This window comes from Haliotis cracherodii, unplaced genomic scaffold, assembly GCF_022045235.1.
Source record: "Haliotis cracherodii isolate W230 unplaced genomic scaffold, xgHalCrac1.p SCAF_4, whole genome shotgun sequence".
Taxonomy (NCBI): domain Eukaryota; kingdom Metazoa; phylum Mollusca; class Gastropoda; order Lepetellida; family Haliotidae; genus Haliotis; species Haliotis cracherodii.
The window spans coordinates 28,904,118-29,048,296 of NW_027266297.1; the positions used below are offsets into that span (position 1 = coordinate 28,904,118).

Consider the following 144,179-nt stretch of genomic DNA (forward strand, 5'->3'; position numbering starts at 1 on the left):
TATGTTCACAATTTAAGCAAGGTCAGCGTACCTGATGCAGTTATAAAAGAACGTCCAATCACATGAACACTTCCGTTAAATGTAATTAAAATTAAGTATTAGTGGAATACTAGTAGACATAAAATAGTCTCTCTTTCTTTATCCCTTTTTGTGTGCATTACACTTACCTTCTAAGAGTTGGTTTCGTCAGCATATATGCCACTTCCTTTATGTCTTTTGAAGGGTGGTTGGGCCTGTGATGTTTAACTCACGACGGGTGGTGCCGGTACAAGCCAAGTAACGGTCCCATTCAGCTGATACCAGGTTTCTCTGTTGTTGTTACTGGTACACAATATGTTTGAATTTCCAATGCACTGATCACGAGTTTAGGAATCATATATACTTGTAGGTTAGTGTTTTCATATTATACGGACCTTAATTGTCAAGGACAAAGATGTATGTTTTACTGGAGGTATATTCATAAATCCGTATATATAATAAATGTAATAGATGCTGTCTATAGTATAAAACTATCCTACCAAAATGAATTTTATCTTGAAAGAGGTGTGCCTATCATGTAGTCAATTTGTTAATTAGACATTGTAGCCAACAACAAAGTTAAGAATAAAGAATTCATTCTCACCCTGGTTATAATTAACCGGGTTACACTTATGACAGCCCCTTTTTACTGTGTACAGCGCTTTTTTTATTCAATGTGTATTCTTCGGGTAATATAAAATAATTTTTAGTGGTTTAAAATCACAAAAACTATGAGAGTTACCCCCCTTAGATGTATAAACGTGCGGGAAACGAATCTCGGTGAGATCTTATTATTTACACGTATGGGATAAATAGAACAAATATTGCTTGTTTAAAAGTTCAAGGTTACAAATGCAGACCCTGTTTCATCGTGCTGAGATAGTTGACGTATTCAGTCATGGACCATAGTCATTTTACATCGACAAAATCTCCATGTCCATTTGATTTCGTTCGGAATTCGTCACTGCACTTCGCGTAACTGCGACTAGTTAAGTCTATATTTTACAGCGAATACCAGTCTACCATAATACATCTTAATGTTCTTTAAGGTGTTTTTTGTCCCACTGATTTTGTTTTTACTTTCTGGACCTCCTTCATTAATTTTGATGGTGTTGGCGTACCGTGTCGTGGATAGACAAGGTTCTCGTCGAATGCAGCAGCCAACAGACTCTCCGCTGACAAATCTACGGAGGAGTTTCAGCCTTTGACGAGAACCTCGTCTATGTAGTGGATAGAACGTCTGCCCGCAGAGCAGAAGGTCGGTGGTTCGATCCCCAGGCAGCGTCATATATAAAGACGTTAGCAGATGGTACATGTTAAATTGATGATTACACAAAATGCCAGTCGTCAGTAAGTGAGTAAAACAAGAACTGATCTACTCAGAGTCAGTTTGGTTTGTGTAAGTAGGATATCTATTCTAAACTGTGGCATTATATCTCCATGGGCTAGCATTATAAAACCGCATTAGTCCGGACAAGTGGCCTACCAGCATGCAGCCGTCACTATATAAGAGCAATATCTGGAACGAGATGATAAACACCACTTCAATTTTCCTGACTTCATCTCAATGAGTGTGGATTTATCAAGTTCTGGAAAACTACGGGTCACTCAACAACTGTCAAAATGTCAAGATTTAAGGGGTCCCGAGGTTCAAAAACCTCAAGGATCCTACAGCACCCCCCTTCATTTCAAACGAAGGGTCCGGAGTGTTGAGAAATGTTAGTCTTCTTTACATTTCTTATTCGATTGCTCTGTATTCCAGATGTCATCCAGTAGTATATTCAGCAGTGTTCCAGTCATTGATGTGCACCAGGAAAACTTCCAGGAAGTATGGCCGTCACTGGTTCTCGCCATCAAGTCCGCAACATTTATTGGGATGGACTTGGTATGTTTTTCGTGCAGGTTAAAACACGACAATAGGTTTGAATATCAATACAAGACGATACACATATGCATCAGTCGGACATAATATAACACCAAACTACTAAACAGTATCTTCTGACTTTGTTTACAAATGTCCTCAAAACTACAGGCCTTTGAACTTATTTCGAAGAGTAATTTGTGTTGGATCTTGATCATAAAATTTTTAAAAATGTTTGAAATAAATTTTAAACTCAACAAGACAACTGGGCAGGTGATCCATAAATGTTGCTTGCCCATCTTCAAAGTTACTTGCGCGCATTCATCGTGGAAAATTAGACATATTGCACCGTGTTTCAGTTGAAATAATGCAAAACAATCACTTTAGAAACTTTACCAGGAGTTATGATAAAACTGAATAAGTAAATAGTCTCAAACTTATCTGCCAGACAGTCGGGCAGGTGGAAGAAAATTTCATGCAGCCCTACAGAAAAGTTACAAGTCACAGGCAGGCTGGCAGGCAGTTATTTTTTGCACACTGCCCTTTGAGAGAATATGGCTCCTTAAAATGAGATGAGTGTTCAAGTAGCATGTGTTGTATTCAAAACAAAGTGTATCCTTACCATGCATACTATGTGTACTAATGAGAATGATGACAACATGGTCAGAGTAATCTGTAATCAGACCCATGAAGATCCGGGGTAGAATAGGTCTTCAGCATCCAATGCTTGCCGTAAAAGGCGACTATATTTGTTGTAAGAGGCGACTAACAGGATCGGTGGTCAGGCTTGCTGATTTCGTTGATGCATTTCAATCTTATATCTATTGTGTGGATCGATGCTCATGATGTCTCACTGGATTGTCTGGTCCAGACTTGATTATTTACAGACCGCCGTCATATAGCTGGAATATTGCTCAGTGCAGCGTCAAACAACAAACAAACAAACAGAACTTTGGAATCATGGTAGTAGCAGCTTTACAACGTTAAGGTAATGACCTACATCTAGACCTAACCATGTGTACACCTCCTAGGTCTAGTGGAAAGAGTGTCTACTCTGAGAGCGGCAGGTCGGTGGTTCGATCCCCAGACGCCTCATACCAAAAGTCCTGAAAAGAAGGTACTTGTTACCCTGCCTGTTTTTTGGCATTAAGGGGATGAAACAAGTCTGTATAATGTGTCTGATATCTATATTAAACTGCAGCATGGTATCTCAGTGGGCTACCACTATAAAACCTGCAGAAGTCCAGACAACTATGAGCAGCCACACACACTCAGCATGTTCCCAAACATCTTGAACACAACCTTAAACCCCATTTCACCTCACCACAGGGCACGGGTGTCCCAGTCGTCTAAGGGGCTGTGATCCGCTGTGCAGAGTTGCATCCCTCGGGCAGAAACCTATGGTTGTGGGTTTGAATCCCTGTTCGTCCCGATTATGTTTCTAGGTTTGTCAGCACTATACCCGTGCTAGTGGGTTTCACCTAAGTGATAAACGTCTGAGACCTGCATCACTTCAGCCTTTCCTACCACATTAAGCTGACACATCGTGATATATTTGGAATACTGTTAAAAGCGGCGCTTAACCCAACTCACTCACTCACCTCACCACAACTTCATAATTATGTGTGTAAGCAAGTTTCCAAGAATTGTGACATCATGCAGTTTTATTTTGTTATTCACACAGTAGTTACATATACAACTCAAAATCAAATGTTATTGTATGTAAGAAACAGTAGAAGTCTGCTTGGCTTTATTTGGATAGACAAGCCTCATAAGTTATGATTGCTTGTCACGTATTGTTTCTGGAATTGTCACTAGTTCCAAGATTGTTGAATATGTCCAGTGAAAACCCATCTGTATTCTGATATTGTGAAAAATAATTTCAGGTAGTTTTAGGTCGGTGTAGTTTCCTGTATTGTAACATGAAATTAAAGATGTTGGCTAGTTTGTTTCCATGGTTACTTCAGTTAAACTTTTCAATTTTAGGAGCTGAGTGGTCTAGGAAACAGAAAAGCATTGAATTGCAGGTAACTGTCTTGTGCTGAGCTAACAAGTACTACTGGTTCAGTTGATGTTGATATTGTTATGATGTCAGCCTGTAACTGCTTGCTTTCTTAATCATGTTAACAGACCAGTGGGGACTCTAGATTAGAACAGGACCCTATCAATTCATGCTGTTTGTCAGAGGCAACTGAGCGGATCAGGTGGACTCAGTGACTTAGTTGATTGCATGTCATTGTGCCCCGATGTTCATTTCTCATAGTATCAATCACTTGATTGTGTGCTCCAGACTCAATTCTTTACAGGCTGCTGTCATGTAGCTGAAATATTGCTCAGTGTGGCATGACAGAAAACAAGACGTCTCCCGTGGTGGAATATTGCCTTGGCAAAAGCTACTGTAAACGGCTTTATTTCTGCACCGTTAAAATATTGCGAATACCACACCAAAGACAATACTGCGACGAGATATTTTTGCGTTTTGCGAGTTGCCGTGTTCAGATGACCTCTCGATTACCAAACAATAGACAGCTTCTCTCCGAAGCTAGTTAATCTGAGTTGGCCGGAAAGTTGACCAGAAGGGATTGCGACCAATTATCAAATACGATAATTGACTAAACTCAGTGTCATGACTGTGAGTTTGAATGCAAACAAAATTGTGGACAAAATTGCAAAGGACACTGACGCAATCAAGCGAGGTTGGAAGAAGGCAGGATTACTGTGAGGTAACAGTGACCACTTATTGGTCTGTTTACACTGTCATTTGTGATGTATTGTGTGACCATTCTGCATTCATTTGTGTTTTTAACTTATTGAGTAACTAGTGGTTCTGGTTGATGATTTCAACATTTGATGACGTGTTGCAGTGAATAAAGTATGTATGTATTATTTATACTTATTTTTGCGTTTTTAATTTTTGCGATTGAGTCTCGTTCTCAAAACTCGCAATAATTAAACGGTCGCAAAAAATTCCCTGTTTACAGTATTTATATACATGTATAAAACAATCTTTATCCTTACTCGAACATATAAAAGTCAGAACGAATGCTTGTATAGTGAGAAAGAAATGTGAACATTAGCTATACTTGTAGTGCAACCATTGAGTTTTACTGTTAATGTCATTACAGTATATCATGTGACTAACCATGAGTCTGGGTTGTCATGTGGGTACCCGGGTCCTACCCATCCCAGCCCTAGTAGTTAGTTGTGGGGCTCAACATACATGTTCTGGGTTTATCTTTAGGATATTATATTTTGACCTGGCAATTTTACCACACTGAAAAGCTACAAAAGCTCAGACATCTTTTAACCAATGAAATTTTGTGAATGTGTAAAACTAGCAGTAGGACACAACATTTATGTTCCATTTGTTTGCGATTTGATCTTTAATTTTTTCGAACACATACGGTAATGGCTCTCTAAACGTTATCTCTTCTGAAATTGTCTGACTGAGGAAGCGGGACTTTATCATGTATGTTTCTCCGTATATATGATGACTCCATAATTTTTTCATGTTATTAGATGTCAGTGTTAGTGATTTGTCCTCAGTATTTATGCAGAAAATATATGCGCTTGCTCTATAAAAGTTTTTGTGCCTCTAAAATAGCAGTATTCATTACAGCACTTTCCATACTTCTTGAGGCAGAAAAGTCAATGTCATAAATGGCATTAATGAATTTCTGGTTGTTTTCTTTGAATTTTGATTATGTAACTTTTGAATGTCTGGTCCATGATGTTCATTTGTTTTCAAATGATATTTTTTTAATGTGAAGTTTACACGATATACGGCTTTTCCATAGGACGAGAGGTCGGTCACATGACCACGAAATTGTCGTTCATACACATACGTTTTTCTCGAGACCATTTTCTTGAAACAAAGTAAACACTGACAGACTACTTCCGCATTTCTGGGGAAACTCCTGGCAATTCCCTAGCACAAATAAGTACAGAAGTGTTCTTTCTGAACATTTGGACCCTTTAATCTTGAACAATGTTGAACTCAGCGTTTCAGTATACATTGAGAAATGTCAGAGTGTTTGACTGCATGATCGTTCACGAATATTCTCTGTACAACCCATCCTAATGAGCTAAACAAAGAAATGCACTTCCAAACTATCGTAGTATTGACTCGATCCTCAAGACTGACAGTAACAGCCTACAGCATTCTGTGCATTTGTGTCTTTTTGACACATCTTTAATCACCTTTCAATGATCGGCCAGTTGACCAATGACTAAGACTTCCGAAATCTCACCCGTCACGTTTATCGTGTTGGACATTTTGACGTCTTGTACTTGATGTAAAAATATTACGATGCGCCACTGTGGCGGACTTACTGTGGAAGTTCTTAACAGACCTTTTTCATCTAATGAGGATCTAATGAGGATATTATTTGAGTACATCTGTTTACAGAAACTACACAAGTTGTCCCTGTTGAGCATACTTGGCTCATGTCACCTCTCGTTTTGAGTAACTATTTTATTCCGCGATACAGCTGGTTCTTGTATGGAAGTCAGTGTAAACCTGAAGACAAACATACTAAATATCATTGTGTATAGATCAAGGTCTTCATCCTTTGAGGTAAAAATAGTGATATAAAAATTATAAGAATTGACTTTCACTTTGTGTGAGTTGATTGGAGTATGAACCTTCATAGAATGATCAAACATTGTTTGGCCCTTACTCTATGAAGGTTCATACTCCAATGAACTCACACACAGTGAAAGTCAATTCTCAATTGACATTTTGCACATTCAGCTTTCTTCTTTTTCATCAACAAAGGTTTTTTTTACTGATTTTTCAATGATTTACTGTCGCCACACCTGTGAGCAGCTTACCTTGTGTATAGCTTGCGTATAAATAAAATAAAAACAAGTAAAAATAGTGTTATAAAAATTATAAGAATTTTCAATTGACATTTTGCACATTCAGCTTTCTTCTTTTTCATCAACAAAGTGAGCAGCTTACCTTCGTATAGCTTGTTCCTTCTTCTAAGAGGGTCCAAATCCTGTGACACTGGTATGCTTAACTTAATCCTTGAAACAACAAAACTGTCACAATGTTTTTCTTGCCAGGGCAATGGATGACCGATACAGAGCAATGGCAGATGTTGCAAGGTCAAGGTCAGTTCTCTCACTTGGTCTCTCCTGCTTCAAGTGCACCGACATCCGGACAGCAGAGGTCAAGGTCAAGGACACAGAACCCACCTCTCCATCTAAGGCCAAGAATGACTGGAAGTACTTGGTGCAGACATTCAACATTCTTGTCCTGTGTGAGGAGGACTTTATAGTGGAGCCCATCACACTGAAGTTCCTGGTGGACCATGGATTTGACTTCAACAAACAATATTCTAAAGGGATTTCATATTACAGAGGAAACGATAAGGTAATAAGTGTTCGATCGTGTTAGTTATAATTTTCATTTTGGAGCCAAGCCTTGTTCAGCCTTATGTTATCCCTTGACAGGCTCATACAAAATGGTGTTAAAAGATGGTACTTGCTACACTGCCTGGTGCTTGGCATTGCGGGGACAAGACAATCACTGGTCGGCTAGGAGTTAGTGTACCGTGTCAGAGTAGGGTATCCATGTTAAACTGCTGCATGGTATCTCAGTTGGTTTGCACTATAGAGTTGGCATTAGTCCAGACAAGTACAAGCAGCCACACAGCCATGTAAGCGCAATAATCTTGGAACGTGACATTGAACCCCATTTCACCTCCGCTCCCCTCAACTTCACATTTTTGGACAATATTGCCATATAGTTTGTCTATCAATAGAAAATACACATTTGGGTGAAAATCATGATACTGTTGATTTTTTACTTATCCTGCATATCAAACATAAAAACATATAAACCGCAGGCACAACACAAAGACAATAAACATTAACTCAAAAGAGCAAACACGTTAGGGTTTGAATCAGTTAATGCTACAGCAAAAAAACAGGTCTTCACTCAGCAAGTGACAAAAGTAATGTGAGGATCCATGACGTCACTTCCTTTGGTCACGTGGGAGCTGCGTGTTGGGCTGGCCTCTTGGGTTGGAACAACTTCTTCAAGCAAAGACCTCTCACACAGCTCTTTTCTCTGTCAAGAACAAGCAAGTAATATGCATTAAGGATTAACGCAGGATAAGTATACAAATATAAAAAATATCTAGGATTTTACTAGGTTTGATAAGTAACGATGGCTATTTTGGGATGGATGTTATATCACTGTACTGTTACACATAGGGTTGGGGAAACAGCAGCCTGTCAATGTGATTATTGTTTAGGGATCATCAGCGTCAGACCTTTGGTCATGGGTTTCACCCAAATGGTAAAGTTCCAAGATCTGCATCACTTCGGGCTTTCCTACCCATCAAGCTGACACACCACGATAAAACTGAAATACTAGTACCTTTCAAACCAAACTCACCAACTCACCTGTGCGACCTACTCTTGCTGTCAACCACAGTCCGAACTCTGTTACATATAGGTGGCTGTGATACTGTGATAATACTAACTGTGGCATTAAACAGCATTCAATCACTGTGCCAATAATTTATGAAGTAATTACAAAAATGAATGAAAGGAATTTTACATTTTTGTTCCATCATATGAAAAGACAAAAATGGAAACAAGAAGGATGTACTATTTGCATAGATAGCTTCCTATTTCTTATGACCGCCTCTGTGGTCTAGTGGTAGAGCATCCGCCCAGAGAGCGGAAGGTCCGGGGTTCGATCCCCGACCGCGTCATACCAAAAGACGTTAAAAGATGGTACTTGTTGTTACCCTGTCTGGCGCTCAGCATTAAGGGGCTAAAACAAGGACTTGTCAGCTCAGAGTCAGTATACTGTGTCTGAGTGGGGTATTCATGTTAAACTGCGGCATGGTATCTCAGTGAGCTAGCACTATAAATTGGCATCAGTCCGCACTAGTACAAGCAGCCACACACACACGTGCATGCACGTCGCTATATAAGTGCAATAATCTTTGCTGCGATGTTAAACCCCATTTCACCTCACCTCCTATTTCTTATGTTTGACATGCTTATAGAAAGTTCTTGGTGCAAAATGAAGAAATGAGACCACCTTGATATTTTTGGAAAAAATAAGTTTAAGCTTGTCACTGTATAACATAAAAATATTTCAGGTTCCATTGGCTTAAGCAGGAAACAAAACTGTAATTGCCATCATTGAGTTTGTCAGCTTTACCGTCCTTAAACTGTAGTCATTCAGGAGTTACCTCCCATACATCGTCTTGTCGTAACCTAAACACAAAGATTCAGCTTCGTGATATTTTGATCTGTTTCAGCCAACGGACCATGACTCAAAGTCTCTCCGACAGCTCATCAACATCCTGATACTGAACAAGGCTCCAGTCGTCTTCCACAATGCTCTGGTGGACTTGGTGTTCCTGTACCAGAGCTTCTATGCCTCACTGCCTTCATCAGTGGCGGCATTCGTCACAGACCTGACTGAAGTGTTTGAGGGAGGAGTGTTCGACACCAAGTACATCACAGAATACATGGAGAGACTGCCAGCATCCTACCTTGAGTATGCCTTCAGACGATGGTAAGAGACAAGTTTGTCTTAATGCCTCTTGTAGCCATGGCTCGATTACATTATAATGTGTGACAGAATGCATGGAGAGACTGCCAGCGTTGTACCTTGAGTATGCCTTCAGACGATGGTAAGAGACAAGTTTGTCTTAATGCCTCTTGTAGCCGTTGCTCGATTACATTATGAAGTGTGACAGAATGCATGGAGAGACTGTCAGCATTGTACCTAGAGTATGCCTTCAGACGATGGTAAGAGACAAGTTTGTCTTAATGCCTCTTGTAACCGTTGCTCGATTACATTATGAAGTGTGACATAATGCATGGAGAGACTGCCAGCGTCATACCTGGAGTATGCCTTAAGACGATGGTAAGACAGAAGATTGTCTTAATGCCTCTTGTAGCCGTTGCTCGATTACATTATAATGTGTGACAGAATGCATGGAGAGACTGCCAGCGTCATACTTGGAGTGTGCCTTCAGACCATGCCTCTTGTAGCCATTACTCGATTAGAACATTATGCCCACATATAGATTTCAGGTCAGCATTGGTCCCCAGCAACCTATATGCTTGTTGAAAGAGTCCACTCAGTGGATCCGGTGGTCATGCTGGGTGTACATGGTGTAAGTCATAGTACCATGAAGTCTTAGTTTCTCATAATGTCAATCACTTGATTATCTAGTCCAGGCTTGATTATTGGTGCCATCCTCCCTCAAAGGAAACGAGTGTATCATGGGATAGACAATTGTTATGGTCGACTCAAGGAGCAGTTTGGCCAGGTACTGAAAACCCGATTTAACTTCTTGAATAATAATGGAAACTTGTTACGTTAAATTAAGTGATCTCGTGGAATCAGTGCTTACACTTGCTAGATGACATGATGTGGACATGTCTACAGTTAGAATGATTTCATTTTCCTGACTAATGTCCGCAAAGTGGGATGTCTGTGGGTGATACCTTTTCAGTGAAGAGGTAGGCAGGTAGAAAAAATTGCAGTACATCCAACCTTGTCCTTTGTTTGCTTATGCTATCTGCAAACTGGGGTATCCAGAAAATGGAGAGTCACAGAGTATTTACAGGTGTCTTTCATTCGAATATTGCTGAATTTGGCAATAAACAGCCAAACAAAAACATCATCAGGCTCTTTTCGGAACTAAAAGGTCATATAGCATTTATTTACTCAATGAGTGAGTGAGTTGGGTTTAATGCCGCTTTTTACAGTATTCCAGTTACATCGCGTCAAGTCAGCTAAATGTGGGAGGAAGTTTACCACTTCGGAGAAACCCACGAGCACGGGTATGGTGCTGACAAACTATTTACTCAATGAACATGATGACACATGTATAGCTTCCATCAATCAGAGTCACTGTTGAGAGCTCACATATCTTAATGAGACTTTGCATGGATAAGCAGATGATAATGTGGACTCGATACATAAAGGTATATAAGGAAACAAATTTATGGACGTCCACTTCTTTACACAACGTAAGGGTGGGCCGCTACTCTATTAGTCTTGTTCACCAGGTAACACACATACAACATCAAACTATGTTCTTCTGGAAATATACTCAACAACAAAAGTTCCTGTGACACCAATATTTTAGCATATCTTTCAAACAAGTAAAGTTTGGTTTTCAATATTGTAGTACAAATATGGAATCAAGTCACAAAAACGCAACTGCTACAGAAAAGCATGCATTCCATGCATTTCACTACCCAAGAATGGGTATAAAAACATGTGCGTAAACAGGATTCTATATGCATTTTTTAGCATCGTGCCGACAACAACCATTCAGAAAAACAACAAAATTATGCAATTATTCAATATTACGAAATGCCACGCCTGTCCGAAAATCAGCGTCTGCGAGCCATTGGTATGCTTGAAGCAGGATCAAGTCAACGTGATGTTGCAAGACCATTTGGTGTTTATGGCAATGTCCACAGTGTGCAGACAGCGTCTACGCTGGACAGCCATGCAGTGGGGACAAGTTCTATTCACTGACGAGTCTCGTTTTCACCTCAGCCATAGCGAGGGACGGATTCGAGTGTGAACATGACGTCAATCTTTGTGTCATGGAAGAAGATCGTTTCGGGGCAACAGCGTTATGGTATGGGGTGTGATTACAGTAATACAGAGGACCCGTTTGATAGTGATAGAGGGAAATCTCAATGGACAGCGCTACCGAGACGACCCTGTTGTTCTACCGTTTTTGTGTCGTCATGGCCCAGGCATTACCTTTCAACATGACAAGGCCCGGCCTCAAATTGCTCGACTTGTTCAGGATTCTCTACATCAAAACAACGTGAATGTCATCCCCTGGCCGGCTTGCTCCCCTGATCTCTCACCAATCGAGCACATGTGGGATGAGATGGATTGGCGCCTTCAACGTCAACCACATGTTCCAAAGACACTCCAGGAACTTCGAAACATGCTCCAGCAGATATGGACAGATATATCACAGGACTTTGTGCGATGCCTGGTCCATTCCATGAGGCGAAGATATGTTGCTTGCATCGCAACCAGAGGTGGACACACTCGCCATTGATTTGTAAATTGACATTTTGGCATGTTCATGTTTTTTTTTTTATGAAATCACACACTTTCTGAAGTCAGTATGGCAAATGAAACCATTTGAACACTTACAGGAGTCTTTTATTGTTTCAGATTTGGTAAAAAAAATAAGTTTGCATTAAATCTTTTTCAGTGTCACAGGAACTTTTGTTGTTCAGTATATTTATCACAAAATTAAGGTAAAAGGCTGACAGACAATTGAAGGATGGTTTTAGACATATGTTTTTACAATACTATTGCAAGAGTTCAAATGCCATGGAGTCACCCCTACCGGCTAATGTGACAGCTGGAATCTGTAAGTGTCATAACATTTATGACTGTGGCAACCAATCAGTTTGAGATACATAAGACTGTAGGTGTTATAACATGTATGACTGTGGTAGGTGTAATAAAGTGTATGACAAATTTATTGTGCTGAAAAGTTTACACTATTTCGTATCTATTTCGCACACACGTCATGTCAAAATGAGAATTTGACACTTACAAACGGTATTTCGGACAGGAACAGGACATATGTTTCTCATACTTCACTTTCATGTAAACACAAACGTTAACAATTGAATATATAATGCACTAAATGTGAACTTTTAAACAGGTATTATTTATTTATAGCTGAAATGGACAGAATGATCACAAATATGCCTGCATGTCATCAGAAATCTGGGGGCCACTATAACTTGACAGCAATCCGCTTTTCCTTTACAACAGGCTGCTATCTTTTCTATTGTTTGTATATGTATATTATGTTCTATGACGTTGCTATTTGTAATTCAGTGACCTCCATTGTGAGCCTTTTTTCTCTTTAGTTTTTATTAATTAGGTCACGAATATGGTTTCCTTTAATATTAATGTCTTTGCACATCACAAATGATGATGTTAAAACACAAAACAGTGTCGAATAACCCATTTCTGTACCAGAATGTTCAGGTGAAATATGTGAGGTGGGTGTTGGAAAATCCAAAATGGCTGTTACTGACGGTATATGGTCTCATATAAGGTCAGTAACAACCATCTTGGGTTTTTGCTGACAGTATACGGGCTCATTTTTTGGTTAGTAGTTCTGCTCTCTGATTGGTCAGTCTCACTTTGAGGCGTAACAATAACATGTATGACTGTGGTAGGTGTAATAACATGTAGAATTGTGGAAAGTGTAATAATATATATGACTGTGGTAGTTGTAATAACATGTACGACTGATAGGTGTAATAACATGTAGAATTGTGGAAAGTGTAATAACATGTATGACTGTGGTAGTTGTAATAACATGTACGACTGATAGGTGTAATAACATGTAGAATTGTGGAAAGTGTAATAACATGTATGACTGTGGTAGTTGTAATAACATGTACGACTGATAGGTGTAATAACATGTAGAATTGTGGAAAGTGTAATAACATGTATGCCTGTGGTAGTTGTTATAACATGTATGACTGATAGGTGTAATAACATGTAGAATTGTGGAAAGTGTAATAACATGTATGCCTGTGGTAGTTGTTATAACATGTATGACTGATAGGTGTAATAACATGTAGAATTGTGGAAAGTGTAATAACATATATGCCTGTGGTAGTTGTTATAACATGTATGACTGATAGGTGTAATAACATGTAGAATTGTGGAAAGTGTAATAACATGTATGCCTGTGGTAGTTGTTATAACATGTATGACTGATAGGTGTAATAACATGTAGAATTGTGGAAAGTGTAATAACATGTATGCCTGTGGTAGTTGTTATAACATGTATGACTGATAGGTGTAATAACATGTAGAATTGTGGAAAGTGTAATAACATATATGCCTGTGGTACATTTCAGCCAGAGGAAGAACAGCTTCTCACTGCCTCATGAGAAGGATGTAGTGAGCCTTGAGTTCCTTGACTACCCCACCTCCTACACATACGTCCGCTACAGCCGCTGTGAGCTGCCACACACGATGGTGGAGCGGGGAGATGACGCTGACAGCGACTACCTTCAGCGGACACTCTGTCATCAGTATGCTGTGAGTCTGTCAGATTCTCAACTTTAGTGGCTTCAAACTAAGACCTCTATTCAAGCTGTCATATTTGTCTGTGTGATGTATGCTTATGAATTTAAGCTCCTTTGATATGAATATGAATTATGGTAATAAGCATGATAAGACATTCATACTGGTACGTGGGATGCTTTGTTGGTTGTGTGACTTGTAGTTTAGGGTGGAGAAATAGAACCAACTTCTTATCAGGAAATGAAAATGAAACTTGCATACAAATGATTTCCTCATTTAGCAAACCTGAGAAATCCTGAGTTTATGCCACAGAATATTGTTCACTGTCTGTTCTTTCAGCTGAACAAACCCCATGAAGATCAGGGTTAAAATAAGTTTGCAGCATCCCATGCTTGCCTCAAAGGCAACTATGCATGTCGTAAGAGTTAACTAACAGGATTGAGTGGTCAGACTCACTGACTTGGTTGATGCATTTCATTGCATTCCAATAGTGTAGATTGATGCCCATGATGTTGATCACTGGATTGTCTGGTCCAGACTCAATTATTTACAGACTGCTATCATATAGCTGGAATATTGTAGCAACAAGCAAACAACAAAATTCAGCTCGCCAGGTCGGGAGAGCCAAAGGATCTAATCACGTGTCATCCGTCGTCTGTCTCTTGTGTTTCTGTTTGAACTTTTCAAATGACTGAAAGTATATTGAACATGGATAGAAAGAAAAAGAAAAAGAAAATTAAGTCAATATAATCAAATGGGAAAATATTGAGTGTGTACGGTATATACTGAACCAAATTAAATACTTCACAATCCTAAAATTTTAACATTTTGACCAGTTATCTGTAGGCCCTTCTTGTGTATTTAAACAGTAATGGCCACGTATTGTCTTCAGGTAACAACCGTTTTTGTTCAGGTGAATCGATCAAAATCATGTGCACAGCACTATAGTGGCAAAAGTGGTTTTTCACGTGCAACTGGTCACGTGGCCATAATACCGCACGTGTTTTCAGCCATACTTGTTAGCAGTCATTAACAAAAAAAGAAAAACACAAGAAAACAAAAGTCTTTACGGCCATTTGTCATGCCACGCCTTTCAAATGTGCAACGTGAACGTGCCATCGGCATGTTGCAGACGGGAACGTCTGTAGCTGAAGTCGCAAGGGTGATGGGTTGTAGTCGACGGACTGTTTATGATTTACAGACGCGTCTACAGCAAATGGGTACCACCACTGATTGCCCTCGGCCAGGTTGACCACGTGTGACGTCACATGCAGAGGATCGTCAGATTGTCTTACGTCACCTCCGTAACCAATTTTTGACGGCTACATTCAACCAGAAATGAACTGTTTAGGGGTAGACTGAGTGCGCAAACTGTTCGAAACCGTCTGAGAACTGCTCACCTTCAAGCACGACGGCCATACTGTGGGCCGATTCTGACTCAATTACACAGACGTCAACGTCAATTGTGGGCACAGCGACCCTTACGATGGACTCAGAGGAATTGGAATCAAGTCGTCTTCAGTGATGAATCCCGATTTAATCTTCCATTTGCTGATGGTAGGGCGAGGGTGTGGAGGCACCGTCATGAATATTACGCCCAGTGTTGTGTACAGGAAGTGTCATGGTGTGGGGTGCTTTCTGTGGCAATGCACGTTCTAGGCTTCTTGTCATCCGTGGCAACCTCAACGCTGCTGCTTACCGCGACCAGGTACTGGCACCAGAGCTTCTGCCTTTTATGGCAGCACATGGACCCGGTTTGATCTTCCAACACGACAATGCCAGACCCTACACAGCAATTTTGACAATGAATTTCCTTCAGAATGCGGGAGTCAACGTCATGGACTAGGCCTTCAAGGCCTCCCAACCTCAATCCCATCGAACACATCTGGGATGCTCTTGGCAGAAGTCTGCACACTCTCCAGAACCAACCACAGAATTTGCAAGATCTTGGCACCATTTTGCAGCAACAATGGCGTCAGCTTCCCAATCATGTGTTCACAAGCATCACAAGGTCCATGCGGAGGCGTTATGTGGCAGTTGTCAACGCACATGGTGGCCATACATGCTACTGAACTTGTGTGCCATCAGATTCTCGTGCTTGGGACTTATGATTTAAACTGTTGATGTTATTACCGAATACCGTCGGTGGTTTGAACAAATTATGGTTACCATCGTTAATTAAAATCCTTCTTTGGACATTAATGATTAAAAATGACCTTCTCTGATACATTTGTCCGTTGTATATCATATATGGGATTACTTTTATAAATGTGAAGTTTTTAATTTGACTCAGTATATCTGGTATCGGTAAATTGAGGTTCATTCTTTCCAAGATACGTATCACAATATAATGTTTTAATGCTCAGTATATCGGGTGATTTCAAATAACAAGTTTTATCATGTGTTTAATGTGATACACTTGCCAAATACCCTTAGCATGCATGCATATTTATTGACTAAGTTAACATTATGTTGTACCAGCATCTTGTTTTGTTCCGTTTATGAACTTCAGTTCATACACTTGTGCTTCAAATTGCTTCTGAATTCAAAATTTAGAATTATACAGTATATCGTGATGCATATCACAATACAGCCTTGTATTCTAAAACATTGTGATACACTTTAAACCTTCAATATCCATCCCAAGAAAATATTCTTCAGAATCTTATTCTGAGAAACAAGGTCTAGAAATCTGTAACATTGATATGGTTTGTATCAACAAAATGAGACCCGGATTCATTCTATCTTGGTAATATCAAAAGCGGCAATGAAAATAGTAACATGTATAATTTGATGACTGGTCTTTTGATTAACGCGTTGTTTCAAGTAGAACCTGTCTGTTTTCAGTCTTTCGGATGGTGCTCGCGCGGCAGTAGCTGCCCAAAGTCACATGACATAGATCACATCATTGACCTGGACAGTATAAAACCAGCAAGAAAGAGTCGGAAGAGAAAGCGTCGACGTAATAACCAACTGAACTCATCCAGCAATGAGGAAGAAAAAACAGAGGAGACAGATGAAAGCACTGAAGACTCTTGTTCAAAGGATGAAGAAATGGAGTCTGATTCATCTGTGACCAAAAAAATGAGAGTCATTTCCCCTGTTTCTGAATCCTATGAAACCCAAAACAAGGTAAAGTCACTTCCAGCTAAAACCGGTTCGGAGTCAGAGTCGGGTTTGAACAATCTGTCAAACAAGAGTGACCTTGGCATTGCTAGAAAGGAAGGTCATCGTGCTGGGTATGATGCCTTCATGACTGGGTACATCATGGCATATTATTTCACCAAATATGGGAAATTACCTGCGGAAAAGAGGCGGAATGTGAAGCTGACTGACTTGAACGTAGAGGAGTTTAAGAATAAAGTTTATTTGTGTGGTAAAGACATTCCTTTGGTGATAACAAAAAGTTCTTTCACAAAATCTTCCAAGGACCATCGTGAAAAATTGCAGAAAATTAAAAGTTGATGATATTCATGAACATTGGTTACAGTATTGACACGATATTGCTGACATTGTGCGCACTAACCTTTCAACAAGAAAAAAAGGCAGTTGGAATATTTTTAAATGGAGACAACTCAGGGACCCGGCACCATGGTGCAGTCTTTATTAGAGCCTATGGTTGGTACAGCAATACAATGAGGATTTTGGGTGGGAATAAGCCCAAGGTGCCATGCTGGTATCAAGAGTTATCTAAAATGAAGATCTTTGAGTACAAATGTGTGACCTGGTGTGCTATTGGTTGCTGAAAACATGGACAACATAGACTGATAACTCAAGATATTGATGGCTCGTTTATATGTTTACTAATCAGCACGATCTGCAGTCAACAGTCATGTGTTGACCCAAAAGGTTTGTCGCATAAACAGTGGTCTGAATTAATGTGATTTTAGTAGTTGCATCCCTTGTTGTCATGCTATATATACTTAATTTCAGAAGAAACATGATCTTAAGATCAGTTTTAAGAAGGATTCTTTTTATAGTGTTGTTTTGATTGGAAATGAAAGTAAATTTTAAAACTAACCCTATCGCAGACTATGCATTTCTCCTACTTCTTTTTAGTGGATTTGCCTACAATACCAGAACCCTGAAGTTGATCTGTTGGTGACCAGATGCAACAATCTACTAGCAAGAATCTTCCCCGCCCATCCCGGACCCCAGGGATGGGATTACGATGCAGAGCCTTAAGCTACTTAAAGGCCTCTGAATACTTATGGCATCCATGCAAACACTTATTCCTCCCAGTATCAGCAACTGCAGGCTCTGATGTGTCCCGTACTACGGCCTCCTAGTTGCGTTCAGTGATCTCATCTTATGAGTGTCACCTCTGGTTGCCTCCAACCCACATGAGACACGAGCGGTTACATCGACTTTAGTGCTACATAACAAATGCTAGTTCCTTCTTCCATTGGGTTCCCGGACAAGTTCCAAGAGGGAGGGTAGGCATATTCATCTGTTTAGACTTTGGTCTATGTGTCATAATTATCCTGGAATTATTGGCTATGATAGAAACAATTATAGATCGTGTAGCACACACTGCCAGTATCAGATGTCAAGGTCTTCAACAATGTGAGTTTAGATTATATCTGAATCTTCAAAGTGATAAGGCATGAAATATCGACTGTTGCGGTCGATCACAGGATTTGCAAAGCATGTGTACCGCCAATGTGGCATCAGCAGATATTTTCCAAGTCTTCTCATGTTTATAATAAAGGTGTTCACGTGATTTCATGCACTCTGCAGTGTAGGACCCGTTTTATCGCAATAAACCGGTAGATCTTGATTATCGATCAGATTGTCTTTACTGGGCGGGGCGGTCAGGTAGCCGAGTGGTTAAAGCATTTGCTCATCACGCCAAAGACAAGGGTTTGATTCCCGATATGGGTACAATGTATGAAGCCAATTTCTGGTGTCCCCGCCATGATATTGCTGGAATATTGCTAAAAGCGTCATAAAACCATACTCACTCACTCACTCTTGAATGGGCGCCTCCATTTTATTTGAAGCAAACCCAAGTGATATGAGAGGTGGAATCTGATTGGTCAATAGGAGAGACATAGAGGGCCATAACTCGTAATAGCCACTGGAGGCGCTATGATCGACCTCAGAAAAAAAAATGTATTTCGGCAAATGTGGAAACTTGACTTTCATAGTCGTCCATGCCTCTGGAAGATGAGGTTGCTAGGGACAACTTCAGACCTGGAATCCTTTTGGATGTATTTCTTTGTGGCCAATGCAATAATAAAGGAATCAACACAGTTTCACAAGAAGACATATTCAAAATTTAAAAATGATAGACATCAAAACATAAGAAAAATCGATAATGGACCACTCATATCAGTGAAGGAACCCTTTTACCTTAACCATTAAAGTGTGCTATTTTATGAGAGAAAGACCAACAAAGTAGATAAGTCTTGGGTGCCCAATGTTGAATTTAGTCATCCAAGAGAAGATTAAGTTTGTATGATTAAATTGAACATGTTAAAGTCTAAAAAAAATTTAACACTTGCCTTATTATATTTACTGTTCATATTTAGTATATCATTTCCATAAAGTTCCATTTATTTGTTTTAACTTGTTTCAACAGCAGTTTGTGACTTTTGCATTGTTGATGAGCATTTCAACCTATTTTATGTTGGACATTTCCTGTAGATGTTTTAGCAACTACCACCATAACAATGATAAACGAGACTTTAAATGAGTGTTGAACTATGTTTTGAAACCAGAAGGTGAATCATTGAATAAAAGTATCCATCGCATGAAAAGTGTATGTTTTGTACAATTGATCTTTTGAAAGATATGAATCAAAAAGTTATGAATGTGTGTTCTGGTAGGCTCTGTTCGATCTGGTTTCGAGTGGTGGTGGTGTTTGGTCTGTTTTTGAGTAGGGGTTGTTTGGTCTGGTTTGAGGGGTGGTGGTGTTTGGTCTGTTTTTGAGTCGGGGTTGTTTGGTCTGATTTGAGGGGTGAGCTTTGAAAGGAAAATTTGCGTATCCTGCACCCAACATACTTTTAATAAGATTTCTGAACAGTAACAGAGATACATTGACATATACAAGCAGACCCTCTCAAATTCATTGATGCATCTACTGATGATGTTGCAGCCTCACATCGTCAAAATCTCACTTCTCACATCGTCAAAATCTCACTTCTCACATCGTCAAAATCTCATTTCTCACATCGTCCAAATTGGTGCAATTTTTTTATCAAATATTTCAAAGGGATCTGTGGCAGTAACATCGTGTTTCAGCATTTATTTTGGAACGAAAGCTTTGAGGAAACTGTAGTCCATGACTTTGTCCAAATCATTTTAGGAGTTATCATTAATACCAGATAACTATATGCCTTAACAACTTTAAGTTACCTTCCATGGATGATCACTTCTCATAATTTGATAAATATCCCGCGTTCATGAAAACCATTATCTGTATTTTTCAATCCTTGATTTCAATTTCCCACTGAAAACAGTATTGGTGCAAACATCCTTTGTAGTCTTATTGTAGAATCTGCTAGAAGTATCAGGTCATTTGCAAATAATTGAGCAATGATGGCATACATTTCCTCTGATACAGATATACCATCAACAATCGTTTGTGTAAAATGTGTTAACAGCTCTTTGATGAACATTGAAAAGAGAATTGGTCTTAACGTACTGCTTTTGCGTACATCCACTTTTTCAAAGAATTACTCTGTATATTTAAATCTATTTTGAAGTATAACCGCTTCTTTAATTTGAAGGACCTCATATGTAATTTGTATTATCGTGAAGAATGTGTTGTGTATACCATGAATATGAAAAGAATAAATGTTCAACAATGTTACTCTGTCCACCTTATCGAACGCTTTTATTAAATAAAAAAAGGTACAGAAAAAATTCCCTTGGTTTCCTCTCTTGTATGGTTTTGTGCAAGAGCTTGTAAACTAGAAACACTATCAATGTTTGAGTGATCTATTCTGAAGTACCTGGATGTTATATATGTATACGACGTATATCATGACGTTGATCTGAGCTCATGCAACAAACAACCCTATATATGCATTCGTGCTCTCAACCATGACCCTAAATTAGCAATGCAAGTTTTTTCCTATTCGTGACTTGAATGTAGCATCTAATTTACATAAATTACAGACCGTCGTCATCTAAGTGAAATAATGCTGAGTGCGGCGTTAAACAACACACATACACACACACTCTCTCTCTCTCGCTCTCTCTCTCTCTCTCACACACAAACACACATACAGATATGTGCTTATATATATATATTGTTGGTCTGAGCTTACGCAACAAAGAATATTCTATATGCATGCGTGTTCGCAACCATGACCCCGATTTAACAATACAAGGTCTCCTTGAGGTTTTTATTATTCGTGACTTGAATGAAGCAACCTAATTACCATCAGACCGTGCTTGTTATGCTGTATGTAGTAGGAAATCAACCAGATATGCCTCTACTCTTTGGCCATCTTTTCTAGTAAGTGAAATATTTTCAGAAATGTAAATGTATTCTCTTATGTTAAACCATTAGCCAGATTGGATTTCTGTCACCGAGCGCAGCTGAGGGACCGCTACGGGACCGTCCATCCTTTTTTATTTTTGAGGCGAGGGTCTGGGATTTTGTATCCGGACCAATGTTTTTATCAGCTACAGCTACAAAAACAGATATTTATTAAAATTTAAAACTTTGAGCCTGAAAGAACACTATTTTCATAAATGACCACGAAGGCTACGATATATCCCATTTCTTCTTACCTCTATACTCTGGAAACTACAAATCAACATGCACTGGACACAGACATGTGTAACACGACACGCGTCTTCGTTCTGGTAGAAGGTTTATTTACAGGAAGTACAAATGGTCCTGTCTCTCAATGGGGACCGTTTCTCTGTGTGCTGCTAGTGGTGTATGCCTGTTGGTCTCTCCTAGTTCTCTCCCTTTCACTAGAACCTTCATATATTATATTGACATCTCATCGAGTGAGTGATTTGGGTTTAACGCCGCTTTTAACAGTATTCCAGTTATATCACGGCGTGTCAGCTTAATGTGTGAGGAAATCCCGAAGTGATGCAGGTGCTAGACGTTTATCACTTTGGTGAAACCCGAGAGCACGGGTATGGTGCTGACAAACCTAGAAACATAATCAGGGCGAACCGGGACACATCTAATAGAGGAATATTCATAATCACTAAGATGGTATGTTCATATATAACTGTATAACTGTTAGATCATATAGAAACGCCATATACCCGTGAAAATCATGGGCGTCTTCAGCAACCCATGCTTGCCGTAAATGGCGAGTGTGCTTGTCGTAAAAGGTCGACTAACGGGATCAGGTGGTCAGGTTCGCTGGCTTGATTGATGTATGTTATCGTATCCCAATTGCGTGGATCGATGCTCATGATGTCAGTCACTGGATTGTCTGGTCCAGGCTCGATTATTTACAGACCGCCGTCACATAGCTAGAATATTGCTGAGTGCGGCGTTAAACAACAAACAAAACAAAAACAAAAAGTAACGCAACAACTCCTTACTTGGACCTCCCGGTAACTGTACTGTATGAGGTAAGTGTGGACTAATGTCAATGAGTAATTTCCGCAAATTAGATGGGGTGATAGTACTAGGTGTCAAACTTTCGAGGGCGAGGATGTTTAACTGTAACTATAGGTAGACCCGTGAAGATCCGGGGTAGAACAGGTCTTCAGCAACCCATGCTTCCGTAAAAGGCGACTATGCTTGTCGTAAAAGGCGACGAACGGGATCGGGTGAGGAGACTCGCTGACTTGTCATCGATCCCAATTGCTACGATCGATGCTCATGGTGTAAATCACTGGATTGTTTGGTCAAGACTCGATTATTTACCGACCGCCGTCATATAGCTGGAATATTTCTGAGTGCAGCGTTAAACAACAAACAAACTGTAGATGATGCAGAGAGAACATTATTTTCTGGATAATTTCACGAATTTCACGACAAATAACGAACATCCTAGATACACTAACACATAATGCTCTCATTTTAACATCTTGTCCTCTAAGATTATCGTTCTGTTAAAGAACTTTACATCAACGTTATGTAAGTCAGTGTCTAAATTAAGTCTATCTTATCGAGATTTCAACTCGGGAGATGTTCAATAAAAAAACTTCTACAGCGAGAGATAAAGCTTTCCGATTCTTAAATAATATTTCAACATGTTTGTGTATATCTTTCACATCTTCTTCCGATACTGTGCCAAACAGAAACTCAGTGACGTCCAGATCTCTTTGATCTATCCTTATTTGAACCTGAATGACTTGACGCATTTCCTTTAGTTTTATTTGTGTCTTGTCCAGTGAAAGATATCACTATTTGGTTCTTTGAATGGTACAAAGAAATTTTTCTTTGTGGGATTGCAATAGCGAGTTCGTGCAATACGTGTAACCCTTGCAACGTCGCTTATGTCTTTGCTTAGTCCGACAAGAAGTCATTCGTAAGGTTCAAGGTCTTTGACAAAAGTCAAGCGCTCACGGAACGAAATTATCGAATTGTCCTTAACTTTCTTAAAAACTAAATGTTCACGAATTAGCAACGGATTAGTAATGGTCAACCCAAGGAGAAAACTTATCGTCGTTGTCATGATTCTGCAAAGAATACATATGACGCATTTGTACTTGGTTCATACAATAGTTCATGGTTTATGCCTGAAATAGGCCGATGATTGGCTCTAATAACCGCCTTGTTTTGCGTTGTGTTTACGCTGTTTTTGTGTTTTAGTGTCTAATTTCTGATTGTCAATAACATTGATCTGCGTTTTTCTGTGTCTATGTCTTTAGGTCTCTCACTATATTCCTCATAGCTACAGCATCACTATCTACCCGTCAGTTGCTAGCTCAGTTGTCTTATCCGGACAAACCCACTTAGGTTGGTAGGAGATTCCAGTCCATTAACTTAACCACAAGTAACTACAGGTTGGGACAAACCAATCGAGTTTAAGGCATCAATTCGCAATGTATTTTCACCGTTGTCGCATTCGTCTTCCTTACCTGCGTTGAAACAATGTTCACGTTTAGATATGTCACTTGGTAAACTCATATATTCACTGCACCCTACAAGACATACCCTACATTGAGACATTTAATTCCTATTCCCTTTTTTAGTGCGACTCGTTTTTTGATCCACGAATTGGTTTCACATTCCGGCATATATCCTTAAGCATAATATTTTCTTCTTTCCCTTGAACATCCTGCCAAACTGAGATATATATCAAGAATCCATTTCGTACACATTTCAGGATCCCCTTCCAAAGGTTTAACCATGGACTTATATATGGGTCCGTGGTTAAACAGGCTGTGTTAAACTTTGTGCAGTATTGTCAGGGACAGGTGACCTATTTGTGTTGGTAACGGAGAGAAAAGCAAGAGTCACTTATGGGCCAACCATTTGACCATTAATACCGTTAGCACCCCCTAACACCCACCCACCCAACAGACACACCGGGGAACACCCACACCCACACCCACACCCACACCCACACCCACCCACACCTACCCCTCATATAAACATCACCAGAAAATCAAATGGTTGATCCTTTACCCCGTATTTGACGTCGTTTACTCTCCATGAATCCGGGTCTTAAGGGGACAAAAAGGCCCACAAGTGTAACCCGTTTCTTTCTTCAGGTAGAGGATTTGTTTACAGTAAGTACAAATGGCTGTCACCCGTGGCCCTTTTCACTGTTTGCTGCTGGATATGTTTGTCTGTTGGTCTCCTTACGTTCTGTCTGTGTCTCTGCCAACCACCTCAGTATTTAAGGAGTAGCAGGGCGGTGACCTTTGGACCTGGCGGCCCAGAGTTTACCTCGTGAGTGACACAAGCCATCCATCTCTTGGCACTTTATAGCATCTGCCCGGGTAGTAACCACTACTACACTATATGGCTCCTGGACAGTCAGACGTGATGGATTGTATGATGGTCTTACACGAATGGTCACGTAATTCAATGCTGTCCTGTAAATGAATAGCCTGCCCAAAACGTCCATCAACACGTATACCCCTTATTATAAACGCCTGCCTGTCTGCCGATATTAATCGTCATGGTCCACATGCCCTCTCGAACAAACAAGATAATAAATATGACTTTACACCATATAGTCATCACAGTGTGACTCTTGGCTGGACAGCTATGTTAAATAGTTGACATGTCTTACATTCAAATTAGACATGTTTCCAACACGTTTGTCAGAAAGGTCAGATGTGTCACGGGATAAACCAGCGTTGTTTATGTATGGTGTTAATATCTACATACTTCCATCGCTATATAAATTTTGACCAATGCTTGTTCCGTGCAGAAAATATCAACTTACAAGCGTTCTCCTAGAGTTATCTTAGGGAAGTATTTTACAGTAAGTGCAAACCAGACAAGATGGTAATACATTCAGTTGGGATGTCTTCACGATTCAACAGCTTTGATGTTATATGCCCAGACCGAAACCGCTCTTCATTGGGCTGAAAGGATGTGCAAATGAGATATGGTTGAATAACTGGCACTTGTCGTTCTTATATAGTGGGGTCGTTTTCTCGAACAACGAATATCATTAGATGTTTATTGTCATCCTCGTGTGTAAATGCAGTTCCAGTTACACGTCGCCGCAGCAAAGAGAAGCAAGGCATCGACACTCTTCCCGGGGTCGTGGGCTTCGTTCATCTTTTCGTCGTTCAAGGAAGGTTGTGCCGCTTACTTCCGGGAAACCGCAAGCGATGGGCGACCATAATAGGTAGGGAATTATGCGTTTCATAGCGAATCATAGCGACCATGGACAATTTTTTTAAATGCATGTTTGGCTGCATACTTAATCCGTCACATAGAATATGTCTTCAGCAACCCATGCTTCTCGTTAAAGGCGACTGTGTTTGTCGTAAGAGGCTAAGGCTCACGGACTTGGTTGAAGCATGTCATCGTATCCCAATTGCGTGGATCGAAGCTAATGATATCAATCACTGGATTGTCGGGTCCAGACCCGATTATTTACAGACCGCCGTCATATAGCTGGAATATTGCTGAGTGCGGCTTAAAACAACAAACCAACCAACCAACCGTCACATAATGTGTAATATCTGCAACTGCAAAGCAATGCCACTTAAAGCATCGTTTATAAATATGGATGCAGTGAAACCTCCTAAATCCATATACTGAACCCTTCTGTTTGCAATTATCGGGATTAATATATATTCAGTTTCACAAAACATCGGCAATATATAGAGATGACCTAAACAAATAACCGCTTAGATGGGTTCGATCGCGTGATATAAAAAGACGTTAAAAGTCAGTACTTGTTATCCTGCCGGGTGCTCGTTATTCACGAGATAAAACAAGGATGAATGAATGAATGAATGAATGAATGAATGAATGAACATACATACGTATTGCTATATAAGTGCAATAATCATGAATGCGACGTTAAACCCTATTTCGCCACCACCGTTTTCATGGCTAGGTTTTTCTGACCAATTAAACGAACATATTTAGTTACTAGGCTGTAAAACAACGTCAGCGTCATTATATTGGTGACAGTGATATGCAAACAAAAACTACATTAAGTTCATAACGGCACATACACAACATACATTAATAATAATGCATGAATGGGACAAATGTATTGTTTGGTATTAAGAGACAGAGTAGCCACGGAGAGTTGTCAACTTGAAAGAAGACATTCCACATGAGTCCATCTATCATGAACTTATGTAAACAATGTTTCTAAACCACATTTACTTTCTTGAAAATAGGATATTAATGTAAAAGTGATACACTTTCAATGCCGTGGAATATTTGCACAAATATGGAAGACATGGCTAAGAACCAACAATGAAAATGAATCATGAAAAAAATCAACAAATCAAGAAGTTTTTAAATACGAAAAATATTGCGAGTTGTAATTGATGGTTGTCGGCGTGAGTCACGGGTTTACTCTGATTAAGATCCTTGGTTTGTAACCAAGATACGCCGGTGGTGTTGAGCTGCTTCTCGCTGTGTTTCTGTCTGACATTGTCTCGTAGGTACTCGTGTTATTTGCTCCTTTATCTATAGAATCCTGGAAGTGACAGTGTGAAGCCCATTGCTGTTGTTCCCCGCCGCGATATTGATGGAATATTGCTAAATGCATTGTCGTGTTGTCGCATGGTTGCGTTGTCGCCCTTTCAAAAACAAGGAAACGGTGTCCAAATACACCAAAGCGCTACAATGGGACAACGCGACATTTTGTCATTTGTCGCACTGTCGCAATATCGCATTGTCGCACTTTTAATTATGCTATTTTTATATTTTACCAAAGGGCGACATTGCGACATTTTTCAAATATGTCGCGTTGCCGCATTTTCGCTCCATCAAAAAGGTGTAAAAAGACGTAAAATGCGCGACAACGCGTTGCATTTAACGTACGTGACATGCGTAAAGAACATACGTTTCACGTGGAGGACAGGGACGAAGGCTCCGCTTTTCGCTGTATAGAGTTGCGTCCCTTAGGCGTGCCAGGTAACTTTGATCGTGGGTTCGAATCCCGGTTTGCCCTGATTATGTTTGTCAGCACCATACCAGTGCTCGTGTGTTTCACTTAAGTGGAAAACGCATAAAACCTGCATCACTTCGGTCCTCACTCACTCACTCACTCAAAATACCCACCCAATCACTAACTCAAAGACAACCGACTTACTCACTCAAAAACAACCCACTCACTCACTCACTCACTCACTCAAAGTCCAGTCACTCACTCATCCACTCGTGCGGTCGGGTAGTGGTTAAAGCGCTCCCTCGTCACGCCGAAGACCCGGGGTCGATTCCCGACATGATCACAATGTGTGAAGACCATTTCTAGTGATATTGCTGGAAAATTGCTTAAAGCGGCGTAAAACCATACACACTCACTCACTCATCCACTCACGAGTTTCCCATACACTTCAGCGTGAATGGTGTGACACAGCTGAGAATCACCAACTACGACAAGTATCTCAGCAGGCCGGCCTTGAGAAGAAAACCATCGGCTCTCCGGGAACTCCAGAGTAAGTCTCATCCCAAACTAGAACTGTCCCAAAGTGATCATCCAAAAACACAATTTCTCTTCATAACTGATAATTGAGTTTGCGCATACTTGTGGGTTTGTTTTTTTACGTTTCATGATTATTTGTAAAAGCATTGGTATAATGTGTGTGCAATCATGGTATTTTACATATCATGGATAATATTATCGATGCCATAAACCGATCTTATAAACTTTGTAAATATATGAATGATGGCAGGCAGCTCGCGTGAACTACGTCTAAGCTCCATACATTCATGCAATGCAAGATTGCTCTATAAAATACTGTCCAACGTGAAAATACTTCCCATGTTTTTTGTAGACAAACATGACTGAAAATCATTTGCCACAACCTGATAAATGGGGCGGTTCATTTAAACAATTGTATTTATTGTATTAGATGTATTTATACTCAGTTTCAAAAGCATCTTGATCGAAATATGGATTATTTTTTATAGAATAGCTTGGTTTGAAAAAAACATCTCAACCCTCGTGTGTATCCGTTTCGTAAATATCATATTATTAGAAATAACAAATATTATACCTTACAATTATATGGTACATTTATGACACGGAATGACATTCGGCTAACGACCATCTCTGGATGTGACAGGGTATGTGGGGTCTGGCCTGGTGTTGATGGCTGGAGGGATGCCGAACGGTGAACTATTCCCCATTGTGGAGGCGGATCTCGTCCTAAGGTGAGTTGCTGTTGTACTTGGGGACGCGCGGTGGGGTAGCCCAGTGGTTAACACGTTAGCTCGTCACGGGTTCGATTCCCCACATGGGTACAATGTGTGATCCCATTTCTGGTGTCTCCCGTCGCGATATTGGTGGAATATTGCTAAAAGCGGCGTAAAACTATCTTCACTCACTACTATTGTACTCAAGGTGCAACATCCTTTTTCATTTAGAATTATAGCTTCCACTGATGTGTCGTCATACATTTCAGCGAAGAGATATCCTTAGGCTATTACACAGTATGGTTCCTGGCTGCCCTTGCGTGGTGAAAACTTTTTAATGTTTAAATGCATAATCTTTACGCCATCTGTTCCGATCCATCTTCATTTAGCCGGTAGCTAGCATTCCTCGTTTCAGATAACTGTCATATTTTGGCATTTCGAATCAATCGCTATTCAGATGAAATATCAAATTAATAGACCCGTGAAGATCCGGGGTAGAATAGGTCTTCAGTTACCCATGCTTGCCGTAAAAAGCGACTATTCTATGATATTGTGGTCAGACTCGCTTACTTGGTTGATGCATGTCATTGTATCCCAATTGCGTGGATAGATGCTCATGCTATCAATCAATTGGATTGTCTGGTCCAGAATCGATTATTTCCAGACCGTCGTCATATAGCTGGAATGCGGCGTTAAACAACAAACAAACAAAATCAAATTAATAACCGAATCAGATAAACAATAGTATACAAACATATTCAGGTGTCGTTTCTTGTGTTTGAGTACATACATTTACAGGAGTCATGCCTCTATTTATTTTCTTAAAAGTCATTTTTATTCATGTCCTATGTGTTTCAATATAGAGATGGTCGGCGGTTAACAATAGGACCCCAAGAGATGAAGGCCGCTCTTCAGTATGGTGTCACCAAAGGGTGAGTAATGTAACTGCACACGAGTCTTATACTAAATCCTAACTCTTTTACTGTGTACCTAGCTTCAATACTTGCGATGGGAGGGGGCACGGCAACATACAATATGCAGGGTTGCATCCCTTAGATACCCGGATCCGATGATCGAGTCCCAGAATCGCCCTTGGTTTCACCAGATCTAACGTCCTCGACCTGCATCACTTCAGCCTTTCCCCCACATTAACTTGATAGGCCGTGATATGGAATACTGTTCAAAGCGTCGTTAAACCAACCCCCCTCATTCTTATATCTCTCTCTACAAGCCGAGTTTCACGCAACTGACATGATACCATATAAACTATACCGTATATTAACAATTAAATTAACTATATTTATTGCATTTCCTATTGCTATGCCGACACGTTGTGATTAAACTCCACACCTACGTCTAGGCCTGACTTCAGTTTAGGACTGTGAGACACTAGCCCGCCACGCTGTTTTATTACTGAAATACTGTTCATAGAGGAATAAAAACATACATTCCTATAATGTAGTTTCTATAAAGGTTTATGTACTTTCTGATATTATATTCGCGACATTTGTATTTAGCATGACAGATATCATCGACTGGTTGAGGGTGTTACAACGCCAAGTTCACCACCCCCCGACCCTCCCCCGTGACAGCACACCACCGTCAGCTTCCAGTGACATGGACCTCATCATGTGCAATGGCTGCCAGGAAGCCATTAGTAAGGTGAAACACACGCGCAGAAACATACACAGGCGCACATCAAGATAATATCCGTGTTTACAAAAACATATTTTATCTACGGTGTAAAGAGTAATGGCGTTATTTATTAGTCCAAGGATGCCTCAAGTCTCAGATCCCAGATTCGCCCTTCTTATGTTTCGAGGTTTGTTTCGCACCGTGTGCATGGCAGTCGGCTTTATGATATAACAGAAATACCGTTCAAATCGACGTTTAGCAAAGCTTAACCACTCACTCATTAGTCCAAACCTACTGAAAAACGTATTAAGGGTTTTAGAAGTCCATTTTAAATACCATTTGTTTTCATCCATTTTTTTTAAAATGCCTGTCTTCATAACGTCTCATATGTTTCAGACATTGGAAGCGGTTCTGAATGAAGGGGACTCAATCTTGCTGGAGGAAGCAACCTACCCAAATGTGATGAGCGTGGTGAGGCGCCAGTGTTGTAATTGATGTTATCATTTAGTGCCATCTTCGTGAGTATGAGTGTATTTAATGCACAAACCCTTACAGGCTCGGATATCTTGTATTTATCGGATCAATAAATAAAAACTGCAGGAAACATTCCAACGTACATAAATGATGCAGTTGACAAATCAGGTTTGAGTCAATGAGAACAGATGGAAAAGGTTGAACGCTATAAGCAAGCTTTAGGCTGAGGACTTGGCGCATTATAAATATACACAGATTTAAATAATACGTGCAGCAAAGAGGGTTTGGGTGATCCTGGCACAGCCAAGCTGGTAGGCTCATCATCAGCTCAGAGTCCTTGTCCCCTCTACACGCAGCCCAGACAGGGAATGGAGACTTCTCCCAGGAAGCGCTGCCTAGTCAAACCCACCCAGATCTTTTCGGAGAATGTGAAGATTCCCCAACATTGCAGCCTTCTGCATTGATCAGATTGTCAGAGGAGTTGTATTCCTGGCAGCAAATCCGGGTACTCTCCTAGTATCAGACAAGATATTGGGAGGTTGGATATTAGGTACCGAGAACAACGGGGAGTCGAACAACTATTACTTGGGATGCAAGCGTGACATTTCAAAAGTGACTGTTCCTGAGCAGCAAACAGAAAGCCATCTGTTTCACTTTCAGGCCAGCCGACTTCATCCGAGCAAAGGACTCTGCAGGGTTGCTGATTTTCTCAACATAATTAACAAAAACGCAGTGATCGTTCAGATAGCTTATTCTTGAATGAATCTGGGCCGATTTGATATGACACTTCGCTCGGTTGTCACTCATTTCTGTACCGTCTACCAGTACATAACCGTCAACAAAATCAACATTAACACTGAGATTATGCCCCACACCCTTGCCTTGTTTACGAAAACTGTGGAATGCCTTGTTGTCATCAAGAGTCTTGACATGCTTAACAAGCGGATCATCAGACAAATAAATGTGTGCAAAAGTACACAATGCAATTCTATCATGAAGAGCCCCCGCGTTAATCAAACCACACACTCCCATGAGGGTGTGAGTACCCAGAAGTGGTTCCATCAACAACACCAAAAGAATACGAAAAGATGGGTCCAGCATAAGTATTTGTGGCTTTGACTCTGAATAAGTATTTTCAGCTCTGAACTCATTATTTCTTAAGTGTATATGTAAACACCGGATATTCTTCCTTGATATTGTCATTCTGGAGTTTGTCCCTTGCCTGCATCCCTAAGTACGTGTAGACCTGACCTTCCACGAGATGTCATTATTATCATTATTCCAAGTTAGCCCATTTATGATATGATCATTTTTACTTTTGTCATAAGGGACGCCCACTCGGCGCAAAAGCAGTGTCGGTACCATGTGATTCATCTGGCATGATACCATCAGAACTTCAGAAAATACTCGCGACCTGGGACACCGACAAATGCGGTCCGAGGCCAAAGATATTGTACTGTGTTCCTACAGGCGGTAACCCAACCGGCGTCAATTGGTCTCTAGGCCGAAAGAAGGCAGTGTATAGTATTGCTCGCAAGTACGACTTCTTGATTCTGGAGGACGACCCTTACTACTATATCCAATACAGCAGAGTGAGTCATTCCTCGTGTCATGACTCGAGTCAGAATTATATTGTATATATTTGATTGTGTCCTGATTCAAATGTAATCGCTCCGATTCAACCGGAAGCGCTCGTTAAATCTTCAACATCATCATCATCAAATGTAATATTTCCGTATTTTCACTTGATTTTCCCCGGTTTCATATTTGATTGTGTCAATATTGTGATTCGATATTACCTAGATTCAGATTTTTATTTTATTGTGTTTGTTGGTTCAGATTATTCCCATTCAGTTTTGTGTTGGTTCAGTTAGGTTTCGATATTAATAACCCTTTATGATGTAATTGTTTATCCCTGTGGCAAACCCTTCTGTAGTACATTAATTAACAAGCATAGGTATTGCATAAGTTATGTGAGTGATTTAGTTGTGTTTTTAACGCCGCTTTTAACATTATTTCTGTTATATCACGGCGTGTCAGCTTAATGTGGGAGGAAAGCCCGAAGTGATGCAGGTCTCAGACGTTTACTACTTCTGTGAAACCCACGAGCACTGGTATGGTGCTGACAAACCTAGAAACATAATTGGGGCGAACCGGGATTCCAACCCACAATCTTATGTTTCTGGCGTGTCCAAAGGACGCAACTCTACACAGCAAATTGCGGCGCCTTAGACGACTGGACCACCCGTACCCCCTTGTGTAAATTCAACCGTAGGATACTGTTGGGTGTTATTGAACAGGTCAAATAAATTCTCGTAAAACCCAACTATGGCAACATCTGATTTGGTACTGATGATGTGGAATTCTCACTCTGTGATTATGCATTATGGGGCAGCAGGTATCAGCAGTCTGGGTGAACTAAATATTTGGGAGTTTATATTCGGTTGAGCTTTTCAACGCTTCTTTGAGCAGTACTTCAATACAATACTTCTTAATAATATCCCGGCGTGTCGGCTTAATGTGGCAGAAGCCGAAAATAGTGCAGGTCTCGGACGTGTCAGTGGTTAAACCCTCGAGCAAAGGTATGGCGCTGACAAACCAAGGATCATAATCGAGACACAATTATAAATTTATCATATCTAAGGGAGGCAACTCTGTGCAGGGATTTGCGACGCGTTTGATGACTAGACAGCCTTTATCCCTATTCAGATGAGCTCTCATGTGGGCTACGTGATGATGTAGAATATATTTAACAGGTATGAGCGTTCGTTTCAGCCACTGACGCCCAGTTTTCTATCCCTAGACGAAGATGGCCGAGTAATCAGATGCGATTCCTTTTCTAAACTCATAGCTGCAGGGTAAGTCTTGACACGACACTGAACAGTGCTGGTACGCTTCTGTTATCTTGTGGATTGAGCTTCTGTCCTAACAGGAAGGTCGGTAGTTCGATTACCTAGCCACGACCTACCGAAAGCCATTAAACGATGATGCTTGTTACCCAAAGGTGGTTTCCATTTTGACGTAAATATATATTAACGTCAACGTCAGTCTCGTTTATCTGCTGTAAAAGATTCCATTGGGCGTAAAAGGCAAAATAGTGTTGACAGTAGGTGTTTGCGAAAAGGGTAAATATTCCCTGCCCTAAGATAGTAACCCACAATTATACATTGTGTGCAATCAGATTATAAGCATTCCGGTCCATATGTGTTCGTAAATATATTTTCAGCATTGTGAAAAACATTTAACCAAACAAAACCTTTGTTTGTAGTTTGGAAAACAAAAGCAAAATAAATTAGGTTTATAAAGATTTAGACCACCAGCGCAAGTCTTTATTTATGCCGAATCAGAATCCATATGTCGTAAAAGACAAATTAATGATGAAATGATATGAATGGATCATTTCAAATAAGTTCAGTATATGATGCCTGTGACATTTCTACATTGCCTATGGTGTTTCTATCAGGGCGCGACTTGGCTTCATCAGTGGTCCAAAGTACCTCCTTCAGAAACTTATCCTCCACCTGGACTCTTCCGTGGCCTGCACCAACAACCTGTCACAGGTATGTAACCTCAAACGTGCACCCACATCATGTCACGGGTTTGTTATCTTAAACCTGCACCGACATCATGTCACAGGTATGTAACCTCAAACGTGCACCAACATCCTGTCAGGTATGTTATCTCAAACCTGCACCGACATCATGTCACAGGTATGTAACCTCAAACCTGCACCGACATCATGTCACAGGTATGTAACCTCAAACCTGCACCGACATCATGTCACAGGTATGTTATCTCAAACCTGCACCAACATCATGTCACAGGTATGTTATCTCAAACCTGCACCGACATCATGTCACAGGTATGTAACCTCAAACGTGCACCAACATCCTGTCACAGGTATGTAACCTGAAACCTCCACCGACATCATGTCACAGGTATGTAACCTCAAACGTGCACCAACATCATGTCACAGGTATGTAACCTCAAACCTGCACCGACATCCTGTCACAGGTATGTAAACTCAACCTTCACCGACATCATGTCACAGGTATGTAACCTCAAACATGCACCAACATCCTGCCACAGGTATGTAACCTCAAACGTGCACCAACATCATGTCACAGGTATGTAACCTGAAACCTCCACTGACATCCTGTCACAGGTATGTAACCTCAAACCTGCACCGACATCATGTCACAGGTATGTAACCTCAAACCTGCACCGACATCATGTCACAGGTATGTTATCTCAAACCTGCACCAACATCATGTCACAGGTATGTTATCTCAAACCTGCACCGACATCATGTCACAGGTATGTAACCTCAAACGTGCACCAACATCCTGTCACAGGTATGTAACCTGAAACCTCCACCGACATCATGTCACAGGTATGTAACCTCAAACGTGCACCAACATCATGTCACAGGTATGTAACCTCAAACCTGCACCGACATCCTGTCACAGGTATGTAAACTCAACCTTCACCGACATCATGTCACAGGTATGTAACCTCAAACATGCACCAACATCCTGCCACAGGTATGTAACCTCAAACGTGCACCAACATCATGTCACAGGTATGTAACCTGAAACCTCCACTGACATCCTGTCACAGGTATGTAACCTCAAACCTGCACCGACATCATGTCACAGGTATGTAACCTCAAACCTGCACCGACATCATGTCACAGGTATGTAACCTCAAACCTGCACCAACATCCTGTCACAGGTATGTAAACTCAACCTTCACCGACATCATGTCACAGGTATGTAACCTCAAACATGCACCAACATCCTGCCACAGGTATGTAACCTCAAACGTGCACCAACATCATGTCACAGGTATGTAACCTGAAACCTCCACCGACATCCTGTCACAGGTATGTAACCTCAAACCTGCCCCAACATCCTGTCACAGGTATGTAACCTCAAACGTGCACCAACATCCTGTCACAGGTATGTAACCTCAAACCTGCACCGACATCATGTCACAGGTATGTAACTTCAAACCTCCACCGACATCATGTCACAGGTATGTAACCTCAAACGTGCACCAACATCATGTCACAGGTATGTAACCTCAAACGTGCACCAACATCCTGTCACAGGTATGTAACCTCAAACCTGCACCGACATCATGTCACAGGTATGTAACCTCAAACTTACACCGACATCATGTCACAGGTATGTTATCTCAAACCTGCACCGACATCATGTCACAGGTATGTTAACTCAAACCTGCACCGACATCATGTCACAGGTATGTAACCTCAAACCTGCACCGACATCATGTCACAGGTATGTAACCTCAAACCTCCACCGACATTATGTCACAGGTATGTAACCTCAAACGTGCACCAACATCCTGTCACAGGTATGTTATCTCAAACCTGCACCGACATCCTGTCACAGGATTGTAACCTCAAACCTGCACCAACATCCTGTCACAGGTATGTTATCTCAAACCTGCACCGACATCATGTCACAGGTGTGTTATCTCAAACCTGCACCGACATCATGTCACAGGTATGTTATCTCAAACCTGCACCGACATCATGCCACAGGTGTGTTATCTCAAACCTGCACCGACATTATGTCACAGGTATGTAACCTCAAACGTGCACCAACATCCTGTCACAGGTATGTAACCTTAAACCTGCACCGACATCCTGTCACAGGTATGTTATCTCAAACCTGCACCGACATCATGTCACAGGTGTGTTATCTCAAACCTGCACCGACATCATGTCACAGGTATGTAATCTCAAACCTGCACCGACATCATGTCACAGGTATGTAACCTCAAACCGTATGACGCTCTTTAGGATGTTCGCAGAATGAGCTCAAAGCTTGTGAAATGTGTCTCCCAAAGGTTGGAAGTACTGAAACATTACTTGACATAAAGGGAAAAGTGACCATTGGAGAGTTGAAGTCATCCCTCATGGCATATAGTTTTGTGGATAGTGTTAAAGCACGGAATGGAAGGAAAACTCCGTGAGTAATCTGTTCGTGTTACTGATTCAGATATTCATGTTGTAGACAGTCATCAGGAAGATCCTGGTGGACATGGGACATGACGGCTTCCTGCGACACGGGGAGAAACTCGCGGCCTTCTACAAGGAAAGGGCTGACAAGATTGTCGCCATTGCTCAGAAACACCTCAAAGGTGAGTCCTTATGATACAACGAGACTTCTCCATTCTTGTAATTATGGGTGAATCGCCTGTAACAATAAGGAAGAATATAAGGCAATATTTCCTATTTGAAAGCCAAACACACTCTAACTTTGATTTGTCGAGTTCACGGATTATTCATCATATTCGGTTGTATCGAATCTCGGATAATTCGAATAATTTATGAAGGTCCCTTAAAGTTCGACACATCAGTGTTTGATATAATGTATATATGCACACAACTGAACATTACATTAAATACTATTCGGTACTTCTGATTATATCCATCTGAATCGTAACGTTAAAAAACTTAGAGTGAGTGAGTAAGTGAGAATGGTTTTACGCCGCTTTTAGCAATATTCCAGCAATATCACGGCGGAGGACACCAGAAATGGGCTTCACACATTGTACCCATGTCGGGAATCGAACCCGGGTCTTCGGCGTGGCGTGCGAACGCCTCAACCACTAGGCTAAACGACCGCCCCTAAATAACTTAGAAGAAATACAGAAGAAATATCAAAACATGCGATCGTAATTGCTTTCTAATTTAATAATTATCCCTTCATAAAATCTTGCGACTAGGTCTGGCAGAGTGGTCTCCCCCTGCTGGCGGGATGTTCATATGGATGAAGCTCCTTGGGGTGAAGAGTTCCCAGCCCGTTGTCCAGCGAGTCATCGAGAAAGGGGCAGTGTTAATGGCTGGATATCACTTCCTTCCCGAACCGAGGGAAACTCCCTACATCCGTGTGTCTTTCTCGTACGCATCAGAAGATGACATGAACAAGGTATCTCGACATTATTTTCTTTTCATAGGAAGGCGGGGGCACGGGTGGCCCGGTCGTCTAAGGCGTCGCGATTCGTTGTGCAGAGTTGCGTCCCTTGGGCACGCCAGAAACCTATGATTGTGGGTTCGAATCCTGGTTCGCCCCGATTATGATTCTAGGTTTGTCGGCACCATACCCGTGCTCATGGGTTTCACCGAAGTGGTAAACGTCTGAGACCTACATCACTTCGGGCTTTCCTCCCACATTAAGCTGACACGCCGCGATATAACTGGAATAATGTTAAAAGCGGCGTTAAAAACACAACTCACTCACTCAATCATAGGAAGGTGATTAGTCATTCATTGTTATGTCTCGCGTATTATTGAAGGGTGTACATATATTACTGGGGGAACTGGTTTTCAAACCACCATCAGATAGGACTAGGCAGATAATTCAAGCGTTATAGGGATTGTAGTATACACATTACATTCCTGGGCGTGCCATACTGATCCATCCTGATTATGTTTCTCCATATATAAGCACCGTGCCTGTGCTGAACGTTTAAGACTTGCACCACTTCCGACATCAAGCTGACATTCCGCGATACATCGTGTAACTGGAATACTGCGTTACTGCAGAGTCCGACTATGATCCCTGTGCTTTGATTGTGGGTGTAACCAAAGAGGTTAAGATGGGCGCTCCCATTGTATTCTCTTACACATTGATATAACTTTTATGCTGCTCAATGACACCTGCCTGATCAAGACATCTTCTACCTTATAGGCATTCACCTGGCTGGCTGAGGCACTGACTGAATTCCACGAAGCTAAAAGAAACAACTAAAAGAAACTTGACAAAGACAATAAACATCATGAAATAAATACCACGTTCACATGATCGTTCATTATTTACAATATTGTCCTCTCATCAAACGAGGGGCACGGGTGGTACAGTCGCAATTCGCTGGAGTTGCGTCGCTTAGGGGTGGCAGGATCCTAAAATGGTGGATTTGAATCCTAGAACCGCCTTGATTATGATCCTTGATCTGTCAGCGCTATACCTCGTTAGTATAAATATGACATGCCATGATATACTGTGGAGTTCAGCACGTTCTCCATTGCACGGGTAGTAACAAAACTCGATTGCATACACAACTGTTCGAAACAGCAGATGGCCAGAAGAAATAATTTAGGTACTATTTTCTCATAAGGTTGCATGGTCTGGTTTGTCTCGTCTAGACTCGATTATTTACACGCGTCCGTTATACAGGTAGAATATTGCTGAGCGCGGCTTTAAACAGCATGATACATGTGAAATGTTGAACATTCCAGTTTAGTATAATAGCATCTGTGGGAAAATATCACCGTCTGTACAATCACCGCTGTTTTCACACAAGGCCGTCGACGGAATGACGGGAACTCTTTGATGACGAAATTTGACTTCCACACATCATCCTCCACACGTCACACAGGACAAACAATGAGTTCTAACAAAAGGACCAAGCTACATATTCAAGAAGCTGCACTTAAACAATGTGATTAGATTATAAACAAAACTAAAAAGGGAATTTGTCCATAACTATAACATCTTATGGACATGTGTTCTTCGTGATAATGAACATGTGTTCTTCATGTTTATGGGAATGTGTTCTTATTGCTTATGGGCATGTGTTCTTCGTGCGTATTGACATGTGTTCTTCATGCTTATGGGCATGTGTTCTTATTGCTTATGGGCATGTGTTCTTCGTGCGTATTGACATGTGTTCTTATTGCATATGGGCATGTGTTCTTCATACTTATGGGCATGTCCTCTTCATGCTTATGGGCATGTGTTCTACGTGCGTATTGACATGTGTTCTTCATGCTTATGGGAATGTGTTCTTCGTGCGTATTGACATGTGTTCTTATTGCATATGGGCATGTGTTCTTCATACTTATGGGCATGTGTTCTACGTGCGTATTGACATGTGTTCTTCATGCTTATGGGCATGTGTTCATCGTGCGTATTGACATGTGTTCTTCATGCTTATGGGAATGTGTTCTGCATGCTTATAGGCACGTGTTCTTCGTGCGTATTGACATGTGTTCTTATTGCATATTGGCATGTGTTCTTCATACTTATGGGCATGTGTTCTACGTGCGTATTGACATGTGTTCTTCATGCTTATGGGCATGTGTTCATCGTGCGTATTGACATGTGTTCTTCATGCTTATGGGCATGTGTTCTTCGTGCGTATTGACATGTGTTCTTCATGCTTATGGGAATGTGTTCTTCGTGCGTATTGACATGTGTTCTTATTGCATATGGGCATGTGTTCTTCATACTTATGGGCATGTGTTCTACGTGCGTATTGACATGTGTTCTTCATGCTTATGGGAATGTGTTCTTCGTGCGTATTGACATGTGTTCTTATTGCATATGGGCATGTGTTCTTCATGCTTATGGGCATGTGTTCTTCGTGCGTATTGACATGTGTTCTTCATGCTTATGGGCATGTGTTCTTCGTGCGTATTGACATGTGTTCTTCATGCTTATGGGCATGTGTTCTTCGTGCGTATTGACATGTGTTCTTCATGCTTATGGGCATGTGTTCATCGTGCGTATTGACATGTGTTCTTCATGCTTATGGGCATGTGTTCTTCGTGCGTATTGACATGTGTTCTTCATGCTTATGGGAATGTGTTCTTCGTGCGTATTGACATGTGTTCTTATTGCATATGGGCATGTGTTCTTCATACTTATGGGCATGTGTTCTACGTGCGTATTGACATGTGTTCTTCATGCTTATGGGCATGTGTTCATCGTGCGTATTGACATGTGTTCTTCATGCTTATGGGAATGTGTTCTGCATGCTTATAGGCACGTGTTCTTCGTGCGTATTGACATGTGTTCTTATTGCATATTGGCATGTGTTCTTCATACTTATGGGCATGTGTTCTACGTGCGTATTGACATGTGTTCTTCATGCTTATGGGCATGTGTTCATCGTGCGTATTGACATGTGTTCTTCATGCTTATGGGCATGTGTTCTTCGTGCGTATTGACATGTGTTCTTCATGCTTATGGGAATGTGTTCTTCGTGCGTATTGACATGTGTTCTTATTGCATATGGGCATGTGTTCTTCATACTTATGGGCATGTGTTCTACGTGCGTATTGACATGTGTTCTTCATGCTTATGGGAATGTGTTCTTCGTGCGTATTGACATGTGTTCTTATTGCATATGGGCATGTGTTCTTCATACTTATGGGCATGTGTTCTACGTGCGTATTGACATGTGTTCTTCATGCTTATGGGCATGTGTTCTTCGTGCGTATTGACATGTGTTCTTATTGCATATGGGCATGTGTTCTTCATACTTATGGGCATGTGTTCTACGTGCGTATTGACATGTGTTCTTCATGCTTATGGGAATGTGTTCTGCATGCTTATAGGCACGTGTTCTTCGTGCGTATTGACATGTGTTCTTATTGCATATGGGCATGTGTTCTTCATACTTATGGGCATGTGTTCTACGTGCGTATTGACATGTGTTCTTCATGCTTATGGGCATGTGTTCTACGTGCGTATTGACATGTGTTCTTCATGCTTATGGGCATGTGTTCTACGTGCGTATTGACATGTGTTCTTCATGCTTATGGGCATGTGTTCATCGTGCGTACTGACATGTGTTCTTATTTCATATGGGCATGTGTTCTTCATACTTATGGGTATGTCCTCTTCATGCTTATGGGCATGTGTTCTGAATGCTTATAGGCATGTGTTCTTCGTGCGTATTGACATGTGTTCTTATTGCGTATGAACATGTTTTCTTCATGCTTATGGTCATGTGTTCTTCGTGCTTATGGGCATGTGTTCTGTAAGTTTATGGGGATGTGTTCCGCATGCTTATGGAGATGATGTTCATCATACTTATGGGCATGTGTTCGTCATGCTTATGGGCATGTGTTCTTATTGCTTATTGGCATGTGTTCTTCACGCTTAGAGGCATGTGTTCTTCATGGTTATGGGCATGTGTTCTTATTGCTTATTGGCATGTGTTCTTCACGCTTAGAGGCATGTGTTCTTCATGGTTATGGGCATGTGTTCGTCATGCTTATGGGCATGTGTTCTTCATGCTTATAGGCAGAGAGAGAGAGAGAGAGAGAGAGAGAGAGAGAGAGAGAGAGAGAAGGAGAAGGATATAGAAGGATATGTTTTGTCCACAGAAATATTGATACGTATCCTCGTTAACAGACACATGGATGCGTGTCCTTGACGTTTACGAACAACTTTATACGTGTCAGAAACCATTAGATACTTGTCTTTTCACTTACACAAATGATGCCACCCATGTAGATAGGTTTCGTGTTTGTTCACGGATATGAGGTTACGTACTTTTTTATCACAGACAGTTGGACAAGTGTTCTTTACGTTTAAAGACAGGTATATTCGTGTCCTTGAACGAACGTCAAACGGACACTACTATGGAGAATACGAAGAGGAATTCCCACGAGGCATTGACGTTTTTTAATAATGAAACAAATATATCCATATATTAACCTCAGGCATAGTTCTTATCCCGTACCTCAAATTCATAGGGGAACGTCTGATACGTCAGGTATGCGTTCTCCATGACGGATATAGGACATACATACGATGACGTTAACGCTGGAAACGCACTCACGTGCTTTTTGCACTTAACTTTCCAAATACGTGACTGAGGTATATTTTAGCAAAGATATTTGATACCAAAAATAAGTTTGTCACGTACAACTACCTACACAATGAGTGACTGTTCTCCATAGACATGCGTTTCTTCGGCCTGATTTCACCGTTTGTGTCGACATTATGCCCTGTCAGACATATTAGAATATTCAATCCATGTCGGTAGTTTTGCTTTACATTGCACATTACCAAGTCGTTCTGGACGAACACGACTGAGCCATAATATGGCTTTGTCATTCATCAGGAACTTTAAGTGCATGAATATCTTAGCGTGTCATTATAATACTACAATTGACATGAAAAACTTCAATGGTATTCGCCCAAGCTGCACCCCGAGGAACACAAAGAACAGAATGATAAATGTACGTGGCATGAATATATAAAATATTTTCACAAATATCAATGCCTTGATTTGTTCTTTGACTCTCACCTGTAAATGTTAATAGCCTCAATGAACACCCATACAGTGAAAGTCAATGACAGTGAATATCCCTTGTTCGCCTCGAATTATGTGTACATAATTTTATTTTGTACAGCCATACACTATCGAACTGTATCGAAAAAGGGTATTTCCTCAAAACAAGACATTACATGAGCGTATATATATATATACTCAAACTGCTCTGATCTCAAACTGAGGGGAAACGCGTGGCCCAGTCGTATGAGGTGCCGCAATTCGCTGTGCAGAGTTGCGTCCCTTGGGCACGCCAGCAACCTATGATTGTGGGTTCGAATCCCGGTTCACCCTGATTATGTTTCTAGGTTTGTCAGCACCATACCCGTGCTCGTGGGTTTCACCGAAGTGGTAAACGTCCGAGACCTACATCACTTCGGGGTTTCCTCCCACATTAAGCTGACACGCCGTGATATAACTGGAATAATGTTAAAAGCGGCTTTAAACCCAACTCACGCACTCGTTTCGTAAACCAACCCAAAAATAGTGTAATTCACCTGGATATGTAGTAGATATGTAATCGACGGTTTGAAATGTCTCCAAGGACAGGCACTAAACCACATTTGCTAGCACTATAAATCGGCATCCGTCTGGACTAGTACAAGCAGCCACACACACTTGGTGCTTGGTTTCGACTTTTTATTATACATATGTTGATATAAAAAGAATTTCCGAAAAGTGTATCGTGTTTCTATCAACTGGCCGCGTCATACCAAAAACGTTAAAAAATGGTACTTCTTGTTATCCTGCCTGGCGCTCTATATAAGGAGATAACACATGAAGTGCTCGGAGACAGTATAATGTGCCCAAGTAGGGTATTCTTGTTAACCTGCATCATGGTATCTCAATGGGCTAGCACTATAAAACCGAAAGAAGTCTTGATTAGTTCAAGCAGATGTACATACACACACACACACACGCACACACACACACACACACACACACACACACGCACGCACGCACGCACGCACGCACGCACGCACGCACGCGCGCGTTGCTATTTAAGTTCAATAATCTTGAACGCGACGTTAAACCCCATTTCACTGCACCTTCAGTCAGGTGAGCTCAAAGATAAGACCTTATGACATGACATGATATATTTAGAGAAGATGTTTTTGTTAGTAAAATATCATGTAAACATGATTGCTGTTGGACAACAGGGTAATTATGAACATGTGTGACCATTAAGTATTATTTTTAAATTCGCACGCACCACCAAAGTCAAACAATATTGCACCTGTACATGCCTACCTGCCATGCCTACCAGCCCGGATGACCTTAAATACCTTTCATGTGATCCCATGACTGCATATAAATAGAAACAAAACCATTGCTCAGAAAGCCTGCAAGGTCTGAGAGACGCAGGTTAAGTCTCCTGGGGGGAAATGGGCGAAGACGCTGTTTCCGGGTAAGTCTTCTCCTGTCCTCCACCATTACTGACATATCTCAGAAAAATAGGAAATGTTACCAACACCGTGACGTCGACAACTTCCTGTCTGTCTTAAGGTGGCAGGGGCCACGGGCGGCTCGCTCGCCTAAGGTGTCGCAATTCGACACGTTTTTATGGCCCAACAAGTGATATTGCACGTGCATGTCATGTTGGTGTGTTTCGGCGCCAGGCTGTTACGTGATTGTGTTTTTGGCGATTTTTCCATCTTTCCACCAAATTTCTGCCGTACTTCATTCAATCCCAATCCATGCAGAAATGACCCAAAAACGTCAACTTTGAAAATACTCATGTTACCCCAATCGTCCTTCAAGATCGTTGGCGATCATAACATCTACTATCATACTTCAATACCGGTTGTAATGTGTACCCAATTCCTTCATAAGTATCACACAACTATTACTAGTAACTAATATCTCTTACAATGTTAGAAATATGAAGTTACTTCCAAGTATCCTCTACTTATTTTAAGAGCATACAATATAATAAGGCAAGTTAGCAATAGTTCAGGGAGATGTCTGGATTGTTGCCAAGGTGTGTCAGTTTTGACGACGTAAGAGAACTCTCCAACGGACCTCATGCGCGCAACGAATCGTTTAGAAATGGTACATTCCTCTCCACGTACACGGACTAATATCTTTGTGACCTTGTGTCCCTGCATGTCAAATATTGTAAAACACCAGCCGATCCCATATAGTGTAAGACGTGGGACCGAGACAAGGCGCATGCTCCTGTGAAAGCTGAACTTTGAATACTGACAAGATGTCTAGGTAAGTTCATCACTTTTATTAATGATAATCTATGGTGAGTACATGGGTGATTTGGGGAATATTTCGATCGCCCTGTACAACATGTAATTCGTTTTATAGGATATTGTTTGAAGTGGCGATGGTCTTAATCGAGTGTGGACCAGAAAAACCAGTGACTGAAAGTATGAGCAACAGTCGAAGTCATTCTCGTTCGATGACGCACAAAATTACCCAAGCCATTCAATTCACGGAGCCTGCCCACACGATCCACATTTTAGGCGGGTTTTTATTGCAAGCCAAAGTAGCTGTGGTCCTGACCCAGAATCCCCGCAAGAGTCTTCCTAACAACACCTCCACCTAACACCCAACCCCCTATACATGTAAAAATTTTGGATGAAAAATATTTTACGGTTATCGAGTTATGCTTCGGAAACGAAATACGAACGGATAAACGGACACATCAATCGCCAGGGGAGGGGGGGGGGGGAACATAGAAATATGAAGCAAAATTGTAGAGCTGTATAGTGTTTGCATCCACTCTGTTTTTGTTATATACAGTAAACTACGTTTATAACGTACACGCTTGTAACGAACTGACGGATATAACCGGATATGTCCCCGCCATTTGCTGTATATGTGCTATATGCTATTTACATATAACGAATTACGGTTATAACAAACTAAAATTACTGGTTCCTTTGAATTCGTTGTAACCGTAGTTTACTGTACCTTTATTTTGTCAGTGCAAACCATCGTATAAACAACTATGAGAAATACTTCAACAAATCAGCAAGACGAAGAAAACCAACGATTCTCCGAGGATTCCAGAGTAAGTCATAAATCGCATGTCCCTTAACGTTCGTGCCCCCTCGTGTCATTCTGGATATGCCCTTCTCGTGACCATTTAAATGACTAGATTCAGTACATAGTGAAAACGGAACAGTAAACTTGTTGAGCGTCTTGCGACACTGCTAAATCAGCTTACATGACATTGTGTAGATACCTAGAGTTGACATTTTAGTAACTGATTTTGTAGACTAGTTTTGGTTCTTTTGGCCATGCCTTGCTGGTCGAAGCGTGATGACGACCGCATCCGTGGCCTTGTGGATAGAGTGTTGCTCTGAGAGCTGAAGGTCGTGGGTTCGATCTCCGGTCGCGCCATACTAAAAGACTTAAACATATGGTACTTGCTGTTACCCTGCCTGGCGCTCGGCATTAAGGGACTAAGTGCCGTGGTGGCCATGGCTAGGCTCCCTTGTAAATCTGACAAATAATTGAAGGCAATGAGTGTTCAACAAAATTGAAATTTCAGTGAATGTTAGTGAATGGTCAATTAATATGTTGTGTATGTGTGCGTGTTAAGCAATAACATTCGTTAACTGAAACGTCTTTATGCATTGTAACTGTTATACCAAATCTGGCTTAACTTTGATAGAATACCTTGGAACTGACATGCTTTACATGGCCGGAGGTCATCCTAACCCGGAGACATTCCCGATCATTACTGCACAGCTACGACTAAGGTTGGTACGAGTTACATATTCGTTAGACGTCCTGCGAAATCGAAGAATTAACAATATGGCCCATGCGTTAAAACAGATCATGCGTTTAAACACACTTGAGAAAATATGTTTTGATTATTGGCTTTGTTGTGACGTTCGACTTTTACTTTTCAGTCACTGATCTGAATAGATGAAACTTCATATGTTCTACCACTAGATTTGTATGGTACACTTCCATGCATCTACCCAAGGCAAGTGAGTTAACTGACCATACAAGTCCAGTTTCCACCCTTGCTGAACTAGACTGGAATTTAGGCGTTATATTTTTGCTGGATATATGAGTCTATGCCAATCAAAATCGCGTAACGAAATCGGCATCCAGTTCGTAAATTGCCATGCAGATTTCTGTCGCTTGCAGGTTTTGCAAAGCGTGTGTACCGACATTTTGGCGTCAACATATATTTTACAAATCTTTTCATGTTTTTAACAAAGGTCGGCGGCGCCGCCATTTTGTTTGAAGTAAATGTAAGTGACATGAGAGGTGGAATCTGATACGTTATAGAAGGGACATAACTCGAAATAGCCACCGATGGCGCTACGATCAAGCCCAGAAATTCCAGTCTGGTTAGGCAAGGGTGGTAACTGGACTTATACGGTCAGTTAACCGCCCTTGCCTCGGGAAGATGACTTCCAAGCCTTAAACTGGCATTATCCTTGACAAAAACCAATCACTCACTCAATTTAGTTTAGATTTCCAATGAATCCGACATTTGGTAAGTGGGCTTTCTGACACAAGGATCCAAGTTTCATGATAATCGTTCATATGATTTTGATATCATAAATGAATGAGTTTGTTACGAACATTAAAAAATATCAAGGGTCTCTAAATATGGCCTTTATTTTGTGCCATATTCCAGGAAATCGAACGTGGTATTTGATGAGACGGGTGAACGCCCTTTCCGTCGAGTTCCCAAAGCGCTCCTAATCTTTCAAAGTCAATTTATCAATCAAGTTTATTTCGTAATTCAGGCCACATGGCCCATGGTTCAGTTGTAAGATAAATTATATTTTAGGTCACTTGTCCAGAGAGTTACATCTTTGTCGATCTCGTTTTAAATAATTCACATAAATATAAATCAAGCATAGTACATTAATATCAAAGGAGTTAGATAAATTCGCAAACGTAATTCTACCTTAATACTATTTCTGTAATGAAGTAAAAAAAGTATTTCTCAAGTGAATATTTTCTTACATACAGAAAGACATGGTATTTATGTTCTACTAAATGAAGGTCACAGTGTTTACATACAAATTCTGTATGAGGTTTATTTAATGATCTTCTTACGAATAATCTTGACGTAAACGTTGTGAAAAGATTTACACATTGCTCTATTCGTTTGTCGCCAGGAAGAGTTATATATAATTTTGGTTGCAGAAGAGATTTTATATTAGCATAATGCTCTAGAAAAGACTCCAAACTGTGGTACCATGTTTGGATATAACTATCTCTCATGTGTCTTCTTAATGCAGACAAAAACATACGTTCTTATCATCAAATACTTTTAGCATAACATTACTTTGAAAGGGGTATCGACTTGCATTCATTCGCCAAAGCTTTAGCCAGTACATAATTACCCTTATTTGCGTATTTATAAACATGCAATGAGGTCCAGTGTCACCAAAAATAGCTTTGTTTGCTGTAAATTTACCCACAACAAGCAAACGTTTAACATAGTATGCCTGTATCTTTTCAATTGTGTCATGATATTTAATACCCCATATTTCCGAACCATACACTTTATATTTTACAAGAAGTCGAGAAATCTATAAATCTGTATTACTGCCCAAATGAATGTAAAATAATTCCTACTGTGGTAGCAGCACACAGTCAACATGCCTATCCCTCCCTTACTCGTGCAATCGATGTTTTATTATACTCTTATGTGGTTTTCATAACCCTTGAATGTGTCCTTATGAACCTGTTTCTGAACTATTTGTCAATATCTGCGCTGCCTTCTAGAGATGGTCGGACAATAGACATAGATGAGGATGAGATGAAAGTGGCACTCCAGTACGGGGACAGCAGGGGGTAAGTTGTATTGCGTTAATAGTCACACATGTTCAATGCATGATTCTCCTCTTCCCGCTTATATTTAGGAGATACACATACTGTGTATTTAATTGTACCTGTTACCTGTAGAGTTAACACCGCTTCTTTTTAGCACGAGTAATCCACAGGTAACCCGCCTCTACATTTAAAAACACAGAATGTTTATCTCCATTCTTCCATGACTGAACAAAGCGCGAACTCTTTGGCGTTTGAAAATATATTGCGTGAAGCGGCATTGGTTGAGTCCAGTGTTTTGAGTGGGTTGTCGACCTGAATTACGGGATCACCGACAATGGCTTTTAAACAAAATTTGGCGTATGACAGGCATGGAAAACATGTAGCACAGCAACGTCGTCAGCTAACATGAGGTTGGCACCCCTAAAGAAAACTAAGCAAGCCTTGCAAAGGTTTCGTTCTACACCGCACGCCACTATTATGACGTCTTATCTCTCTTTGTGACGCAAAAGATATGACGTCATAGTCGTAAGAAGACACGCGCTCACTGTTTCCTCGTAAGTTGAAATACATTCTCTTTATAGATTGCTATCGGGTTTTTTCGGCACAATGTGTATTGCCACACATCTTTTGAATATTATTTTAACCGCAACTTTGCATTTAGTTACCTATTATTGTACATATAAGCAGTATTCTATGAAATACATCCAGAAAGTTCCTCTGCTATCTTAGCTCATGTTTGGCATATGCTTCGACGACATCCACTCTGATTTTTAAGTTGTGACCTCAACTGGTAGGAGGCTGGTCCATATTTGAAAACTGACGAATGTTGTCAACAATAGAGAAGTCATCTGTGATTATATGACCAACATGTTGTTAGCTATATGGTGAGTCCTGGTAGCTACAAGTAGTGAAATTGATATCACGAACTGCCAAGTCCGCGTTCTGCAACACGTTCCTGTACTTGAAATACGTGGGGGATATTCTGTTCGTTAGAAAAATGAAGCTTTTGGTGATTCCTGGAATTTGAAACTGTCGGGGTCATTTTTGGAAATTGACGTTTGTCTGAGAAGCTAACTTAAATTTAAGGCATACATAACCTTGTTTTCAAAATTTCATATTCAAAAGCATATCTTTCACAAAAACAGTGAGTGAGTAAAAGACTTGAATCGGTAAGTTTTCAGACACCTTTTTGGGACGACTGCATTTTTTCTTTTTCATTTCCCACAGGTTCTAAACACTTTCCACGCAAAACCTTTCTTCTGAAGTTTCAACAGATGTATAGTAAATCCTCTCTGTAGTGAAAAAGCAAACATCTTGTTCATTAACAAAACACCTGCGGTAATTTATCGAAGTTTCATGGGTTTGTTTTTTTTACCTCTCCGTGTTAGCTTCCTTAAGCTCACAACATCGATACTGCAATCTCTGCACTCATATGACGTAAATACCAATGTCGTGGGTTTATATTAAGAGCATATAAGCTGTGAAACTATTCGGTTCAACTTTTCAAAGGTTACCCTATACAATCTGAGCATGCTCATGAATATGAGGAACACTCAAAACGATTTGTTTGTCCTTATAGTAATTGAACCTTGGCTGGCTATCTCTCACCGGTATTGGCAAATTGGTTACGCTTAACGTAGCATACATTATATTTATTTGACTTGTAGGTCACTGAAGATGCGTGAATGGCTGACGGAGTTGCAGCGACGCCTCCATGATCCACCTACCCTCCCTCCTCTTGGCGTCTCCCTATCGGCAAACAGCGACATGATCACAATCTTAACCAACGGTTGTACGGAGGCTTTAAGCAAGGTTGGCTAATCACCGAATTCTTTCTGCACATTTCCAACTTAAGGGGTGGCACATATGTTTCTTTTCCTACTCATAGCCTGCTACGAATCCAAACTTACATTGTTTAACTGAGAATGATCTGTGTCAAATTAACCAAGAGGACCAGATGTATTTCTGTTATTCTACCAGTATAACTGTTACCATAATTATAGATCCAGGATATACGCTAGAATGTATTATAGTAGTTCTACGTATACTATCTACTTCTGTTACACAGGTCATCGGTTTGGTGTTGGAGGAAGGGGACTCGCTGCTGGTCGAGGAATCAACTTATCCCTCGGTTTTGAATGTGGTATGTTGTGGACACCTTCGGTTAATAATATATTCTCGATAGTTGCAATAAAGAATCATAATAGGAAATCACATGGATTTTGAAGGAGCAGGTTCGAGTTTTAGATTGTGTCCAATCTTTGTCCTTGGTCAGGCAGCACCTAACCCGTAACGGGTGAACATCCTTAATGTCCATGACGTGCGTAATTGATGACTCTTCTCTCACACTATACTCAGACACGATAATATAAGTAATGTTATCCCAAGCTGGAATAGACCCGACTACTTCTCAATGAGCATTTGCTGCCCAATAATGCTACATGTTAGTCTAATTCTTTTGATCATGTGAGGAGCGGTGGGGTAGCCTTGTGGTTAAACCGGGCTCGATTCCCAACATGAGTGCAATGCGTGAAGACCATTTCTGGCATCCCCCGCCGTGCTGGAATATTACTTATAATAATATAATGTCGTGAAACATCATTACCTCCATCATGTGAGCGTGACTGCGTTGTGTAGCTGTGTAATACTCACCTCGCTAAATACAATGTTTATTCCTAACACAGGATATTTACCATCCCCAAACACACTCGCGTGATAACCTCTATGTATTGACCCGTATTTAAACCGTTTACAATTGAGACGCTGTTTTAACAACAACAATGTGGTGAGTTTTTTTATTTTGTTCCTACTTGGATCCAAACAAGAGGAGTCAGATCGGATTGTCAGTATGTGAATGAAAGCGCCCAAACCCTTTCCATTGCCTAAAGCAATCCCTTCTAATGGAGCCTTTACACAGGATGGCGACCTACATGTATGTGCCACCCGTGTGAGACCATAAAATTTGCCAGGTCGTCGTTGGAGGCTCACAGGAGGCAGAGTGGTTGCCTAGGTCTTTCCAAGGTAATACACGGGAGGTTCAGTCATCTCCATGGACGCAATGGTGGCCGTGAATTTTTGAACATGTTGAAAGTAGTCAAATTTCTCAGTTCTCATACTTTGTCTCTCGTCTGGGATTCGAACCCACACTTGCCAGAGTGAGGCACCTAATCGCCAGCACAAAAAGTCAGCGATCTAACCCATTCAGCTACCGAGACTTCCACAAAAGTCCGACAAACTGGTAGTCTCAAGTCAGGTACTTGAAACACCCCTCTGACAAGTGTAAATTGGCACGGATCCCATGACCGAAAGCTATGAATTCACAATGCTATTTAGAAAGTGGTCAAATTTAACACATGTTATATTTGGGATAATACTTTGTAGTAATGTACAGATTCTCGTACTTTTCTGGGTTGTGTCAAAACGGTCGCACAAAGGTCGCCGAGGCGGTCGGTTGCTTAAAGGTGGCTCAAAGGAGGCAGATGAGAGGCACAAGCATTGTCATTGTTGCAGAATGAAGGCACAGTGATCGCCAAATGGACGCCAGGTAATTAATGCGTTCTGCAGCAAATTTTCCCACAATCTGGGCGATGCTTCTGCCTCCCTTGTGCCTCCTTTGGGCGACCAACAGCGTGCACTGAACGATGACAGTGGCGACCGCCATGCCTCAATTCGGCGACCACGGAGATCCTTGAGACACCATGGCAATGCTTCAACCTCTTTTCTGCCTCCTTTGAAAAAAACCTTCATTGTGATTGCAGACGCTGAACAACTCGAGAAGTTACTGGTGAACAACTGCTGGAGCAGTTACATAGAAACACGATTTTCTGGGTTAAGGCGGCCATTGAGTGTCCTGGCCAGTTTTTGATCGCTCAAAGGTGGCACAAAGGTCGCAGCCCTGTGTAAAGGGGGAGTCGATTATCCGATTCCGACTGTATCATGAGCATGTGTTGATGAATCATAATCAAACAATCAGGATGCCAGGTGTTCGCGAAAAGTAAACTTGCAAATCAGACAAAATCATTCCACATGGTTGGAGGACGTTGAATTTTACTTGTGTTTAATCTCCTTTATTTACTTTGATACATGTACATTACAGGGTTTTGAATGACGAAATTTTCTTCACACCTCTTTCTTGATATTCAGATTGAACCAATGGGTTGCAAACCGGTGACTATCAAGAACGACGCAGATGGATTGATACCTTCAGATCTTAGTAACATCCTGAGTTCCTGGAACGAGGCTGTATCCGGACGACGGCCAAAACTCCTATACTGTGTTCCGATTGGTGGAAATCCGACAGGTGCCAACCTCACTTATGAGAGAAAGAAGGAGGTTTATGCTTTGGCGAGAAAATACGACCTGTTAATCATCGAAGACGACCCCTACTATTTGCTACAATTTACAAGGGTAAATAAATGATGGTATGCAGAAAATTGAAGAGGGTCGATTTGGTAGTTCTAGCCCAAAGAGGCACGGGTGGCCCAATCGTCTAAGGAGCCGCAGTTCGCTGTGTGAGTTGCGTCGATCGGGTATGCCCGAAACCAATTATTCGCGGGTTCGAATCCGAATTCGAAGTGGTAAACGTCTGAGACCTGCATCACTTAGCGCTTTCCTCCCACACTAAGATGACAAACCATGATATAGCTGAAATACTGTTCAAAGCGGCGTTAAACCCAACTCGCTTACTCACTCACTCTTGTGCATGGTATGACCAAGGTTAGACCAGGATCATCCTGAACATTCGTATTCAATGATTCAGTGCGTACATTAGAGTCAGATGATCATTGTTTCATTAGAAACACACTTTTGATAACTGGAATCAAACATATTTCAGCCCCTCATACCCAGTTTGCTGTCATTGGACGTAGACGGACGTGTCTTCAGATGTGATACCTTCTCTAAATTGATGTCTGCTGGGTGAGATGTGTTTCTTACCCTTTCAGTTCGACCTTACGAGCAACCGTTCAACCTATATTTAATGTTAATTATTATTGTTGTTGGGTTTCCAGAGTAGAAAAGGTTCTAAGTTCCCATTGTTTTCTTCAAGACCAGACAAAACTCAAAATATGAGGACCTTCCTGTGGATCAGCATATATACCCCTTATTTTAATCTTCTGCAAAATTCCTTTTCTGATAATCGTTCATTCATTCACATCTTTAACTTCAGTCTCTCATAATCCCATAAGGAATGGCGTATGTATTCTAATCCAACAGGAGTGATTTTAAAGTAAGAATGGTGTACAGCAGGTTGAGACTTAAATAAAATATCTGTCTGTCTGACTATCGGGTAGATGCTTCTGTGCACACGGTTGCGTACATGTATATGTTACCGCACCCAATGCCATGAAGCTTTGTGCAAACGCTTGCTCCATGAACGACTTGTTTGTGATAGAAGCATTCGTAAATACAGATAGCTGTCAGTGTAACTTTGGTGCTGCTGACTGTGAGGAAACGTTATTCACTTATAAGTAACCTTATAACATAATAGGCCAAATAAACATACGTGAGTGTCAGGTAACCTAGACTAAATAGGTATGTGTTGGCAGGGTTCTTATTTTATATAAAAAGAGATGGCCTGTTTAGACTTCATGTGTGTTGCAGTGCGTTCTCGGTTGGACAGGTCACATATTTACAGCAACGATACTAAATATTTGCAGCTATGATAACAACTTTTCGGTCCAGGCTGAATGATTAAAAGCTACATAACCCTTTCATTAACAATCTGTCTGTCGGGTTACCTGAAACACACGTTATTAGAGATGGACTTTGGTCAATTTTGCAGTCCAAAAGTACTGATCCACTGTCTCGGATTGTATGATCTTGTTCAAATTCGCAGTAGACAGTGTTTCCGTTCCACAAAACGTGCCAATTACACTCTCAAGATGACCACCTGTGATTATTTCAACAATCTCTGTTCACGTGTTTAGTGCAAGGTTTGGATATTTGAGCGGCCCAAAACAGTTCCTGGAAAAGTGCATTGAATGGAAGGATGCAGAGATTGGCTCCTCTAACATCCTGGCAGAGGTATATATTACATTATGTTCCCATGTTTAGACTAGAAGACATTATTCTACTTTGAATAACGACTGTTATAGTGATGAACGATACGTTACGTACTATACACGTTTTATGTAGATAATAATTATTTTTATTACGTCTCGTCTGAATAATACACCAAATAATTGCCATTTTCTTGTACATATTAGGCAATCCTTATAAGTATTGTTTCTTTTCTCTGTCAGACCATGATTTGGAAAGTCTTGCAGAACATGGGCCATGACGGTTATATGGAACATGGGTGGCGTGTTGCCAACTTCTATCACCAGAGGTCGCAACGGGCTCTAAGGACAGCTGACAAACATCTTAAGGGTAAATATATTTGATCGCAGCGGAACTTTATAACTTCAACCCGCAGAGTGAAGAGCATGAATACATAATGTACATATACTCCACACAAAAGGGTTATCAACAATATTGGTGTACTGGTTTATGTGACAATGTATTGATCGCTTACATTTTATTTGGTGAACATTTTCGGATACATTATCATATTAATTATCATTATCACTGTCTCCATCTGCATCTTCTTTTGCCAGGTTTGGCGGAGTGGTCTGATCCTGTGGCTGGGATGTTTCTGTGGATGAAGCTACTGGGTGTAGAAGACTCCAGACCCATCTGTCAGAAGCTGATCCAGAAAGGGGCTGTGGTGGTCCAGGGACACATCTTCTGTCCTGCCTCGGTTAACTCCCCTTACATCAGAGTATCCTACTCATACTCATCCGAGGCCGATTTAGATCAGGTAGAGTAGTAGCATAAATAACACAAGGGAAGCGAATTTGAATCTTCATATTGATACATGTTGAAACATGTTTGAGAATAACATCAAGTCATTTGAAGAGTACAGAAAATAGTATCCTAATATTCCCGAAATAAGAAAAACTCTAACATAATTTAACAAGTTATGAAGGTTAAAAACAAGCTTACAGTTATCGGTTCATTGGGTGTTGACAATAATCACGTTTTCTTATATTCAGTGAGTGAGTGAGTATGGTTTTACGCCGCTTCAGCAATATTCCAGCAACATCACGGCGGGGGACACCAGAAATGGGCTTCACACATTGTACCCTTGTCGGGAATCGAACCCGGGTCTTCGGCCTGACGAGCGAACGCTTTAACCACGAGGCTCCCCGACCGCCCCTCTTATATTCAAATGATTTGCATTTCCAGGGCTTTTCCTGGCTGGCAGAGATACTTAGGGAAAGACGGGAACAGTAAAGAACATGATCCAATGGCTCCGTGACCTTGCAAAGATTATATTTTGAAGGAGAATGTATATGGAGCTTACTATGTTCATTTACTTACACATATACACAAGGACTAAGACAAAGTTTGTGATTCAAGCGTTATAGTTTTTGGTAAATGCATGTAGAATGTATATTAGAGATCAATGGTAAGGTGTGAACACTCACTATGTAATGTTAACTATTGATCTCAGACCTTTTAGCAGTCGCAAACGGAATGAGTTAAAGGATATTGTATATTGTGGGAGTACATGGGATACATGTAAGACAATGTAGGTGTCATGTGTTGAAGTGATAATATACATTCTACATGCATTTACCATGATTGTAAAAGCAAAAACTTAAACCGAATCAAGTCCTCTGTAAAGACGGATATTTGTACTTCCCAAGTACCATGTTAAATCTCACACATATCATAACGAGGATATCGACCAGTGACTCAAGGTCGAAACATGCAAATAAAGTCGACGTTTGACTTGAAATAACGTTTTTGTTGTTGTTGATTCTTAGTTCTCTGATAGACAGCGTGTTTTCCCCCCTGGTGTTTTCAATGATTTTCATTGATCCATTCGTATAATTTTCACCGCTATTTTACCTTTAACGTTCAATGGAATGTGTCTCGGCAGATATCGAGGCTGTGTTCTCCGGCGTTGACGTTTTAGGTCTTGTTGATCATGCAAAGGAATACACACATGTGTACACAATTTGTCAGCAATGAGTTATTATCATAGAACGTTATCTTGAGTATTATCCTCTTGGCATCAGAGTTTGTAAAATCTAAATTCAGCGAATACCTTAAGCACTTATTGTAATTCGGCATTATATGTCTCCATAAGACAATAAGCGCTATTATCAACCAATGGGAGGAAGTGTGATAACGTCGATGCTAAATCAACCGTTTTTCAAATTCAGAATTTGCCAAACTATTTTCTTTCTTCACAGAAATGATTACCACATGACTGATAACTTCCAACTCCTATTAAAGACTAGTTTTAATGTGGAGAAAAATTCAGGTGTTTAATTTCAACCTTTTCTATTCCCCCTGGCGTCGACCCAACATCACGAGCGCAACAAATTATGAGACTTTGGGCATTCCTTTACACGTAGGGCGATTATTGCGGTGTGACCTTTGTCTACCGCCTGTCTAGCCATATCAATATCAGCTCAACCAAACTCCCATAGTGATACGTGTGGGTTCGGGACGGAAGTTGAATGGTAAATGTTCCCGTAAGTTAAACATGGATGCTGACAAGCTGCCCAAGTGAGTTCGCTATCTTTTTCTATACCACGTGTACCGATTATCCTCAATATATGATATACCAAAAGTTGTATATAATGCAGTTTCAGACGAAATCTGAGAATCTGAGAATGGATATATATATTTACAGCATTTGACGAATATATATAGGCCATCGAAGTGAACGTGTGTTCTATACATGTAACATATAATGTATATCCGCAGTGGGTGTTGTTAAAGGAGGTGTCTACAATAAAGAAAAACAGCCAGATTCCTCTACTTGTTCAGATTTTATTATGAAATTACTGTAATGTTTTAAGCAGCCAATGGACTGTGTCACACTTGATGATAAAGGATGGAAGACGAAGTAGTGTGGACCATGCTTGTTTTTTAATTCCTCGCTTCATCTCCTAAGAGGCATTACTCTCATGCCTCGTTACACAAAGCATACCGCTAAAATACGTATCGTACTTTGATATATTCATGTGAACACTACGATTACATCAGAGATAAACTATGGCGCATATGAAGACAACATGTGACCTGCATATAACGCAATCCACAGCAACGAAATTCTTTTGGGAGCTTCTCTGATGTTGAGAGACTATATACTAAACAAAGAAGTTAAAGAACACCCCGACTTTTCACATTTCTTTAGTATATTTGTCAAGACATGATCACTCAAATATCAACCGCAAAAATGAATGACAGAAAAATGAAACAATACTGACTTTACATCCATGGCATTGCAGGGAAAAACTATAAATGAAAGTATAATTAGTCTTTGAACTAGTACTATCTACACGGGTGTCTCTTTTCAGTGAAAGTCTTCATATTAACGACTATGAAAAATATTTCAACAAAACTGCTAGACGATTAACATCCTCGATGTTGGGGGGAGCCGTGAGTATGTAGACATATGCCACATGTGCCTTACATTCCCCTCACTAAGCTCATGCAGAGTGAATGAAAACGTGATCTCGATATGGGTAGCCAGCTGCTATATTTCCATTTGCTATGTTTGGGGGCAGTGGGGTTGAGCCGTTCGCTCGTCACGGAGAAGATCTGGGTTCGATTCTCCACATGGGTTCATTGTGTGAAGCTCATTTCTAGTGTCCCCCATCGTGATAATGGTGGAATATTGCTTAAAGCGATGTAAAAACCATGCTCATTTGCAATTTGGTAATATCAGTGTAAAAAACCATGCTCATTTGCAATTTGGTAATATCAGTGTGTGTGTGAGATTCAACTCGACGGAATGGCAAATGTGGTGAAAAATGATCCATCTGGCACATCCACATCTTGTTGTGCGCTCTGATATAAATGGGCTGCAAGTGAAGAGCTTTCCATTTGTAGGCGCCTTTCAAAAACCGTGAACATGCGGAGGACATTTCCAAATTGTCTGATGCAATTCCCTATTTTGGCTTGTAAGATAATGTTCCCGTGTTTGTTCAGGTAAAACCTTGACGTGCCTTTGCGTGTGTTTGTGAGGGGTGCCGCCAATGAGACAGGGTACGCTCACTGTGAGGAGTACCTCAGGGTTTACAATAAAAGTTGATTGTTGTGGATAAATAAATTATTTGGCTCTCCCTCCATGTAACATTGACCATCACAATGGAAATGCGACTTGACATGAAGTATTTATAACCACACCTACCTTTCCTGATGTCTGAAAACATTCACTGTAGACTATTTTGGGTCCGACCTACTGTATCTGGCCGGAGGACTTCCCAACTCGGACATGTTCCTGATCACAGAGGCACAGATAAAACTAAGGTTGGTACGAGATTTATCTGCAGGTTCTCTTTGAGCAATCGAAAGAATTTTGAATTTAGAGATTCTGGGTTAAATAGCTCCTGAGTTTTTCATGGTTGTAGTTTGAGATGAGAATTGGAATTTACATTTGAACATGACCTGTACAGCAGCCACTGAATTTGAAATGAAGTCAGTACATGCACACCATTGAATTGTTTGTGATATCTGTATTTGTGATAGGCTATATTTATTTGTTCTTGGGTTTTTTATATTCGACCATGACAAATTACATTTAATCATGGATCAGTTGAAATATCGTACCGTAATGTCGTAGAACGCTGTTGATGCTTGTAACCACACTATTCGTATGATTGCTTCCGAGCCGCCATAATGGTAACATTGATATCTGTCCAATCTGTCCAAATGTTTCGCAAACAAAGATTTCGGCAATGGCTTCGTGATAATCGTTCAGTACTTCTGATGTTTTAAGTGAATTAAAATGAGTTTTCAGGACAATAACAGCAGGGGATTAGAAACTTTGGAAAACAAGACAATGGGATTCACATACATATGTTGTACTCATTACAGGAATCGATTGAACACTTTTTCTACTATTCTATCTCAACGCCTCCGATCCTTTGAACATTTATCCTGATGTAGTATTGTAATCAATATTACCATTCTACCTTTACTCATTCAGTTCATTGTCCTATTCATGCCATCATCGTCCTCGGAGGTGCTATTTGACTACTCAGATTGTGTCTATGTATGCCGGTTTCTAAACTACCTGTCAATATCGGCTTCACATTCTAGAGATGGTCGAACCGTAAACATAGCTGACGATGAGATGGAAGTGGCACTCCAGTACAGCAAGAGTGCGGGGTAAGATGTATTGTGTTAACAAGCATACAGGGTCAATATATACATCCCGGGTATATTTGACAATAGGAAACAAAAAGGCCTTGATACATAGATACATACACACACACACACACGCGTACTTTGTGTACCCCTCTGACATGTGTAAATTGGCACGACCCCATGGCCGAAAGCTATGAATACAATGCCATTTAGAAAGTGGTCAAATGTAACAAATGTTACATTTGGGATAACACTTTCTGTGTAAAGTACAGATTATCGTACTTGTTTGGGTTGAGTCCCCTCCGGGATTCGAACCCACACTGCCAGAGTGAGGCACCTTATCCCAAGCACACAAAGTCAGCGATCTAACCCACTCAGCCACCGAGGCTTCCATAAGGACGTTGGCGAGAAACACACATAACAATATTGATACTGAAATTACACACATTAACACATCATTCAGTTTGGTTGTTTTTTTCTAATTTGAAGGAAACCTGAAATGCTTAAATGGCTAACTGAGTTGCTGCGACGTCTCCACGATCCACCTACACTCCCTCCTCATGGCGTCTCCCCTTCAGCAAACAGCGACATGATGACAATCTCCACGTACGGTTGTACGGAGGCCATCAGCAAGGTTGGCTGAAATCACTAACTTCATTCTACATACACATTCCTATATGAGAACTAGTAAATTTGCAATAATTAAATAATAAGAATCCGAGTTGGTCAGTTGGGCGTGCCTGTTATCACTATAATACATCCAGAATACACACGTACACTAGACTTGTAACAGTTCACCGTGTTCCTCAGGTCATCGGTCTGGTGGTGGAGGAAGGGGACTCGCTGCTGGTCGAGGAGTCAACTTATCCCTCGGTTATGAATGTGGTATGTTGTGGACACCTTCGGTTAATAATATAGAGCACATACTTGCAATATAGAGTCATAATGGGAATTCATATAGATTTGGAAGGAGAAGGTTCGAATTTCAGGTTGTGACAAATCATTGTCCTTGGTCATCACATGTTCGCGGTTGATGTGTCGTTTCAACGACCCACGTCACTTGACTTTCTTCCCACTTGCCGCAGAAACTCGATAAAAAAACTGAAATACTGTTCAAATGTTCGCACTTTTCTTTCTCTTTTGACAATGTGAGTGTTGAATGTGATTATACAATCGTCGTTGGTTAATATTGTGCTGTATTTGATAAAATTATTAAATCATGCTGCTAACAAGCAGATAAAGATCAGTCTGTTAGACAGTCAGCATTTGACATGACATATGACATAATGTGGTCATTTATTAATAATACAATACGGCAACGACAGAGAATAACCAGTTTCGACCATTCCACTTGGTGAAAAACGCTGAACAGCGGGGAAAGGTGGACCACTGAAGATCAACAAGACGTATGGCTCAATCTCACTCACTAACCCAGTTCCATTGTAGCATCTTGAATGACCAAGTTATCTTCGCTTGCTATATTACAGAACAATCTTTCATGTTAATCAGATTGAACCCCTGGGTTGCAAACCAGTGACTGTCAAGAACGACGCAGATGGATTGATACCCTCGGATCTTAGTAACATCCTGAGTTCCTGGAACGAGGCTGTATCCGGGCCTCGGCCAAAACTCCTATACTGTGTTCCGGTTGGTGGAAATCCGACAGGTGCCAACCTCACTTTGAAGAGAAAGAAGGAGGTTTATGCTTTGGCGAGAAAATACGACCTGTTAATCATCGAGGACGACCCGTACTATATGCTCCAATTTACAAGGGTAAACGCTAACGATGTATTTGAAAAAATGAAAGGTGAACATTTATGTATTATTGAGATAGGATCGTATGAAGGAACGCCGAATGAGTCAAGGAGGTTCTCATAGCCTAATTTGATACAGACAATGATTATACACAAGAGTAATAGCTCGCATCAAATCAAAAGTACATTTAACACAGAATAATGAAGTCAGTTGTTCGTTCTTTCATTTTGAATACACTTGTATCATGTCGTGTACCACATTAGTTTCAAACCACAATCAAACTTATTTCAGCCTCTCATACCCAGTTTGGTGTCATTAGACGTAGATGGGCGTGTCCTCAGATGTGACTCTTTCTCTAAAATGATGGCTGCTGGGTGAGCTGATTGGTATCCTAAAAGTTTTCTGGCCCTTTTAGTTCGACATTTTTATTTTATCTCGTATAGTTACACTTTTTCGGAAAAAAATAGGTCCCTAGTAACCAACGATTAATGCAAAACCCTACAAAATTGGAGACTGCTGCAATGTGTATCATCATATACTATTACCCAAGGGACCTTTCTTGTTGGGACTCGTTTGTGTAATATCCATTCTCTAATGTATGCCCCGATATGCATGTTTATTCCAGTGCTGCTGACTGAAGCAAAACGGAATTCACTTATTAACCGAAAATGATTTTAAAGAACTAATTACATGGGCACCTATAATGGTCACGAGATCGTTGAGCGAACGCTGTCTAACTTTCGTGCTTGTTTTACAGGTCATCAATCAATCAATCTTTATTTCAACTACTGAAAAGGCCATAGGCCTATAGTACATATATACATACAGTAGCAATATGAATTACATGTATCGTAACTAATTAAATATCACATGTATGTATCTATCTGATGTTCATTGCATGGTATATAAACATTGCAAGATATTTTGTGACTGTTTCATTTTGAGATGACATGATATAAAATTTGTCTATTCTAGGATTCAGATAAAATATGTATGTATTATTTTCTGATATTTGCATACAATAGGCAGACTAACAAAAAATGGTATTCATCTTCCAACTCATGGCAAGTACAATATTTACACAATCCGATTTCCCTTAATATCGCCAAATGTCTACCTTTTTCTATTAGGTCATGAGAACTACATCTGCAGCGGGATTGTGCTGTTCGGAATTTCTTAACATTTATATCCAATAGATATTTTTCAGTAAGAATGATTGATTTAAAACAGGTGTAATGATTTAACTTATTGTTTAAACATAGTGAAGAGTACCACCTTTGAAAATTCCTATCTTTTAGCATTCGTCTAAAATTATATATGTTACGATCTGGCACTGTTACATGTTGCTCTCTCCAAATGTAATCATACCCGTAAGATCGGACTATCTTTTTGACACCCGAGGCCCAGTTATTTTTACTTCTGCTATCTTAAAGAATCATCATATTATAGCATTTCTTTGGGAATCTGGTACTTGGTACTTTAAGCAATTTTATTCAATATTTTATTACTTTCATGTGACTAAACATATACATAGGGCATCTCACATATTCCCCGTAAACTGTGTTGAATTTACTTCTAAAAATCTTTTACACGCAAATAGATGTACCTTCTCTATTGTATCATAGTTTTCTAGACCCCATACTTCAGCACCATAGATTAGATTAGGACTGATCTAAGTGTCTAAAATCTTGAAAAAAAAGTTTCAAAGCTAATATTTCCAAAGGGTTTTAGGTTTTGTAAAATGCCAATTAAAATCGTTTTGGCCTGCAGAGCGGCTTTGTTGCAATGCAGTGACCAAGTTAGTCGATTTGTAAAATGTACCCCCAAATATTTGTAACTTCTTACAACCTCAAGCTTTTATCTTTATGTAACCATATAGCCATTTTGATAATTTCCCTCAATTTTTGAAAACCACAACAGTGGTCTTATGTATGTTTACCTTCTTTTCCGGATGGAGTTGGATGCCCTCGTTACAATTTTCAGATATTTGTATCGAAAGTTCATTTATGAAAAACGAAAACAGAAATTGACTTAGAATACATCCTTGTCTAACCCCAATATTACAATAGAAGGAATCAGTTAATGTGTTATTTTTTCAAAGACAAACCTCACATTGTGATATATGCAACATAGTAATTTACCAATTTTGGTACTGATACCTTGAGATTTGCAAAGGGACCACAACATGTTTCTGTTTATTGAGTCAAACGCTGAACAGCAAAATCAACATATATTGCATTTATTTTTTTTCATTTTTGTTCCAGATATCTCTGTACAAGTGTCCGAAATATATATACATTATCAATTGTAGAGTATCCGTGCCTGAAATCGGATTATGCTTCATCTATCTTATTAAAGGAATCGGCCCAAAATACTAAACGTTTGTGTATAATACTGGTAAATATCTTACTGAAAACACTCAAGAGTTATACCCATATAGTTGTTGGAGTCATTAGTTGATAACTGTTTGTGCAAACGAATTGCAATCCCAAAAGTCCACTGTTCTGCAAAAAAGTCTTTTCAAGCATAACGTTAAAAAGGATTTCAAGGTAGGGGAGGAGAATTTCTGACGAATATTTAAAGAATTCAGGAATCAATTTATCTTCACCAGCTGCTTTATTATAATTAAGTTTAAGTTTACAATGCTCTCTGCTTCTGTATGTATATATGTACTAAAGGCATATGGCCTTTTCAGTACTTGAAATAAAGATTGATTGATTGATTGATATAGGCCATCAGTGAACAATTGAATAACTTCTGTTCGTGTGTTTAGTGCAAGGATTGGGTATTTGAGCGGTCCAAAACAGTTCCTGGAAAAATTCATTGAATGGAAGGACGTAAACTCTTTCCCAAACAGCCTAGCAGAGGTATATATATTAACCATAGTAAGACATTTGACAAAGATTGTTGGGAGGGCTGGTAAAAATGTTCTAAGCCTGACTAACTTTCAACTGTTGGCCATAACAAAGTGAACTAGTCAATTTAGTACTTTGTCTGACTAGTTGATTGCAAGTGTATTGGGTCTGTTGAGGCCGTTAGTGACAACCAGTTGAACGTGATAGAGGTCCAAATGAAAACAAAAATGGAAAAGAACGAGTACCGAGCAGTCATCGTGTTTTTTACTTAACAGAAAAGTACACCCCAGGAAATTGATGACCGCATGTCACAAGTGTATGGGGATAAGTGTCCTAGCTTTTCCACTGCTTAACTTTGGGCAGCTATGTTTAAGTCTGGGAGAACAAGCCTTGGTGATGACCATAGGCCTGAACGATCCTTCCATCAATGAAGAATCAAGGAGATAGAAACACTTATACAGTCAGATAGACGTATTACCATTGCTGAACACGAGGAAGACACAGGTCTTAGCTATGGATCCATTGAAAGTAAACTATTATTCATGAACATATACAGATGAATACGATATCTGCTCGTTGGGTGCCAAAGTTTCTTAATTCTGATCTTAAGGAAAAACGAACTGACATTGCCAGAAAACATTTAGAGCTAAATGAGGAGGATTTTGTCAAGATTAGTAACGGGTGATAAAACACGGGTCTACCACTATGCTCACTATGAGTCAAAATGTCAATCCACATGGAATGGCACCATTCCACTTCTCCGGCACCAAAGAAATTCAAGTTTTCAAGACCAGTGAAGAAAGTTATGGCCACTGTATTCTGGGATGCAAAGCGTTTGATTCTTGTTCAATACCTAGAATGTCAAAAGACAATTACCGGTGCCTACTATGCTGATTTACGTTATCGCCTGAGAATATATCACAGAAAGTGGCTGGAATGCTGACTGCTGGAGTTCTACTATTTCATGACAATGCCTTTTCCCACACTTGTCGACTTGCAAAGGCTGCTGTGCGACATATTTGGGTTCGAAGGGTTCATCACCCTCCATACTCGCCAGACCTGGCACTAAGTGATTTCCACCTGTTTCCTAAAATGAAAGGACACTTTCGTGGAAAGGGCTGTGACGACAATGATGACCTCAAAGCTGCCGTGAGTGGGATTTTCAAGATGGCTTCAGAAAACTTCTTCCGGAATGGAATTGAAAAGCTTCACTATCGATATGAGAAGAGTATCGAAAAGCAGGGAGATTATGTAGAAAAAAAGTTCAAAACACTGTCACAATTGTTGGTTTTGTTAGTTAGGCTTAGAAAGTTTTGACCAGCCCTCTTCAAGTGTTAAATTGTCACCTTGAAATACCTTAGAAAACGTACCATTCCAATAACTCATGCGTTTGCTGTGAACACTTTACCAGGTGTAAATGATGTTTTATCACTACATCATTGCAGTTTTCTTGTAGAATAAATGATATAAGGCAATCTTTCTGTTTGTTTCCTTTCTTCGAATTTTCAGACCATCGTATGGAAAGTCTTGCAGAACATGGGGCATGATGGCTTCATTGAACATGGGTGCCGTGTTGCCAACTTCTACCACAAGAGGTCACAACGTGCTTCACGGATAGCTGAGGCATATCTTAAAGGCACTTATTGTTAATGTCTAGGAATGAATGAATTGTCTTTAACGTCGCTTTGAACATAATTTCGGACATTATCACTTCGTCTCTGCTTGATGTAGGGGGAACCCAAAGTGATGCATGTATGAGATGTTGGCGTTTCAATGATACCCAAGAGAAGGGTATGGTGCTGACTTACCTAGAACTAAATTCGGGCGAACCGGGATTCGAATCTGAGGTGATAGATTTCTGGCTCGGCTAAGTACAGAGAATTCTGACGAAAACGTGCTGCCCCAGAGTGAGGAGCATGAATACATATGGATATATACAACAACAGAACCATTATGTTATATATATCAAAATTGGATATGTCGTTATACATATTGGTTTATGTGAAAATGTATCACACACAAATATATTTAGAAAATGCATTTCTTGATAATATTACTCAATCTAACTTCCTCATAATCATTGTCAATATCTTCATCTTCTTTTGCCAGGTTTGGCGGAGTGGTCTGATCCTGTGGCTGGGATGTTCCTGTGGATGAAGCTACTAGGTGTAGAGGACTCCAGACCCATCTGTCAGAAGCTGATCCAGAAAGGGGCTGTAGTGGTTCAGGGACACATCTTCTGTCCTGCCTCGGTGAACTCCCCGTATATCAGAGTATCTTACTCTTATGCGTCAGAGGAAGATTTGGCCAAGGTGTGTTAGTAGCATATGGATTTAAACGCTTGTTCCTCAAACCAAAACACGATTTCGAATGTTCATGTTCATGTTCATGTTTCACCATTATTCTTTCGATATTGAGGAAAGATTTGAAATTATTGCATTGACTGACATGTGTTTGTAGAATACAAAAAGATGTACATGTAGGTGTTAATTTGCTGGTTCAAGCAGCATCATTACTAAGCACACACACTAAAGGATTTTTTTCTCATTTCTAGGCCTTCTCCTGGCTGGCCGATATCCTTAAGGAACAATCGAAACAATGAAGAGCATCCTATGATTTGGAAAATATCTATTTGGAAAGAGAATGTATATTGAACCTTCTAGTTTGTACTTTACACACATGTACACTTGTACGTATAAATACATAAAATTGTTTGATTCAGGTGGTATTCATTTTTGGTAAATATTACCTGTAAAATGTATCATCACTTTGAAATAGAAAATCGGCAGTGTATTACATGGATACCAATCCTTTTTCCCCTTGATGCCGAGCATCAGAGGTGTGACAAGTTCCATCCTTTAAGGCGACATTCCACTCTCTGGTCAGACACCCTGCCCACTACACCATGGAAGAAGTGAACAGGGGAATGAATATTAGGTACATGGGTATGGTAATTATCACAAAAATGTACCATCAAAATGCAATAAACCATCCTTTTATTTACAATTGAACAAATGTTTTTCTTCTATATACTTGTGAGTGAGCTTCAATCCTACTTTAGTTATATTCAGAGTGAGTCTGATATTTGCGTAAAAGCCCAAAGTGATGCAAATGTAATACGTGTACAATCTTAGTGAGCCCTCGAGTACCTGGTATGTCGCTTACAAACCCAGTTGCAAAAGCAGGGCAAATCTGGGATTTGAACCAACGGTGAAAACAACATGGCACGCGTAAAGGGTGCAACCCTGCACAGCGAATTGTGGCCCCTTAGGTCAGCCGTGACCCAAAGATGTAAGTCAAGTAACCTGATGCATAGACACGAAACGTATTGTGTCAAGTAATAAATAAAATAGTAAACTCGCTATAACACCAATGTTATGAAACCCGTGAATAGTTCTGGTACGACAGGATATCTCTCTCTCTCTCTCTCTCTCTCTCTCTCTCTCTCTCTCTCTCTCTCTCTCTCTCTCTCTCTCTCTCTCTCTCTCTCTCTCAAAACAGCCATACCCTGCCACCTCCCACTTCAATCACACATCCCAAGACTTGAGCAAGTCTAGATTATCTAATGCTGTGTCTGTCAGAAGGGTTAAGACATACACATTTTCCGCGCCGTCACTTAGCGCTCTGCTAACGGAAGACTGAGTTATGGATACTGCCAACCTGTCCCAGTAAGTCTATCACCTTTGTCTATCTTGTTCATTATCTTTGATTAATGAGATTACATGTAAATGTTTGTCACATACTGCGTAAATCATCAATGGATGTTGTAATAAGTTGTATATAAAATGCAGTGAGATGGCTGTGATATTTGAACGATATATACATATATAAAATCAAAAAACACTTTAAGTATAGGTCTTGGTGTGAGGGGAACCCGAAAAAAAAGTAAGTAGGAAAGGGACATACCACCTATAACGCTTACTCTCAAAGGACGAAAATATCTTCTTGTGTGTTGTGTACGCAATGACTTTTAATCCATAAGACTTTTATCATACACTGTGAGAATTCATTAAATGACATAACACAATCATGTATTCACCAAACACATGAGCGGATATGTGAAACAGAAGCAAGAGGTCACCTATAAATGAAACTGCTTCCATACACGATTAGAGACGTGCAGATACGCGTAGGCTCATGCAGCTGGTTCAAATCAAGCCAGCAACTGATGACCCAAATAGATAACAGTCAAATCATAACGTTTTCTTGTTTGGTACATACGTTTGTACATTCGTACATTGTAAAGGCGGATGCAATAACTACTAAAAGAGTTTTGTATTTTCTGACATCATAAACTAAACTTGTTGGCCTGGGATCATTGCGAGGGACGGCTGTGTGCCCAGAAGTGGGGGCATATTTGCTCTGATATGAAAAACGACCCTTGAGTTGTACAAATAGGTCTTCACGTTTATGTGTACATAAAGGATTGTGAACCGACAAGAGGAGTAACTGTTGGATTTGGGTCACAAAACCCACATGTGAAATTGTATCAATATACAATGTCATGACATTAAAACAACTTTACAGAAATGCTGGTTAACGCTTAATAAAAGGTAAATCAAGATATAAATGTTTTAACGTAATATAATAATTATTCATTTTTTTTACACTTCAGCCTTCAAGTGAAAATGGCAGTAATAGGTATCGTAGTATAAAACACATCACGTTTTTATAGGCATTTAGGTTTGGAGACATGAATGTTTATAACAAAGAATAAAGACGTCGTTATCCATAAAGGTTTCATGTTTTATGTACAACATATGTATGAAGAAAGTACATGCTTACACAGACTGTTAATAATGTAAAGTAGAAACTGGATAATCTGTTATATTCCTTAATTATATTAGAACACTAGTACTGTCCGCTCCTTTAGAGACATTTGTATGTGCAAGAAATAAACTGAAGGGCAAAAGAAACGCCACCAAACAATTTTCAGGTCTAAAACAATTGAAATTGAAATGTAGTAACAGTTGATGTTTTATTTTATAAAAAAACACACCAATTATTCAAAAACGGTATTTGAAAATGACAAGATCAAAATCCGTGTACTTGAAGTTCTGCAGACACGTTTATCATGCTGGATGCACCGACTAGTATTCGATCACATCCGCAGAATCGACGTCGATCTCTTTTAAGGTCCCGTGCTACACATATGGCTCAATATCAGATGTGACCCCCACCAGCAACGATGCAGGCCCTAACACGACGTCGAACTGAGCACACGAGTCTCCTGACATCCTGATGAGGGATCCTACGACATTCTTCCTGCAGGGCAATTGCTAAGGCATCCCTCGTCAATGGCGGCTGTTGACGTTTCCAAATCCTGCGTCCCAAATGGTCCCAGAGGTGCTCTATGGGCGACAGGCCCAGTGATCTGGCTGGCCACTGTAATACGGTCACGTTGTTGGCGTTCAGAATGTCGCTAGTGACTCGAGCTGTGGTAGGGCGTGGAGTTGTCCTGCTGAAACAGCGTCCGCGAGTGTCGTTGCAGGAAAGGCAGTACCACAGGCCGCAACACCTCATCAATGTAACGGCGTGCAGTGAGATTTCCGTCGATGGTGACCAGATCTGTCTTCTGGTCCCCGCAGATGGCACCCCAGACCATGACACTACCACCTCCACTTCTTGTGGACGCAACAACGTGCCGTCCGTTCACCGCGTCGTCGGTAGATTCGAAACCGCCCTTCAGACTTGAAAGCTGAAGAGGACTCTTCGACAATTTCTCTGCTGTCACTGCTGTACAGTCCTGGCCCATCTCAGTCTGTGACGTCGGTGTAGAAAGGTCGATAGGCACGGAGACCATACAGGCGGAGTCGTCTTGCAACGGTCCTTCTGCTGACTGTATGTCCAAGGTTGTTTTCGGATGATGACGTCACAGTTACCAATCTGGACATTAGGTGAAGCACCCGTAAATATGGGTCTTCCACTCCTCGGCCTGTCTGCAGCACTGCCAGTTTGTCTGTGACGTGTGACAAGTCTGGCGATGAACCACTTGAAGCAGCCCATGATCCTGGCAACGTGCACCTGTGTCGCTCCCATTTGCAACATATCTATGGCTCTTTCCGCCTGCTCTGCAGTTGGTAGAGGCCTGTTCGTTATTTTATACGGTTTGATGTGATGAGAGAGTTCAATCCTGCTCATGTTTTACACCAGAATTTCATACGGATACCTTTGTACATATTTCGCATTTCTATTGATTATATTTACTTTTCCCGCAAATCACGCGAAGCACGTGCACATGTTCACAGGGAATAGGTATGTTGCATTCCAGCTATGTGTTCCCAACTGTTTTCGTGCTGTTTCGCAATTTTTTTGACAACTGACGACCATCATTCATTTGGTTGCGTTTCTTTTGCCCGCTTGTTTATTCTCATCATGAAGATAAGACTGAGCTGCAGATTGCTCCGATTACTCCCAAATACGGTTCTTTTACACACCCTCATCCCTGTTCTTGGCACCTGACTGGTAAGCTCTTACAACTGATATATTTATGTTTAGGGCAAGCCATCGCATCAACAACTATGACAGTTACTTCAACAAATCGGCGAAACGAAGACGACCAGCGATTCTTCGAGGACTCCAGAGTACGTATCAGTATATCTGGTGTCCGCTTACACATTCGTAGTACTACACATTCGAACACATTCGTGTCAATGTTTGACAAGGCATGATATCTTAACACGCATTCCAAATATACAACATCAACACAAGAAAATAATCAGGCTCGATTATCTACCGAAACAGATTCTATTGGGTATAAAAGGCAAAATAGTGGTGAACATTATATGAATGGATCACTGACATTCAGTGATGACACCATGTGTTCGCAAAAAGGAAGGAATTCTTTTGGATGAACTTTTGAACACATTTTGATTGGTTTCGTGACTGTGTTTTGCACATGACTCAAGTCGATAAGCGGGACTTGTGGCAAGTCACGGGCAGGAGTGGTGGCAGAACGTCGTTACTCACAGCACGAAATCTTCGGAATATGAGCTACAAATGACTGTCACTGTATAATTATATGTTACAGTCATTGTGTAAAATGACACTTTACAAATTGACTGCAAAATAGTCCATTTATTTGACAGTTTAACTTGGAGTTGTTTGGCAGTTCAAAGGGACTTAAAAACATCACGATAGACTAATTATGCTAGGATTACAATGTGAGTGAGTGAGTTAAAATTTACCGCCGCATCGGCATTATTTCAGCCATATAGCGACGAGGATTACAATGTGTGAGTTGGATACAGGAGTAACCAAAATAGTTTAAATGTTCATAACTAAACTAAAATGTATTGTTACTAAAATTTTATTACATTTGAATAATAAATATTTGAATTTGGATTTTTGTACTTTTAGGTCTTACTAAATATTCTACTGGTATATACAATTTTCTTTCTTATGTGAAATATTAACATCTAAAAATATTAGGAAATTCATTTCCGATATCATTTCCTGTCATATAGGCATCTTGGCTTTCCAAAAGACAGGTAGTCGTGTGATGTGCGTAAAAGTAATTTATGTATTGACAAACTAAATAGTAGGACGTTCAGTTTTCACTGAAAGCTTGTAAAACCACATATCCTTCGCTGATGTTTGAAAACACTCACTGTAGAATACATTGGAACTGATTTGCTGTACTTGGCCGGGGGTCTTCCAAACTCGGAGACGTTTCCAATCACAGCGGCACAGCTACAACTAAGGTTGGTACGAGGTTCAGAGTGTTATCCACGAGACCCCCTACCCCTAGATCAGTAACTGATCAGTGTGCTGAGATATCGGGAGGAATATCTGTCCCCCGATCTTCAATGTCCAATCGTTCTCATTTTCATTTCCCCCCGATTCGGAAGCACGATAGGTCCAGGGTTGTGTCCCTTGAGCGTGCCAGACACTTAAGGTCTTGGTTGTGAATTCCAGATTCGCCCTGATAATGTTGCTAGGTTTGTCAGCACCATACCAGCTTGTGGGTTTCACGGCTCTGCTCCCACATCAAGCTGACACGCCGCGATATCGCCACAATAGTCTTCCAACGTGCCGTTAAACCCAACACACTCACTCATTACTTCAACATAATCTTTACTTAGAGTGAGTGAGTTGAGTTTAACACCGCTTTTAACAGTATTCCAGTTATATCACGTCGTGTCAGCTTAATGTGGGAGGAAAGCCCGAAGTGATGCAGGTCTCAGACGTTTACCACTTCGGTGAAACCCACGAGCACGGGTATGGTGCTGACAAACCTAGAAACATAATCGGAGCGAACCGGGATTCGAACCCACAATCATAGGTTTCTGGCGTGCCCAAGGGACGCAACTCTGCGCACCAGCGATGTCAAACCATTATTGGACTCGAATCCCAATGCGTCTGATCCAGTGAATGTATATCGTGTTGTAAACATATTAAACATTACTCTTACCGTGCACCCATCCTCATTTCATCTGATACAGAATGCTTTTCTTTCGTGCTATTTGAGAGAATCTTTACCTTCCAGAGATGGTCGGACTGTAGCCATAGATGAGAATGAGATGAAAGTGGCACTCCAGTACGGGAGCAGTAGTGGGTATGTTTTGTTGTGTTTACAGCTACAACGGTAGTTCAAACATTACTTTAGAATGTATACTCCCCAGGGAGCTGAGATTGTAAATGTAAGTGATTGTAAGTGTGCACTCCATCTGTTTACTTGAGTAAAATTTCAAGTCTCTCACTAAATAAGTGGATAATACACATTAGCTATTATATTGCATTGTACCTCACTGCTCTTCTGGTGCGGCTGGGTAGCCTAGTTGTTAAAGCGTTCGCTCGTCACTCCGAAGTACCATGGGAACAATGTGTGAAACCCATATCTGATATTGCTAAACGTAAAAGGGGAAACAACTTGTCTTTAATACAACAGATTAAAGGATGCATGACACAAAGCCGAATTTAACATGCACAAACAGAAAGTGGCTATCAACCTAATTCATAAATAATGTAGTTCATTCATGTACGTGTCAGATACCTCCACGTTGGGGGAAGATACGACCATCTGTATCGTTATATGTTGCGAGTACCCTTACAGCTGTCGCGAGGTAAGCTGTCACAAATACCATGATTGTTGAGCGTCACTTGCCAATACCACAATGGGAAACACCAATATTTGTTAACTTTGTTCGTTTGTTGTTTAACGCCGCACTCAGCGATATTCAAGCTATATTACAGCGGTCTGTAAATAATCGAGTCTGGACTAGAGAATACAGTGTTTGACATCATGAGAATCGATCCACGCAATTGGGATACGATAACATGCATCAACCAAGTCAGCGAACCTGACCACCCGATCCCGTTAGTCGCCTCTTACAACAAGCGTAGTTGCCTTTTACGACAGGTAAGGGTTGCTGAAGACCTACTAGTATTCTATCCAGGATCCTTACGGGTCGGGAAGCACTAATTACCTAGTTGATAAAGAGTGTATGAATTATGTTTCGAACCCGGGTCTTCATCGTCATGAGAAACACTAGACTGTCCCAACAACACGGCAGATGAAAACGTCAAGATTCTTTCACTCATACAGCGACGTACATGCATATGTGGTCTGCTTGTCCAGACTAATTCCGATTTTATAGTGCTAGCCCACTGAGATACCATTCCGCAGCATGACATGGATACGCCACCCAGACACAGTATACGGACTCCGAGCACCAGGAAGGGTAAAACAAGTACCATTTTGTAACGTCGTTTGCCTTATCGCAGCCAGGAAGACGCTACATTCACCACACAACGGTGTTGGTTTAAAATACGAGAAACACATATCAAAGTTTTGAATGTCAGAATGCCCCCTTCTGTTGATATTGCCAGATTTGGTTGACTGTGTATCTAAACTTGAGTTTCTGTTAACATAAACTTGTAGGTCACTGAAGATGCGTGAATGGCTGACGGAGTTGCAGCGACGTCTCCATGATCCGCCCACCGTCCCTCCTCTTGGCGTCTCCCCATCGGCAAACAGCGACATGATCACAATCTGCACCAACGGTTGTACGGAGGGTATTAGCAGGGTGGGATGACATCATCCAGTTTTTCTGTACCCAAGCTTGTCATTTCCTGCATGCACGAATGTTAATATGTATCTTTTATGTAGTTTCAAAATATTAAATTTGTTATTTGGAAGTGTCTGGTGTCATAAAAATGAAACTAATTATGATATTATTATTATAATATTATATCAATACATCCAGAAGGTACATTGGAATGTATCAGTACAGCACAATGTACAGTAGACTATGGTTATAACGAACTCGAACACTTATTTTAGTTCGTAATAACCGTAGTTCGTTATACATACAAGTATACATACAGCATATATACAACAAATGGTCGGGAGTAAAAATAATTTTTTTGTATATCCGTCAGTTCGTTATAAGCGTGTTCGTTATAACCGTAGTTTACTGTATGCCACATATTACTGTTACACAGATCCTTGGATCGGTGTTGGAGGAAGGGGACTCGTTGCTGGTCGAGGAATCAACGTATCCAACGGTCATGAATATGGCACGTATTTAAGACAAATGAATTTGTTTCCTCACAGTTGAAATTTAGAATCATAAGGACAATCACATTATTCACGAAGGGGCGTCTTCGAATCGCAGATTATGGTCGTTGGTCTGTCAGTGAAATAGTTTAGCATCAAATTCAGCTGACATACCTCATATGAGGGACATACTGTAAGGTAAAGTGAAATAAATGAGGTTTATCTTCATGGTCAATTTTGAAATAAGCGACGCTTGCTTGCCTGCGTGCGTGCGTCTGCTTGTACTTGGATTCCGGTTTTTGTTTGGGGGCTGACGTTCCCGGGGATAGAACCACCCACTATTTGGTATCGATTAGACTCTTTATCCGCCAGACCACGGATGTGGACATACGTTGAGAAGTTTCCTAAAATCTATCTCACTCGCTGCTGACAGAGTACGCCATACATTTCGATCGATATCCTGTGTTCCCACGTCGATGTGAAGGTGTTTAAAGCACCATCGTTAAATGGCTTTAAACAAGGTTTATGAGGAACACATTGTGTGGTCTCTGATAGGATGTCATGAAAATGACAAACCTAATTAACTCACTTCTGATGTAGCATGGTTTTTGACACTCCAGTCCTATTAATTATATTCCTATGAAATGCGTGCGATTACATAACCGTTGTTAGATCGTTTCAGTGGTGTTTTGTGTTGACAATAACGTGGCGTGTATCTGACACATGCCTTTCATCAAAAGTATGGGACAGTTATTAATAAATTTTACTGAGGCTTAATACCATACAATCACCTTGCTTCATCAGCTGATGATATTTTAATGTCCCCGTCTTGCTATAAAAAAAATACAGAACAATTCTTTCATGTTAATCAGATTGAACCATTGGGTTGCAAACCGGTGACTATCAAGAACGACGCAGATGGATTGATACCCTCGGATCTTAGTAACATCCTGAGTTCCTGGAATGAGGCTGTATCCGGGCCTTGGCCAAAACTCCTATACTGTGTTCCGGTTGGTGGAAATCCGACAGGTGCCAACCTCACTTTGAAGAGAAAGAAGGAGGTTTATGCTTTGGCGAGAAAATACGACCTGTTAATCATCGAGGACGACCCGTACTATATGCTACAATTTACAAGGGTAAAGCGTTGAGTTTGTGAAATATAAGGGGGACTTTGGAATTATAATTATCAATCAGTGTTAATTCTCCGGATGACCGTAATTAAGAAGATTTATGTGAGTGGTTTTGTATTGCGACAAGGGCTTCCAGACCGGACGGTGATAACTCGTGTCTTTGTGTGAACATAAGACGGCCTTTAATGAAACAAAGAAAAGACGCGTAGACATGCACAAAAGCATTATTTCCAAATTGAATTGTACCATGACATTGGAAAAAACTTGATTTTGATTGGGAAATCACAGATATCAAATCACAATAACTCTCTCTGAGTGGAACAGTCATTGTCGGTAGGCATATTTAAATAATTGTCTGTAACAATTATAGGCTACAACATGCAAAGTTGCTGTAACCACAATATTCAAAGGATGTGTGGCAGAACATTTCGTGCAAAAAATACAGGATAGAAGTCTATAATGAGAATGTATTTCAAGCTTTGAGGACAACAGAGAGGTTGTTATTTCGCGCTTTTCCCATGTACGATTGTGACGTCATAACTTTTGCATCACAATTATCAATATGACGTAATAAAAGTGACATGCGGTGTAGAACGAAAGCTTTACAAGGCTTGTTTAGTTTTCTTCAGGGTGCTCAACTCATGTCAGCTAACGAAGTTGCCGTGCTACATGCTTTCAGTGCATGCCATAAGTTGATGTGAAGTATTAGGGTGTTAAACTGCTTGAGCATATAGAGCGAAATATTTTGTTTAAAGGCTGTTGTCGGTGATGCTGTAAATTCTGACCGACAACCCACACAAAACACTGGACTCAGCCTATGCTGCTTCAATCAATATGTTTGCCAAAAGCAAAAGAGTTCGCGTTCGGTTCCAAATTCAATTTAGCGCGGTTAAATCTACAGTTAACCCGGTTCTACATTGAAAACACAGTATGTGTATATCCTAATTATGATGCATGTTTTTATTAAAGAGTTATCGAATGAATACCATACTACCATCAATCTTACTTCAGCCTCTCACACCGAGTTTGCTGTCATTAGACGTAGATGGGCGTGTCCTCAGATGTGATTCTCTCTCTAAACTGATGTCTGCTGGGTGAGCTGATTTGGGATAGTGTGTACTATATAGAGAATCTCACCCGAGTGTCTTTGATATCAAATATATCAACACTCGTTGATAAAAGTGGCAAAAATCCCCGGCAAGGCTCGGAATTTTTCCACTTTTATCAACTTGTGTTGATATATTTGATATCAAAAGACACGAGGGTGAGATTTTATTTATCATCCAACATCATTCTTTTAACTTTTTCAATTTGTAGACAGTAATTAGCAGTGTCTTCAGTGTAGAATGTACTGCAAACAGCTTAGTAGCAGAGCCATTAGTGATGTCATTTGATTGTGACGTCATGGTAACAGTGACGTCACAATGGTCTGCAAAGCATTGTGATGTAATTTCATTGCAGCGATATCTACAGTGTAGATATCGCTTGATCTCATCCAAGCGATATCTCCTGTGGGAGCCAGTTTTGGATGATAAATGTATTTTCCCCTTGGAGATATCGCTGTACAATAGGGGCGCGTTGCAAGTCACGAATCGCCTCCCGGGGTCTGCAACAGTTCGAAGCGCTTGCGGACTCTTCCAAAATGGCGGCGTGTTTACTGCCTGGTTTCCTTCATGTAATGAAGAACGTAATAGTCAGCCGCCATGTTGGTTTGAGAACGAAGCGACCTCATCCAGCGATTGTTTCGCTTGCAAGCGGTTGAAATATAGCGCACTGTTGTAAGCCGGATCGCTCTTCATCGCTTGCAAGCGACTGGCGCTTTGCAAAGCACCCTAGGTCTCCAGTACCCTATTGCGGTCGCAGTAGCCATTACCTGAATACCTTTGATACCGAGAAACAAAGCCTCACTTCACTTGAGGCAATACCAGGTACCCGGTCGTGAAGCCTGTTCTCTCTTTCATACTGTATTTCAACATGTGTATATCATTTGTGATTAAGTCAATTATACGTCCACGTTAAGAGCATAGAGGATATTTGATGTGTCGAGTGAAATATCATGTTTCTCTCATCGAGTGACAAGGGAAAGGAGATATTTTCACGAGTGGCGAGACACATGGAATATCATAATTATTAGATACGTTGTGTGTAGTTGTCAACCGGAAAATCAAATTATTTCATTACAAGTGTGAAGCTTTGAAACGTAAATTCTCCCTACCTAACACGCAGGGACGTTTCACCACCCATGTAAGTGCGACATAATCATTTGAAAAACATACAAACAAAGGTAACAAAACACATTTGTCAACAAAATTCTTTATCATACATTTGGATATGATTATACATAAAATCGACGAGACTATTCTTGTAAGTGAAAGAATTCACCTGTTGTTAAAGCACTTTTTACAGTATCTAGATGTACACTACAAATGGTCACCAGATCGTCGATCTAACAGTGACTCGCTTTAGTGCTGTTAATCTGTTAATAATGTGAAACTTCTGTTCGTGTGTTTTTAGTGCAAGGATTGGGTATGTTAGCGGTCCAAAACAGTTCCTGGAAACAATCCTTCATTGGAAAGATTCAGACCCTGGCTCATGTAATAGCTTGGCACAGGTATTTATAATATATATTCAATTCTTCAGGGGTTGTGGCATTAATCTACATTTATGTCCCTACAAATTTGTTTGCACTGTGCAAGCCGTTGAACCATGAAGTATATATAGTATTATTGTTTATCACTTAAGTATTGCAATGCTCTTAAAGAAAAACAAATATCATAGGCAATCAATAACATATTTCTTTCCTTTGGTTGAATTACCAGACCATCATATGGAAGGTTTTACAAAGCATGGGGCACGATGGCTATATCGAACATGGGCGTGATGTTGCAAACGTCTACTACGAGAAATCGAAGCGTGTTTCCAGGACAGCTGAAAAACATCTTAAAGGTAAAGGTATCACATATTGGTGGTCTTGGACGAACCACTGAAGGTCAGGCTATGAAGGATATGGTACATATTCAATCGATCTTGCTGCCACAAACCAATTCAATTTACTTCTGTTTTTCAAATTCCAAAAGATAGTTCAGCACAAGTGGTTTTCTTAATGATAGTCGCCTTAGTGAATGAGTAAATAATACTTTCGTAAATTTGAATAACAGTTCAGTTATACCTGGACAGAATTAAGCAAAAATATGTGTTTCATTCTGTATAATTTCATCGACATCGTCATAATTATTATCACCATCTTCATCTTCATTTGCCAGGTTTGGCGGAGTGGTCTGATCCTGTGGCTGGGATGTTCCTGTGGATGAAGCTACTGGGTGTAGAGGACTCCAGACCCATCTGTCAGAAGCTGATCCAGAAAGGGGCTGTGGTGGTCCAGGGACACATCTTCTGTCCTGCCTCGGTTAAGTCCTCTTACATCAGAGTATCTTACTCTTATGCGTCTGAGGAAGATTTGGACAAAGTGAGTTGTGGAAAAGCCCAAAGATTAAAGTTTACACTTGTTCCTCAAACCAAACTCACGAGATAGGCAAGCTTATATTTGTTACAGTAAACCTGTAAAAACAAAGCGTTATGTGACTGGCTCACCAAACTGTGATTAGGAAAGGGTCCTTACAAACCACGAGGCCAAAGAATTCTTTTCTCGTTTTCAGGCCTTCTCCTGGCTGGCAGAGATCCTCAAAGAACAACCAACACAGTGAAGAGCATGCTCCATGTGATGTGCGGGTTTGGCAAATATTCCATTTGGAAAGACATGTTAATGGAAGAGTTATTTACTTACACATTCAAATAACACAAATCAATAACCGTGATTGGATGCATCTGCTTTTTATTAATAGTAACCCTACAAAATATGTTTGATGTATAGTCTTATGTAAACGTGGACATGCCGATTTGCAATAAGTATTGCGGGTTTGTTGAGGTTCATGTGCCATGTGGACCACATTAACTAGGCATGTTAAGACACACGTTGTACACCTATGTGACTATGCATAGACTCGTTAGTCCAGCCAAAATAAAACTTCATCATTCCAGCCTAGTTCGGCAAGGGTGGAAACTCGACTTTTGTAGTCAGTTAACTTGCCTCGAGAACATGAGGAGAGATACACATGTACCACTGTGATGTTGTATAAAGTTGTTTGTTGTTTAACGCCGCACTCAGTAATACTCCAGCAATATGATGGCGGTCTGAGTGTAAATAATCGTGGCTGGACCAGACAATCCAATGATTGATATCTACGCAACTGGGATTCGATGACATACATCAATCAAGTCAGCAAGCCTGAGTACCCGATCCCGTTAGTCGCTTCTTACGTCCGGCATGAGTTGCTGAAAGGTCTATTTTCTACCGTACCAGTTGTAGGGGATTTATGGCTACCATAGGATACATGCAGTCACACTATACTATTAATTTTATAATTATTACAAGTTATAATGTCCATGCGTCCATAATATACCAGTGACAGCTTCCTACAACTCATTACATAACCCACAGATGACAAATAACGATATCCGATAGATAACAGATGTACTTCCTTCACGAAACTATGAAACTATTGTATATTAGCCACGAGGCGAACTTTGAAACAGCTGGTGATATACCTTCCGTACGTCCCACGTACCTCGATTAATTTGTTTCGGTTGCATCACCGTGACCTCTCCACGTGGGAGGTCATACTGGAACGTTTTCCGTCATATGAAATCACGACTCCTTTGAGATATACAGACTGTATTTATCCAAAGTAAATGTAACACATCACACGAAACGAAAGTGGACAACACTAATTACTGCATCCTAACATGTTTAGCTCTTATACATACATAAAATCGATCTACATGTATACATTCATACGACTATGTGCACATATCGATATATCGTTGTCGAGACCCAAGCTAATGCAACACCTGTCGCGCATGACACTTTCTATCTGATTTTATGTACACATACATAGAGGATAAAGTGTCAACAACATTATTATGGAAGCGTATAATGTTATACTTTGTGAGTGTTTATTAATAAACATGATACCAAGAACAGTCTCCTTAAAATCATAATCATGGTTCTCGCTAAACAAAGATCTGAAGATATGCCATTACGGGTCACGTAAGAACCACCTTTCACCGTTCAAAACATGTCCAAAGAGTAGTCTGGAATGGAAGTCGGCAGTTTGAAACTGGCGCCTAAAAGAAAGTTTTTCTGATTGGCTGATGCTGCTTCTTTGTGTAAGTCATTTCATTGGTTGGTCGCGATCGCGAAAGGTCTTTCTAATGTGATCTTTAATGGGATGACCTCAGAGGTTTGTGCAGCGTAGGCGAGCACCGAGATCTGATATTCATGAGATTGAAGAATAGGTAAAACTCTGCAAGAAACACGGATAATAGTCACAGCACACTAATGTGCCTGAATTTGGCACATAACATCTCGAGATTCACACCCAGTGTTAGACTGATATGTAGTCCCAGAAATGAGGGTGACAACCACCTTTTGGTTCGCTGGATGCCATGAAATGTTTATCTGGCACACGGATGCCAATATTCCAGCGTGGAAAATAACTTTTCGGGTTATGTTCCTGTAAAATATTCAACCCTAAGCTTATGAGCACGCATGGTAATCCAATTGGTTGCTTAGACAAGTTAAGTGGTATATCGGATGCCAAGAGACCCCCCCACACCCCCCCATGGATTTGGTTGTTGCAAACGATGCTGAGCTTGATTTCTCACGGAAGTCTGAGCCGTAAGGGCTAAGCAATCTAGACTTGTCTAATCATTCTACACTTGATCTAACACCGTGTGTTCATCACAGTTATGTGTTTTTATTCTGTCATTGACATTGCCTTCGTTTGCAACTGACCGCCTTCGTGCTCTAGGGGTAGCGCGTCCGCCTGGAGAGCGGAAGGTCTGGGGTTTTCATCCCCGGGCGCGCCATACCAAAAGACGTTAAAATATTCTTGTTGTTAGCCTGTCTGGCGCGCGGCATTGAGGGACTAAAACAAGGACTGGTCAGCTCGGAGTCAGTATACTGAATCTGAGTGGGGTATGGTATCTCTGTGTGCTAGCACAAAAATCGGCAATAGTCCGGACTATTACAAGCAAACACATACACACAAGTGGAATAATCTTGGAGGCGACGTTAAACCCCATTTCACATCACCTTGTTTCCAACCGTCCACTCACGATATCCAAGCAGGCTCTGTATAGTTGATTTTGTACTTCTTTAAGGGACGATACAACAAGCATTCACTTCTTTGGGTATTCAATCTAAATTTCTCTTTTCCAAAAATGCGTGAAGCCCATTTCTGGTTTCCCCCGCTGTGATATTGCTGGAATATTGCTAAAAACAACGTAAAACCATACTAACTCACTCTTATCCTGAAATTCATGTTCCGTGATGTAGTGTTTAATCAGTGATGGGCACAAAGCTCAGTATTGTTATTCTAAACCACACGTTGGACATCGGAATAAAGCGACAAAACCCTTCCACAATAACAATTAATCGGAATCACTATCAAAAAGTGATGACGCAGGTCATTGCGAAGAGATAAGCGTACCCTGCCCATCGGTGGCACTCGTTACAAATTTAAGGCCATTTCACAACTTTTGGGGTACAATCGGGCATGCTATTTCTGGGAAGATTTCTAAAGCGTTGTTTGCTTGTTATTTCCTTCTTGTAATTTTACAGGTGTGAACAATTGATTTGCCTTTGCATGTGTTTGTGAAGAGTGCCACCTGTGGAGCTGGATACTCCCATCCCTTCGCGAACACCTGGCATCATCACTTGATCATATTGATGCACATACACCTGATTATGATGTGGTTCAAACGTACATTCTATTCTGCTTTAGCAGATACTTCTGGTGAATATGGTAAGGGTTTTGTGGCTTGTATTTTTATTTATTAACCTGGTGTAGAATCAGTAACCTAGTATGTTTCTCGAAAGAACCGGCTCAAGTGGATATGACAGCTCTGTGACCCCTGTTAGTGGAACAGTGCTCACGTTTTCAGTCACTGTTTTTCCTGATCCAGATCGACAAGGTTTCGTGATAAAGCTGGATTAACGTTGTCTGTGACGTTCAAAAGCGTTCAGAAGCGCATTGTTTGAAGTGTCATTAATCATAATCATAATGGTAGAGGCTGATGTCATGGTCATAACTTGGTAGAGGCTATTGTCATGGTCATAACTTAGTATAGGATACTGTCATTATCATAACCTGGTGGAGGCTATTGTCATGGTCATAACTTTGTAGAGCATATTGTCCTAACAGTAACCTGGTGGAGGTTATTGCCATTGTCATAACCTGATGGAGGCTATTATGATCATAACCTGGTGGAGGATATTGTCCTTATCATAACCTGGTGGAGGCTATTGGTCATAAATTGGTGGAGGCTATTGTCATGGTAATAACCTGTTAGAGGATATTGTCATTATCATAACCTGGTGGATGCTGTTATCATGATCATAACCTGGTGGAGGCGATTATGATCATAACCTGGTGGAGGATCTTGTCCTTATCATTACCTGGTGGAGGCTAATGTCATTATTATAACCTAGTAGAGGTCATGATCATAATCTGGTGGAGGCTATTGCCATGATCATAACCTGGCGAAGGCTATTATCATGGTCATAACATGATGGAGGCTATTGCCATGATCATAACATGATGGAGGCTATTGCCATGATCATAACATGATGGAGGCTATTGGTCATAACCTGGTAGAGGCTATTGTCATGATCATAACATGATGGAGGCTAGTGTCATGATCATAACCTGGTGGAGGCTATTGTCATGATCATAACATGATGGAGGCTATTGTCATGATCATAACCTGGTGGAGGCTATTGGTCATAACCTGGTGGAGGCTATTGACTGGTAGTGTCAGTGAGTGTACAGAGTGTAATGGATTCGCGAGACTGAGTGTAATAACACACAGCGAATATGTATATCAGATACCAGTGTGACGTGTGTACTGGCTATAACGACCCACTTGAACCAAGATGGAAGCAGTAGACATGAAACTGCGCCACCTGTGACGGTAACTATCGATCTAACGATAAACAAACATTGCAGCCACCTGATTGGAATTCATATAACATACACAATCCCAGCAGACATACAGGTAAGTTGTCATGCTTGCTTCATTTTGCAAGACAAGTGTATGTTATTCCTTAGTTGTGTTTCTTATAATCAGCAAATCCTGTTACTGTGTGCATAAATAAAACCGGAAGATAGTGTTTGTTATAATAATGCCTTGTACACGGCCGGGCAAAAGGAAGTATGACCTGAGGTTCAAAACAGACCTACCTATAACTATGATACACGTATACAATATCACATCGAATAACCATTTCTTGTATTTGTTTTTTAGCCACTTCGTTTAATACGCTCTATTGCCCGGATGTTTATATTTATTACATGTATTGTTTTTCTCGTCCTCATTACAAAACATATCTTCGAGTCGTTATAATCAGTTTCGTCTATACTCACCCATAGGTCTAAGAGTACATGTCCGACGTGGTAAGACTGTGTACACGTTTCATCAATACTCCCGTGCGCTCTCCCAGGTTTCCATCCACACACAGATCGATCATACATTGTGAGCCTACTGTCTATACACAATGGCCCCGTAAAACAATGTTTAAGTAATTGAGAAACCATGACACCTCAGGAATGGTATGATTGTATAATCGGGTAGGCACAGAAAAGCCGAGGACGCGTAGGTGGAATGGTTTGTCCAAATTATAAACCACTATCCAATAATCCATGTCATTTTTGGAGCTTATATTTACGCGGTATACGCGTCGCAAATAAGCGCGGTATAACGAGACACGCTTTATAACAGTTGTTATCGCGGGCCGCTGCGCGGACTGCACGTGCAGAAGAGGGCTGTACGTGCAGAAAGAACCGCGTGCGTCGTACCACATGGCATTGTGTCGTTGACTGTTCACAAGAGAGGATGTCTGACGATGACGATATTTTCCTTACTCAAAGTAAGTTAATTGATGCAAATTCTGCAGAAAAGGATGAGGATGACTTTTGTTTCCGTTTTGGTGACCCTTTGTCAGATGATGAAGTTGCTAAAAAACTGCGGAACAAAATTTCGGAGCGAACGAGAATTAAAAACGATTGGCCTCTTGGTGTCTTGTTCTTGACTTTTTTATTTGAAAGGTTTTTCAAGTGCATTTTAGAGAAACTACGAATGCCATCCAGCAATCGGGATTTCACGACAGGTTTTACAATTGCTCCCCAGGTTTTACAATTGCAATTGTAAAACCTGGGGAGCAATTGTAAAACCTGAGGAGCAATTGTAAAACCTGCTGAGTGGTCTTACTACAAAAGAAAGGTTGTCTGGGAGATAGTTACAACACCATGATAGGTTTATAATGGTTTCTATCGTAACTTACATGTCCCCGATATCGATTACTGATAGAGGTCAAGTTCCTAGGCGGACATTTTACAGCAGACAAACTGTATGTAGTTCGTTGTTGTTGTTGTTGTTGTTGTTGTTGAAGGATGGTCGTCCCGCGTAGCCGGTTTCTCTAACACCCGACCCGCTCCATGGGACAAAGCCGAGAACAGGGTACCGTTATAATCTCAGTTAGAGGTAATAACGAAGTATACTGTATCACTAATACGGCATAAACTGAGAGGAAATGAGAGGAAAAGAAAATATCACTCATAACAAATAGGTTGTTTTGGAAGTTACACGTGACTGGCTGTGCGGGCGCTTGTCGTTGTATGGCGCCGGAATTCGCTATCCCAACCTCACCCTGGTTATGTAACAGTTTCAGACTTGTGAAGGTCCAAGACCAGCATCACTTTCATCCGACATCAAGCTGACACGCCCTGATAACTGAAATATTATTCAGGGTGGCGTTAAACCAAACTGACCCGTTGTTGTTGCTGTGGTTGTTATTGTTGTTGTAATAAGCATTACAGCTTTGAGATGAGATCAAGCAGCATTGTAATGCGTAGATCTATATGATAAAACCAGCAAGGTTACTAAGTTCCTCACAGCGATATCTCGTTCGCGGAGCTCTCTTTACTATGAACAAAAGTAAAAACGTAGCTACATTTGGGTTAGAGGGCAAATTTCAAGATAACTGCAATGGCAGCACCCACACTGGTGGCAGCGGTGTTTCCGAGAGTTTAACGAAGATGTCGCGCTGGGAAGGAGAACCGAGAGCTCCGCGAACGGGATATCGCTGTGAGGAGCTTGACCGGACAACAAGCTCCTCACAGCGATAGCCCGTTCGCGGAGTTCTCTACGGAGAGTGTAACGAAGGTGTCACGCGCTGGGAAGGAGCTTGACCTGACACACTGAAAGGGAAATCACTCTCATCAAAGCCATGCGTTAAGATTAACTGCCCTTTGTCTTATCTATAAGGTCAAGGACTTATATTTTGTAAGTTTGTCGACATGTAGTGTATGACTGACATGATCCAAATATGTTTTATTCTTACAGGAAAGGCAAGTTGTTCCACAACGTTAATTTTGGAAAGTTTGAAAATGGAGGGGTAATCAAAGATACAATCTATCGTTGCTTAGTCCTAGATACAGAACGTTCTTGAGACGGCGTGCTGTATGAGTGTGACACTGTTTCGGAAGCCTACCTCTCTATTTGATACATTGGTGATATTAATAATGTATTTTGTGATATCAGTAAATGAATTGTTGACATCATACAATAATGAATAAATAGTAAAACCGCGCCTTATACACACGTACGTATGGTGATCCGGGTAGACGACGACTAAAGACGGGAACGCATTATTTCTATTAGATAACGAGGTTTAACTGCAAATCACAGAGACTCGGTCGTTATTTGCTCAGTATATCTGTTGTGTTACGTTGACACTAAGACAAGGGTTTATTTGAGTACGATTATTGACCGGAATTACATGCGACAGCCAGCATGGCGTCCACTCGAGTCCCCCCACACAAATCATGACGTCACCTCATGACGTAATAGGCAAACATAGGGGAGCTAACTCTAACTAACCTAGACTGGGTTTTTACCCTGAACAGCATTAACGCTACAATATTTTATATATTTTATATATTATGTGCTGACAAGTAAATTATGTAGTAAAATTCATTGTTAAACCACATAACGCAAATAAATCTCGAATTATATTTTTTATGAAAGTCACAGTGCAGCGTTCATTTCTTACATTAGTGAGTGAGTGACTGAGTGAGTTGGGTTTATATTGTGGGAGGAAAGCCCGAAGTGATACAGGTCTCGGACGTTTACCACTTCAGTGAAACCCATGAGCACAGGTATGGTGCTGACAAACCTAGAAAAATAATCGGGGCGAACCGGGATTCGACCTCACAGTCACAATCATAGGTTTCTGGCGTGCCCAAGAGACGCAACTCTGCACGGCGAATCGCGGCGCCTTAGACGACTGGGCCACCCGTGCCCTCTTTCCAACATATCATGGAATGCTGCTAATCAATTGGAATGTTCATTACTGAACTTATAACGAATCATTTGCTTGTTTGCAGATGTTGAGAAATAGATGTCACACGGTTCTAACGTTTCTGGGTGGAGCTTTAGTGACGTTGTTGCTGATAGCAACGTCATCTTGGCTGACCTGTGATGTTCAGGATATTCCCAAGACTAGAGTTATGGATCAAGTATGTAAACAGTGATACTTTGAATCAATGAATCACAGATGTTTGAACCGTGTCAACAGACGTTTTTTTAGCCTATCACATCCAAGAATATGGGAAACTGTTTTGCTTGTTTTTTGGAGTTACTTCTGCTGAATGGTTAAACATACAGCTTTGTTAAATTAATGGGTGCGTGTCAACCTTTGGCGTATTTGAAGTATTATTCCGTTAGACTCAATTGGATTTTGCTTTGGTTCCTATATATATATATATATATATAGACTCAATTGGATTTTGCTTTGGTTCCTATATATATATATATATATATATATATATATATATATATATATATATATATATATATATATATATACAAAAATGAGGTAAATGTTCACTCGGTGTACATGTAATATATAATAAAATAATAAAGTCCACGTTAGTCCATCATCTTCTTTATATCAGTTTCATATACATAGTACTTTACAGCGAAAGTACTATGTATATGAAACTGATATAAAGAAGATGACGGACTAACGTGGACTTTATTATTTTATTATATATATATATATATATATATATATATATATAGTAATAATTAAGTAAGTGGAGTAAGATTGAACACAGTTTTAATAGGCTAGCGCTTTCAACTCGTACCACGTACGAGTCTCATCAGGCCATAACTGAATAACGGACATGAAGTAGTAACATATAGTTACGTGACGTCATAACATTTAGGAAACTATGACGTCACAATACTAAGGTGACAATGGACAAATGACTTACGCCTTTACATTTAATTTTAACCCTCATGGTGCCTGGACGTCAGTCAGCCTGCAAACCGCCCAGTGCCGCACTGTGCTGACGTCGCGGTTACAAAAACGTATACATTGTATCAAAAGTGTTGCAGCGTCTTTATTTCTTCACACAGTGTAACCAAATTGTATAACATGCAACTCGGGTTGATTGTCTTTCCAACAGTATCTAAAGTCACCAAATCCAAAAGATCTATGCACTGCCCAGCCATGGATAAATGTGCTAGTATTAAAAGTTTCCTACTTTTCCACATTAATCGTAATATGGACGCACCCGAATATGGCAAGCAAAGTCAAGTAAGCGCCCTTGTTTGAAATCTAAATGACCAATAATTCATATCATTGGCAAGTACATGTCCTAACAGTGATAGACATATAATATTTATGTTGTAGTACACATTCACTGAGAATTTTCCGTGAGTTATATTTACCGATAAAAAAACCGATGAAATTGTGCGTGTTTTTGACGTCAAAACAAAATTGACGGAAGTGGTCGTGATTAATTCATACACAGACTGTTTCAAAGATTATGTCACAAAACGAATGACAGTTTGGAATGTATATCGTGAAGAAATCCCGGTTACGTCCATGTATGTTTCAATGACCGTGCTCTTTTATTAGTGATAAAAACAACTTCCGGGTAATTGACATCGTACATTTTCAAAGGACAAAATGTGAAAGATCGCTAAACAGCCCTAACAATACTCAAATTGACATCGCTCAATATCAGGCATCATTGTTATTTCATAATAATTAACAAGATTATACTAACGTAATACCACCCAAGAGTAAGTACATGTAGATTCAATCAAAATTGTTGAAACGTTTTCATGGGCAGCAAATCTATTCAACAAACCTATTTTCGATCACTCGCAACTCGGGCGCCATATGTCATTGTTTCACTATGACCACCAGAAAACACATCCTCGTATCAGCTCGTATTTCACACTTGGCTGCCTAACTGAGACCTTTGCTCAAAATATACTTGTATGGCCAGTCCATAAAATACCACTTTTTCTTTCATTTATTCATTTGTTTTATAAATACGACTTTAGAAGTGTATTTACACCTAGCTAGGTATGTACATGTACATTAAAGGGCATACGTGATAGTTTATTTCCACTAGTTTCCCATTCCATCCCATTCTACTGAAGGAAAAGTTTGAAAAAGATAATGATCGTTTGTCAATGAAAGTAATGGAATTATTTGTCATAAAAGGAAAAATATATTCTTGGTATTGAACTTCGAAAATTGAACCAGCAAAATCTTACATAAAAATGGTTTATTATGTCTTTCCTTTTTTTCTTAATTTTGGCCTAGATAAACAACAGCTTGGAGGGAAGATATACAAAATAAAATGGTGGAAAAAAAACACAAGAATGTATTGATTTTACTCTTGGACAAATCAATACAAAGAAAAATCTGTTTCATACCTAGGATAAAAAACTAAGTAGAATCTAGTTACTACTATATGTCACTGGTCGAAGTATTTGGTAATTTAGATAATGCAGAGTGAAAAAAGACATACAAAACGAATTCACATTTACACTAAAAACTCTTTGTCTTTCAGAAATTGATTATCTATATATTGTGAGAAGATCTATGATTACTTTTACTGTTTATGTTATAAATTGAACCATTCGAGATTCTAATAGATGAAGCTAAAATATTAAAAATCTAGATGGTTTAATATTGGATCCATTTTGACAGCTTTCTCACTGTACTCAACTAAATGCATATTATTTTTTTGGAATATCAAGCATTCAAACAGATATGAAAAGCACATGTCAACATACCAAAATTAGAAAACTGCGCCAAATAAACTAACACCGTTAGTCAAATGATAAGCGATCTCATTCACTCGTCGGTCGCCGTAGACATTTTCCAATCGTGATGTACTAGATATGCTTTCTAGTTCAGTCAAAGAGAATATTGTTATTTGGAAAAGGAAACCACGTGTATCCATTATACTACCACAACATTAGATCAGCTGTTTCAAGTGACGTCATCCACGTCACAACACGCGAGGTCAAATCACGCGCACCTGTCCAGACGACAAATTCACAGCGGCGGGAAATCATCGACCGTCTATTAGCCTATTTGAATAAAATTGCAGATTGTAACGAAATAAAATTAATTGTACTCATTGCTGACATTTCCGATGACATATCAAATAAGAGTTGAAGACTTGCAATAGATTATCATACGTTAATCGAGAGTACAGTGTACATAAATAATTTGTAAATCTAATATTATTTTTTTATCTAATATCCATAGCAGAATGTTTGAAAACGAGCTATAATATATTCCATTTTCTGAAGAGATTAGTAATGTGGATTTGATGATATATATGCATACACAATTGATTATCAATTATCTTCTACAATCACAGCATGTACCATGTACATTAGACTCATGGAAAATACTATTTCAGCACACCAATCACAGCGCCATTATCACAGTTTCAATGAAAGGAAAAATAAATCGCAATCGAACTTTACAACACATCGTATCCATAAGCAGTTAATCCAAATGCAAAGAGGTATTGCTGGCATCATTGTAGAAGTTATGTTGATGTTTTCAGTAGTTCCATTATGTTTGTTTCGCTTGTACCATCGACAGAAACGGGGCCCGAGCTACCACATTTGGAACCGACCTTGACACAATATTTGTTTACAATATGGCGTCGACTCACGTTAGATGTCGTGGCCACACTTTTAAAATCTCCATTTGCGACAAAATGTGAAACAGTTAGGGCAAGTCACTCACACGGTCAGCTAGTTTGAGCAATCACACATGACTCTTAGTCATTTCATATGAAAAAAGTAGCAGTTATTTGTCTGAACGGGCGAGTATGTAGGGCAACCGGTAGACAAAAAAATCACGGCACTGCTATGATGCGAACGTGCCCTGTCGATCACTTCGGGCTTGGCCATTCAATGTTTAGGTTTTGATCATGAACCTCCTGCCCATAAATATACACTATACCAACTTAATATTAACGATTATAGCTATCTTTCCGTATCTTTGATTTGAATATTTTCTGTAAATCAGCATCATAAACAAAAAGACAATCTGCACTGTCTGTTTGTATGTAGCGCCGTGCTAAATCGCCATGACACAGTCGATAAACATATGTAATACTTGAACAAAAAACTTCCCTGGCCGACTAAACGTTAGTACTCTTACGCCAATAACTAAACAGTGGGGACTAGTGAATATTTCTGACCAGTCCGATCAGATTTCTTTTTCAAATTGGCTGTCTGATATAATAATAGTTACGTGTATGTGACAACGGTGCATAATAAAAAATTGCCTTCATTCGCATGAAGTTCAACATGGCAGAAAAAGATCGAGAAGCGCGGTAACCACATTACTAATCTCGCCATATTTCGCAATCCGTAGCACTGCATAAAATATGAGTTACACGATATTAACGTTGAGATGATTAGGGTGATGATGGTTATAAATTCATTCAATGAACGGCATAAATGTACTGGAAATATACACTGTCGTTTTCTCATGCTTACCGACCATTCCGCCATTACCGATAGTCGATAAAAATATACAAAACGTGTAAATAAACGTGTTCATAAAGGAGTGAACAGAATTGTATTTACGTGAATAAGTATTACAGTTGGGAAAAATATGTCTCTCTGACCACTCAGGTCATATTTTTTCTTATGAACACGGATTTTGTCTGAAAATATTTACGTGTATGTGACATTGGTGCATAATCAAAATTCGCCGTCATTCGCTTGGTGTTCAAACATGGCAGAAAAAGGCCGAGAAGAGCGGTAGCCACTTTACTAATCTCGCCATATTTCGCAATCCGTAGCATTGTATAAAGTATGAGTTACACGATATTAAAGCTAAGATGATTGGGGTGATGATGGCTACAGTTTTGACTTTGCGCACTTAGTGTTAAATATCAAAATTCACAGTTTAAAAAGGGCATTTTCTCGGGACCATATATGGTCCCCTGGCACTATGCGGGTGTGAAAAGTGAGGGACCATATATGGTCCCGTGGCACCAAGAGGGTTAACTTAGGCGCGTATTTATGAATGAAATGTTGCTCTTTTTGAAACAATGTAGGTTCATGATCAAAATTTAGCTTATAGAATTGAGAAGTCTGACTCAAAAGTACGACTATGACGGACTCGTTAAAGAAGTGAAAGAAATCCAAGGGAAGATCACTGTGCTTTCTGGAAAAGTTGAAACAACAAACGAACTGTTGAAAGATTTATTGACGGTTGCAAAGGAAACACAGATGAAACAAAACATCACAAGTGAGCTAATCACAGATTTAGCAGTGACAATGAAGGGTGAACACGTAGGCACCCGTATGGAAACGCCGAATTCACGGGATTTGGACATCCTCAAGACAATAAAGATGAGCCCATTCAAAATCCGTACATTGCAGAAATACAGAATCTTACGGTAGAAAGAGAAGCATATAGACAAAGGAAGTTAATGGAACGCCTATGGAAATCTATCCGTAATGCACGGAGTAAAGCTTTTTGGAACTATCTAAATGTGAGAAACCACTGCATCATGTATGAAACGTGGTTGAATGAAGAACACATTATGCTGCCTCTTAATATCGCATTCGACCTATAGAAGGCGAGAGTGATGAAGCAAAAGATATTTGTATCAAGCTAGCAGTTCAGAGATTTCGAAGTAACATTCAGCTGATGCAAATAAACGCGGATAATTATCGCCGTTGATGACACAGATGAACATATGCGGGAATTGCTACATAGAAGAAATTCAGGGCGTGTACTTGATAAACTTCTTAAAATCTGGAAAGATGAGTGCAACAAAGATGAAGAAAACGCATTTGAAAAGTGAGGACAAAATGAAAACTGGTTGCTGAGATATCAAGAAAGACTTTCTAAATTATCCCGCAAAGCTAATTGAAGATAGCATACAGAAGGCGCTATGTTTTAAGCAACTAAAACTGAGAGAAAAGTCTGAAGAAAACAATATGGGGAATAATTTAACTCTAGTATCTACCTTCAATCCTAATCATGAAAAAACATTATCCATGGTTCAACGATACCTGCCTATTTTGAATCAAAGTATTAAAATGGAGAAGATATTAAGCAAATACAAAATTATCAACAGCCAAAGACAACCCAAAAATCTTAGAAAGATTTTGACATGTTCTAAATTTGATTCTGTTGTCATCACTCCACAGGTTTCGAAGTGCGGTGACAAACGTTGCCCAACTTGCAGCAATATAATTGATGGCTGTTCAGTCCAAATTACCAAGGACACTAAATTTACTTTCAAACAAAATATGACTTGTGATACTAGAAATGTTATTTACTTGATTGTTTGTAGTCTATACAATGAAAAGTATATCGGAAAGACAGAACTTAAATTAAAAAGAAGAATGAATCTTCACCGTTCACAAATAAAGCAGCCACACAACCGCATGATTCCACTCAGTGAACATTTAGAAGCATGTGGAAACGGCAACTTGTTTTAGTTTTCCCGTTATATAAGCTAAATTTTGATCATGAACCTACATTGTTTCAAAAAGAGCAACATTTCATTCATAAATACGCGCCTAAGTTAAGGCGTAAGTTATTTGTCCATTGTCACCTTAGTATTGTGACGTCATAGTTTCCTAAATGTTCTACTTCATGTCAAGTCAAGTCAAAGATGTTTATTGTATCAAAGGCCATCGGCCCATATACAAGTTCAGATAAATACAGTGGGTGAGAATTTACAGATTGGGAGATACAACAAAAAATATGTCCGTTATTCAGTTATGGCCTGATGAGACTCGTACGTGGTACGAGTTGAAAGCTCTAGCCTATTAAAACTTTGTTCAATCTTACTCCACTTATTTAATTATTACTATATTGTGCCTGAGAGTTAGAACTTTACTGTGCTTTTATATATATATATATATATATATATATATGGGATTTTGCTTTGGATCCTAAATTTATTTGCCTATTCACACACAACAGTGAATTTTAAAAAGTCAGAAACGGCAAGTAATAAATAAAATAGTAAACTCGCTATAACACCAATGTTATGAAACCCGTGAATAGTTCTGGTACGACAGGATATCTCTCTCTCTCTTCTCTCTCTCCTTCTCTCTCTCTCTCTCTCTCTCTCGAGCATACATACCTCCTTGGTAATTTCGTTGACTACAGCTACAGCTCTCATAACCTGTTACTTACGGCCTTATTGAAAAACGTTCCAATCATCAGATTCCTTCCTTCGTTTGTTCTCTCTAACAAACTGGGATGCATCAATAATAGCATAATGCCAGTAGTTTGTTTCTACCTTTACATGAAGGCACCCCTTTACTAATATCTATGGATATGTGAACTGGAACTACCATGGTCTCAGAGCCTACAGACCTGTCAGGCATCAGCCAGGCACCTAATTCACCTATTAACAACACTCTTTGGTGTATTTACAGTTAGAAGTATTACAGTCTTGGCCACCCCAATCGGAGGCAATTCAGCAGGGACTCCCCCCAGAAGATGCACTTACGAGGATGAGCAGAAAGGATGTCAGCCAGATATATCACGAGTGCGTATACAACATACACGTAGGGAGGCACTAGGTTTCATTTGGTGCGCACCTGTTTACAGAATTATGATTAATGTGCCAGTGTTGTCATTTTTCTGTGACATATAGCGTCAAAACTCGTCTAGTGTTCAAAATAATTGAAACCAAAACAATTACATAATTGGGAGACCAGTGTGAAACTTTGTTTTCGTTATAACCTTCAAAATTAATTTGAAACTCAAAATTAGGTGTCGTGAGGGCAAAGCGTGCTTCAAGGATAGTTGAAACATACAAATTGAAACATACTGATTCTCTATCAGAGTGAGTGAGTGAGTTGACATTAATCCAACTTTGAACAGAATTTCAGTTATATCAGGGCGTGTCAGCTTGATGGGGAGCAAAGCCCGAAGTGATGCAGGTCTCAGAGGTTTACCAGTTTGATGATCACACGAGCACGGATAGGACAAATCTAGAAACATAATCAAAGCAAACCGGGATTCGAACCCTGAAAAATGGAAGTGTTCTTGATTAATATAAGATATATGTATATGTTGCAGTTGTTACCAGGGCTTACGTTCTGTCTAATCAGGTGAAGGTTTTAATACTGTTTTGTATTACGGTGCTTTCAGCTATGTGGCCACGATACAGGTGCCGTGCAAGAGGACGATCCGTATGGGCAACTCAGGAGATGGGGGTTGGGACGTTTGTGTGGACCCACCCTACAGCTTTCATGCTCCCTGCCTGGTCTACTCATTTGGGTAAGAGAACCGGATGAACCCTTTGGTACCTGTTATCATTTCTTGTTTAAGAATCTACATTTCTGATTGACCATTCACTGTCTTGTGAAGACCTACACAATCTGGCTGTATTGATATCATGATTCAAAAAAATTAATCGCTAGCCTTATTGATATCATGATGTAAACGAATTTTTCTTCTGTTATTGATAGTCTATGGTCACATGATAGAGCTAATAAATATCTCTTTGTTATTTGTAGCTGGGTACCCGTAGCCCAGTCGTCTGAGGCCCCTCAATTTGTCGTGACCAACCTGTTAATGTTATTAAACTGCAAACGGAAGGTACAAAATACAACTACGAAAGGTGTATGAATAATAACCGTTTCTTGTTTCTTTCATTTTTAGCCGCCATGAAACATGGGTGTATACTTTCATTTGCCTGGCAGTTTAATTCAATTTTTTTTCCATTATCAATCTACCAGTTAATTCTAAGTCTAATTACCAACGGTCTCAGTTTCACACAGGGAGTTAATTGCAATGTTTCTTTGTTTGTTGTTTAACGCCGCACTCAGCAATATTCCAGCTATGTGACAGAGGTTTGTAAATAATCGAGTCTGGACCAAACAATCCAGTGATTGACATCATGAGAATCAATCCACGCAATTGTGATACGATGACATGCATCAACCAAGTCAGCGAGCCAGACCACCGGATCCCGTTAGTCGCCTTTTACCACAAGCAAGTCGCTTTTTGTGACAAGCATGGGTTGCTGGAGAGCTATTCCATCCCCGATCTTTACGGGTCTAATTGCAATGCAATGTATAGAACTAAGCATACATTATGGACACGTTACCATGGAGCACAGTCCCCCTTTAATTTTCTAAAACATATTATGATGATCGGTGTTATTGTCAAAACATATAGATTTAATGTAATGAGATACTTGAAATTGTTGGAGAAATGTTTTTAATCAGAATTTACATCAATGAATAATTGTGAACACAGCTAGTCTCCTTTTAATTGTATCGGAGTAAATGTGAATTGTTTGTTCAACAGGATAAGCTTTGACTTCAGTTTTGATGATGACGTGGCAAACAAGTATGGCTGTGAGGTGCATTCGTATGACCCAAGGTAACGTCGGATAAGTGTGATTGAAAAAAGTGACCCATGTGGTTTATAACCGCTGCGGAAAATAAGAATGACATGTGCTTGAGAATACCTTTACAACACTAGATTGTTCTGGCCCTTACAAATCGCAGCGATGCCATGTGGTAGAATAAAGTGCATACCAGGTTAAACAGGAGCGTGGAAAGGGTATTATGGGAAAATAAGCTTTTAGAGGATTGTATTATACAAAACGAATTTGAAGAAAGCAATAAATTATCACATGGGTGATAAAATTTTACCATTATTGTGGACAATACCTATCGTGCCTACAAATAAACCTAGGATCTTAGATTCGAACCCATGATCAGTGGGTCATGGCAGCTCCGTTGTACAACACTGCTCACCGCTCGTGGCGCCTCCTTAACCGTGACACCATGGTCATCTGATTGTTTCTTTCCAGCATGAAGAATGTCGGCGATCACTCGAGAGGACAACGAATCTACTTCCACAAAACTGGTCTAAATTCAACTGACACCATTAATGAAGATGGATGGCGCATGCGCACATTTTCATCTATCTTGAAGGAAAACAATCATTCCAGCGTAGGTGTAGAAGCGATATGACAGGATTGTATGTGTAGCCGAATAAACAAATCATTCACTGCAGTCAACAACACAACCAGAAGACCGTAGGTTTCCGTTTTCAGGAAACCCTTCCACTTTGAATCCGGCCCGGATACCTTCCGCAAACCTTCAAAAACAATTTTGTTCAATCGAGGTGAGACACATAATAAATTATCTGAAAATTACCAAGAAAATTGAAGGTATCCTGATGGTTTCCAGAAAACGGAAAACTGCACCTTTTTTTGCTGTGCAACTGACCCTAAAGGGGGACAAGTCTTGGCCGTTAGCAGTCAAGTCAAAGAAGTTTATTGTACAAAAGGCCACCGGCCCATATACAAGAAAGAGTTAGATACAATTACATTTGTTACACATTGGGATATACACGTTGTTTGATTAATTCATTTCTTTTGGCTAATGCGTGCTTAATATAAAGAGAAAGATTTAATATATTTGATTCGTTCTTTGTCGTCAGCATAACTACAAAGGCGTTTATCGGTGACATTGCTATTAAATAATCTTTAATATATTTCTTTCGGAGATCATTGTAAAATGGACAGACAAACACAAAATGAATTTCATTTTCTATTTCTAGCTTACACAATGGACAAATTCTTTTCATTTTTTCAATGGACAGTTTTCGTCCTTCATTTACAAATAGGTCTAGCAAACCAAGTCGATATTTAATTAACTGTTTTCTTAAGTTTTCCGTAGTGAGTACTGATAAATATATTTCTGGTTGAAGTAAAGTCTTGACAGTTTTGTAATATTCATAACGCGAACTATCCTCTAAAGTGGAGTGTCATTCTTGGTAGAACATATTTATAGACCGATTCCGAAATTCATTAAGAAACATATTTACATTTCCAACTGACTGACATAGCCATATAAAACCAAAACCATGCGAAAATAAAAGATTTCTTATATGCGATGTCCAAGTATTCTTTCCCATGTTATCTAAATGTAGAAGCATGTTATAAGCTAATTTGGGGAGACGTTGTTCATGCATATGAAGAATTTTACACCAGTATTTTAAACATCTGATCTGAGAATTAATATATAATGGGTATCTACCACATTCACCATAAACCATGCAATTTGGTGTAGAAGATCCGACACAAAGAAACTTTTTACATGCTAATAAATGAACCTCCTCCAAACAGTCATAACGTTGAAATCCCCATACATGTACTTCAAAACCATACAATAAAATTGGTTGTATCTTGGTATCGAAAAGCTTAAAGAAGATATTAGGTGACATCGATCCCACTTTATGAGAAATAGACATTACACTTATTAAAGCTTTCTTTGCACGCAAGGACAAGTCAAGGGCACATTTTTTCCAATTCATTGTGTGTGAGAACCAGATTCCTAAATATGAGTAGTGATCTACTATATTGACTAACTGACCATCGAATGACCATCTCTCTTTCGACGCTATTGGACCACCTTTTCTGAAGATCACAATTTTAGTTTTTTCCAAGTTTACGGATAATTTCCATTCTTTGGTGTACGTAGTACTACTTAAAATATTTAATTGCCTTTGAAGACCGACAACAGTATCTGACACTAAAATGACATCATCTGCGAAAAGTAGCATTAATATTTCTATCCAATCTGGGAACATTTGGATACCATGTTTACCACTGGCAGCTATTTCGTAATATAATTCATTAATGAAAAATGAAAATAAGATCGGACTCAAAATACAGCCTTGTCTTAGGCCCAAAGGACAATCAAAGAAATCTGTTAAACTATCCCCACAACGAACACATGATCTCACATTAGAATACATTGATTTTCAAGACTGACTCAAATCATTCAAAAAACACTTTGGGTTTTTTTATGTTTTGTTTTTTTATACACACTGCTGTATCTGCTATTTGTCTTTTTCAGGAAACGATTGACGTGCTCAAAATAGACATTGAAACTTCAGAGTTATGGGCCTTACCGGAAATGCTTAAATCGGGATCGCTGCGACACGTGAAACAGCTGTGTTTTGAAATGCATATAAAGAGAGGTTTTCAGCCAGAGCCCAATAAAGAGAAATATATTTTTGGGCTATCAATCTTTCGGAATTTATATGAATATGGTTTTAGAATTTTCAAAACGCATAAAAATATGTACCCAAAATACACTTCAGTGTTTGGAATGCTGCGAACGGGCTGTCATGAAATTTACATGATCCGCAAGGTGGAAAGCATATTATAAGTAAAATAGATGCACGACGTGAAACTTTATATATGAACATTCATTTCTATTTATATATGTTGTATATTTCAGTTTTGAAATACATATATTTTAGTTTGAAAATCCTTTTTGTACTTTGTTCCGTTTTTATGACATCACCCTATTAACACATTATCAGTTATATGTTGTGCCTGAAAAGGCTTGTTCGAGCTAAAGGCGCTCACCTAACAATGGACTGAGTGTACTGCGAGTGTTTATTAGACTGTTTATACTACCTGAGAATTTGGTAAGAGTAGTGTGCCATCATCCATTCACCAAAACCACGTCAAATCCTGCATATACAACTCACCCTTATCACCGCACACAATCCATCCAAATCATATGGGTGCACACCCTCATTCAGGACATCGCCAACAGCCTACATTGATAATCATCAAACTAATAGTCCACAGCCACAGTCATTGCCCGATCATCCCACCTAACCCATGTCCGCCACCACCCCACTGTCCACACACCACCATCCCAACCCAACACACAGTCCACCCACTGTCCACACACCACCATCCCAACCCAACACACAGACCACCCCACTGTCCACACACCGCAATCTCAACCCAACAAACAGTCCACCCCACTGTCCACACACCACCATCCCAACCCAACACACAGACCACCTCACTGTCCACACACCGCAATCTCAACCCAACACACAGTCCACCCCACTGTCCACACACCACCATCCCAGCCCAACACACAGACCACCTCACTGTCCACACACCACCATCCCAACCCAACACACAGACCACCTCACTGTCCACTCACCACCATCCCAACCCAACACACAGTCCACCCCACTGTCCACACACCACCATCCCAACCCAACACACAGACCACCCCACTGTCCACACACCACCATCCCACCCAAACACAACCCAACACACAGACCACCCCGCTGTCCACACACCACCATCCCAACCCAACAAACAGTCCACCCCGCTGTCCACACACCACCATCCCAACCCAACAAACAGTCCACCCCACTGTCCACACACCAGCATCCCAACCCAACACACAGACCACCCCAATGTCCTCTCGCCACCATCCCAACCCAACACACAGACCACCCCACTGTCCTCTCGCCACCATCCCAACCCAACACACACACCACCCCACTGTCCTCTCGCCACCATCCCAACCCAACACACACACCACCCCACTGTCCTCTCGCCACCATCCCAACCCAACACACACACCGCCCCACTGTCCTCTCGCCACCAAACCAACACACAGACCACCCCACTGTCCTCTCGCCACCATCCCAACCCAACACACACACCATCCCACTGTCCTCTGTTGTGTAGTAGTAGATCTAACATGTACATACCAGCTTGTGCTGTAGAAGATCTAACATGTACATACCAGCTTGTGTTTATTTGATCAAACATGTACATACAAGCCTGTGTTGTAGTAGATCTAACATGTACATACCTGCTTGTGCTGTAGAAGATCTAACATGTACATACCAGCTTGTGTTGTAGTAGATCTAACATGTACATACCAGCTTGTGTTGTAGTAGATCTAACATGTACATACCAGCTTGTGTTGTAGTAGATCTAACATGTACATACCACCTTGTGTTGTAGTAGATCTAACATGTACATACCAGCTTGTGTTGTAGTAGATCTAACATGTACATACCAGCTTGTGTTGTGGCAGATCTAACATGTACATACCAGCTTGTGTTGTGGCAGATCTAACATGTACATACCAGCTTGTGCTGTAGTAGATCTAACATGTACATACCAGCTTGTGTTGTAGTAGATCTAACATGTACATACAAGCCTGTGTTGTAGTAGATCTAACATGTACATACCTGCTTGTGTTGTAGTAGATCTAACATGTACATACCAGCTTGTGTTGTGGCAGATCTAACATGTACATACCAGCTTGTGCTGTAGTAGATCTAACATGTACATACCACCTTGTGTTGTAGTAGATCTAACATGTACATACCAGTCTGTGTTGTAGAAGATCTAACATGTACATTCAAGTTGATGCAGTAGTAGATCTAACATGTACATTCAAGTTTGTGTTGTAGTAGATCTAACATGTACATACAAGCCTTAGTTGTAGTAGATCTAACATGTACATACAAGCCTGTGTTGTAGAAGATCTAACATGTACATTCAAGTTGATGTAGTAGTAGATCTAACATGTACATTCAAGTTGATGTAGTAGTAGATCTAACATGTACATTCAAGTTGATGCAGTAGTAGATCTAACATGTACATACAAGCCTGTGTTGTAGAAGATCTAACATGTACATACAAGCCTGTGTTGTAGTAGATCTAACATGTACATTCAAGTTGATGTAGTAGTAGATCTAACATCTAATTCAAGTTTGTGTTGTAGTAGATCTAACATGTACATACCAGCTTGTGCTGTAGAAGATCTAACATGCACATACCAGCTTGTGTTGTAGTAGGTCTGACACGGACATAATAACTGTCTGATTGGCATTAAAGAAGTTGGTGAGTAAGTAAGGAAACGTACAACTTTATGGATACAACTTCTGGTTTATTGCATATATAGCGGCGTTTCGATGTTGAATCTTACGTCTCTGCATTGTACGATTCCGATTATATATGAGCACTATCAAATAGTGGTGATAACATGTGTTCGCTAAAAGGTGAACCTATCCTGCCCCAAAGTGGCAACCGTCACAAACACATGTACAGGCAAGTCAATTGTTTACCTGAAAAAAACCACGAGAACCTTTGGTGCAAGAGAAAATAAAGAATCTGATACGTCAAAGAATATGAGGTATTCATTTGGCAACCGAGATTACATTGAACACAAATAGATATCCAACTACCAATAATCTCCACACCGGTAATATTCATTATAATCTCCCATATCAATTAAAGTGTATGAATACATGTCTTGAATACGTTTCATATCTCGTTGTCAGGAGTTAGTGTAGATGCCATTTTGAGTAAACGTGTTTTCATTTGATGTCTCTCAGTTCCTTCAGAACATCAGCTAATGTTGAAATTGCCTGAAAATGAAAGCATTATTCAGACAATGACAGCCATAAATTATACATTACCCTTTTCGGGTTTAATACTCTTTTCTGATCATTTGAAGAACGAGCTTCCTAAGACTTTAGACAGTAGAAGGGCGAACTGTAAACTCTTAATGGCAAATTGAATAGGATACGAATGGACTGAAGCAATACTAAGTTTCTAACCACCGAGACGTGTACGTGGAGGAGTAGCTAGTCAAGTCTCGTACAACAATTAAATATCACATTCACCTATTGGTGACATATTGTTAATGGGTGTCGATGTTTGGTTCAAATGGGGTTAGTTTAAATGTGAGCATGGTTTTAAGCCGCCTTTAGCAATATTCCAGTCATATCACCTCGTAGGACACCAGAAATGGGCTTCACAAATTGTACCCATGTTGCGAATCGCACCCGGGCCTTTGGCATCACGAGCGAACGTTTAAAACACAAGGCTACCACCGCCCCCAAATACATCATGTCTGTGGATGTTGACGTCTCTGTGTAATCCTTTGCTTTTTCTTACTCCTTTATGGGGAGGATTAGTGACCCAGTCGTGAGGACACAAATCTTATCGTCACCTCAAATATCACATATTCGAATCCACAAATGGGTACAGTCTGCGAGATCGAGTATTTGTGCCCCCTGCCCTAATCTGGCTGTTCAATGCCACCCACTTACTCATTCTCCTACTCACCTTTTCCAATTGTTTGTCCGACACCCGTGAGTAGCAGAGCCTGATGTTGGGTCGTGATGCTAGGTCCAAGGAGAAGATGGAGCCGTCCATGACGAACACACCCCTCTCCATCAATCTGTCCACAACCGGCTCGGACTTGTCCACGCCCAGTAACGTCACCCACTGAAACATCCCAGCGCCCGCGGGGGTCCACTCGCACAGACCTGCATTCATTGATGGGATATAAATTCAGATGTGTATCGACTATTAAACTATATTCGATAATCCTATTTAACATCCAGGTTTTACACAGATTTGATATATAAATCAAACACACTGATAAACCTCATCATCAAAGAATAACCAGTATCGATTAAACGACGAACCAAATTCAAATGCGCCTTAAAAGGCAAAACAGCTGTGAAAACAACATGAATGAACCACTGAAAGCTCCTAATTGTAATAAAGAAGTTGTTCATCCATAAATCTTACATTGAAAGTAGTGATGACATCAGGTCGAAAAGGGTAAACATGTCCGGCCCTTTTGATAGCCTGGAGGTTGCATTATTTGAAAACACCCGCATTAAGTACAATGTGGGGTCTCAAGGTGAGCCAGTCGTGTTTTAGTGTGTGAGTTGAATTTAACGCCCTTTTTACACAGAATATACAGTTATATCACGGCGTGTCAGCTTGTGGGAGGGGGCATGAAGGGATGCAGGTCTCAGACGTTTGAGACTTTGGTGAAACCTATGAGCACGGGTAAGGTGTTGACAAACCAAGAAACATAATCGATGCCACTATTAGCTGACCAGAGTTACATCCCTCAGCTGCCAGATCATCCACAGTTCATGGGTTCCTAAAGTGGTTCTCTTCATGATCCTTAATTCCCAAGCTCAAAACCAATAAACACAAAAATGTCTAACGGCTTAAAAGTGAGCTACTTTAGATTTTCCGTCAACAATTCTGAAAAGTTGAAGTTTTACAAAAACGGGAAGGAATATCAGAGCTGAAATGAGGGTAGAGTATGTTTGGAGTAGAACTTGTTTGATAGGCATTACTTAGAAGTTGGCGGATGACAAAGTAGAGATAACTTATGGATAACAACTTCTTTATATACCTCACCATGTGTTCTCTGGCCATCGTGTTGTTAAGTTTTATCTTTCTGTTGTCATTGTTTAACCTACTCATGTTAATCTCTCTGATGTATGCAATTGTTGTTACTGTTAATCTTCCACCTACTATAACTATTCTGTACCATGCTCATTATTCATGTGTTACTAGAATGTCAAGACCACGCCCCATCCCGGGCTAGGTTAAAACAAGAATTGCAGTTAGATCCGCTATCTGTCATACATCTCCTAAAGCCAAAAGATGCAATAGCGAAGGCCAAACTAACTCTATTTCTGAGAGATGGACAGCTACTCGAACGTATATAAACAGAGCAGCCAAGGATAAAAATGAAATCATATCAATACAAAAACAGAAATTATGTGAATACTAAACTCACAATAGATATGTGTACCCTACTCACACACAGGAGTCCCAAAGAGGGCAGGTCAGCCGAAATTGCTTAGGCAGAAGGCGACCTCTTAAACACTTAATGCAACAACAACAACATCATTATTCATTTTGAATACAAAACTCACACTATATATGTGTACCCTACTCATACACATGAGTCTCAATGAGGGACAGGTCAGCTGAAATTGCTAAGGCAGAAGGCGAGCTCTTTAACACTTAAAGCAACAACATAATTATTCAGCCTTGCTTGACAACGGTATAAGATACAAAGAGAAACGTCGCCTTTACAGTAAATAAAGAAGTTGTTATCCATCCTTATCTCTACTTTGTTTGGAGTATCAATCAAGACATTTATGTAGAAAATAGAATCTCCGTTCGATGTACGCAATGTAATTATTAGTCAATACTATTAATTGTGCCCATGCCTCACAGTCAGATTTATAAATACTACGTCTCGGGCTTTACCTGTAAGATATTTCTCCATATATGATATCAGTGTGTCATTTCTCTGCTTGTAGAAGCTAGCCACCTTTTCCATGTGTTTGAGGAATTTGTCGTGGCCCCAGGTGTCCACAACCTTAGAGATTATCACCTGCAGTTTAATAGAACAAGAGAATTATATATAGTAGAACTACCATGTACAAGGAGTTAATGTACCTGTTGTCATAAATACGAGAGTAGAGTATACGTGAGACACAGGAACTGGATGATTGCGTGTATAGCATGTACATAGAGGAATGTGATTTTTTTTCTATACGTATATATTATGTTATACACGCTATGATCGAGTTCCTGTGTCGTGAGAGATGGATTATATATTGTGAAACTGCAAGGTGAGTGGGATAAACAAGAGAGATTGGTTATATACTGTGTAACTGCAAGGTAGGTGGGATAAACGAGAGAGATGGGTTATATACCGAGAAACTGCAAGGTGAGTAGAATAAACAAGAGATATGGGTTATATACGGTGAAACTGCAAGGTAGGTGGGATAAACAAGAGAGATGGGTTATATACCGTGAAACTGCAAGGTAGGTGGGATAAACAAGAGATATGGGTTATATACGGTGAAACTGCAAGGTAGGTGGGATAAACAAGAGATATGGGTTATATACCGTGAAACTGCAAGGTAGGTGGGATAAACAAGAGATATGGGTTATATACCGTGAAACTGCAAGGTAGGTGGGATAAACAAGAGATATGGGTTATATACCGTGAAACTGCAAGGTAGGTGGGATAAACAAGAGATATGGGTTATATACCGTGAAACTGCAAGGTAGGTGGGATAATCAAGAGATATGGGTTATATACTGTGAAACTGCAAGGTAGGTGGGATAAACGAGAGAGATGGGTTATATACCGTGAAACTGCAAGGTGAGTAGAATAAACAAGAGATATGGGTTATATACTGTGAAACTGCAAGGTGAGTGGGATAAACAAGAGAGATGGATTATATACTGAGACATTGCAAGGTGAGTGGAATAAACAAGAGAGATTGGTTATATACTGTGTAACTGCAAGGTAGGTGGGATAAACGAGAGAGATGGGTTATATACCGTGAAACTGCAAGGTGAGTAGAATAAACGAGAGAGATGGATTATATACTGTGACATTGCAAGGTGAGTGGGATAAACGAGAGAGATGGATTATATACTGTGACATTGCAAGGTGAGTGGGATAAACAAGAGAGATGGATTATATCCTGTGAAACAAGGTGAATGAATGTAGGTGGGGCAGACATGGAGATTCGGTACAGTTAGAGTAAGCGATGTGTAAAAGTGAAACTTATCCCATACTGCATTTCACCTGAGATAATGCGTTCGGCCCCCCTGTCATTGGATGTTGGATAACTGTCATTTTCTCCACAATCTGCTTTGGTCCAAACACAATACCAATTCGACACCTTTCAACAAGATATGGGAGATATCAGAAAAAAGTATTTCATATTTACTGAACATACGAAAATATAAGTAGTAAATTGAAATTGACATCATAAAAATGAGAGATTGAAACTGTAATGCTGCATCAATAATAAAGGCGTAGAAGGATTATGATAAAGTTCAATTAACGGCTTAAGTTATAAATCTTCTCCTCTTGAAATGTGTGTACATTCAATGTGTTTCTCACAATGTTACAGTTCCACGTCATTCGCCATCCTCATTGTTACATTTTACATCACCATCCATGATATCATGGTGGGACATTTCCATGCCATAAGTAGTTACAGTGTAACGTGATACATCTACAAAGTTACAATTATAACTCATTATTAGCAATATTAGAGTGTTACGTTATAAGTAATCGACTCAGGTACATAATCAAAACATAAATGTTACATTGTTACGTTGCTGTTTGTTGTTTAACGCTGTACTCAGCATTATTCCAGCTATATGATGGTGGTCTGTAAATAATCGCGTCTGTAACAGACAATCCAGTGATTGACATCATGAGCATCGGTGGAAGCAAGTTGGATACGATGACATGCATCAATCAAGTCAGCGAGCCTAACCACCCGATCCCGTTAGTCGCCTCTTACGACAAGCATAGGTTACTGAAGACCAATTCTAACATTGTTATGTTATGTTATCAGTGTTACATTGTTACGTAACAGAACATTGACAAGTTACACATATCAAATCATCAACAATGTTACAGTGTTACGTTGTAAGTCATGGACATTGTTACAAATCAAATGTTCACGTCATACAGTTTTTACCCTGGGGATAACGTCTTCGAAAATGAGTCAACTCGAATAACACGCCCATCCGTATCCATCGACAGGAAACTCGGGACGAGATACTGCAAGAAATAGCAAACCAATTTACAATAATCACATACTGACAATACACAGTAAATATCATCCGACATACAGATTATAACAACCGAATGTAATTCGACATACACATAACGCTTTCTTTAGTCTTTAATCTGTATTTATTTACCTTATTTCTCTACTTCATAAATTTAGGTGATGTAAATAGTGAACATTGGGAGAAGCAAAGTTTTAATAGGGAAAAGTCAACAATTGAAAACAGCTGCAATGTTTTTTAAAGACAATCTGTCATACTAGTTAACAGTTTCAAACATTTGTAATGTTTTGTTTATGAAATAAATCTACCTATCCTATTCATTGATAACAAGTAATGTGTTTTCGCCAAGTCAGCACAGAAGATAGATTGGATTTTTTCTTCTGGTCATAACATGTTTATCTCACTTAAGGACTTGGCAAAGATGCCAATGAATAGTATTTGAAAATCTGTTCGATTGACATAAATTACAACAAACTAGTTTAGCTACAGTTTAGTTTATGAACGTTTTTTGCCAAGTCAAACAATACAGAAAATATAGATGTTTTTACTTATATAACAACATGTTTATTTCATGGTATAACCTGTCAAGGATGATATTGCCAATGTCAACTTATTTATGTTTTGTTTGTTTGTTGTTTAACGCTGACAATCCAGTGATTGACAGTATGAGCATCGATCCACGCAATTGGGATACAATGACATGCATCAACCAAGTCAGCCAACTTATTTATGTCACGACATGAAATTAACATGTTATTTGACACCAATCGTCTATTTATTACATGTTGTCTTATTTATCTTCAAGATCTCACAACAAAACCTTACTAGTGTTATTGAGACAGGCTGTAAATAGTTCTTGCATAAAGTATGGATTTGACAGTTCAAGGCAGCGAGTGAGTTTGTTTTACAACGCAGTGTTCCAGCAAGATCCTGTCGTGGGACACTAGCAATGGGCTTGTTTCACATTAATAACGTATTCAATCACTAAATACATAAAAAGGCAGATATAAAACTGACGCTCTGCAAGAAGTAGTACGGATCGTCTTCCAAGATGAGGATGTTAAATTCTCGGGCAACGTTGTAGAGGTCCTTCTTCCGTTGTTCGCTCAGGGTCTTCCCCGTGGGGTTGCTTAGACTAGGGACGGTGTACATTAGATGGGGACGCCGTCCCTGGCTCCCCTCGTCCCATTCGGACAATACCTGCTTGAGGTGGACAGGGTCCATACCTTCATTATCACTTCGGATTGGAACGCCTCTGACTTTCCGTGGTAAGAACTGAAGAAGAAGGAATCCTTGAGTCAGGTGTTATGTTGTTTTTTTTACAGGTGTTTTATTGGGTGGGTAAGTGGGTGAGAGAATGTTTGGGTGAGTAAGTGGTGGGTATGAGTGTGTTTGGTGATTAAGAGGGTGAGTATGTGTAAGAGCGTGTTTTTGGTTAGAAATTGTGAGAAGTTGATTGAGAGAGCGTTTGGGTGAGTAAGTGATAGGTAAGAGTGTGTTTGGGTGAGTAAGCGTGTGAATGACTTTGAGAGAGTGTTTACTTGCCAAAGTGGATGAGCAGGGGTAATAGAGTGTTTAGATGAGAAACACACACACACACACACACACACACACACACACACACACACACACACACACACACACACACACACACAATCCCACAAATGGTCGGCCCTTAGCGACCGACCATTTGACATTCTGGTTGAGGGCTGTTTTTTTTTTTTAATCAATTGTCCACGAAAAGTTTTGAAAACAATAAATGTGTTAAAAAAGAGAAATTGCCTGCCTCAAAAATTACATTGTTGCTAGGTATGTTTCTTAACACCAATTCAGGCTAATTGTTTTAGATAAATAAATATGGTAGGTCCCTTAACTAATTAAAAGGTTTTGGTGGTCGAACAGCCCATACTCACTGTAGGACTTATTGTCTGGTAAATCACTTCTTCAGCGAGAAAACAACCTCCATCTTCCACAAGCATACTGATGGCCTGAATAAATATAGTTAAAAGGAGTTTCTTTAAGCGTAAATAAACAACAAGTTTTTCTTTCAAATCACATAATAACTTACCAGCTTCACAATTCTTTATAATTATGATGTATAATTATGATTAAGCTTAATCTTAATGGTCTTGTAATCGTGAATTTCATTTATAGGACTTGAAAAAGGCTGAATATAAATATTATTAATACACTAACATACAACTTGCTGTTATCCGTGGTTGATATTGTTTGAGTTGTAAAGGGCGTTACATTGGTATGAAGATTCTGTTTACCTGGACCACGCCAAATCTTCCCCCGGGGGTGAGTAGCAAGGCGAGGGATGAAGGGAGTCCACCGTCGTCCATTGTTGGAGGTTTGTGTACACGCCTGTATAGCTCATCCACCCATCTTCGGATCTTGGACATCCTGGCGTTCAAGTATTCAAATTGTAAAATATGATATATTAATAATTTCCATTCCATATTTATTGCCTCAAAGCAAATTGTCGCTGCAAGTTGATTCTACCGGTGAATGGATCATTGTTCCTTCAAATTACATTATTGAGGAGAATACAGCCCATAAAAATATTTCCATTCCATATTAATTGCCTCAAAGCATGATGATGTCGCCGCAAGTTGAATCATCCGGTGAGTGGATCACAGTACGCTCAAATTACATTGATGGGGAGAATCCAACGCATTCATTCACTAAACCATCTCATCCTACGGGGCACCCATTCATTGCCTCGAAACATATTTCGAACCAAGTCACTTGCCTCAGCAGCAACTACACATAACATGTGTTTCAGTGTGACGAAGCTTGGGAAACTCTCCGATGTGAAACTACGATGCGAAAAACGGTCACCCATCCACCTCACCTGTACTCTCCCGGAGTTAAACTGATCCTGGAGCTTAGCTATTTGGGTAAATGATCGGGGTAGACCCTGAATTCGAGATAGAGAGATTCTTATGTTCAGAACTGACTCGCAGAGAGAATCGCATAGGCTTAGAACTCTGTGCCTATTGTATCTAACATATTCCAGAAAAAAATACCCGACCATTAATAAAAAAATTAAAAAACAATGGATTAGCTACTGATGGAACTACGGTATTCTTACCCCTTCGAGCTTGTATACTGCAGACCACGTTTCATCTCAACAGGCGTAATTTCTATCTCGTTACCATCGCTGTAAAAAATGATCATTCACATATATAGTGTATAGTAAATATTTTCACTTCTGCATTTTCGGGTCTTATTCGCGCCTTCAATTTAGGGTCTTAGTAAGGACAGCAGTAATACTTCACAAGAAAAGAGAATTTATTTAATCTTCCAAGAAGATTACTTCCGTAACTTCTTTCCTTCGTCGCGAAAACAGCATTACTAAATATAAAGTTTACTCCAGCAAGAGAACGATGGTGGGGTAGCCTAGTGGTTAAATCGGTTGCTTGTACCGCCGATATCGCGGTGCAGATCCACAAATGGGTGCAATGGATGAAGCCCATTTCTGCTGTCCCCCGTAGTGATATTGTTGACAGATTGTTGAAAGCGGCGAAAATCATCACTCTTTCCATCATGGCATCGTGTGTTGTGTATCTAATATCAGAGTGAGTCAGTGGGTGAGTGTGTTTGGTTTAACGCCGCTTTTAACAGTATTCCAGTTATATCACGGCGTGTCAGCTTAATATGGATAGACAGCCCGAAGTGATGCAAGCCCCAGAACAGTTACAAGAAAACATTGATGCAGAGCATCACATTTCCCCGCCATATGTGATGCATCACAAACGCATAATTATGATGTTACTGAAAGGCATGGTGGAGCATAATTATATTAACCACAAATAACACAACGCTGTTGTGGAAAAAAATATTATTTATTTTGAGTATTGGGCAATACGGTTGATACATAGGGTAGGTCTATTTAAAAATAGTTTCTTGTTTAACGCCGCACTCAACAGTATTCGAGCCATATGACGGCGGTCTGTAAATAATCCAGTGATTGACACCCAGAGTATCGAACTACGCAATTGGAATATGATGTTATGCATCGACCAAATCGGCGAGCCTGACTACCCAGTCCTGTTCGCCGCCTCTTACGGCAAGCATGGGTTGCTGAAGACCTATTCTAACCTGGCTCTTTATTTAAAAAGTAGATCGAAGGAAATGGAAGCAATTTCTGGCACAAATGTAAATATGTGGAAATAGTATCAAAACTGGCAACAACATTGGCAGATGCACATACTCAAATAATAGATCACATTCTTTTTACACTTGGCATTTGGTTATAATAATGTAAATGAAAATACTTAGTGCCCACAATGGCAAAAAAGTCATACTAGATAAGGTCTTTTTGTCACAACCACAGATGCACATAGTCACAATATTAACACGTAGTTGGAGAACATTTCAATACCGGGACTAATCAATAACGGAGATTCCTGGTATCTTGTTTTACGTTTTTTGGTGAGTTTCTTTTTTGTATTTCTTTCTTTCAAAGAATAGGAATTGTGATCATGATGAGTTGAGTTACTTGGGTTTTTTATATGTACTGTTTTTTATATGTACTGTTTTTTATCCAGTGTCAGTAACTGTTGTGGAATGTGGTTTAATTGTAACAATGACTGGTTTGAGTTCATATGATGATGATTGATTGGTTTGTCGTTTAACGCCGCACTCAGCAATATCCCAGCTATATGACGGCGTTCTGTATGTAAATAATCGAGTCTGGACCCGACAATCCAGTACCTAATATCATGAGCATCGGTCCACGCAATTGGGATCGATGCCATGCATCAACCAAAGCCTGACCATCCGATCCCGTTTGTCGCCCCTTACGACAAGCATAGTCGCCTGATATACTGTTAAGATGTAACATAACAATTAACCCATACTACTAAACAGAAGTAAAACCGCTTGTCCATTCGGATCAATCTGACCCAAACCACTCCGCTGATGAGAGTCAAATAATGCATACGAATCAAAATCCGTAAAAATTGCAATGGAGACATCATTAATTGTTACCAAAAGTGACGGGGATATCAATATTGCTTGTTGAAATGATTCTATGAATTTTTTTCCCTGCTTCAATATTTGGAGCACCTGTGACGGAGCCATAAAACTGATCTAATATGTAGACAATATCGCTTGAGGCAGTGGCTGCTGGGAGCTGATTATGACCTAAATACCCCTCATAGCCTTCGGTGTTAACCATGTGACTTTTAGAGAGCTGTGCCTTCATCCAACAGATTATCGAGGTCAGTGGAACACAGTACAGACGCAAATAGATTTGAGCCATGGGACACAAAATACATGAGTGACCAGAGCTACGGCTGTACATTGAATTCCATTAAACGGTTGAAAAATACTACAGCCTTGATGAAAATTCGCCGACACACTACTCTGATTTTGCTTTGACTTTGCTACCAAACGTTTCACATGTGGCTATGTGCGGTGCGCTGATTAAAAAGAACACGGGGGACTGGGTTAATTCAAAATACGGAATATAACTATTCCAAATATTTCCAGTGAACATGAGCATCCGAACAATCAAAAGTGTGGTATGTAGAATGTGGAATTCAGCGATATTACATTTAAATTGAGATGTCGTCGTTGTTCATGAATAAGCATATTCAGAACATAATTTTTATTATGCTGTTATTTACGATCTCCGGAGCACAGTTCTTCTTTTGTATATACCGTGAAAATCAGAAAATTAGTCCTTGAGGAAAAAAGGACATCGGATTACACATGAATGGTTTAATAATGTCAGCTAATGACCAGAAACGGTCAGATGCATCAATTAACTACATAAAGACGAATTTTAAGTATCTCTTATTGCTGGAAAAGAATAGCATCAACATTCCACGCACATGATTTGTATGTTTTGTTTCCGTTAAAAGTCTATTTGCGACCAACACATCAAATTTCTTTGAACAAAGGCACCAGTAGTAATGGAAATGAGATGATTAACCAATGTGCTAATGGTCTAGCTTATATTTTAAAACATCAATAATCATTATTTCATTTCTGAAAAGTAAAAACTCATTCCATAAAAAAACAGATGACACAATAAATGAAAAACTTTTAATTTGTTTAAACGTCAACACATAATGTAGGTATATATTTGGTTTCTACAACAAATTTTCCAGATTCAGTCACGAGATCTAATATTTCCCGCTGAAGAGAACAATAAAATATGTTGGGGACCAAAAGCGTAATAAGAGATAATGAGCTGTCTTTCTCCAGTAATGCTTTTCCTATTTTTTACCTAAACGTGGCCTGGACATTCAATTAAATAACTTTTTCACTGTCTCGGGAGTATTTTCATCCCAATGAGCCCGGAGTCTAGTAAATATGACTTTCTTGCGTGTTTTTCGTCGACTTATTGTCCTATTGGTTTTTGCAGAAGGACAGATCGTATTAATTCGTCGGCCAGTTGTCCCAGCATCCCTTAACGGTTGCCAGATTTGCCTTGAACGATTTTCTAAAATAAAGTCAAAATCTTTTGGATGGGGTCTGATTTCTGATATTGTTACGACAGGATATTGGAAGCCAGATTTCGGAAGTTGGTCTGCTATCTCATTTCCATGCAATATCATACGCTATATATACTGTGCTTTCAACGATGCACCCATCTCTAATATGTCATGAACAATGTCTCAATGAAAACCATTGATAACAGATTCAATTGCTTTAACAGCCGTCATGGTTTCAGTAAATATAACTGCGTCATGATCATTCTCAATAAGCCGTCTAAGAGCTTGAAGAATAGTTTTAAGCTCAGCAGCAAATACAGAAATGTGGTCTTTCAGCCTGAACACACATGAAGTGTGAAAATCAAAAACCCTATATGCCCCAGCAGTACGAAACATGACCGAATTCTATGAGGCATTAGTAAACATATGTGTGAAGTAGGCATAATTTTCAGTTTTATAATCCTGAGATAAGGCTTTTTTGACATTTCGACTCATTCTTTTGTTGATGGTTGAGTTCAGTTCATTACAAAGCCCTGGTTTCCGAAGCAGCAACGGAGCAACAACGGAGGTGCGTGTGACCACGTCACAGACACAACACAGTTATTAGCTGAATTTTGGTGGGTTTTAGATTTGAGTTTGAGAAAATATTTGACAGACACGTGTTCATGATGAAAAGGCCAAAATAGGGGTGGTATATCTGAGCATTCAACCCGGAGAGCTGAAACTTTGTTGGGTAGTTGCAAATGTACCCATGGGGCAAACATATATAGCCGGCAGCCATTGATAGTATTAATGCTTCATATGGCAATAAATTTGGGGATTTATCACCACACCATTTCGTCTTTTGGCAATGCACTTCAGCAGATTCATAACCTTATTACTGTTGTTCACAACATAAATCATGTGACAACCACAAGTTAGTATCTGGTCGAAATAAACAACAAGAATACTTCAGAATAATATCTGTTTTGTGGCCATCGTGAGTTAGCGCTATGCTTTAAGGATTTTTACGGCTCGTTATCATTATTGCAACAGGGAAACCTTTAAACTCCACACAGTACTTTTTTGTCCTAGCATTTCTGATTTCATTCAGTGACAAACTTTAAATTTCCAAACTATCTCCAAAATGATCCATCATCAACTGTGATGCATCTCTATATTTAATGGTGAATCTGTGTGTGAAAAAGTCATTTATCATAATATTGAAAAGCACAGGGCTAATAACACTACCTTGTGGGGGTATCATTTTCTATAAAATGCATTCATGTACCAGAAAGGTCCTGTCCCATGCGAACTTGAAAGACCTTTCAAAAAGAAACGAATGAACGATCAGAAAATGTTGATTTTAACCCCAGATTCAGTAATTTGAAAAAAAAAAAAAAAACCCTTTCCATTTTCAACAGAAACCTCTGCTAATAGAAAAGTTGATTCTTCGAATCCGACTATAAGAAGTCCTTGTTTCCAGCTCATGTCATATGCTATTTCAATATCGAGGAAGACGCACAACATTTCCTCCTGATTGCATGGAGCTTCTTGTGCTTCTGTCTTGAGACGTACATGGTGACCTGTAGATGAACGTCCCTTTCTAAAGTCCTTGACAGTATCCTTGACAGCCTATTCTTCTCATAAAGATAATCCAATCGATTTGTGACTAATCTTTCCATAATTGGCATGCGTCCAGACTTCAGGAATAATCCCAGAACAACAAATATTTAGTAGATCTTGGATAATAGAAAGAGCAGAATCGGACATGTGCCTAAACATCTCATAACATAGGAGGGGCGTTCAATGAGTTTTGCAACTTGGGCATTTGTGTTTACACAAACAATGTCAACTTATGGCATGTGCAACACTATAGCTAGTCATAACATCAGGTTGACACGTGTCATAACAAGTTCCAGATACAGCAAAAAGTTAGATGTGATGGCTTCATTCACCTAAGATTGGTCACAATCATGGATTCTCTCAAACATAGACAACGCGCTGTAATAATCCCATAACCAAGGAGGGATGCAAAGCAGAAGAAATTCATATGTAAATTATGTGAATGTGGATTCGAACAGTTAAATCTCCCACCCTACAGCCCAGACTTAGCCCCCAGTGACTATTTCCTGTTCCGGCAAATGGCCAGCAGTCCGACCTTGACCACACAGAAGGAAGCGAGCTACAAAAACATATTTTATATCACTGGAATGAGACGAATCCAAATAATGTGTGTCCCAGTGTGTTCCAGTGTGTTCACATGTTCATAAGCTCAATAATTGGAATTGGAACTGGAATTAGAATTGTTTTCTGCAGAAATAACTGGCAGAAAAAAATTTCTGCAGGAATAACCGGCGGAATAAATATTTTTCTGCAGCAATATCTATCGTCAATCTTTGGAGAGTTTATTCAGCAAAAGAAGACATTTTACTCTTGTGGGTATCAAAACTGGATTTGATGAAAAAAGTAAAAACCTTATCCAAATGTTACTCGGCTGAACACAATCGCCGAAACACTTCAAACCAAAACACAACTGTGATTCCCTATGGAATAGATCATCATTATCGAATTACGATTCCCCTCTTTGTTTTATTTTGTTAGCCACCATCGAACGTGGGTGTATACTTTCTTTTATCTGGCAGTGTATATCAAAGCGGCCTGACAATTATGTAGTCTGGGCCAGAAAAAAACAGTGGTTGATATAATGAGCATCGTGCCATTCCCACGGTGTATGATGATACCCAAACAGCAAAGTGACCAAGCCTGACCAGCATATATAATATAGTCTGGACAAGCCGTAGAGGCTGGTAAGAAATTCAAAGTTAATTGCCATTTAGCGTGAAGTCACATAGTTTTAGGCATATATTCGGGTCACCAGGGCAACGATTTGTAATCCACCACGTCATAATATAATTCCACTGACCGATATGATGAGAAAAACATGTGTTTTACCTTAACGTTAACGTTGCTTTGAGAAGGGGAAACTGTATGCTGTTTGGGAATCCTCCATCCATCCATACTTGTCCAGATGTCGGCGTTTTACTCTTTTTTTCTGAAAGTCAAAATGATTTAGAATAATTTTACGCCGCTGTTAGCAATATTGCCGAAATACCACAACGGGGGAAATCAGAAATGGGCTTCACGTATAATGCTGACAAACCAAGGGCATATACTCTGAAATAATCTGGGATTCGAACCAAGAACCAAGTTCTGACAAGTCGTGATATAATCACAATCCCGTAAGTAATCCCTTCTGTTACTCTAAACGGTACGGCAAAGGGAAGACTGCAATTGAAAATTGGATTTGACCTCACAAATTACAAACGTTATCACAAAACGTTACTAGACTGAAAACAGTCGCCGAAACACTTCAAAGTCAATCTACGATAGGTGTATCCATTGCATTATCATCAAAAAACCCATTTCTTGTTCGCCTCATTTAAGTCACCATCAAACATTGGCGTATATATTCTTTCAGTAGCAGTATCAGACAAAAATAATTATCCCACCGAGGTATGATTGCAAACAGGCTGGTTAGAGTTAATCTGCCCTACTGTTCTGTCACTAGAAACTAGCGACACTGATCATCCATCGTGGCCTCACGATTCCATTTTTGAAGTGGTATCAGTTTGTCACGGAATTACGTCACAAGAGCCATGCTCGCGCCCGGAAGTGGCCCATCTTGGACGTGCCAGAAACCAGTAATCATTGGTTCGAATCCCGTTCGCCCTGATTATGTTTGTAGTTTTGTCAGCATCACACCCGTGCTCGAAGGTTTCACGGGAGCTCAATACGTACCTACATACCTCCAAATAGGTGCCGGTTTTGTCAGTTTCGTTTGTTCGTTGAAGAACAAGCTGTAGTCTGCAATACGTTGGTTGTCACTGCATGCGACACTGTCAAGACATTTGGTGGACGCTAATGCACGCTTCAGACCTGGGACGATGTTGGAGCGATTTAGACGTGCCATTTTAATACAGCCTACAACGCCTTGCACATAGAAGCAAATGCGAATAGTCAGGAAGCTGTCAATTCAATCATATTCGTTCATAGCTTTATCATTAATCATTCATGTCACTTTGATATTATTCATGTGTATAATTGATACTGATTCGTCGCTACGGTAACGTGTTAAATTGTGTTAGTTTCTATATGCCACAGGCTGTGGCTAATTTAAACAAATATTACTTATAAAATCTTCTGTTACACATGGAATTGACTAACTGTCCTTGTAGGACCAGCTGCTGCCACATTTGACAGTTGTCAATGCGCATGTTAACGGGGAATTGGGTCTTATTGATGGGTATCACTGTTCCGGAACGGTTTTTTTGGCACAACATACACTCTTCAAACGAAACGCTCAGGTTGTATGTACCTCATTGAACCTGACTACACAAAAAATCTGGTATATAATCAGAGACATGTAATTGGAAAATGTTGGTGGCCTGATATTCGACAAACGGTTAAAACGCAGCCATTGTCGATTTGCAATTTCTTAAACGGCATTGTTTTCACACTAAAAAATGCATGGAGCAAAACAGTAAAGCAAAAAGCACGTGCAAGTTATGGCATTGGTAGTGGCTATAAGAAGGCATAAGCATAAGCCAATCATTTTTCATTCAATTGTCAACATTTTTCGAAAATGCCGAGACTCAGCACTGCCGATCAGAACATCGCCATAGGACGTATCCAAAAAGGGGAATGGCAGTCTTCTGTTGCACGCCACTTCAACGTCCATTACAACACCATTTGCCGCCTTTGGGACCGATACACACAGTTCACATCCACTGCTGACCGTCCGAGAGCCGGCCGACCCCTGCACAATATCGCTACATTCGACTGTTCCACCTACGTCATCGCAATGCCACAGCTACGGAGACTGCAGGGCGGATCCCTGGTTTAAGGAGGATATCGGACCAGACTGTCAGGAGCCATCTTCGCGAGGCGGGAATCTGACTCGGAAGACCAGTTTTCGTCCCTGTTTTCCAACAGATCCATCGAAAGCAACGCTTGCGTTGGTATACCTTACAACCTTGAAATTTGAGAAACCCGAGACGAGTGTGGTTTAGTGATGAATCACGATTTCTTCTTTACCGGCGATATGGAAGACAACGTGTTTATCGTCTTCGAAAGGAGCTTTTTGCCGAAAAATTGTGTACGTTAATTCGACAATTTCAGCGGCGCTAGTGTCATGGTGAGGGTGGCCATATCCTACACCACGAAATCTGACACGGTTGTTGTTCAGGGAAATTTGACAGCTACATGAATCAAATTCTCCAACCTCACCTTCTTCCAATCAATGACCGCCAGAGGAAAATGTTTCAACAAGACAACGCTCCACCGCACACATTTAGTGTCACAGTAGACTACCTTCCTAATGCCAACATCAACGTCATGCCCCGGCCGTCGAGATCTCCAGATCTCAACCCAATCAAAAAACCCTGGGATGAACTCGATCGCTTTGATTGTACGCAAACACTCACACAACTGACCAAAGCGTTACAAGCAGTATGGCGCAGAATTCCGCAGGACAGAATTCGTACACTTATCCAGACAGTGCTGAGGAGATGCAGAGCCGTGATTGCCGCCCGGGGCGGTCACACGAGATACCGCAACCTTGTGGCCTTATCTGACCTTACATTGAACAGATTTCAATGCCTGTGTACAACGACAACATGTGACTATCAAGCGCCAAAATTTCATATTTTTATCTATGATATTAAATTAAAATATATCGACTTTATAAGTTACAATAAATTTACTAAAATTATACATGTGCGGGTTTGGTTTTTTTATAAGAGTGTATAAACAATAAACAACAAATACACAATGTGTGGAATACCTACCCTGACAACACAAACACAACGATGAGCGGAGCTCCAGCTCAACCTTGGGACGTTTCGTACGAGCGGCACATCCTGCTCGAGATCGCCCTTACAGCAGCAATGACTAAGGTGACTAACAGTATAATCGTAACGCATATATAGTAATGGACAACAATGGGCAGACGAAGAGACAATAACGTTTCTCTGGACGTCTGATCTCGGTAATGATCAGTTAAGGCTATCAATAGCATCAATAAACAATGATTTGACTACACAAGCAGTTCGATAAATGAATAAATATATTACCTTTGCTTTTACGTCTTGTTGCTATTTATTTTAGCGTGTTTCTCTAAACGGACGTTTGATGTGTGCCAATGAACAATTAGCAGGGTTTTTTATCGATTGGTTGGTTGGTTGGTTGGTTGGTTGGTTGGTTGGTTTAACGCCGCTATTCTAGCGATATGGCTATATGACAGGGGACAATGAGCAGGTATATATACAGTACGAAATGATCTAAATGTTTTGTATATCCGGATAACAGTTGCTTTGCACATCCACAGACGTTGACGAGGCGTTTTCAAGAACTTTCTCTTCGTACTTCAACCTGATGTGAAAAATCCCATGTGAGTTAGTGAGTGAGTGATTGATTGAGAGCGCAGCTAAATCACGGCGAAGGTCAACAGAAATGGGCTTAACACATTGTACCATGAAGACGAAAAACAAACCTTAAAATAACAAAAGCAAAATTCCAAACAGATCCTCAGTATTTTGTCCCATCCAAACTTGTTTAGCTCTCTGCGTTTTACTCCGTCGTTCTGAAAGTCAAAATGAGTGAGTGAGTGAGTGAGTGAGTATGATTTTACGCTTTGGAAATAAGGAATGGGCTTCTCACATAATGTTGACAAACCAAGGAACATGTTCCTAAATTGTATGGGATTCGAATCAAGAACATATTTTCACGGTCAAGGTCAAACCTTCATATAAAAATATTCAAATGAAACCCGATAGTAATGTCCTTTCTATTATTCAAGCAGGTCTTGCAACATACACTCTCACGGCAACACCACGGCGCTATATTGAGTAAGGACCAGATAAACCGGCGTTGATGTGCAAAAACCACAACCAAACAGATTCACATTACTATCTTATCTACACGGGGGCACGGGTGGCCCAGTCGTCTAAGGCGCCGCGATTCGCTGTACAGAGCTGCACGCCAGAAACCTATGATTGTGGGTTCGAATCCCGGTTCGCCCCGATTATGTTTCTAGGTTTGTCAGCACCATACCCGTACTCGTGGGTTTCGCCGAAGTGTTAAACGTCTGAGACCTGCATCACTTCGGGCTTTCCTCCCACAGTAAGCTGACACGCCGTGATATAACTGGAATAATGTTAAAAGCGGCGTTAAACCCAACTCACTCACTCACTCTTATCTACACAAGTTATTTATGAGTGAGTAGGGGGTTACTGCTCTTTTATTGGTATTCGACCAAGGGTAAGGTGAACTCCAGAAATGGGCTTGACATATTGTATCGCAGTTGGGAATTGAACCCGGACCTTCGGTGTGATGTGCGAACGCTTTAACCATTAAGAAAGTGGTAGTTAATTTTAACATCGGTATAACCTGAAACAGATTAATCGAAATAGATCGCGTAAAATGGATATCTGTCTCTTTATATATTAAAAATGTCTCAGCTCACAGGCCGCTTGGTACCGGTATATGTGTCACGGATATACTACTGTGCAGACGAAACTGTTATATACTGCGAAACCTCGTTATATGTGATAGGAACTAGATTACCTTCCACTAACATCTTAGACAGTGTATACTTCGAACAGCTGGGTGGTGTGATGGAATTGTATGACATATACTCACAACATGGTCTTACTATCCTTACTGGAGATTTAATGCAGATATACGACAATATGCTGTCCAAAGAATGAGATCTCGTTGCCTTCAAAGGGTACTAAATGAACGAACCCTATATTCAGTTGTACCATTAGACGATATTACTAAGTATACGTTCTCAAACAAATGTAAAGATGTGAGAACAATGATAGACTAAATGTTTGTGAGTGTTGATTATCTGAATAACGTTATTGGTTATACCATTGATACCGATATATCATATCCTGTCTCAGACCATCTGCCTATCCTTCTGTGTATAACAAATGACTGTCCTAAAAAACATATGGTGTATATAAGCTCAATTGGAAGAAAGCTTGTGATACTGATATTATGCTGTATCGTAATGAAACTGAAAATTACTTTCGTAAAGACATATGCAAGTTGTCCCAATTCCCATCCGATAATGAATATATTGAAATGTATAACAAGTACAATACAGAAGCTCTCCATGCATCTACTGCAGTAAGTATCCCATCAACGAAGATTAAACCCTACTGGAAAAAAGACAACCTGAAGTTATTACATGATGAAATGCGCAGTAAAAGACGTCATTGGCAAGAGATTGGCAGGTCACATGCTAAGAACGATGAGAACTTTGTTAAATATAAAGAAGCAAAGCGTAGTTTTAGAAGACAGCATCGAAGATCCAAACAATCGCTCATAGATAGCAGACTGAAAGAACTCTATGAGGCAGCTGAAATAGATGTACATGAATATTTTAAAACTACAAAACGATATCACAAAACTATGGGCCGATTACACAAACTTCTTTATAAATGTAATCAAAGTAGTAACGTGGAAGGTATTTGTGGAATCTTTCGTAAATACTTTAGAGACTTGTCAATCCCAACCATGGAAAGTCATTTTGACTGCTCTTTTGCTGATGAAGTAATATGCTCAGTCAAAAATATTGAAAACAACGAAACATCTGATGCTGATAACGATGTAACTGCTAACCATTCACCATTACAGAGGTAGTATGTACAGTTAAAGGTCTGAAAAACAATAAATCTCCAGGACCTGATGGGCTCACAAATGAACATATTAAGTATGCGGGAAAGCATATTATGGTACTATTCAATGCTATTAGTAAACATGAATATATACCCAAAATGTATCATATTGGTGAAATCTTACCAGTACATAAGGGAAGAGGAAAAAGTAAAAGTGATCCATCTAACGACAGGGGCATAACACTAACTTCAGTCCTAAGTAAGCTTTTCCAAAGAATGCTTCTCAACAGAATCGAAAAATTGACAAGCGACGATGTAGCCTTTCCTCACCCACTACAGTTTGGATTGGGGAAAAATGCTGGTGCTGAAACGGCGGCTCTCAATCTTCTAGAAAGTATTTTATACTTTAACGAAAGAAACTCACCAGTTAATTGTGCCTTCCTCGATAACGAGAAAGCCTTCTTCTACAAATTACATAAATTTGGTATCAATGGTAAATTATGGAGAATTCTACGTCTGTCTTACAATTCTATGTACTCATGTGTTACTTTTGCCGGCTTCAAATCTGATGTTTTCCCTGTTAAACAGGGTGTAGGTCAGGGTCGTGTCATATCAGCATGGCTCTTTACTCTTTATATAAACGATTTGCTTCATGAACTAAGCAATTCCGGTTGTTGACTATGTCTCCCATGAGGACGATGCCCAGGAATACTGTTAGCAGACGACACGACCTTGATCAGCTGTAACACAATAGGTCTTCAAATGCTCCTAAATGTTGCAGAAAATTATGGTAACAAGTGGCAGTTAAAATGACATGACAGTGTGACTACACATTGTGACTGTGTAACTACATATTGTGACAGTGTGACTTCACATTGTGACAGTGTGACTACACATTGTGGCCGTGTAACTACATATTGTGACTGTGTGACTACACATTGTTACAGTGTGACTATACATTGTGACTATGTGGCTACACATTGTGACCGTGTGACTACACATTGTGGCCGTGTAACTACATATTGTGACAGTGTGACTTCACATTGTGACTGTGTGACTACACATTGTGACTATGTGGCTACACATTGTGACCTTGTGACTACACATTGTGGCCGTGTAACTACATATTGTGACAGTGTGACTTCACATTGTGACAGTGTGACTTTACATTGTGACAGTGTGACTACACATTGTGACTATGTGACTTCACATTGTGACCGTGTAACTACACATTGTGACAGTGTGACTTCACATTGTGACAGTGTGACTATACATTGTGACCGTGTAACTACACATTGTGACCGTGTGACTTCACATTGTGATAGTGTGACTACACATTGTGACTATGTGACTGCACATTGTGACAGTGCGACTAAACATTGTGACAGTGTGACTACACATTGTGACTATGTGACTTCACATTGTGACTACACATTGTGACTGTGTGACTACACATTGTGACCGTGTGACTTCACATTGTGACCGTGTGACTACACATTGTGATCGTGTGACTACACATTGTGACAGTGTGACTACACATTGTGACCGTGTAACTTCCCATTGTGACAGTGTGACTAAAAATTGTGACTGTGTGACTACACATTGTGACAGTGTGACTACACATTGTGACAGTGTGACTACACATTGTGACAGTGTGACTTCACATTGTGACCGTGTAACTACACATTGTGACAATGTGACTACACATTGTGACTACACATTGTGACAGTGTGAATACACATTGTGACTACACATTGTGACTGTGTGACTACACATTGTGACCGTGTGACTACACATTGTGACCGTGTGACTACACATTGTGACAGTGTGTCTACACATTGTGACCGTGTAACTTCCCATTGTGACAGTGTGACTAAAAATTGTGACTCTGTGACTACACATTGTGACAGTGTGACTACACATTGTGACAGTGTGACTACACATTGTGACAGTGTGACTTCACATTGTGACCGTGTGACTACACATTGTGACAGTTTGACTACACATTGTGACCGTGTAACTTCCCATTGTGACAGTGTGACTAAAAATTGTGACTCTGTGACTACACATTGTGACAGTGTGACTGCACATTGTGACAGTGTGACTACACATTGTGACAGTGTGACTTCACATTGTGACCGTGTAACTACACATTGTGACAGTGTGACTACACATTGTGACTACACATTGTGACAGTGTGACTACACATTGTGACTACACATTGTGACTGTGTGACTACACATTGTGACCGTGTGACTTCACATTGTGACCGTGTGACTACACATTGTGACCGTGTGACTACACATTGTGACAGTGTGACTACACATTGTGACCGTGTAACTTCCCATTGTGACAGTGTGACTAAAAATTGTGACTGTGTGACTACACATTGTGACAGTGTGACTACACATTGTGACAGTGTGACTACACATTGTGACAGTGTGACTTCACATTGTGACCGTGTGACTACACATTGTGACAGTGTGACTTCACATTGTGACAGTGTGACTACACATTCTGACCGTGTGACTACACATTGTGACCGTGTGACTACACATTGTGACAGTGTGACTACACATTGTGACCGTGTAACTTCCCATTGTGACAGTGTGACTAAAAATTGTGACTGTGTGACTACACATTGTGACAGTGTGACTACACATTGTGACAGTGTGACTACACATTGTGACAGTGTGACTTCACATTGTGACCGTGTGACTACACATTGTGACAGTGTGACTACACATTGTGACCGTGTGACTACACATTGTGACCGTGTAACTTCCCACTGTGACAGTGTGACTAAAAATTGTGACTGTGTGACTGCACATTGTGACAGTGTGACTACACATTGTGACAGTGTGACTTCACATTGTGACCGTGTAACTACACATTGTGACAGTGTGACTACACATTGTGACTACACATTGTGACAGTGTGACTACACATTGTGACTACACATTGTGACTGTGTGACTACACATTGTGACCCTGTGACTTCACATTGTGACCGTGTGACTACACATTGTGACCGTGTGACTACACATTGTGACAGTGTGACTACACATTGTGACCGTGTAACTTCCCATTGTGACAGTGTGACTAAACATTGTGACTGTGTGACTACACATTGTGACAGTGTGACTACACATTGTGACAGTGTGACTACACATTGTGACAGTGTGACTTCACATTGTGACCGTGTGACTACACATTGTGACAGTGTGACTACACATTGTGACCGTGTAACTTCCCATTGTGACAGTGTGACTAAAAATTGTGACTGTGTGACTACACATTGTGACTGTGTGACTACACATTGTGACTGTGTGACTACACATTGTGACAGTGTGACTACACATTGTGACAGTGTGACTTCACATTGTGACAGTGTGACTACACATTGTGACCGTGTGACTACACATTGTGACCGTGTGACTGTATATTGTGACTGTGTGACTTCACATTGTGACTACACATTGTGACTGTGTGACTATACATTGTGACTATGTGGCTACACATTGTGACCGTGTGACTTCACATTGTGATAGTGTGACTACACATTGTGACTATGTGACTGCACATTGTGACAGTGCGACTAAACATTGTGACAGTGTGACTACACATTGTGACTATGTGACTTCACATTGTGACTACACATTGTGACTGTGTGACTACACATTGTGACCGTGTGACTTCACATTGTGACCGTGTGACTACACATTGTGACCGTGTGACTACACATTGTGACAGTGTGACTACACATTGTGACAGTTTGACTACACATTGTGACCGTGTGACTACACATTGTGACCGTGTGACTGTATATTGTGACTGTGTGACTTCATATTGTGACTACACATTGTGACTGTGTGACTATACATTGTGACTATGTGGCTACACATTGTGACCGTGTGACTTCACATTGTGATAGTGTGACTACACATTGTGACTATGTGACTGCACATTGTGACAGTGCGACTAAACATTGTGACAGTGTGACTACACATTGTGACTATGTGACTTCCCATTGTGACCGTGTGACTACACATTGTGACCGTGTGACTACACATTGTGACAGTGTGACTACACATTGTGACTGTGTGACTACACATTGTGACCGTGTGACTTCACATTGTGACCGTGTGACTACACATTGTGACCGTGTGACTACACATTGTGACAGTGTGACTACACATTGTGACCGTGTAACTTCCCATTGCGACAGTGTGACTAAAAATTGTGACTGTGTGACTACACATTGTGACAGTGTGACTACACATTGTGACAGTGTGACTACACATTGTGACAGTGTGACTTCACATTGTGACCGTGTAACTACACATTGTGACAATGTGACTACACATTGTGACTACACATTGTGACAGTGTGACTACACATTGTGACTACACATTGTGACTGTGTGACTACACATTGTGACCGTGTGACTTCACATTCTGACCGTGTGACTACACATTGTGACCGTGTGACTACACATTGTGACAGTGTGACTACACATTGTGACCGTGTAACTTCCCATTGTGACAGTGTGACTAAAAATTGTGACTGTGTGACTACACATTGTGACAGTGTGACTACACATTGTGACAGTGTGACTACACATTGTGACAGTGTGACTTCACATTGTGACAGTGTGACTACACATTCTGACCGTGTGACTACACATTGTGACCGTGTGACTACACATTGTGACAGTGTGACTACACATTGTGACCGTGTAACTTCCCATTGTGACAGTGTGACTAAAAATTGTGACTGTGTGACTACACATTGTGACAGTGTGACTACACATTGTGACAGTGTGACTACACATTGTGACAGTGTGACTTCACATTGTGACCGTGTGACTACACATTGTGACAGTGTGACTACACATTGTGACCGTGTGACTACACATTGTGACCGTGTAACTTCCCACTGTGACAGTGTGACTAAAAATTGTGACTGTGTGACTGCACATTGTGACAGTGTGACTACACATTGTGACAGTGTGACTTCACATTGTGACCGTGTAACTACACATTGTGACAGTGTGACTACACATTGTGACTACACATTGTGACAGTGTGACTACACATTGTGACTACACATTGTGACTGTGTGACTACACATTGTGACCGTGTGACTTCACATTGTGACCGTGTGACTACACATTGTGACCGTGTGACTACACATTGTGACAGTGTGACTACACATTGTGACCGTGTAACTTCCCATTGTGACAGTGTGACTAAACATTGTGACTGTGTGACTACACATTGTGACAGTGTGACTACACATTGTGACAGTGTGACTACACATTGTGACAGTGTGACTTCACATTGTGACCGTGTGACTACACATTGTGACAGTGTGACTACACATTGTGACCGTGTAACTTCCCATTGTGACAGTGTGACTAAAAATTGTGACTGTGTGACTACACATTGTGACTGTGTGACTACACATTGTGACTGTGTGACTACACATTGTGACAGTGTGACTACACATTGTGACAGTGTAACTTCACATTGTGACAGTGTGACTACACATTGTGACCGTGTGACTACACATTGTGACCGTGTGACTGTATATTGTGACTGTGTGACTTCACATTGTGACTACACATTGTGACTGTGTGACTATACATTGTGACTATGTGGCTACACATTGTGACCGTGTGACTTCACATTGTGATAGTGTGACTACACATTGTGACTATGTGACTGCACATTGTGACAGTGCGACTAAACATTGTGACAGTGTGACTACACATTGTGACTATGTGACTTCACATTGTGACTACACATTGTGACTGTGTGACTACACATTGTGACCGTGTGACTTCACATTGTGACCGTGTGACTACACATTGTGACCGTGTGACTACACATTGTGACAGTGTGACTACACATTGTGACCGTGTAACTTCCCATTGTGACAGTGTGACTAAAAATTGTGACTGTGTGACTACACATTGTGACAGTGTGACTACACATTGTGACAGTGTGACTACACATTGTGACAGTGTGACTTCACATTGTGACCGTGTAACTACACATTGTGACAGTGTGACTACACATTGTGACAGTGTGACTACACATTGTGACCGTGTGACTGTATATTGTGACTGTGTGACTTCACATTGTGACTACACATTGTGACTGTGTGACTATACATTGTGACTATGTGGCTACACATTGTGACCTTGTGACTACACATTGTGGCCGTGTAACTACATATTGTGACAGTGTGACTTCACATTGTGACAGTGTGACTTCACATTGTGACAGTGTGACTACACATTGTGACTATGTGACTTCACATTGTGACCGTGTAACTACACATTGTGACAGTGTGACTTCACATTGTGACAGTGTGACTATACATTGTGACCGTGTAACTACACATTGTGACCGTTTGACTTCACATTGTGATAGTGTGACTGCACATTGTGACTATGTGACTGCACATTGTGACAGTGCGACTAAACATTGTGACAGTGTGACTACACATTGTGACTGTGTGACTGCACATTGTGACTATGTGACTGCACATTGTGACAGTGCGACTAAACATTGTGATAGTGTGACTACACATTTTGACTATGTGACTTCACATTGTGACAGTGTGACTACACATTGTGACCGTGTGACTACACATAGTGACAGTGTAACAACACATTTCGACAGTGTGACTAAACATTGTGACCATGTGACTACACATTGCGACTATGTGACTACATATTGTGACTGTGTGACTTCACATTGTAACTGTGTGACTTCACACTATGACGGCACTCGTGAAGAGCAACCTCCTCGTGGTGAGTGCTGGGTAACGCTAATAGCTCTTCCCCCGTGTGGAACCGGGATAGAATATTTCCACAGCACCCCATTGCTGGTCGTAAGAGGCGACCAAAGTGGGCAGCCCGTTTGCCGTGGGTTGCGTCCCTGTGTCGGCGGAGGACGGGATTCTGGTAGTTGAGGGCACTGGTTCCTGGAACTGTGTTCCTTTGCCCAACACACTACTTCGACCCTTACTTCGCCTAGACGGGTGGTAAGATGGGCCCGGTCTTATCAATCGGCTGGTCATGCCAGGCCCTGTGCGTAATATTGTTTCTGCACACCTGTGTTGTATTATATTGTATATTTTGGACTTGGCCATGCATACTTTGTATGAATTAACAATTTTGGATGGAATATATTGCCTAGAGTCTTACGCCAGAAGGCGGTGGCTCATGGGCCAATCTAGTGATGTTGACCTCTGTATTCTGTATGTCTCCAGTTTCTTATCATGGATTGAACCTGCCTGGCACTACATCTGGTAGATAAATATAGCTATTCATGTCATATTTGCTGGAGTATCACACCCCTGTAGCCCTGGTGTTTTGCATTTTGGATATCCAATGCATTAAGACACCGTCCTTGTTGACACTCGATGGTGGGTGGGGAGCAGGGGTGCAGAACCACTTTCTCTCATTATGTCTACAAAATACCCTGGTTCAAAAAGAAAACACATAGATGCCAGCTCTTCTGATGAAGAAACTGCTATACAAATAGATTCCTGGGCTCGATTCATTGTAATCGAAGCATCAGATCACCAAGCCTTAAAATTAAACCCGTTTGCCATTTCCAAGGCCATCAATGGTTGTTGTGGAAAAGTTGAAAATGTCTCCCGTCTGCGTAATGGCTCCATATTAGTAGAGTGTGCAAGAAGACAGCAATCTCTGAACCTGCTCTCACTCAGCCAATTTGCAAATGTAGAGGTTGTTGTTTCGGCTCACAGAACGCTGAACTCGTGTCGGGGAATTGTAAGAGACAGAGCCCGATGTCTATCTGACATGAGCGAAGACGAGATTGTGACTGAACTGTCTACACAAGGTGTAACAGCTGTCAAGCGCTTCACACGAAAACAAGATGAACAACTTATAAAGACTCACACTTATCTGTTTACTTTTTCTCTTTCGAAAATTCCACCATCTATCAAAGCTGGATATTTTAACATCGGAGTGGAGGTTTATGTACCAAACCCACTCCGATGTTACAAATGTCAACATTTTGGGCATGGCGCTAAGACCTACACTTTCAGTACAATCTGTGCCCGCTGCAGTGGGTCACATGAGAGTACTGAGCGCACAGCTGCCATTAAATGTGCCAATTGTAAGGGGGACCATCTGGCCTCAGCTAAACTCTGTCCAGCATTTCTTCTCCAGTCCCAAGTGTTAAAAATCAAACACACCAACAATATATCTTTTCATGAAGCAAAAAAATTAGTTCAGTCACAGTCTCAAATTACCTCAGTCAAATCTTATGCTGCCGCAGCAACTATCACTCCTTTTGTCCAAGCAGCCACAGTATCTGTTGGATGCCAAACAACCATCTCTTGGGTTGGTAATCAGCAGATGTTAAATGACTCTCCGGCTCCATCATCTCCAAATACAACAACAACATCAGCATCGCAGACGGAACTCGTTGCATCTTCAAAAACATCACAATCAGAATCATCTCCTATTAATGGCGACATACCTTTAACAAAAACAGAAAAAAAGAAACTGAAAAAAACGGCGAGGGCCCTCCAACACTTGGAGGTGCCTTCTTCTCAGCCTACACCTGTTAAGGTTCAAAATCAATTTGAACCTTTGGCGATGGAGGTCACTCCTTCTTCAACAGGCCATGGGAGTGGACCTCCCTCCCGCTCCAGAACCCCAGTAGAACCACCATGACCTGTTCTAACCCGATAATACAATGGAATTGCAGAGGACTAAAAAACAATTTTAATGATTTGCAGCTATTAACACAAGATTTCAAGCCATCAGCCTTTTGTTTGCAGGAAACGTACTTTAAAACTACTGATCAACTAAACATTAGACACTACGACTCCTATCATTTCTTTTCACCTCAAGGGGCTAAAGCCACTGGAGGTTCTTCAATCTTGGTGAGGCAGGGTGTTATTCATAGCCCTGTTCCTCTCAATACCCCTCTACAAGCTACCGCAGTTCGTATCACTATGCACATTGTTTTTACTCTGTGCTCTCTTTACATTCCTCCATCTACATCTCTTCAGCAAACCGATCTTCAAGCTCTCTATGACCAGCTTCCTAAGCCCTGTATTATCATGGGCGATATGAACGGTCATAATCCACTTTGGGGTAGTGATCGTACAAGCAGTAAAGGCAAGCTCTTAGAAGATTTTATTTCCAACAATAATCTATGCCTTTTTAACGATAATTCCAACACATATTTACATCCTGGTACAGGCACATACTCTTCTTTGGATTTGTCTATTACCGATTCAAACCTGCTGAATGAATTTGAGTGGTTGGTCCACGATGACCTCTGTGGAAGTGACCACTTTCCAACCATATTAAACCCTATTACCCCATCTGATGTTCCTCCATCATCTCGATGGAACTTTACAAAAGCCAACTGGCCTCTATATGACATTCTCTGTACAGAAAAACTAACACCTGATCATTTCACTGACGTTCCTGACCCAATACAATGTTTTTCTGATGAACTTATCAATATAGCTGAAAAATGTGTTCCTAAGTCCTCTGGAATTCCCCACATACGTAAACCATGGTTTACCGATGACTGCAAGTAAGCTAGGAAGGCGAGGAAAAAGGCTGAGCGTTATTTCCGTCGCCATCCTATGGTCCATAACTTAAACAAATTTAAAATATTAAATGCTAAGGCAAGGCGAACATTTAAACAAAGTAAACGCCAATCTTGGCGAAATTATGTGTCAAAAATAAATTCTCGGACGCCCATGTCCAAGGTATGGAACATGGTCCACAAAATTAAAGGTAAGGGCACTAAATCTAGTATTCACCATCTTAAAGATGGGGACCTACTACTAACTCATAAATCAGATATTGCTAATAAACTTGGTGAAACTTTGGCAAAACACTCTTCCTCATCTAACTATGTACCTCAATTCCAAAAGTATCAAAAACAGCAAGAAAAGAAACCTATTAATTTTAATTCAGATAATGGGGAAGATTATAATGAACTATTCTCTATTCATGAACTCCACACTGCCCTTGGACAAGCTCATGATACTGCTACAGGAGCTGATAACATACATTATCAACTCCTGAAGCACTTACCCGACTCATCCTTAGAAACACTATTGAATATGTTTGATGTCATTTGGACCTCAAGGAAGTTCCCTCCTTCGTGGCGTGATGCTATTGTTGTCCCGATTCCCAAGCCCGGTCGAGATCATACTGATCCATCCAATTACCGACCAATATCATTGACAAGCTGCGTTTGCAAAACCATGGAACGCATGATAAACAATCGTCTCGTTTGGTACCTGGAATCCAATAATCTTATTACTAATATACAATGTGGTTTCCGGAAAAACAGAAGTACCATCGATCATTTGGTTCGCTTAGAATCATTTGTTAAAAATGCAATAATAAATAAACAACATGCAGTGTCTATCTTTTTCGATCTAGAAAAAGCATATGACACTACATGGAAACATGGTATTTTAAATGATTTACATGATTTTGGATTACGAGGCCGTTTGCCTCAATTTATATCTGAATTTTTAACTGACAGGCAATTTCAGGTCCGCGTGGGCTCTACCCTGTCTGATCATTATAATCAGGATCAGGGTGTCCCACAAGGTAGCATCTTGTCTGTCACATTGTTTAGTATTAAGATAAATAGTTTGTCCAAAGTTTTAAATGATTCGATTGATGGATCGCTCTTTGTTGATGATTTTAATATTTCGTGTCGTGGCAAAAACATGCATACTATTGAGAGGCAGCTTCAGCTATGTTTAAATAAAATCCAGAAATGGTGTCTCGAAAATGGTTTTAAATTTTCAAAATCTAAAACCAACTGTATACATTTTTGTAGGAAATATAAACCCCATAAAGATCCAGAATTAATTTTAGATAATACTCCCATTAAAGTTGTAAAGGAAGCCAAATTCTTAGGTCTAATATTCGATCATCATTTGACCTTTCTGCCCCACATAAAATACTTAAAGAATAGGTGCTTGAAGGCCCTAGATTTATTAAAAGTTGTCTCAAATTGTAAGTGGGGAGGGGATCAAAAAACCCTCCTCCAACTATATCGAACACTTATCCGCTCGAAACTTGATTATGGCTCCATCATATATGGTGGGGCCTGTAAGAGCAATTTAAAATTACTTGACACCATTCATCATCAGGGCCTGAGACTTTGCCTTGGAGCCTTCAGAACATCTCCTATTCATAGTTTGTATGTGGAAGCTGACGAACCATCTCTTAAACACCGTCGCATTAAATTAGCTCTACAATACATCTCTAAATTACGTTCCAATAACTCCAATCCAGCATATGACTGTGTTTTTAATCCCCTTTACGGTAATCTATACAAAACAAAATCTTCTCTTATACCACCACTAGGGATACGACTACAAGCAGATATTTCTGCTGCTAAAATAAACCTTGGTAATATAGCCCCCACTCAGCTTTTCTCTTCTCCACCATGGCAGTTAGTACATCCAGAGGTGGATCTAACTTTAGCTAAACTGAAGAAATCTGACACAAATCAACTAATTTATCAACAACAATATAATGAATTAAGGAACACATATAATACTTACAAATCCATATTTACAGATGGATCCAAGGATGGTGACGCTGTTGCCAGCGCCACTGTCATTGGATCCAGAACCATTATCATCTAGATTACCGAATGATAGTTCTATTTTTACAGCAGAATCACAGGCAATATTAACTGCGCTTAAATATATAAATACCCAATCTAAACATAAACGGTTCATTATCTTTTCTGATTCACTTTCCTGTCTTCAGGCAATTAATAATATATCTTGTCATCATCCACTTTTACGTGAAATAATTGAACTACATAATGATCTTGCTACTGGCCAGTACGACATCGTCTTTTGTTGGTTACCAAGCCATGTTGGTATCATTGGTAATACAATGGCCGATGCTGCTGCAAAAGCAGCACTCACCAAATCTGTGACACCACTTCTTCTACCATACACTGATTTTAAACCCATAATTAGATCTTACATCCATGATCTAATGCAAAAGAAGTGGGACACTCAAGTAGGTATAAATAAATTACATGAACTTAAACCAACTATCGGCTACACCTACTTGGGCTGTCAGTCCAGATTTGAGGAGGTCATAATACGACGATGTCGTATTGGCCATAGCAGGTATACAAACGATTATTTATTGAAAGGTGAAGATCCTCCGTTTTGTATCCCTTGTGATGAAAGAATCACGGTCAAGCATGTCCTGCTTGACTGTGTTGATTTTTCCATCACAAGGGATAAATATTTTACATCATCATCAATTAAGGATCTTTTTAATAGAATCAATTCTCATTTAATCATAGGTTTTTTAAAAGAAATTGAACTTTTTGATAAATTTTGAATTGTGTACATAGCTATATTTTATATTGGTAATGTATAATTTGTAACTTCGATGGTCAGTGGCTATATCCTCAAAGGGGGTTGAAGTAGCGTAAAATTATTGTCCCCCTGAGAGGATATGTAAGACCACATCATTCAAAGTACATTTATTCTTACCTCAGTTTTACAACGTAGTATATTTGTTTCTTTTAATGGTTGGCTAAAATTGAATACCATTACCAGCAGCTGAAGGGATGGTGTAAATCCTACTGGGGAGCCGTGCAGGTAGCAAAAGTAATGTAAGTCCCCTCGGTCCCTTGTAAGGTGGCCTAACTTTGGTTGCTGGTGATCTATAGCCCAATTTTATATTGTCTTGTTGATTATAAATGTATTGTTTTAACTGTTCTCAACTAGTTTTACTATTGAACCTGTGATATTCTAGTTATCTTACTGTCCATCGTTGACAGCTTTTTATTAAATCAAAATGTAATTATTATAACTGTTTCGTCGCGATATGGCTGAAATACTGCCGATGTGACGATAATTCTCACTCACTCACTCACTCACACTATGACGTGTGACTACACATTGTGACTGTGTGATTTCACATTGTGACTGTGTGACTACATATTGTGACCGTGTAACTACACATTGTGACTACGTACAATGCCATACAGGATCTGCAATTACAGACTGTCACGGCATAAAGAACCGCGAAAAGTGATTAACTGTTTTATGACGTAGACCTGAAATATTAATATTCACAACTGTCATTATCTACTGTAGTTCATAGTTATTTGTTTGTCCATGAATACCAAACCTTTGTACAAAAAACTACATATAATTCACCTAGTCCGCTTAGGTTATATTGATTCCGGTTATGTTTGACACGGAATATTTGTGCATATTTCAAAATCCTTTGTCACAGACATTTGTGCCTACTGGCACAGTCACTAACTATTTATATACCTATACCGAACATACATGAACGAAAATGCATGTAATGATGTGCCACGCCATGCCACGCCACGCCACGCCATGCCACGCCAAGCCACGCCACACAAACCTACTTGTTTGTGTTTATTTAACCTTTGTATAACTTTATGTTTTATATATTACCCAACAGTGTAAGTCACACCATGAGGACATTGCATGCGAAAGACAACAGCTGACCCAGAGAAAGATAGACAGCAGCGGATGTAATCTATCAACTGTGTGCGGTTGCAATTTGAAGTTGCCCTTTCCTGACCTCACAGTACCGTTATCTATCATGTTGGGGTGTGTAGGGAAAGAATGTATATTACAGAAGAATGAGTGGGTGAATAGGGTTTAACGCCGCTTTGCAGTTATGTCACGGTCTGTCAGTTTGATGTGGGAGGAAAACCCGAAGTTAGGCAGGTCTCAGGTACGACATGGATACAATTATTATTATATTTAAAGCCCATTGATGGAATGTTGCTAAAAGCGGCGTTAAACTAGACTCACTCACTTGAACTTTGTTTTCAGAATAAGGTAGAAATCCAAAGAGAAGTTCTTAAAAATTCCTCGATCATTTCTATGACTGACTGACTGAGTATGGTTTTACGCCGCTTTTAGCAATATTCCAGCAATATCACGGCGGGGGACACTAGAAATGGGCTTCACACATTGTACCCATGTCGAGAATCGAACCCGGGTCTTCGGCGTGACGAGCGAACGCTTTAACCACTAGGCTACCCGACCGCCCCTCGATCATTTCTATGGATGTGCCAGGCAGCTCTTATCCGGATATAACAAAGATTTATTTGATGTAGTACGGTTTGGGCCCTGGGAATGTTCAGTCACACACCTCAAACTTCCGATTAGAGAAACACTCTGACACGGCCAGCAACATGGCGGAGGGGCGAAGGTAAATGCTATTCATGATATCGATATCTGGCGTAGTTACATCGTTGTGTTTCATTGTCTAACAGTAACATGGCAGCAGGTGGTCCTGAAAGGACGGTTGCCCTATTACTTATGTAAACAGAAGCTATTTATCAGTCATATTAGCTAAAAAGGCAACAGCTTACGATATCTCATTACCAACACATGTTCTCACTGCACATAAGCGTTATCACGAATGCGGTATATATACATATGAACCGATATACAATTCAGATAAATAGGTACAGATAAGGCTATTAAAGAACATGTTCGCATTGCCAGCATCGTTTCAGGTCTAATATGTGCATTATAGTCCTCACAGCTTGAAATAGAATCACGCAATATCACGATGATTACTTAACGAAGATCGGTAGTCAGGTGACTGCGAGCGACTATGTTGTGCAGCGTGTGAGTGCAGTTGTATATAAAACGCTTTTGACGAAGGTCACTGCTCAATATGACCGCTCGCAATCACCTGACTGTCGATTCTTTTTGTTTGTTTAATATTTGTTTGTTTGTTGTTTAACACCGCACTCAGCAATGTTCCAGCTATATGACGGTTTAGTGTAACGAATCTGGACCAGACAATCCAGTGAATGACATCATTGGCATCGATCTACGCAATGGGGATACGATGACATGCATCAACCGAGTCAGCGAGCCTGACCACCCGATCCCGTTAGTCGCCTCTCAGGACTAGCAAGGGGTTCCTGAAGACCAAATCTAACCCGGAATCTTCACGGGACCTGTCATTTTTTACCCATATTGTAACCACGTGATCAAAACGTAACGATGATGTTTATGGCTAAGAAAATTATAATTTCTTGATAAGCGCACTTGCAATGTTTGTCGTTACTGTAAGAAGTATTCTGTATCGGCGGATGGGTTGTTTTAACTTTATAAGTATGATCACAAATGCAGCGGCCTTCGTTATTTAATTATCGCGATATTTCGTGATTTTGTTTCAAGTGGCGAGGACTATAACATCCTCCAAATGTCATTACAGTGTTGCACGCAGTGACAACCAACGTATTACAGACTACAGCTTGTTCTTCGACGAACAAACGAAACTGACAAAACCTGCACCTATTTGGAGGTATGTAGGTACGTATTCAGCTCCGGTTTCTTGTATTTATATTTGCACACTGTGTACTACATTCACGCGATTTAATCTTTGATGTCGGTTTACCTGTGTGTAAATCAGAGAGTCTTTGTATAGTACATGCATGGCGAATGATATGGCATGAGTTCATGGCATTTAGCAGATGTGCATACAGACAATGTAACATACTACTTTAGTCACGCCAATTGACGATCTCATCCCTGCTTCGACGTGGACGTGAACGGTAAACATACACCTGAGTGAGCTTATGCCGCTTTGAACAGTATTCCAGTTATATCACGGCGTGTCAGCTTGGTGTGGGAGGAAAGCTCGAAGTGATGCAGGTCTCCGACGTTTATCACTTTTGTGACACCCTCGAGCACGGGTGTGGTGCTGACAAAACTAAAAACATAATCAGGACAAACGGGATTCGAACCAATGATCATAGATTTCTGGCGTGCCCAAGGGAAAAAACTGCCGATTGCCAGACGACTGGGCCACTCCCGGGCTAGAACATTATGTAATTCCGTGACAGACTGGTAACACTTCAAAAATGGAGTCGTGAGGCCATAATGGATGGTCAGTGTCGTTAGCTTCTAGTGAATGGACAACAGGGTAGATAGTCCAGCCTAGTAGAAGCAGCCACACACACACACACACACACACGTGCATGCACGTGGCTATATAAGTGCATTAATCTTGGACGCGACGTTAAACCCAATTTCACCTCACATCACTTCAGTTTTGAATAACAGAAGGATGTTACTTATGGGGAGGAGTCTTAATAATTATGTTTTATGCCGACTTGATCCCACTCCGTGGAGATAAGTTCCTGGTTCGAATCCCAGAGTACTTCCGATTTATGTGCCTTGGGCATATATGTGAAGTCAGTTTCTGATTACCCAAGCTGTGGTACTTTTGCAATATTGCTGACAGCAGCGTAAAATCATACTCACTCATTTTGACTTCCAGAACAAAAGACTAAAACGCCGACATCTGAACAAGTATGGATGGATGGAGGATTACCAAACAGCATACAGTTTCCCCTTCGCAAAGCAACGTTAACGTTAAGGTAAAAAAACATGTATTTCTCATTATGTCGGTCAGTGGAATTATATAATGACGTTGTGGATTACAAACCTTGCCCTTGTGGCCCGAATATATACCTAGAACTATGTGACTTCACGCAAAATGGCAATTAACTTTGAATGTGTTCCCATCCTCTGCGGATTGTCGGAAAGTGTGACTTTAATATATATGCTGGTCAGGCTTGGTCACTTTGGTGTTTTTGGTGTCATCATACACCGTCCACATGGCATGTTGCTCATATTATCTACTACTGGTTTCTCTAGCCCAGACTAGATAATCTACAGTCCACCTTGATATATGCTGCCGAGCAAAAGAAAATAAACACCAATGTTTGATAGTTGCTAAAAATGAAACAAACAAGAAATCGTATTTGATGGTGATGTATAATAATGTGATACGGATATCAGAGGACCTGGAGTTTGCAGTGTTACGTCTTAGCGGCGTTAATCACTCACTCACTCACGTACTCACTCACTCACTCACTCACTCTAACAACTGGTATTACACAGCATCATACAAACCACAGGGTCGCATGATGGAGTGGGTGAGTGAGTATGGGTTTACGCCGCTTTTTGCAATATCCCGGCGGAGGGACACCTGGAATGGTCTTCACACATTGTACCCATGTTCGGAATCAAACCCGGTCCTTCGCCGTGACGAGCGAACGCTTTAACCACTAGGCTACCGAACCAAATCCTCATGATGGAGTAAACGTATGGTATCAGAACTGTCATTTGATTCATATTTTTTTATTATGTCTTCGAAGATTAAATAATTTGTCTTTTTTAATAAATCATAACTTGTATCCTTACTTTGACCTTAAGATGAAGACGTAAGTTTGACCCTAAAATACAGAAGTGAAGATATTAACTGTACACTATATATATGAATGATCATGTTTTACAGCGATGGTGAGGAGGTAGAAATTACACCCACAGAGATGAACCTTTGTCTTCAGTATACAAGCACAAAGGGGTAAGAACACCGTAGTTCCATCAGTAACCAATCCAGTGTTTTTAAATAAAATGGTTGGGTACTTTTTTCTGCAAAATGTTAGGTACAATAGGCACAGAGTTCTAAGCCTATGCGATTCTCTCTGCGAGTCAGTTCTTAACATAAGAATCTCTTGCAGTAGGTTTGAATTCCAGGTCCATTCCGATCATTTACCCAAATGGTTAAACTCAAGAATCAGTTTAACTCCGGGAGAGTACATGTGAGGTGGATGGGTGACCTTAATTTGCAAGCTTCACATCGGAGAGTTTCCCGAGCTTCGTCACTGCCCAACACTGAAACACATATTATGTGTAGTTGCTACTGAGGCAAGTGACTTTATTCGAAATATGCCCGTGTTTACATGGCAACGAATGGGTACCCGGTAGGATGAGATGTTTAAGTTAATGAATGGGCTGTATTCTCCTCAATAATGTAATTTGAGGGAACAATGATCCATTCACCGGTATAATCAACTTCTTTGACAATTTGCTTTGAGGCAATAAATATGGAATGGAAATTATTATCATATTTTATAATTTGAATACTTGAACGCAAGGATGCCAAAGATCCGAGGATGGGTGGAGGAGTTATACAGGCGTGTACACAACCCTCCAACAATGGACGACGGTGGACTCCCGTCATCCCTCGCCTTGCTACTCACCCCTGGGGGAAGATTTGGCGTGGTCCAGGTAAACAGAATCTTCATACCAATGTAACTACAAAGAATACCCAGCCTCGATTATCCAACGAAACAGATTCCTTAAGCTGTAAAAGCAAAAAAGCGGTGAAAAATATGTATACATATATATTTGCATTCAGTCTATTTCACGTCCGATATAAGACATTCAAGATGGCAAAACCGTTGAGATTTAGCTTAATCATAATTATACATCATAATGTAAATACCTCTGTTGCTGGTTGCTTAGTATGTAATTTGAAAGAAAAACATGTTGTTTCTCGATGTTTAAAGAAACTTATTTTTATGTACTTATTTTTATTCAGGCCTTAAAGATGTTTGTGGAAGATGGAGGTTGTTTTCTCGCTGAAGAAGTGATTTACCAGACAATAAGTCCTACAGTAAGTGGGATTTTGTATCGAGATTAGTTATTGTTCAGCTACAGCTACAAAACCAGATATTTTTTGTTTTAAAACTATGAGCCTGATTTTGGGGAACTTCTTTCTTTTTTTCAACAGTCTGAAGCATAATTATTATTTTTCAAGAACTTTAGGGGATAATTATTTTTCGGGGATAAAATCCCAGCCCCCAATCAGAATATCAAATGGTCGGCACCTAAAAGACTCTTGCCGACGCTCACCCACTTACTCAAAGAGTCTCTTACCGCTATTTAACACTTACCCACCCACCACAAACCCACTTTCTCACCCATAAAACGTGTAAAATAACAAACAACCTGACTCAAGGATTCCTTCTTCTTCAGTACTTACCACGGAAAGTCAGAGGCGTTACAATCCGAAGTGATAATGTAGGTATGGACCCTGTCCACCTCAAGCAGGTATTGTCCGAATGGGACGAAGGGAGTCAGGGACGGCGTCCCCATCTAATGTACATCGTCCCTAGTCTAAGCAACCCTACGGGGAAGACCCTGAGCGAACAACGGAAGAAGGACCTCTACAACGTTGCCCGAGAGTTTAACATCCTCATCTTGGAAGACGATCCGTACTACTTCTTGCAGAGCGTCAGTTTTCTGTCTTTTCGTGTATTTAGTGATGAAATATACTCAACAACAAAAGTTCCTGTAACACCAATATTTTAGTGTGTTTTTCAAACATGTAAAGCTTGGTTTTCAATATTGTAGAACATGTATGGAATCAAGTCACAAAAACATGCAAAAGTTTACTTTTATGCAAGCCCCATGCATTTCACTACCCAAGAATGGGTATAAAAACATGTGCGTTAACGGGATTTCATATGCATTGTTTAGCATCGTGCTGACAACAACCACTGAGAAAAACAACAAAATTACGCAATTATTCAACATTACGAAATGGCACGCCTGTCCGAAAATGAGCGCCTGCGAGCCACTGGTATGCTTGAAGCAGGATTGAGTCAACGTGATGTTGCAAGACAATTTAACGTCCACAGAAACACCATTTGGTGTTTATGGCAACGTTGGCAACAGACGAATGCAGTTGACTGACTATTTGACTATTCACTAACGAGTCTCGTTTTCACCTCAGCCACAGCTATGGACGGATTCGAGTGTACCGACGTCAAGGTGGACGTTACGTCAATCATTGTGTCATGGAAGAAGATCGTTTCGGGGGCGGCAGCGTTATGGTACTGGGTGGGATTACAGCAAGACAGAAGAGCCGTTTGATAGTGGTAGAGGGAAATCTCAATGGACAGCGCTACCGCGACGAGATCATCGGCCCTATTGTTCTACCGTTTTTGCGTCGCCATGGCCCAGGCATTACCTTTCAACATGACAACGCCCGTCCTCATATTGCTCGACTTGTTCAGGATTCTCTTAAAAAAAACGTGAATGTCATCCCCTGGACGGCTCGCTCCCCTGATCTCTCGCCAATCGAGCACATGTGGGATGAGATGAACCACGTGTTCCACAGACACCCCAGGAACTTCGAAACATGCTCCAGCAGGTATGGACAAATATCGCACAGGACTTTGTGCGACGCCTGGTCCATTCCATGAGACGAAGATGTGTTGCTTGCATAGCGACCAGAGGTGGACACATACGCTATGGATTTGTAAATTGACATTTTGGCATGTTCATGGTTTTTTTACGAGATCACGCATTTTCTGAAGTCAGTATGGCAAAGTAAACCATTTGAACACTTACAGGAGTCTTATATCTGTTGCAAACCGAAATTGTTTCAGATTTGGTAAAAAACATAACTTTGCATTAAATCTTATTCAGTGTCACAGGAACTTTTGTTGTTCAGTATTCTTTATTAATGTTAAACTAGCCCATTGCTAGTGTCCCACGACAGGATTTTGCTGGAACACTGCGTCGTAACATACATTATGCAAGAACTATTTACAGTCTGTCTCAGTGATTCTGAGTTTTTGTTGAGAGATCTTGAAGATAAGTTATGACAACACATATATATATAATATACCATTGGTGTATCATAACATGTTTATTTCATATCGTAACATAAATAAGTTGACATTTGCAATATCATCCTTGCCAGGTCACACCATGAGATACGTGTGTTATTATACAAGAAGAAAACGTCTATATTTTCTCTGTATTGTTTGACTTGGCAAAACACTTTAATAAACATTATGCATTGTAGATGATTGAATACTTTATGTCTAAGCGAACAGAATTTCATATAATATTCATCAGAATCTTTGCCAAGTCCCTAAATGAGATAAAACATGAACAAAAGAAAAAAAAACGTCTGTGTTGACTTGGCGAAAACACTTTATGAATGACACACTGCTGCTCCTTGTTATCAATGAATATGTAGATATGTAGATTTATTGCACCAACGAAAATCACAACTGTTTGAAACATTTCACTGGTATGAAAGATTTTTCTTTAAAAATATTGCAGCTGATTTCAATTATGACTTTTATAATAGCTGTTTCTTATTGTTTGGTAAGGATAAAAAAATATCTTTCATAAAAGAATCTTCTGTTTTAATTGACGACGAGCAGAAAAGTATTTCCTGAATAAAACGTTGCTTCTGCTAATGTTCACAAATTACATCATATAAAAATCTATGAAGTAGTTAGATAATGTAATATAGATTAACTATTAAGAAAGCGTAGTGTGTATGTCGAATTACGTTTGGTTGTTATAATCTGTATGTCAGATGATATTTACTGTGTATTGTCACTATGTG

General features: G+C 40.2%; 9 protein-coding genes across 9 annotated transcripts in view; 8 read left to right on the forward strand and 1 right to left on the reverse strand.

Annotated features, from left to right (window-relative positions):
• Positions 1–777: 777 nt before the first annotated feature.
• On the forward strand, positions 778–20,695 carry LOC139478894 (target of EGR1 protein 1-like). Its single transcript, XM_071261570.1, has 7 exons — positions 778–798; positions 1,781–1,903; positions 3,866–3,906; positions 6,950–7,259; positions 9,169–9,428; positions 13,799–13,982; positions 16,815–20,695. Exons 2-7 carry the CDS (start codon positions 1,781–1,783, stop codon positions 17,430–17,432), a joined length of 1,536 nt encoding a protein of 511 aa, XP_071117671.1. The 5' UTR covers positions 778–798; the 3' UTR covers positions 17,433–20,695.
• Positions 20,696–25,694: 4,999 nt separating this feature from the next.
• On the forward strand, positions 25,695–38,585 carry LOC139478411 (kynurenine/alpha-aminoadipate aminotransferase, mitochondrial-like). Its single transcript, XM_071260857.1, has 12 exons — positions 25,695–25,711; positions 27,895–27,992; positions 28,623–28,710; positions 29,556–29,624; positions 30,210–30,354; positions 30,724–30,798; positions 32,130–32,393; positions 33,577–33,659; positions 34,265–34,361; positions 36,846–36,972; positions 37,561–37,763; positions 38,526–38,585. The coding sequence occupies exons 1-12, from the start codon at positions 25,695–25,697 to the stop codon at positions 38,583–38,585; spliced, it is 1,326 nt and encodes a 441-aa protein (XP_071116958.1).
• A 6,500-nt stretch (positions 38,586–45,085) lies between these two features.
• LOC139480471 (kynurenine/alpha-aminoadipate aminotransferase, mitochondrial-like) lies at positions 45,086–56,006 on the forward strand. Its single transcript, XM_071263557.1, has 12 exons — positions 45,086–45,120; positions 45,843–45,928; positions 46,535–46,622; positions 48,622–48,690; positions 50,337–50,481; positions 50,738–50,812; positions 52,813–53,076; positions 53,504–53,586; positions 54,597–54,693; positions 54,912–55,038; positions 55,266–55,468; positions 55,897–56,006. The coding sequence occupies exons 1-12, from the start codon at positions 45,113–45,115 to the stop codon at positions 55,942–55,944; spliced, it is 1,293 nt and encodes a 430-aa protein (XP_071119658.1). The 5' UTR covers positions 45,086–45,112; the 3' UTR covers positions 55,945–56,006.
• Positions 56,007–57,208: 1,202 nt separating this feature from the next.
• Positions 57,209–67,035, forward strand: LOC139479361 (kynurenine/alpha-aminoadipate aminotransferase, mitochondrial-like). The gene is made up of 12 exons (XM_071262219.1): positions 57,209–57,231; positions 58,029–58,114; positions 58,896–58,983; positions 59,776–59,844; positions 60,313–60,457; positions 60,634–60,708; positions 61,333–61,596; positions 61,870–61,952; positions 64,352–64,445; positions 65,943–66,069; positions 66,543–66,745; positions 66,988–67,035. The coding sequence occupies exons 1-12, from the start codon at positions 57,209–57,211 to the stop codon at positions 67,033–67,035; spliced, it is 1,305 nt and encodes a 434-aa protein (XP_071118320.1).
• A 980-nt stretch (positions 67,036–68,015) lies between these two features.
• LOC139479231 (kynurenine/alpha-aminoadipate aminotransferase, mitochondrial-like) lies at positions 68,016–81,022 on the forward strand. The gene is made up of 12 exons (XM_071262086.1): positions 68,016–68,101; positions 70,932–71,017; positions 72,049–72,136; positions 72,922–72,990; positions 74,317–74,461; positions 74,880–74,954; positions 75,807–76,070; positions 77,076–77,158; positions 78,579–78,675; positions 78,884–79,010; positions 79,328–79,530; positions 79,721–81,022. Exons 1-12 carry the CDS (start codon positions 68,079–68,081, stop codon positions 79,766–79,768), a joined length of 1,308 nt encoding a protein of 435 aa, XP_071118187.1. The 5' UTR covers positions 68,016–68,078; the 3' UTR covers positions 79,769–81,022.
• A 6,549-nt stretch (positions 81,023–87,571) lies between these two features.
• Positions 87,572–99,718, forward strand: LOC139479695 (probable methyltransferase-like protein 24). Its single transcript, XM_071262540.1, has 6 exons — positions 87,572–87,703; positions 94,938–95,050; positions 95,659–95,787; positions 96,823–96,897; positions 97,334–97,475; positions 99,390–99,718. The coding sequence occupies exons 1-6, from the start codon at positions 87,572–87,574 to the stop codon at positions 99,702–99,704; spliced, it is 906 nt and encodes a 301-aa protein (XP_071118641.1). The 3' UTR covers positions 99,705–99,718.
• A 2,546-nt stretch (positions 99,719–102,264) lies between these two features.
• Positions 102,265–118,156, reverse strand: LOC139480171 (kynurenine/alpha-aminoadipate aminotransferase, mitochondrial-like). The gene is made up of 11 exons (XM_071263203.1): positions 117,985–118,156; positions 117,139–117,238; positions 110,850–110,918; positions 110,026–110,158; positions 109,666–109,740; positions 108,770–109,027; positions 107,659–107,741; positions 106,749–106,845; positions 105,410–105,536; positions 103,445–103,647; positions 102,265–102,741 (listed from the first exon to the last, which is right to left on the reverse strand). Exons 1-11 carry the CDS (start codon positions 118,154–118,156, stop codon positions 102,691–102,693), a joined length of 1,368 nt encoding a protein of 455 aa, XP_071119304.1. The 3' UTR covers positions 102,265–102,690.
• Positions 118,157–130,349: 12,193 nt separating this feature from the next.
• On the forward strand, positions 130,350–131,591 carry LOC139479362 (uncharacterized). The gene has a single exon (XM_071262220.1). It carries the CDS (start codon positions 130,350–130,352, stop codon positions 131,589–131,591), a length of 1,242 nt encoding a protein of 413 aa, XP_071118321.1.
• Positions 131,592–137,077: 5,486 nt separating this feature from the next.
• The window catches only part of LOC139480241 (kynurenine/alpha-aminoadipate aminotransferase, mitochondrial-like), a 12,922-nt gene continuing 5,820 nt past the window's right edge, over positions 137,078–144,179 (forward strand). The window contains exons 1-7 of the mRNA XM_071263280.1: positions 137,078–137,144; positions 138,168–138,265; positions 139,236–139,335; positions 140,259–140,327; positions 140,902–141,034; positions 141,348–141,422; positions 141,785–142,042. Of these exons, the coding sequence (XP_071119381.1) occupies positions 137,128–137,144; positions 138,168–138,265; positions 139,236–139,335; positions 140,259–140,327; positions 140,902–141,034; positions 141,348–141,422; positions 141,785–142,042 (750 nt within the window). The 5' untranslated portion in view covers positions 137,078–137,127. The remainder of the gene's footprint in view (positions 137,145–138,167; positions 138,266–139,235; positions 139,336–140,258; positions 140,328–140,901; positions 141,035–141,347; positions 141,423–141,784; positions 142,043–144,179) is intronic.

Coding starts and splice junctions, on each gene's coding strand:
- LOC139478894 (XM_071261570.1), top strand. CDS start 1,781: ATGTCATCCAGTAGTATATTCAGCAGTGTTCCAGTCATTGATGTGCAC. Junction 1,904..3,865: donor CATTTATTGGGATGGACTTG/GTATGTTTTTCG, acceptor TTTCAATTTTAG/GAGCTGAGTGGTCTAGGAAA. Junction 13,983..16,814: donor CACTCTGTCATCAGTATGCT/GTGAGTCTGTCA, acceptor GTCTGTTTTCAG/TCTTTCGGATGGTGCTCGCG.
- LOC139478411 (XM_071260857.1), top strand. Junction 29,625..30,209: donor CAGTATGGTGTCACCAAAGG/GTGAGTAATGTA, acceptor ATTTGTATTTAG/CATGACAGATATCATCGACT. Junction 37,764..38,525: donor CAGAAGATGACATGAACAAG/GTATCTCGACAT, acceptor TCTACCTTATAG/GCATTCACCTGGCTGGCTGA.
- LOC139480471 (XM_071263557.1), top strand. Junction 48,691..50,336: donor CAGTACGGGGACAGCAGGGG/GTAAGTTGTATT, acceptor TTTGACTTGTAG/GTCACTGAAGATGCGTGAAT. Junction 54,694..54,911: donor CCTCTAACATCCTGGCAGAG/GTATATATTACA, acceptor TTTCTCTGTCAG/ACCATGATTTGGAAAGTCTT.
- LOC139479361 (XM_071262219.1), top strand. CDS start 57,209: ATGGATGCTGACAAGCTGCCCAA. Junction 64,446..65,942: donor TCCCAAACAGCCTAGCAGAG/GTATATATATTA, acceptor TCGAATTTTCAG/ACCATCGTATGGAAAGTCTT. Junction 66,070..66,542: donor AGCTGAGGCATATCTTAAAG/GCACTTATTGTT, acceptor TTCTTTTGCCAG/GTTTGGCGGAGTGGTCTGAT.
- LOC139479231 (XM_071262086.1), top strand. CDS start 68,079: ATGGATACTGCCAACCTGTCCCA. Junction 74,955..75,806: donor ATCCAACGGTCATGAATATG/GCACGTATTTAA, acceptor CATGTTAATCAG/ATTGAACCATTGGGTTGCAA. Junction 78,676..78,883: donor CATGTAATAGCTTGGCACAG/GTATTTATAATA, acceptor TTGAATTACCAG/ACCATCATATGGAAGGTTTT.
- LOC139479695 (XM_071262540.1), top strand. CDS start 87,572: ATGTTGAGAAATAGATGTCACACGGTTCTAACGTTTCTGGGTGGAGCT. Junction 87,704..94,937: donor AGACTAGAGTTATGGATCAA/GTATGTAAACAG, acceptor GTGTATTTACAG/TTAGAAGTATTACAGTCTTG. Junction 95,788..96,822: donor TGCCTGGTCTACTCATTTGG/GTAAGAGAACCG, acceptor TTTGTTCAACAG/GATAAGCTTTGACTTCAGTT.
- LOC139480171 (XM_071263203.1), bottom strand. CDS start 118,156: ATGGCACGTCTAAATCGCTCCAACATCGTCCCAGGTCTGAAGCGTGCA. Junction 106,846..107,658: donor TCGAAGACGTTATCCCCAGG/GTAAAAACTGTA, acceptor TCTTGTTGAAAG/GTGTCGAATTGGTATTGTGT. Junction 105,537..106,748: donor GGCCGAACGCATTATCTCAG/GTGAAATGCAGT, acceptor ATTAAACTGCAG/GTGATAATCTCTAAGGTTGT.
- LOC139479362 (XM_071262220.1), top strand. CDS start 130,350: ATGTCTACAAAATACCCTGGTTCAAAAAGAAAACACATAGATGCCAGC.